This window comes from Anser brachyrhynchus (assembly GCF_964034855.1).
Source record: "Anser brachyrhynchus genome assembly, chromosome: 13".
Lineage (NCBI taxonomy): Eukaryota > Metazoa > Chordata > Aves > Anseriformes > Anatidae > Anser > Anser brachyrhynchus.
This window is the reverse complement of record NC_137708.1, coordinates 1,048,685-1,188,488: the sequence shown is the minus strand read 5'-3', so window position 1 is coordinate 1,188,488 and position 139,804 is coordinate 1,048,685. Positions and strand designations below refer to the sequence as shown.

The window sequence follows — 139,804 nt, the reverse complement described above, 5'->3', positions numbered from 1 at the left end:
AGCTCCTTGCCCATGCGTGCCGGCGAGCCCATCTCCGTGATTACATTTCTCTGTTTCCTTCCCAACTCGAGCACAGAAAGCCTCTTTGCCATTCATTTACCCTGGGACTTCATTGGTATTTAATAAACTCGATTAAGCAGCCGCCTTAATTTGCTTTTGTAATGAAAACATAATTGTTTCTGCAGTTACAATGCGGGGACTCTCCACTGCAAGTGGCGGGTGCTAGGGAGCAGAGTACGGCACAGAAGAGCCCAGAACTCGGGAAGTTATTTGTCCTTCCCCTCTGGCAACAAGCTCGCTCTCTCTCATACAGTGGGCATCCCACATAGGGTGTGTGCATCCCGTGCCCTGTGACCCCATGTAGGCATGCACGTGAAAACAGAGCACACCTCGGTGCGCCTCACGTGCACCAGTGTGCATCCATGCACACACACACAGCCCCGGCCACGGGCGGCTTGCGATGCTGTGCATGGACGCACACACAGCCTTTGGCACTCGCTGGGTCAAAACAGAGCCGTGCACATCGGCGCCCAGGAGCACCTCACAGCAGCCCTGGTACAAACAGCTGGGGAAAGAAGCTGCTTTGCAAACAGAGGGTGCAATGGAGCCCCCAGACTGGGAAACAAACTCTCCTCTGTGCTGTTTGTATATTGTATGAGGTCTCTATAGAGACCAAAGAGAGAAAGGCTGCTCATTTTACAGTGTTTGGGTCGAGATACTCTCCGCTGTTGACGACAGAAATAGTTCAGCCCCCACAAAGACAGGAGAGCTGCCCTGCATGGCTGGGAGCAGGGCGGGGAGCCCCGCACCCACGGGTGCTTCCCAAGGGAGGGGACCCAGCCCTTGCACCCAGCCACAGCTCGCATCATGCAGGGAGGAAAGGCAGGGGAGCGGAACAGACAGATGGCCCCGCTTTATACAAAAAGGCAGAGAGGGAAGATGTAACTTGGTAATCTCCCCAGAACAAACCATCTGTGAGATGTAAGGCCTGTGTTGCTGCTGGTACAGCAAGGCAGCCAAAATACTGAGGCAGCAAGGGATGTGTTGCATGGTAAGAAACAGAACCGCGTTTCATTGCTTCCTCCTCCTCGTGTGTGACTTGGAGGTCACAGGTAGCAAAAGCAAAAAAATCTTGTTTTCTCTTCTACTTTTTTTTCCTCTCTCCCTCCTTTTTTTTTTTTTGTTATGTTTATGTTTGCTAAAATATGTTTGTATTTTCCCTACCCGTCTGGTGCTAAACAGGATATCTGGCAACTCTTGCGAGCCCAAGGTGGCTCCATCCCCAGGTGTAAGGAACCCAAATAAATCAGTGTTGTGGACAAACGATTTAAAATATTAGAAAGCAGAAATCAGTCAGGAATCTCACGAGCCAGACAGTGGTTCCCACAGGAGCTGCAGTGGTCACTTTGGGAGTTGCTGGCACCAAAGTGCAAAGTCCTGAAGAGAAGCCAGTGCCCAGCGCCCTCTCCTTCCCCTGCAGGATCAGCTGCCGGGGGGGTCCTGCCCTGTTCTGCCCCGTCCTGCCCCAGCCAAGGCTCCGCAGCACTCCCACAGTGCCCTGGCTGCTGCTGGAGCTGAGGTCTGGCATGAGGGAAGCTCTTGGGCTGTGACACCACCCCGAAGTGCATCCCGCCAGCGATGTCCCTGCAGCTGCTGGTGCTCAGCACGGTGCCCATGGCCCAGCACCAGCCGTCCCCCTGGTGCACGGGGAGGGCAAACCAGAGCACCCGTCCTCGTGCAGGGACCATCCTGCTTGGCTTCCCCAAAGCACCTTCCCCGCAGATGGTTCCCAATGCTGACAGACAAACGGGGGCATAAATCTGGGCAGGTCACGGCCCAGGCGAGCCCACCCCTGCGCAGGAATGCAAACCGGAGCGGCGGTGGAGGGGAGGACCTGCTGGTGGCACGCTGGCTGCCTCGCCGTGGGTAGTGCCCACTTGTTTGATGTCACCGCTGTTTCATTAATCAAGCTGTAAAGCGGACAGGCCCCGGCGCTCATTCGGCACGGTGAGGTGCCAGGTCCCTCCGTGCGGGTGTGCCAGGCTGCTGGCACCGAGGGGCTGTGTCCCTCGGGGGCTGGGGGGGGCGAGCAGCACGGTGCCCATGCAGATAATGCTGCACAGAGGCACTCGAGGCAGGGCTCTGCTTTGTGGGGTGGTGGGGTGGGCAGGAGGGAGACTGAAAGAAGGTAGGAAAATAAAAGAGACCACCCCTACAAATCACTGCTATTAAAGCAGCGTGAAAGGGCTGGGGTCTTCAGGCTCAAATAAGCTCCGGGTGGGAGTGCAGGAGGCACCACCGGCCCAGCCATTCAACTCTGCAAATATACATCAGGTCTTCCTGACACATCGTTATTAGCTTTCCTACGCTGAATTGCACAGGGATAAACTTGGGGCTGGGAGAAAAACCACAGAGATTATTGTCAGCCCCAGCACCGCCACGCGCTGTGTTTTTTCTCCTACCCCCCTGCCTTTTCCAAGCAGCAACACAAAGGAAATTCGTGGCATTTCTACAGCTAATGCTGCAGGAAGCATTGGTGGGCTTGAAAGAGGAGAAAGAATTAGAGGGCTCATCCAGACAGCGGGATGTGGGGGGCGAGGGAGAGCCGGCCGGGGGGAGCGGAGAGGGAGGCGTAAGATGAGGCTGGGAGCAGCTGATCTGAGTAAAATGATAGCTTGATGCATTGGTCGGGGGGAAAGAAAGGAACTTCAATAAAACAAATTGAATTTAAATCCTTCGGCAAAGCCGGTTCCCAGCGAGTGAGAGCGGGGAAGGGCAGGTTTGTGTTACACTTCGCAGCCTCGTGGCCTGGAGCCGCAGCCGGCTGGCCAGGCGCTGTGCGGGGCTCCCCCTGCCTCGACCCACCCTCACGGGCTCTGGATCCACACCCGTGCCCCTTTGTCTTCCCCACACCTCAGAGGAATTCTGAAAAGCTGTTGGGCACAGATGGTCCTTCCTGAGGCCCCTGCCCAAGCCCCACATGGGTCTTGCCCCCCTCTGCCTCACCGCCAGCCTCCAACAAACCTCCTGGACAAGACCCCAGCTCTATCCTGAGCAAAACTCTGTGCATCTCCCCAGTTTCAGTTCATCCCAAGTCCCTGCCCCTGGGGCTGTTTTGCAAGGCCCAGCCCTGCCAGAGCAACTCGCAGTGCCATGCCATGACCCTCCGGAGCAGCCTCCCACCAGCGGAGCTGTCTCAGGGGACCCGTCCTCCCCCCGGGCACCAGAGCCATCCGTGCCCCAGGCCGCTGCGTGGCGATCCATGGAGGTCAATGGATGACGAGGAGGAAGCACCAGGCTCGCTTTCACTTGCCATAAATAGGGTTTGATGTCAGGTCTCCGGAGAGGTGAAAGCCTCCTGCATTAACTCCACTGCTGCCAAGTTAACTACCCGTAACATTAAAGATCCAATCAGCAATAAACCCTAAAAATAGCCCAAAGCAATTGTCAGCAGTGTAAATAAAGATTGCTGAGCGCTGTGGAGCGGGGATAAATACGGAAGATTCATGGTTCATCTGTCTCCCATGGGCAGATGATCTGGCCCACGGGGGGTTATCCAGGAGCACTTGTGACATTGGAGAGGTGTCCGGAGACCTCGTGCGGTGCTGGGAGGGCACAAGTGGCATTCCTGCAGCAGCTCACAGCTTCTGGGAACAACCAGGCACTTGGAGCCAGTAGTGACTTATTAAAGCATGGCTCCATGCTAGTCTGGGCCCATGCAAAGACTAACTAATCTCTGGCAGGTCATCTCCCAGCTGCCTCCGAGCACTCTGAGCAGGGAACACTTCCCTGGGCAGCAGGGTGAGAGCATGCACTGTAGGTGGGCGGTGGGAAGGGTTAAAGATCTCTGTTGAGAGTGGATTGCCCTGGGAAGAGGTTGCTTCCCACCCTGCATCCATTTGCTGTACTTTGCTATTTAATGAGGCAAATCGACACTGTCACAGCACCTCCCAGCCCGGGCTGTGGAAAGGGCTCTGGGAAATGGCGCTGGTGGTGCTTGGGTCACTTCTCATCTCGGTGTCTCCACGATGCTGGAAGCACAAGAGACCCTGCGGTAACTCTCGTGCGTGAGGGTTGCTCTTCTTCCTGGACCCAGCAGGCCCCAGCCGTGCGGGGCAGCACCGCATTTTGGGGATGCTCAGTGAGGCAGGAGGATCCCCGGGACCCTCTGAAGGCAGTGTGCGTGCAGCACCCCTCTCCTCCCTCCCGCAGCGCCGCGCCGCTGGATTCTCGTGGCATGGGGAGAAATCTGGAAGCTATTGCGCTGGTGCGTTTCTCCAGCAGGAATGCCATGCCCAGTTCATTTCCTTTAAGGAAACACAACCCGAGGGGATAATTAGAGCTTCTTTGCGTACACAATCCCATACTGTTTATCCAACACAAATTAAAAAACGTGGTCCTCAGGAACACGGAGCTGGGGAGATAAAGAAGTGATCGGCTCCCAGACGGGTTTCATTACTGCCTGACGCACCGGGCCCCAAACTGCTTTGTATGTCAGTGCGGTGGCAGAAAAGCCAGGGCCTTCTGAGCACCCGGGGATGTGCTAGGTTTTAATGATGCACCCGGAGTGCTGTAGATAAATATGTGATGGAAAATCAGATGAAGCTTTGCACTGGCATGCCTCTCTCCCGAGCTCCTGTGCCTCTCAGGTCCCGTGTTCAGGCCTTGGCCACACGCAAGCCACCTGAAAGCCTTGTTGTGGATGGGAAAATGCTGAGGACTTGGCCGTGGTCCCAGAAATGCTGAGGGCCGAGCTGACGGCGTGCTTTGTGCTCACACCTCTGCTCTCCAGTGGGTAGGGGCACAGCAGATAGCGGGGATATGCAGCGCAAAACTTTTGCCCTGACTTGCAATCCGCTTTGAAACAAACTATTTCGGGGGGACAGAGGCTGCTTTGCCCTGCAGGGACACGGTGGCCATGTGAGACACCAAGGCACCTGGGGACAGGTGGCAGCTGCCGTGCCGTGACCAGGCGGTGGGGCAGGGGACATGGGCAGGGGATATGGGCAGGGGACATGGGCAACCACAGGGCACAGCCCTCGGCCCGTCCCCAGCACACATGGCAGCGGTGGCATCCTGTTTTAATCACCCTTCCTCCCGCCCGAAGCCGGAGCTCATTACGGGCAATGCTGTTTGTTTGTTTTGTTAATCGACACCAAGAGGCCCCGTCTGGGCTCGCTCTGCTCAGCGCTGCTCTTCGGAGCCCGGCTCCGTCCCTGACAGCAAGTAATTCGAAGCGAATTTTCCAGTGTGGTTTCTGTGGCCTGGAAATGTATTTCGGGATCCTCTTTTGGAGACCTCGATCAAGCCCCCATGGCCCTCCTTGCTCTCCATCACTTCTCCCCCTGCCCTGCTCGTGACCAAGCTGTCCTCCTTGGGCCAGCACCTCCTGTGGGGACCTTGCCGCCAGGGGAGGGTGGAGAGCACTCGGGGAACCCGCAGTGGCACCCCCTGGCTGGCACCCAGCCTCCCTGCCCGTCCCTGGCATGAGCACCCACGGGAGGTGCCAACCAGAGCCGTGCTGCTGCTCGCCTTCCTGCCAGCCCTGGCTCTGATGAGGCAAAACCCTGCTTCTTGGGAGCACAGAGCAAAACCCCCTGTCCCCTGTCCCGGTGGTCCACATCCCACCTGGGCAATAGGGCAACTGAACGATGGACGTTCCCCAGCCCCACAGCAGTTACCTTCCAGAGGTCTCCTGCAGGGATCGGTGGGCGAAGCCGTGTTGAGGATATCCTACCGGTGACTTTCCAGCCTTCTTTGCGCACTGTGGACCCATCGGACCTCTGTTGATGAGGTGGGGTGGACAAAGCAGAAAGCACTGTCCTGCAGCAGAAGCCCCCCAGAGGCAATGTGTGGGCTGGGACACGGGCAGGGGCTGTCCCGTGGGCAGTCGGCACGCTGGGGGCTGGGAGTGGACGTGACGAGAAGCCAAGGCAGAACTGAGCGAGCTGTGCCAGCATAGGGCAGCAGGGCTGTGCAGAGCAGCAGGGCTGCTCCCATCTCCAGCCCACCCCCATTACACCTCCTTCCTCATGCCCACAGAAATGTTTTTGTAGCCATGCAATGAAAAGACATGGCTGGGAAAGAGTGTTTTAAACAAAAGCCAGTGAATCCATCAGGTGAGAAGGATGGATGAGAATGGTAAGGATTTGGAGGATGAGAATGGTAAGAAAAGGCTTTTCTCTGCCTCCCCCCAGCTCCCTCCGCACACACTGCCCCAGAAGCATCTGTCCTGCTCCAGCTGGGTGAGACGGGAAAAGCAACGTGCCACACGGAGGAGGGCAAGGCTCTGCCAGGTCGATCAGTGCTTCCTCTCCGATTTTGACTGGGGGAATTGGAAGCACGGGCAGAGGCCACGGGCTCCAGCTCTGGCCGCTCACCCAGGCTTGTCGGCACCCTCCGGTGACCACGGCTGGCTGGCAGCAGGGACACCCCGCAGCCCCCAGCTGTGTGCCCTGCCCCTGGCAGGTGGAGAAATGTCCCCGCGGGTCTGGGAGGCTGCAGCTCACCCCCGCTCCCAGAGCCCGGCATGCATTTCAGCCTGGCCTAGGGCTCAGCACCGCCAGCGCTCAGCTCTCCCCTTCCCGGTCTCCCAGCTCAGAACATGTGTCTAGCAGATTTTTATTAACTGTGTAGCCTTCCCTTGCTCACTTTCCGTCTGTCTTTTTTTCTTTCTCTCTGCTTGCTTGACAGAATTTAGATTAGACAAAACATGAGATCATTTCTGCCTACAAAAAAAATAAAAAGGGAACCAGGAGAGAAGTAGAAATTGCCTCTTCTCTGCACCCCCTTTCTACCCACCCCCGCCATCACACCCCCGGCCATCTCCCCCAGCAGGCAGCTTTTCGGCTTTCTGGACATGACGAACATTAAGAGCAGCGAGGCTGCTCAGCACCACCTCATCCCCAAACCATCCGGCGCCACGTGCCCGAGCCCTTGCTCAGCCCCCTGCTGCGGGATGGCCTGGCAGCGAGACACAAACTGGGACGCACTGGATGCAGCGGCACAAACCCTGTGGTGCTCATGGGCTGAAGGTGGCAGCCTGCCACCCTCCTGGAGGGTCCTCTGGCCCGGGGTCCCCGGACATCACTGGGGGGGTGTCCCCCTCCCTCTCCAATCTTGGTGCTCACTGGAGGAGCTTCTTCTGCCCTTCCCCACAAGCACGGGGAGGGGGCACCGCGGCGGCTTCGGGTTTCCTCCTCGCCACTGCTCCCCTCTCCGTGGAGGAATCTGCGGCTGGTTTTACGGACACCTGGAGGTGCTGGAAAAATGATCTAACGTCTCCGAGGGATTTGCAGAGATGGAGGGAGGTGTGAGAGAGGGGGAGGAAAGGCAGCTCTGCAGCCACGAGCCGGGCAGGCAGCTGGGAGGTGGGAGGATTTCCCCCTCTTCCCTGGTTTCCAGAGAAACTTGTCTTTTGGGTGGGTGGAAGCAGGGTCTGTGGCTCCAGTTTGCATCAAAGTCCAAATGCTGGGGAACACCCAGATCTCGGTGTGCTGCGTGCTTGGAAAGGCTGAGCCCAGCCCTCTGGGCCCTCTGTGCTGTCCCCCAGGGGTGCCCCCTGCCTCCAGACCCACTTACAGCCTGCAGCCCAGCTCACCTGGGGTGCGTACCCCCAGTGCTGGGCACAGGTGGGTGAGGAAGGCAGCCCGCCTGCCCTGCACACCCCGTGGCGAGGGACCCGGCTTTCTTTAGCCAAGCAAAACCCACCTTTAAAACCTCCCAGCAGCTGAGGCTGGTGCGCTGCCTGCCTCCTGCAGCTCCTGTCTGCCAGCCTCAGGAGGGGCTTGCAGCCAGGCTGTAACATTTTGTCTCAAATCCCTAACAAAGGCAAGACAACAGCCACGTTTTGCCCTCAGCAGCACCAGGAGCTCTTTGCATCTGCAGAAGCAGACGGCACATGGACTCCTCTGGCCCCAAGTTCAAGTTCCTAGTGAAGGAGTCCGTCCTGTTTGTACCCAGAGAGCTTTACTGTCCTTTAAAGTGTTGGCCATGGTCTGGTCAGCACACACGCACGTGCTCGCACATGCACCACGTCCCCTCATCCTGCGGTGACCACGAGAAGTGTGTTTGCATCCCCGAGCACGGCAAAGGATGCATCTGTATCTCACAGGCTCACTTTTGTTTCTCTTCCATTTCCTTTCCTCTCCCTGACCTTCCTCTTGGACGGGACACCTGTGTGACTAACTGGAACTTAACAAAGGCACTTGGATAAATAAACACGGGCCCATCTTGCTGGGCTGACATCAGGCCGTGACGTGGCGGTGCCTCCAAGCTCTGCGGGCTGCATACGAGTGCTGTGCGTGTGCCAGGAGAAGGAAAAGGCCGTGCAGGTTTACTAATTGAGATGTCCACAAATTTAGTGGCGCTGAAGTTTGCTGAGAAACGTCTGACTCACTGGCGGGTCCTATTTCCAGCACAGGTGACCTCAGAAAGAGGAAATCAAAGTTTGGCCCAGCCCTCACGAGCACTGCTGAGGAAGCGGGGAGGTTTGGTTGGGGTTAAATGTTATTTAATAACACCACAGTGACAGCCCCAGGATTTCAGAAGTCAAGGCCAACCTGAAAACAATTTGAAAGAAATCTTAACTTGCACCTCATGAGGCCGAGCCAGAATGATGCTTTTCCCTCCCTTACCTCCCAGACCGTTTTGGGGAAACCCTGACCCCATTTCTCAGGTTTTCTTTCCCCATGATCATGATGAGGTTTTTAAATGACAGGCTTCATTTCAGGCCCCGGCTTTGTCCCCAGCTTTAAGAAGCAAAGCAAAGCCTGTGAACTATCCCAAGGCGTTATGTGATGACAGTTACTGTCCTTCAGAACTGCTTCTGTGCTTCTTGGCGGCTCCATACACGGCACAGGAGGTGGCACATCGGTTCTGTGAGCCCAGCCTGGGCAAGCAGAGGCTGCGCTAAGCCCCCAGTTCCTATCTAAAAGTTGCCACGTGTTTCTGGCCCACTTGCCATCCTGCAAGTGAGAAGCATCCTCACCCCGGGGATGAGCTGTGGGGCGGGTGGGATGTGCAGCTCAGGTCACACGTGGAAGCTCGGCTCCATGAGTTATGTCCCATCGTGATGTCAGAGCACGGAGCAGTGCCAGGAGCCTGGTACATCATCGCACCAATATAGCAGCATGCGCTGTTCACAACAAGAGCAGAACATCTTGAATCCTGAAGTTCCCGATACGTTCCAATTCTTTGCGAGCCCAGCAAAATGTCATCTGCTCCCTCGCGATACAGTGGGACATCACTGAACGAAAGCCAGCCCGAGCCCTGGTGAAAGCTGGTAGATCCTCCCCACAGCTGGTACTGGGAGGATGTCACAGCGCTGGTAGGTGTTTTGTCAAGAAGCGGCATGTGTTAACATGTGGGCTTGGTGGAAGAGGGAAGCAATCCCAGCAATTTTCACAGCGCTGCTCCAGCTGGAAGAGAAGCGCAGCACCCCACCCAAGGGTGCCCCTTCCAGTGCCGCTGTGGGCGGCGGCCGGGCGCAGAGCTGGCAGCGGCACGGTGCCACCGCGGTGCCGTGGCAGTGGGGAGGAGCTGCCACCAGCCCGGCTCTCCTGCAGCCAGGCACGTGCAGAGACAAGAGCACCCAGAGCTTTTACTGGGGACTTTACTTCCTCCTCCTCCCTGCTGCGCTCCCGTGCTGGAAGGAAGAGAAATCTCCCCTTGCCCAACAAACCCAGTCCCTCGTGGCGCCGTGGCCATCTCGCTAAAGTTGAGGCCCAGTTTTCCACACTTACACTTCCTGGAGGCCTTTCAGCTTGGCAGAGCCCTGGTGCCCGATCCCTCCTGCTGCTCTTTCTCCCATGTCCCATGTGCGCCGCCTGGGTCCCATCCTGCCCCAGCCTCCCGGGGCGGGGAGCCCCCGCACAGCCGCGCACCGCGACGGCACGCTCAGCGGCACACAAGTCTCCTATTATAGCTTATTAGAGGGCTATTATGGACTCACTCATTTAGAGAATTACTCATTTTTTAGGCCTTTCAGGAACTTTAATGAGTTGTTTTAAACACATGCAGCAGCAGCAGCAGATGTGGCCTTGGGATGAGCTCTTTCAAACCCTCCCTCCCCCAGCTATTGAGGCAGCAGCGAGCAAGCAGCCGCGACAACTCCACGCTCAGGAGGGAGGGATGGAGAGGGGCTGGCGAAGCCTTTGGGGGGCTCCTTGCCTGCAGAGCATCTCCAGCCCCTCACCTCTGCACCATGCTGCTCCTGCACTGGCTGCTCCTGGCTTTGCTGGATGGAGAACTCCCAGAGCAGGCAGAAGGGGTGAAAATAGGAGGCAAAACAAGCAGAGGACAGGAGTGTTTGGGCTGCTTGGGGCAGCTAAAGCCTTTCACCTCCCAGGGGTTCTGCCCTATGGGACCTTCCTTCAGGAAGGGAAATGTGTCCACTCGTGTGTTAGGACCAAGCACCCAACACCGCTGCAGAAAAGCCAGGATGGCTCAGCAACACCCAGCAGTTTGGCATGCCAGCTGGCTGATGATGGGTGCAGAAAGCTCACATGGCTTCCTATTCCCACCCCTCTCCCTTCCCAACCTCACCCCTTCCCAAAGCCACCACAAAGGATTAAGCTGCAATTTGCTGAGCTGGTGGATGATGCAAGGCACTGCCCCGTGAGAAAAGGAGCCTCCGACAGCATGTAGATACTCAGCTCCAGCCTTTGCCTCCTCCCAGAAATTGCCTTGGATTTTTGTTCCTTTTTTCTCTTTTGGATATTCAACAATGTATTCGGAAAACCTGGACCAAATTATAGCCCATTACCCAATCCAGCTCATTCCAAATCCCCTGCATTACTGCAATCAATAAAGGGAAGCCAGCTCATATCACAGCCGAGACCACGAGCCAAGCGCGCTGTTCCCAGCCCCGCGCAGGTTCCCCTGTGCGCTCTCGCTCCTCGTCCCTGCTCCAGGACGCGGCGGCTCTGCCAGCCCCAGCCTGCACAAAGCAGCTCGGGCTCTAATGGGGGGGAAGGAAGGAGGAAGCAAGGGGAAACCAAAGGCTGTGGGTGCAGGGGAAATCTTCAGGCCGCGCTGGAATGAAGGCTCTGTTTAGAGCTAGAATTCGTGTAACCTCCCCGGATTACAGGTTACGCATGCACAGCGACTGCACATGCAGGGGGTGACCCCACGAGACGCGGGACGGGGCAGCAGGCACCGTGCTGCTGCTGGGGCGGCTGGGTTGGAGGGGACACAGCACAGCACCCCCTCCCCAGCCACCACCGGGTTTCCCAAACGTCTCTCATCACCGGGCCTGCAGACTTCAGCTGCTCGCAAAGACAGCCACATGCAACCGCTCACGGTGATGGCTGTGTGCTCTTTGTTTCTCCCTATTTTTGTAGCGTGCCGCTGGAGCTGAGGAAGCATTTAATCACTCCTACCAACCGCTGCGAGACGGGATCTGGGGAGACGCAGCACGAGGATCAAACCGGAATGCACGAGTGCGGAGTGCTGGGAACGAAGGTGTCAGTTTAAATTGCACCGACAAGAAGTTGCTTCTGGTGCTCCCTTGCTGAACCTGCTTTGGTTCAGACGCAAGCCAGCAAGCGTGGAAGTGACTGGGTAATAGAATTAAGTGATTCCATCCACCCGAGGGGGTGGGAGCTTCACCTTCAGGAGCTCTCGTGCAGTGTGCTCACGGCAGCAGCAGCGGACAGAGGCAGGAGCTGAACAAGGCCCAGCAGCGAGTCCAGCTGCGGGCAGGAGGCTGGCCACGGGGCAGGGCAGAGGGGGCTCCCTGCACGTGCCCCTCCGTGCCTTTTCCTCAGTTTCTCCTGTTGCTTTTTTCTATACCCAGAGGAGGTTCTGCTCCTCCCGCCCTGGGAGCCCAGGGACAGGGCAGGGATTAGCAAAAGGGGCCGAGCAAGAAAGCAATCAGCAATGTCCCGAGAGCGTGGGGCCCTGCACCCATCTGCCCCCAGGATCTTCCCCGCACAGGGCTCCACGTGCTGATGGAGAGACAAGGGTTGTGCAGGGAATCTCGTGTGAGGGAGAGCCCTGCTTCACCTCTCTTTGTGGCCCTCAGGTTAAGCAGCAGCCGCGGCACGGCTCTGGCCAGGCAGCTCCAAAACCCCCGGCCCTGTTAAGGAGCTGCGTGGCAGTGGTCCGGAGGGGGCTGCGCTTCGCCTCTGCTCCCCCAGCAGCAGCGCGCTGCCACCGGCTCCTGCTCCCCCTCCCCAGGAGCACTCGCACCGAAAATGCACAGCGCTCTGGGACGTCTGCCAGGAAAACATAACAAAATGTAAACCAAAGCTTGCTCCCTAAAAGCGCAGCTTAGCCTGGTTTCTCTTACGTTTCTCCTTCTGCGCTGTCTTTCCCTCGATTTTTCTCCTTTCCCAGGGCTCAGGTATTGCTGCTGGAGCCCTGCTGCCTGCAGTGCTCTCCTGGCGCTGACGCCGCTCCCACTTCCCACCTCATGTCCGACTGCAGGGTTATTTCTCCCCCATTTCCCTTCCCATTTCTTAGGGCTGGGGACTTGCACCAAGTGGGAACCGACCCAGCTTGGCTTGGCCCAGCCCAAACCTGTGAAATATCTCTGGTGGCTTTCAGAGCAAAGCAAACTGCTCCTTTGGCACTTGTAAACATCTCCTGGGCTCTCCGGGTTGCAGCACAGGGCCGGGGGGATCTGTCCCTCGTGCCCGCTGTGTCCTGAGGCCCAAGGGAGGGGACAGGGACTCCAGGCCTGGGGCACTTTAAAGCATGGCCCAAAACAGAGCCATTTGTCCCTGATGTCGGCCCAGCCCCGCGGCTCTCCCGGTGCCAAGCAACAGAGAAATGACTTCCAGGAGGGAGCGATCTCTGCGGCGGGGGCGAGGCGAGGCTGCCCCCGCTCTGCACCCCACATGTGCATTTTTCCAGAGCCCCCACTTAGGCAGGGGCTCCTTTCAAACGCCACAGCTTGTCAGAGCTCGTAAAGCGAGACAAAGGAGCGGCGGGGAGACGTAATGCAAGCTGAAGGGCGGCCGGGAGCAGCGGGGCTGGAAGGAGTTGGCGGTGAGGAGGGGGCACCGGCGGCCAGCGCGCTCTGCACCGCACAGCCCGCGCCGTGCCGGGGGTGTCTGGAGCCGAGCATAGCCCAACTGAGCTCAGGTTAAGTTACATACCTTGCTCCAGCAAGGCTCTGAAACGCTCAGCTGATTAGCAGCGTTTTCCATCGGCCCCTGGGAGCCGAGTTCAAGTTCCCAACAAGAGCGGAGACATAAGGCTGTGGGTGTTTTTCCTCCTTCCCCCCGTGCAGAGCTGGCAGCTCTCCTGCCTCTCTTATCTTTCACCAAACACAGCACAGAATGTTTTTTTTCCAGCATGCGAGTTGCAGCTGGAGGCCTGTGTGTAAATAATAAATGCATAAACAGCGAAGGAGCAAAGCGTGAGGCCATGGAAGAAACCTCCACGTAATTGGAAGGATGGTGTTCAGCGAGCGGGAGGGAGCGTGGCATTTTAAGTAGAATACAAATACATAAAGTAATACAAATAGCTAAAGTGGTCTCATCATTTGCTTATCCTGGGGAATGAAATTCTCCTCATGAGGTTCGCTGCCGAACTCAGAAGCAATTTGCCTTCAGTGCGGGGCACTGCAGGGCTGCTGGGCGTGCTGGGGAATCGCTCCGTGTTCCCTCGGCGCCCTGGTGCTGTCTGCTGCCAGGACACGGCCCCTGATTTGTGGCACTGCTCGGGTTCGGGGGGACTTCGTTCGCTGGCTCTCGCTTCCAGGGGATGAGGCATTCGGTGGTAGCAGGGAGTCTTGGTTTATACCAGTGACTGCACAGATATCTTCCTTTCTTAATGGAATAAACTAATAAAAGTTGACAATAGCATCTGTTCCCAGGGTTTGATCTGCATATAGATCAGGAATGCAGTGATTCCAGTAGGAGGAAACAAGATTTTGATGAAAGAAGATAAGACGGGGAAAAAAATGCCATCCGGAAAATAAAGGAAGGAAAGGTTGTAGCCGTGACAGCAATGGCAGATTTAAAAAAATTACATCCTTTAAATCATATTGATCTGGGAGAGCACCTGGGCTCTGTGCCCGCCGCACAGAACACAAAGCGTTTGCTCCTGCTGTTTGGCAGGGGGCTCCCCGTCCTGCCCCCGCCTGCGTTAGCCTGTGATCTCCCGTTACCTCTGCTAGGGGAATGCCAGGCAGGGGGAGAGGCCGCTCTGTTTTGTGCTTTGTGTTTTTCCTCCTCCTGAGCAGCAAGTTCAAGGTGAGATGCAATATCGGACAGCCTGCCCGGTACTCGCCATGGGGGCTCACTCCAAAAAGCAGCTTGTTACAGCGCTGCTGCGCAGCAAGGAGCAGAGCGGGCCGGGCACGAGAGCTCTGCACCAGAAACCAAGGCAGGAACCAGCCTGTGGGTACTGGAAGACACAGAGCTGCTTTGTAGCTCAGATGGTCTCTTTGCACCGGGCAATTTCGTACAGACATTTCTGTACTTCTTGTTCAGTCCTAGAACGGTTTGGGTCCTGGAGAGGCGAGGTAGGCGTTTGCCCAGGCAGTCCTTCCCCTCTCCTTCCCTCCTCGCGCAGGGCCTGATCTCCCTCTGCTCCTCCGTGCCGGGGTTCCCGCAGGAAGCCTGGCAGGATCGGTGCTGCGGGTGGTGCCGATGCTCCTGCTGCAGTTTGTGCCCCCGTTATGGCTCCTGCAGCTCCCTGGGGTGGGCAGGGGGGGAAAGCCCCTGGTGGGCAGCAGGAGCGGGATGCCTGGAGGTGGCCAGGAAGGGAAGGAGCTGTGGGTCCATGGGTGAGCCAGCAGCCTGCCCTGCTCCGTGGCCACAGCCCTCTGACATCAGAAGCGTGCCCCCGACACCAACTGCATCATCGCGCAGAGGGAATGACCTCACAGGGAGGCAGCAGAAGAAACCCAGACACCAGGTGAGAGCTTCAGAAATATTGCGAGCATTTTCATGCAAATCTCCTTGGTGGTAAAGAATGAGGGGGGAGAGGAAAACATGGAAAAGTGATGTGTCGACAGAATTGTTTCTATGCAGAATATTTTTCAAAGACTTCAATAAGGGAGTATGCACAAAGAAAACACAGCTGCATCTTCATTCATGAAAGGAAGGAGGCTGGGCTTGTGGCTATCAATCTGTGCTGGGCGTGGGGTGAAACATCAGGGACAGATTGGGGCAGATAATATAAGTATTTTTCCGCAAATATTTGACTGTTCAGATTAGTTTGCTTTAGCTGCTTCTTCCCCCTTTTGTGTTCCCGCTCCACAAACATTAGCACTATCAACTTCTACTGGCAAGAGTGCTCTCAGTGGGAGACTTCAACAGCTGATTCATTGAGGGTTTGCAGGAAAGAGACTTTTGAAGGGAAAATTTGCATCGTGAGTGCTTTCCACGTTCAGTTAGCCGAGGAGCACAGACAACACCACAGGACTTTGGCGGCCAGTTGCAGCGTAGCTCCGAGAGTGGCGATGGAGCACAGGCTCGGGAAGCCCTGGCAGCCCCTGACCATGCAGAGGGGCAGGCACGGTAGTGGCAGTGCCGTGGCCCCCCCACGGCCCCTCCATGGGGGCCACTTTGGGGCTGGCCTGCCCAAACTAGTGGCGTGGTGCTGCCAAGAGGAGCGCCGCAAGGTCTCGCAGTGCGGGGAGCTGGAGCTTGCCCGTGTCCTACAAGCAGACACCGCTGCAGCAGGGGCTTTAGAAACAGCCTGGCTTTGAGGAAGTGCTGACTAGAGATGAGACAAACATTTTCAGAGAAGCTTCCAGCAGTTCAGATGGCTATCTTGAACCCTTTTTGATCTTGAAATCACTCCAACACCATGGCACAGAAGTTCTCCCATGACGTGTGCGCCCCATCGTGATTTTGCTGGAGTTGCAGACCCCAAGAATTGTTCCTGGCTTCCCAGCTCAGTGCTTTCATTTCTCATTCTGGGCAAAGCCTGGAGGAACAAAGAGGCCTGGGGGAAGAATATTAAATAGGATCTGCAGGCTTCTAAAAATGTCCTCGAGTGGAGGTTCATGACCCAAGCAATGGCTCAAGCTGTGGCCTGGGGAGGACGTTCAGACTCTGACTTTAACTTTCCATCCTTTTTGCTTTACTTTCAGCATCACATTGCTATTTGGGGAAAAAGCCTGTAATATTTTGCATCCAGCAGTTCTGGGATGCCTTCCTGGGCTTGCCTCACGTGCTGTTTGAGCACAGCAGGACACGGAACAGCCAGGCATGGCGCCAGCTCCGCGGCACCCCGAGAGGGGATGAGCAGCTCCCGTGGGGCAGGAGCAGGGCCGGTGCCATGGGGCTGATGCCCAACGCCTGGGCAGGAGGGAACGCACAAGGCGAGAGGGGTGTGCTGCTCCCGTTCATCCTCCCAAGTCTTTCTTGCGTCTTCTGTTTTTCTGCTCCTACTGTGCTTCCTTTGCCTTCCTTTATTCGCCCCAAACTTTTCTTCTTCGGAGCTATTTAAGACAGAGTTCCAAGGGGTCTGTACCATTTCTTTCAATTAACCTTCATATCAAAGAGATTGCTCTGTGTTCAGCAAGTGTTTTTTGGAGTAAATGCTAAAAAAAACCACTATCCCGATTTTTCTTTCTTTTTCTGTTATGCCTGGTGGCATCAACACATGCCTGTCACAGCTCTTTCATTCCTAGAGCAGCTCCATATCTAACACATATTCCTTTTCTTTTTTTTCTAATTTTAATTTTCTTGTGCAGCCACTTATGTTTTTCTGCCTCCTTGTTCTGATTTCTTCAAAATGTTTTCTCTTTCTAAATTCCTACCCAATGGCAGCAGGAATCTGCCTGCGCTCAGGGGAAACTCTATTGAATTCTTGTCCGTTACTCGGAGAGCAATGTACTCTCTTTGAAGCCACAACAAAACTCCTGCTATAAACTGTGAAATATTCTCCTCTCCGAGTGCCCTCAGTGCCGAGCTCCTTAGCACCCCCGCAGCAGCACGGAGCCCACCCGCAGCCCCTCGCTGCTGGGGGATGCGGCAGCACACGAGGACGATGCCCAGGGAGCGGGGAAATGCCCCGCAGCAAGTCCCGGGACGCATCCGTCGCTGCGGGGAGCCCGCCGGCCATGCCGGAGCGTTATCCGAGCGGTGGCAGCTCCAGGCTCGTTAGGATACATAACATCGATCGTATTATTTATTTATTTGTAGTAAGGAAGCTGGCTCAGCCACTCGATGAGGAGCTGCTGAGCACTTTGGGGAGCCTGGCCGCAGCTCTGGGCACTGAATGACCCCCGCAGATCCCAACCACAGAAATCTGGCCCCGTGCACCCCAAAGTGTCCAGTCCAAGGGACCTCAGTTCCCATTTTGCTCCTGCAAAAGGTAGAAAGGGGTCCTGCCAAGGTAGAAAGGGGATAGAGGTCCTCCAAATCCTGTGGCATTGAACTCTGGCCAGCTCGCAGCCAGCAGCTCCTTGCTGCTGTCCCTCCACCTGGGACTGAAGCCAGCAGTTGAGGCAGAAAACGCACAATTTGGGCAATGAGATTGGAGCTGTTTCTTTCAGGTTAGGAGGTGAGTTCGGCACATCGCTGGACACAAACCCTCCTGACGAGGGAACACTGCGTGGCTGTGCTTGGCAGCCCACAAGAGCTAAGGCCCCCGCTGTGACCGGGAGGAGCAGCCCGTCTCTGCTGCAGTCTTGGAAGTGCAGACAGGGAGACCAGACGGAGGGGGTCACATCAGGACCCCCCAGCTTCAGGAGGTGGCCGAGGAGCCAGACTGACCCTTGCCGGCTCTCTGGGCAAGGCAGCCTCGCCTCGTGGCCGATGGAGATGACCCTGTCCTGGCTGAGCTCTCACGTACCTCACTGCACAGGGGCTTGGGCTGCAGACAGAGGCCGTTTTCATTTGTGGCGCTTCTTCACAGAGAGCGCCCTGCACGGGGCCAAGTAGCAATAATTACTTCTCTTCAAAGGCCTAGGTCTCTGGGCAATCTACCGTGGCAAAATTTTTGGTGTTTTTAATTAAAAGTTTCAGAAAGTTGGGCCTGTTAGGTCAAAGGAATTCTCTATTGCTCTGGCCCATCCTCTGCTTGGAAATTGTTTACCTGGGTATATTTTTCCCCTTTTTAATTAAAGCTGAGTTAAAACACAGGTTATTTGGAAGTGGAGATAATGACCATAAAACCCCATTTGCATTTTGTGTTCATTAGGGCTGAACTCTGTACCCTGTGCCGTGGGGCTGAGCCTGGCTCGCGGCAGCTCCGCACCAGCAGGGCAGGGGGACGGACGCGATGTCCCCACGGGGTCCTGTCCCCTCCTGGTGCCATGCCGGCTGCTCACACCAGGTCCTGGTGCAGAGGAGGAGGAGGTGCTCTCCCTGCCCCTGCACGGCATTTCTCTATGGGATATGGGCAGGGCCGAGGCAGAGCAAGCCGCACATCTTAAAAGCACAGAGCGGCACCATGTGCGTGGGGATGCAGGAACGTTTCCAGCTTTGTTCATCTGTTGGAGAGGCAGACTCCACGGCTCTGACATGGAGCATTTGTGCTCAGTCCCGGACTGCTCCCAAGAAACTGCTGCCACATTCATGAGAAAAAGAAAGAAAAATATAAAAAAGCTCCCTGCTAAGCTGCCCAGGCCCAAGCAGGTTTAAAAACAACAAGCTTTGAAACAAGGTTTGCCAGCACACACAGGACAGTGGCAGGAAGCCCCAGCCGGGTCCGTGCCCCACCACAGCCCCGTGGGAGCCACCGCGCTACGTGCCCGTGGTGCCACGGCGGCTGCGTGGGAACCGTGGCCGGGAGTGCGGGGTCCTGGCGGCTCTGCCCCCAGCTGCAGCCCCTGGCGAACCCACCCTGGTGTTCTGCTAACGATGTGGGATCGCAGGCAGCTTTGTGAAAGTAATTACTTTATTTGGGGTAAAAGGCGCATGTGAAAAAAAAAATAAAAAAATCCTACAGGCACAGAAAGCATTTCCGTTCGACTCGTGGAGCATCTCCCCGAATGCAGAACACATCGGCGGCTGCTTTTATTTGCAGTTCTGATCCCGGCGCTTGTGGGAATTAATGGCTGTAGGTTTTGAAATGCAATTATAGGCTTTGCAGTGGTAATTTTGTTTTTATTTCCCACTGCGTTTGCTGTTGCTCTGTGGAGAGGAGAGGCTTTAGTTAAAACTCATGTAGCACAAGCATACCTACAATTTGTTTGCTTTTTCTAGAAACTTTTTCCTTTCCCTTTGTGGGCTGCAGGTCCATGGGATGTTTTATTTCCGTCTCAACACAAATAAATGTCTGGGACCTCGATGGTTCGGCCTGGTAACAGGATACAGAAGCTTTCACCTCGAGGTCATTTCTTAAATCCGAATCAGGTCAGTAAAGACCGAAGGCTGCTGAACTCCATCAGAGGCCAGCCCCGGCACGGCATGGTTTGGGCGGCTCAGCACAGACGGGTGCTGCATGCCCACGCAGAGCATTGCTGTGCCGGGCTGAGCAGGGCTGCTCGTGCCCTCTGGGGACTTTTGCTGCATGCCCCGAGCCCTGGGGCTGTGCCACGGGCGCTCGCATCCAGCAGCACCGGTGTGCGTGGCCAGGGGCTGTGCCTCCAGCTGGGAGGGAAAGGGGAAAGGCATCAGTTGCTCACAGTCACCTTTCTCCAGGAAGCTGATTGAATTGTTTGATTTCTGGAGAAAATTGATCAAAGCAACAACTGTCTGGAAATATTTTTTTTATTTGCAGATTTTTCACAAAGAGAAAAACATAAAGACTCAACACGAAAAATGCTAGAAAAAAAAAAGAACAGAGTATTGTGACAAAACAGAAGTGGAAGGCTGCCATTCCTGAATGGTCTGAAGACCTATTGAGATGGTTTGTTTTGAGAAATTGAAGAAACAGTTGTTTCAGGTCCAAGAAACAGTTTGGGAACTATTAGGTACAAACTTGGTGGTTGGTTAAGATTTCCACTTTTTCATCCCACTTAAGGATGGGAAATATCTTCAACATTTTCCTCAAAACATGGCCACAGTTAAGTAACCCTTGACTGCCCACACTGGCATCTGTGAAAGGAAGAGTCTTTAGTGACCACCATCAGCCGGTGTCTGCAGGGCACCTGGACCGAGCCCTGAGGTCCAGCAGTGACGGTCTTTGTGTAGCACCAGCGTGGCCCCAGCCCAAAAGAGCCATCAGAAATAGCCAGTGGAATGGAGCAGACCAAAAGCTGAAAGCTGTCGGCTCGGAGGTTTTGCTCACACGTAGGCAGCAGGCTCAGCGTGGCCCGTCACTCAGGGGGGGATCACTTTCGCCCGGTATGTTTCTGTGCAATGGTTCTCACAGTCCCGCCAACCCAGAAAAAAACCATGCTGGAAACGTGCCCCAGGAAAGCCCTGCACTCACTAGTACCCTGCTATAAGGCAAGAAAACAGAAATCAGGATGGCCCGTGAGCCCTGCGGCCTCCCTGTCCCACGTTCCTCTCCCTAGGGACAGCGGTGGCCCCATCCCCACAGCTGGTCACAACCCTGGTGCTGCGGGGTCGGGACCGTCCCCTCGTTACCGGAGCACGCTAACTGCTGGCAGCGCGCTGCGCGGCGCCCGCCGCCTGGCAGGTACTTTGTGCTGGATTAATCATGCATTACCCAAGCAGTAATTTGTGATGGTATTGAACATGTCACAGCCCTGGGAGGCACCGAGAGCTCAGCAACTTCATTATGTACCTCGCCAAGCGACACGTGCTGAATGAGCAAAAGTCTCCACATCCATGAGCATCGCTGCTCCCTTGCAGGGAGGAGGAGAAACAGGAGAGGGAGGGAGCACGACAGGGCTCCAACATGAGGGAAAGAGCAACAACAACAACTAAACACCGCGAAGGGAGGGGAACAGATGAAGAATGAGCCAGGAGTGGGAGGCAGGTGGGGTGGGCAGGGCTCTGCAGCTCCCTTGCTCGTTCAGTAGGTGCTCAAGGGCTGCGTGCTCCCAGACAAGCTCCTAGGCTGAAGTTCTCAGCACCGCGCTCATTAAGCAGACCCTGCGGTGCACTTCCCGTAATAGCTGAACAAAGTACAGCAGCACTACTCACTGCTGTTAGGAAAAGTCTCTCAAAAACGGGCTTTTGAGGAGCAGAGGGGGTGGATGCCCAGGCAGCCCGTGCCCTGCAGCCGAGCAGCTCTGTGGCTCTCAGCGTTGACGGGCAGCGTGCCGCCTCTGCAGCAATGCTAACTGCATCGCCTGAAGGACCACGTGCACCTCACACCTCTTGGTGCTGTTCCAGCAGTCAAGCTGAACGCAAGAGAAAGGAATTAAAGAATGAAAAGTGGGAGGCAGGGAGAGGGAGCGATGCAAGCTCTTGGCACTTAGTGTAGCGTGCACAGGGACAGCCGGCGCAGAGCCGTCTCCAGCCGTTTGCTCAGGGTGCAGTGTCACGCTGCGAGGGGAACATCCTGATGTGGGTGTGATGCTGGAATTCCTCCTGGGTGAGGTTCAACCCGAGCACCACGCTCAGCCTGGCCGGCCGGTGGCTACCACCTTGTCAGACACGTCCACCTGCCACCCAGAGGGCTTTAAAAACAGCCGAGGCAGAGGCTTTGGGGCAGGTGAAGCCCTGTTCCCCTCCTCTGCATTGCTTACTGTGCTCATCCCCAGCACTGTCTCCCAGCATTTGCACGCCCGTCTGTCCCGGCGTCCTATCGCCCGGTGCAGGCAGCTCCCCGCTGCAGGCAGCCTGCAGTGCGGGCACCGCTGCCTGGCCCTGCTCCCGCTGCCCCAGCCTTTACAGACATTATTCATATTTTTTTATTGTTTTCCTGTGCTGTCCTAGCAGTGGCAGCATGCAGTGGCTGTTCAATGGTCAATAATTCAAAAAAATAAATAAAATAAAAAAATATAGATCATTCATTGTCAAGACAACACCAATGAGACAATATTTAGTTTTTATGCATGAGACAAGATGATAATATTTAGTTTTTATATACCAGAAAACTAAAAATAAGCGGTTTTCATACAGGACCCCGTAGCACCCTCCTGCCAGCCCTCTCGCGCGCTCAGCCTGAGCTGCTGCATGTCTGTGAGCTCGGGGCAGCGGGTGCAGCCCCCACCGAGAGACAGAGCATGTGCATGGGAGCAGGAGGGCCCCTGCAGCAGGGCTAAGCACGAGTAAAAAAAATAGATATTTATGGAAAGTTGTGGCAGCACTTAGTGAGTTGCAGTATTTCACAATAGGTTATGAAATGTAACAAATATATGCACATACACACACACTCCAATGCTTAAACCCCTGGGGGAAGTGTGTGCCTTGGTGTGCCAGGGCTGCAGCCCTGGCTGGGGTGTCGCAGGCTACCCCGAGGCGCGAGGACCCGCAGGGGACACGCAGCAGAACCACCGAAAGCTTCAGCAGGTAATGGCCTCCTCTGTTTTCCAGCTCACAACTAAATAGTCTTGTCTTGTTAGCACTGTCCTGGTAATGAAAAACCAATACTGTCCTTGTTTCGTGCATTGCTGCTCTCCAACCTCGGGCGCCGTGCCGTGCCTGCCACCTCTGCTGAGCATTTCTGCGCGCAGCCCGCGGGTAAGGGCAGCGCAGGCAGGGGCAGGGGCAGGGGCAGGGGCAGGGGGCTCCCGAGCCTGCCGGGGGGCTCGGCACCTCCCGGTGGGTCTGCGGGGACCTGCTCCTGGCTGGAGGGCAGAAATGACAAATGCACACTTCTCCAGCCGGTGTGCTGCCTTCAACTGGTGGGTTTTTAAGGTTCAAAGGCTGTTTCTTTTCTCCTCTGCTGCTTAAAATAACAGGGTCAATGTATACACACTCCTCATAATAATGATAATGGGGGCTGCTGGAGAAATGCAGCCTCCAGATGAACTCAAGACACAGACAATCAACTGGAACTCAGGGGTAATTTCGGTTTCTGATCAATCTAAAATCATTTTGACCCAAGGTATAATTTAAAATGTTCCTACCTCGGTTATTATAGCCCCAGGGCACTGTTGGTTGTTTTCGCTCACTCGCCTGCTTGTTCTCTCTCTCTCTGCTTATAAGATCCAAGGAACAGTTTAATGAAAAATGAGTGTGTGGCTGGAGGGGTCAATGGTTAGTCATTCTGGATCCTTTAAAAAAAATCGGGTAGGATTTAGTCGTGTTCTTTAAACAGGGGTTTTCACACTGGAGCAGACTTGCAGAAAGAGAAAAGTGTTTATTCACCAGGCAGCTCTCCTGGCCTTCTTCATCGCTTCTTGTGTCCCAGTTTTCTCTCTGTCACCCCACAGCATCGTGCCCTTGGCCCTGAGGAGGGATCTCCTGGAGGTGCCCACGGTCACTGGCCTGACACCGCCGGTGGCAGCGGAGGTGGCAGCTCCGAGCCACCCCCCTCCAAGCCCAGAGACCGCTGGATTTCCAGGGAATGCACCAAAAATAAAATCCGGCTGAGTGCGGATAAGAGCCAGCCAGGGTGGGACCCCCTCCCCCAGAGCTTCCAGGCATTCCCGCAGGGACAGCAGCCCCCTTTTGGGCCCGGGAGGGATGTTTTGAAGTTGTGGTTTCTCTGCGCCTTGTCCTCTTTCAGCAGCAACAGGGTGAAATCTTTTCTGAGAAATAATCAAACCCCTGGGGCTGTGCCAGAGGACCAGCTGCTCCTCCTGTCCCCCTCCTGCCCCCGCCGGCCCAGACTTTGCGGGGCTGCCTCCCTCCTGACGGAAGGCGCAGCTCGGTGGGAAACGCCAAGGCAAGGTAACGAGGATGTGGCTAACGAGGGAGCCAATAAAGTGAATCAGCACAAAGCGCGCCGGCGGGCTGGAGCTGGGGCGCAGCGGATGCTCGGTGGAGGCACGGAGGGTTTAAGGATGTCAGAGCGAGCGGTTGGCAGGATAATTATTGCAGGCAGAAAACAAAAGAGAGTGACAATTTTCCTGTGGATGGATTCAGCCCTCATGCTTCTTAATTCCCATTGAACAAAGAGCTATAATTGTTCTCAATAGCGAGGAGGGGAAGAACCTAATTTCCAATGTGAGTCAGAGAAGCTTTCAAGCAGAGGGTGGGTGGAAACTATTTATAAAGGACCATTAGGGAAAATCTGATTTCGACGCACAGTAAACAGAACACAGAAAAAAAAAAAAAACTATTTATATTTGAGTCTGGAAAGCATGTCCCATGCCGCACAATGTAACGGCGTCCACGATGCAGCCCCTGAATGCTAACACTGAGGGTTCGCCCCTCGGCGCTGCTGAAGGTTGTGGTGTATTTCTGTCCTTCACAGAGCTGGCAGAACAATGCCTTCCTCCCAGGCATGCATTTCAAACAGCAAACAAACAAAACGTGAATTTGCTCTGTCCTTTCTGTGTTGCCTTCAGAGAGAAAAAAAAAAAAAAAAAAAAAAAAAAGAACAATTGGTTTTGTTTGGCCAAAATTTGCAGAAAGCAAACACCCAAGTGAAGTGCCAAAGTAACTGCAGGACTTGTGCTCCCAGTTCACTCCACATTTGTTTGCACAGATAAACCTGCATCCTTCTGCAGTCAGATTTCATGCAATACCCGCCATTCTCTATTCCCAGCATAGACACACACACACAAACCCCTCTAAAAATAGACTGAAGAAGAGTTAGAATCCAGCCATTGGCTCGTGAGGGCATAGGGTTGTAATTCAGAAGGCTTTCCTTGGAATTAACTGATTCCTGGGGGTCACAGACCTGGATCACGGTGTGCTGGGAGCCCTCTGCTCCTTCAGGGACACCTCCAGCTGACGGCCAGGTGCCACAGTGGCCGCCTAGCACCCTGGAGACACTAGGGCAGGGTGGTGGGATGTGTGATATATAACTCCAGATATTCTCTCCTAGTGTAACATGTGTCTTCCAGCCAGCGGGAAGCACTTCAGACCCGGGATATTTCTCCATGAAGTCACCCTGCTGAGCCTGGCTAATCCTGCATGCACATTTCTGGGCTGGAAGGGAAAGCCGTCACTGCGTAACGTGCTACCAGGAACCGGGATGTGGGCAGCAAAAGTCCTGCTGTCCCAGGTGAGTAAAGCAGCCTCCCTGCTCTCGGTGCCTCAGAGCAGGAATGGGCTTTGTGGGCCCAAACCAAGGCTGAGCAAAGTCGGGAAGGGCTTGGCCAGGATAGCAGGGACACAAAATGAACCGAATGATAATCTACTGATTAGTCCTGGCTAAGCACAATCTGCTAGATATCAACTTAACAGCTATCTGGCACGTTTCCTCTGCTGCTTTCAGAGCACTTAACCAACAGCTTTAGTGGATTTATTCCTGTTTTATGGGTCGGCCGATGGAAACCAGCGAGCAGAAGTGACCACAGCTCTCCTGCGAGCCTGTCTCCGTGCCAGCAGCCCTTTCTGCCCGCCGCCCTGCCCTCGGTTCTGCCTCTCCCCGTGCTGGTGCTGATGACTGGATGACACGGGCCCCGTCTGCGGAGCAAACCGCAGCTGATGGGATGTCTGCCTCCCCGCCGGCTGGTGCTCCCCCGGCCCGGGCCATGAAAGAGAGAGCTGTTCCCCGCGCGATGTACTTTGTGTGCGTGCAGACCTGATTTATATCTCTTCCAACAAGCTGTTCGTTGCTATCATGAGCCAACAGGACCCATAGGGTGTTACAAGACATATTACATGCAGCCAAGAGCTTTAATCCCCCTGGGGGAGTGATTACAAACAACTACACACGTCCCAGAGTTGCTTAATCACTGTTAAGAAATTTCTTTATAATCTGAGTAAATTACTTTAATTACTTGCAACTACCAATTAGCGTTTGAATGCTTCCACTGAGAAGTTTGCAGGCATTAATCTGCTCCCTTGGAATGTTAAATCACCGGCTGGAAGATGGCTTTCGTCTCGGCAGCAGGCAGCAGGCTGCCGGTCGGAGCGGAGCAGCCAGCCCCTACCCGGCAGGCCCCTCTGCGTTATTTATTTAGTGGCTGGGAAGGGGAGCGCAGCCCTGCCCGAGCCGCAGCAGCTGCAGGAATTTGCCAGGTCGCCTGTGCTGGGAGCAGGAGGCGCCGCGTGGCCCGCGCTGCCCGCGGGGCTGTGCTGGGCAGCACGGAGCTCGCTGCCCGCACGCAGCCCTGGCTCTGACTTAGAGCAACCCTCAGACCTGGAGAAGTCAGCATCTCGGTCTGAGCTTGCTTGTCTGACCGCTTTCTCAACTTCACTGCTATGGAACAGATTCAAACCACTTTTTTTCTTTGATATTTAGTCCCGGGGTGGCCGCGCTCGTCCTCTTTCTCCCTGCTCATTGCTAGGAGCGTGCTGGTGTGAGGAGCGTGGGCAGGAAACTAAAACGCCCTCCGTGGCACTCCAGAGGCACGGCTGAGGAGCAGCTGCCGCGGCAGCGGGGGGCAGGCGGCCTGGCGTCGGCTGAGCGCCGGACCAAGGCTCCCAGGGTCAGGATGCTCCCCGAGCTGCGGGGAGGAGAGGTCGAGGCAAGGGGAGGCTGCAGCCCTGCGGCAGCTGGGGAAGGGCGTCGAGAAGCAAGACGTCACGTTGGGAAAGGCTCCTGCACGGTCAGAGGGCTGAGCGGCAGGAGGGAGGATGGCACAGACTCTGTTTGCCTTCACCTTCTCATGGGCTGTGCTCTCCTCTGGAAGATGTCGATGAGATCAGGTTCTCCTCACAATGTGAAGCCCACTGAGTCAAACATGTCAGCTCTACAGAGCATCGGAGACCTTGATAACTGCATAAAGGCAGTTTCTGTAATTTATGTTAAGAAAGAAAGAAAGAAAGAAAGAAAGAAAGAAAGAAAGAAAGAAAGAAAGAAAGAAAGAAAGAAAGAAAGAAAGAAAGAAAGAAAGAAAGAAAGAAAGAAAGAAAGAAAGAAAGAAAGAAAGAAAGAAGAAAGAAGAAAGAAAGAAAGAAAAGATCACAATGTCTGTGACACTGGTACGCACCAGCCCTGCTACCAAGGTGAAGTTTTGGCTTCCCCCGTTTGAAATGGCACACCCGACACTGACAGGAAATATTTAAGTCCACTGGAGCTGACAAAGACTGATTTCCTGCAGTCCTGAGTTCTGTCATCATTTTTTTGGGATTGGCCAATAGCTTCCCAAATTGCTGGGGAAAGGAACAGGGTGGGAGGCCATAGATGATATCAAGGCAGACAGCGTGATTGCCTAAGCCCTCTTTTCATGGGAACCCACACTAAAAGTGGAGTTCAGTGCCTAGGGAAGGGGACTAGGAGTCAAAACTGTTTTTTTCTGCTTCCATTTAGCATGACTCATGGTATGTTTTGAGGACAGCTTTCTCGTTTGTGCATTTCAGTTTCCCCATATATACACTAGCCATGTCATCTCCCCATTTTATGAACCACTTTAAGTGCTGGTTCTGGAAGTGGCACCACCAAAGCTACAGGCTTTGTCCACTTGTGTGGCCCATGCCAAGTGCTCCCGTTCTGCAGAGACCAGCTTCTCTTTCAGAAGATGCTTTTCCTCCCCCCGCCCCCACGCAGAGACATGCATACACATACGTCCCAAATGTATGCATTTCGTAGGTGATAAATAAGCGCTGCCAGCCCTGAGTAGGGAGGGCTGTTTTGCTTGTTTGGATTTAAATAAGACTTTGCAGGAGTGATCCATCTGCAAGAGCTTCATGCAAATTCCTTTCTGAGACAGTCCCCAGGCTGAATCACCGATCCCCTGGGCATTTACTGCAGGGGCTCCATCCTGCCCCTGGGACCGGCCGCACTGCCTGGCCAGCCCCGCTCCGGCCGGGTCCTGTGGGCGCTGCTGGCACCCCTGCAATCCTTCCCGTGGCTTCCCCCTCCTGCCCTGTCGGAGGCGTGTGGAAAACGTCTTGTGGTTGACCAGACGGGGATTTTCGTACACAGCTCGTAAGGTCAGGAGGGTTCTTCCCATGCCCTGAAGGACACGAGCTCTTGCAGGAGGTTTTCCGTTCAACTCCAAACCCTACTCGTCCATCATCTGTGTCCGCGGGCACCTTGCTCAGCTCCCCGAAGGCATTTCTCACCCAAGTGCCGAGTCTGCGCCCTGGGCACTGCTGAGGACCTCCGGATGCACCACGCCGTGTCACCGGCAAGTCAGCGAGCACAGGGCTCTGCATGCTCAGGTACCTTGGGCTGGGTGCTCGCATGTGCCTTTGCAGGGTAGCAGTGGCAGTCCGTGACCAGGAGCACAGCTGCGTGCTGTGTTGTGAAACACCGCCAGGCATTACAGGAAAGTTCAGGTCGCCAGACGGATCCATGTCACTGCAACCAGGGAAGCTCATGGTCAAACTGGAGGAGGCAGCGCCTGATCTTACAGCACACAGCAATGGCAAACTAGCTTCAGTGCTTGGAGCCTTCTTTGTTGCGTCTCTAAGAATGAATATTTTGGATTTTTTGATGATTTTTTTTCCTTTTTCTTGGAGAGAGACAACTATTTGTTTTTTGACATTGAGGAGGGAGCAGCAGTGGCTAGCAGCACGTCAGCCTGACAAGCAGTGTGATCCTCGCTGGAGGATCTGCATGCCAGGCCCCTCAGTTCCTCTTTATGACTCTCAAACCCGTATCACTCAGAGAATGATATTCTTACTTCTTCAAATACACCCCTCAGGGCAGATGTCACCTTCGTATCAGCGTGTGAAGCTGGGGGTGCAGGCACGGAGGCTCACCCACGGCATGCTGCTGTCTCTGACACACCTACACACACACGGAGCTAAATTTACCCCTCGCATATTCCTGAGAAAGACTGAAAGGTCTCAGATGCTATCAAATATAATTCCCCTGCGTGCCCAGGCAGCACACGCACACGTGCACACTTACGCATAACACAGACTTGTGCACTTCTAGACGAACATTTGTGTCGGGGGGGCAGGTCCAAGCCCCCTGCCTGCCCCTGGAAAACTTTCTGCCAGGGGAAAGCATGAATTAGAGGATCTGGGAAGAGCAGGAGCGTGGCCAAGTCCAGGGCCAGGTCTGGAGCTGGCGCCAGGAAGCCCTCTGTGGCCGTCCTCCCTGCGAGCCGGGGCTGCTCAGGCAGGAGCTGGGCTGGGCTGCCCGGTGGCTCGGACTTCAGAGCCCTCGCCCAGGCTGTGTTTATCCGTTGTGATACTTTCACATGAGAAACAAATAAAGGCTGATGATATCTCCTGCAAGAAAAAACCAAGGTTACTCCCCTGACCTGATTAATGCAAATAAACTGAATGGAGTCCTGTCGCCCGGGGCTTGCAAATTTAATATCTGTTAAACTGATTCATTTCATGCTGTTTTAGCCTCTCGCCCTGTGACTGCAATTACCTCTGATGGTCTCTCCAGGCTCCCGGTGCCTGCTCCCCCCAAGCCTCACGTGAAGCACTTTGGGTTGGGTTGGGTTGGGTTGGGTTGCTGTTTGGATTTTTTTCTACTTGTGGTTTAATTTCCTTTGAGTTTATTAATTATGGCTGGGGGCGGGGGGCAGGCAAGTTTAGATAATGCTTCCTCTTTGCACAGAGTGGTACTTCAGCCCTGCGATTCCCCAGTTGTTGGCAGCCCCAGGATGGGCTGGAGGTAGTGGGGCCAGCTGGGGTGGTGGGAGAAGGATGGGGATGGGGATGGGGATGGGGATGGGGATGGGGATGGGGATGGGGATGGGGATGGGGATGGGGATGGGGACCCCTTCCTTCCCTGTCCTGCCTGGGAGCTCATCTCCTCTGCATCACTCTCATGGGTTTGCCCTGAATTTCCTGGCTGGCTTCACCTACACAAAGCAACTGCTCGGCAGGAGGCTCAGCAAACGTCTCAAACCATTTGGTCAGAACAGGGGCCTGGGCGCGTGGTGCTGCTCTCATGTGAGATGCTCTGAACCCAGGACCCAGTGCTACCAGCAGTACCCCGCACAAGGCGAGGATCACGCTTTATTCCAACCCCAACCCCAACAAGTAGGATCTGCTTTTATATCTTAGTTGAGCAGCAAAAGCCTGGTGAGAGTAGCAGGTTGGTTTGTTCGGTGGAGGCAGGATTTCTTCCCCCAGCAGCTCTTCAGGAGCTCTAAGCCCGCGGGTGAATCCCCAGCCTGGCAGCACTTCTGGCAGCGCAGGGGAGCGGAGGACCGGGGCCGCGTGCGGGTGCATGAGGGTTAAAAGTGGAAGGGAGCAAGCGTGAAAGCGAGCGCGGTGTGAGCATGAAAGATAAATGAGGCTGAGGACGTCAGTCGGGTTTCACTTCACTTTTCATCTAACTCACCAGTGAGGGAGCACTCAGTGAGATTAAAAGGGAGCCCCCTCAGGCGGGCGGGGGGCCGGGTGCATTCACAGCCCGCCGGCAGCGCACCGCCGCGGGGTGTCACCTCGGCAAGGACTGCGCCGCACGAGGTGCTCCGAGGACCAAGGGCACTGCAGGGCTGGGCCTGCCCAAGCTCTCAATGCCCTGTGTGCCCATTCCCGTGGGACAGGGCGGCAGGAGGTCCTGCCTGGCCCCCCAGCCCAGCGTGGAGCCCCACGGCTCTGCGCACAGCTGGCTGCCGCAGCCCCGGTGTGGGCACAGAAAGGTGATATCGGTGCTCGGCATCCCTGGAGTTTTTCTGAGACGTGTCGCTCCCCGGGAGATGAAAGATGGCCAGATAGCTCCACTTCTCTCTTTCCACCCCTAGGAAGCATTTAGGCTGTGAAAATACAGATAAAAGCTGAAATACCAAGTGCGCTCTCTCAGGGCTGGCAAGCCGGAATGCGAAGCAAATGAACTGATTTACCTCCTTAAACAAGTAAGAACAACTTCATTGCCAAGCCACTGCCATAGCAGCCTCGTTGGGGATGCTGGTGCTGAGCAGCACCATATTTCCCCAGGCCTTCTGCTGTCTCTTTGCTGCCTGCTGCAGGGCCGGGCAGGCTGCTCCCTGTGCCCCGTGTCCCCAGCACCTTGCGTCCAGTGGAGCTGAGCCGGGCACCGCTGCAGGAGGGCATCCACAGCCCCCTGCGTGTGCCCAACCTGTGCCGAGGGTAAGCAGGGCTCCCACCCGCCCCGCTGCCAGCCTGCCTTTCAGCGGTGCAAAACGCATTTTAAAGAGAAGAAAAGCGCACCCGTGAATGGCCCTTTATAATTCATGAGCGGGGCTCCCAACGACAGCTTGCACCCTCTCTGTTTGCTTACATCTTACTTTAAGTCTAGAGCTGTCAAGGGAAGTGAGAAGAGAAGGATGCTGACTTCCCGAGCGTGCACACGCACACACACGTGCATGCTCACACACCCCGTCGCACACCCTTCGGTTTATTTTGCAGTCCTTGTTTAGTTTCAGACACTGGAGCTGCCAATCTCGCTGTGTTTTTAGTGCCTCTGTGCTGAGTCTGTCATGATGCCTTAATGGCTGTATCACCTTGTGAGGCTCTCAGACATCCTTAGCTCCTTTCATCAGCTGTGGGAAACCTGCCAGCCTCTGACAGGTTCTTCCAAACAAATCACAGAGCGATTTCAAGCGGGAGATGTGACCGGCGATCTGGCGAGCGGCCAGGCGCTGGGGCACGCACATCCAGCGGCGCTGGGCACTGAGCACCCCCAGGACATGCAGCAGCCTCCTGCGGCCTCCCCCCGGGGCCGGGCTGCATTTGCCAGGGGCCGTGGTCCCGGAGCCCCAGCTCCATGGTCCCGGAGCCCCGTCTGCTGTGGGCTCAGGAGCTGTGGTGAGCCCGCTGGAGTGCTTCTGGAAACAGCGACGGACACGGTATTTCATCATTTTGGGGCCCAGACTGTCTCTCCTGCACCAACAAGGGAACTGTTTGTGTGGTTCAAAGACTTATTCATTCTGTTGTGCTTTTTTTTTTTTTTTTTTTTTTTTTCCAAACCACCCACTTCAAGTTTTGGGTGAAGGTTCAATTTCATTTTTCTTATTCCCAGCTCATTTGCCCATCCCTAAAACAAACATATTAGAGCAAGCACAGGGGGAGAGGGTATATTAATCAAACCAGAGGGTAGGTGAACTTAATGCAAACAGAGAATGACAATGCACGGAGTATTTGCATAATCCAGTGAGAAAGCTTTCTTCCTGAAAAAGCCAAAGCTACTGGCATAGAGAAGTATGGGTCTGAACAGGAACTCTGGTCCTGAGCAATTGCAGACTTTGGGGGTAATAAATCAGGGATCTGGGTAAAAAATGTAGTGGTTCCAGCATGCTTTCCAAAGTTTGCATTTTGTTTGCTTTGATAGAGGGCCCTATCCTGCCTGCTTTGAAGTTAATGGCCAAGCTCCCTTTGATTGCAGCAGAAACAAGCCCGGGCCTGAAGAACAGGTGCTCGAGTCGGAGTCGCAGCGGAGACCAGGCTCATCAGCAATCAGCGCTGGTTTTATGCAAATGCTGCCAAATGAGGAGAATTGTCTTGCCAGCTGATACAACCAGAACAAAGCCCCAAGCACCAGCAGAGGGTAACGTATGCAATTTCAGGGCTAAGAAGTCCAGGGAGAGATTTAATAGCAGTTGGCATTTTACAAAGGAAATAGCTATTCCTGCACAGGGATGATTAGAGGTATATATTAAAGCGCGGTTTTTTAGGAGCGCGCTGGCTGGCACTCCCCACTTCTGGGTGACCTTGGTCAAGTTGTTTCACCTTGCTCCTGCTTGGTTTTCTGCTGAGCTCCTTCCTCAGCGGGATAATTCTCCCTGCTTCACAGATGGGAAGTGGCTGCATTTGTTGATATTTGTGGGCAGTTTGACTTTCCCTAAGACAATATATTAGAGGAAGGGGAGGCAAATAGAGGTCCAAACGGGATCCTGGCCTGGCAGCGGATGCAGGACATGTAAGGCTGTGTCCACCTGTGCCAGTTGCTGCTGGGGTGAGGAGGATGCAGAAAATGTCAAGGAGGAAGCAGCAGGAGTCACGCACAATTGGTGCTGAAGGATTTGGGTCTGTTTAGTCTGGGGAGGTCTGAGACAACGGTCTTTAAATACATAAAATGAGTCTGAAGAAGAGAGGGAGTAGATTGTCCTATCCGTCAGGGACCTGTAAATAATGGACTTGGGTGACAGCAAGGGAAAGTCAGGTTAGACACTGGAAAAAGCCTTGTAACGGGGGTGCTAGCACAGCCCAGGGAGGACAGGTCTGCACCCGGGGATGAGCCAGGAGGAGGGAATCAGACGGCATTAAACCACGCTGGGCCTGCAGCTCCGCAGCCACCGGGGCTGTGTCCCGGGGACGGCGCAGGGCAGCGGAGGAGCTCCGCTGGCATGCGATGGATGGATGGAGCCAAACCCGAGCCCGGCTCCCAGCACTGCCCCTGTTTTCTGCGTGCGGACCGAAGGCAGGGCTCACGCGGGAGCCGCGGCACATGCCTGAGCACAGGGCTGGAGGCAGCTGCCCGTCCGGCCCACAGTAAGGCACAAGTGGGTAATACCATATGTTTCCTTCCCCTGTAATTTTATGGCTGAAGGTATTTGTTCAGACCGGTTGTTCACTAACCATCTGTCCCCTGCACAAATACAGCTGATTCTTGTTATAACTCTCTGATGGCGAATGCCCTTCTCCGGCGCGGCAGGAGCGCGCTCAGGTTAACTGCGTCCCAGCCATTTCGGAAAATGCTTCTCGTTTTAAGAGCCGGGGCTGTCACGCGTGCACATGAACGGCAGCCGATGTCTGTGCTGATTACAGTGGGAGGATATTTAAAGCCCATTCTGCAAATCAGTGCCTTGGATACTAATATAAGTAACTTAAAAAAAAAAAAAAAAAAAAAACAGAAAGAAAGGAAAGCGAGGAGATAAAAACCCCGTCATTTACATTTCTAAGGAATATGAAATTGTGCTTTTGAAAAAAAGCAATTTGTAAACTTTAGATAGCAGCAAATTCCTTGTTTTTTGGATACAATACCAGCTTTGCATATGCACTGAAAGAAAGAGGGAGAGAAAATAACCCTGAAGCATCCTGCCCACTGCATTAGCTTTTAAAATAAAACCCATTTATATATAAATGTTGGCTTTTTTCCCAGTCTCTGTAGAAAAGCTTTTCTATATTAAATGCTACAATGAATTAAATTAACCATAATGATTTCTTTGTGAATGGAAACCCTTTTTCCTGTGTGACATGTTTTTGATCATTTTTTTTTCCCGGTTACAACAAGCCGTACTCCTATCAAGCCGAGGATTTTGTTTGTTCTGCTATTTGCACAATGCAATACAATTATTATTTGCACTTTTTGTTCTTAAGAAAAATAAATCACAGCTCCTCGGCAGGCCGTCTCCGCGCAGAGCCCTTTGCCAGAGCCACTCTGGCCGGTCGGTGGCGGGGCCGGGACAGGTCCCTCAGCCCCAGGATTCAGAAGCTGAGAAGGAGCCGCCTGAGGGAGGGGGAGATCACCGCCTTCTTGTTCCCCCTCTGCACCCCAACAGCAGAAACCGTTCACCTGCAGCTCCCGGCCGCTTCTTCCCCCCTGTTCTCCTTGCAGGCCCTCGGCACAGCTCCAGCTTCTATTTCTGCTGTGACGCTGTGCTGCCCTGCGGCACGGGGCTGTGCTCCCCCCGTCCCTCACCACCCCTGCTCGTGGGGCACCCCACAGCCGTGTGCCTGTGCTGGGCAGGCAGGGGGGGCCGGCACGTCGCTGGGACGGGAAATTAGGTCACGGTTCTGGTTGGAGTGTGCTGGACGGCGTCCCATTTATTCAGGACTTCTCCTAACAAGTGACTGGCTTGTATGTTCCCCCCACCTCATTTGGCTGTCTTTTTTTATTAGTACTTTTAATCATTTCTCCTTTCACCCACCTCTTTTTCCTCGAAAAACGAGGGGCGGGGGGCAGGCCCAGGGAAAGCTGGAGAAGTCTCCCTGTGCTCGGCCAAGGCTGATACGGGAAAGCTTGGCCATCCCACGGGCTGCTCTGTTGCAATCATCTGAGCAGGGCAAAGGGCTTCAAAAGTCAGTTCAGAGCAGCAAAAGAAAGGAAAGTCCCCTTCCGTGTCCATCTGCCCATTCATCCCAGTCAAAGCCATCTCGTGCCCCCTCTGGCAGATCCGTGGAGTTAGCACGAAGCCAGCCAGTGATCTGCAGTTTCCCTTGCTGGATCTTAGCTGCGGTGTCCAGAGCCCCAAACCCCAACCAGCAAAGCCTGGAAGATGTTAGGATCATGGCCCATCTGGGGGCTGCTGGGCTCCACCACCCCGTGCCTGGGGGGAGCAGCAGGCAGCACAGGCACGGCATCTCCCCGCTCTAACCAGGTGCTCCTGCAAAACCGCCCCCTTTTGCAGCCTGTGCACGGTCTGCATCCAGCTCGGGTCAGAAACAATTTCAGCTCAGCAAGGATCACTGGAAGGATTCGTTTTCCCTGACACCCAGCCCTGATTTACTTGTGCTGGATTTGGTCCCACCACCCCGCCCCAAGCCCCTTGAGCAACCCCTCTCCTCTCCCGCTGTGTCCTCGGATGTTCTCGGGCAGCGACAGAGCCCCGTCCCCTGAGCCGCCCTCCACCCAGCCACAGGGGCTGGCCTGACAAATAAAGCAAAAATCAGCCAAAGCTGGAGGCATTTCCAATTGTTTGCTTTGTGATCTGGCACCCAGTGTGGAAGTGTCTCTTACTTGGGAAGGGCAGAAGGATTTGGGTGCAGAGGTGCTGCCGTCCCCCCGCGTGCTGCTTGTGCGCCGCTGCTCCGCTGAAACACCGAGCTCGAACAAATGATATGTCACTGCGAAATCCGGGTTTCCTAGGTAATATTTTATCTCTCATCTGAGTGATCAGCATAATGAATGTTTTTGTTCTTGCATAAATGGCACCTGAAAGAAACCCCATTTAGCAGAGAATTACCAAATTCAGAGAAAATGCCTGACACTGAGAATCCCCTCAGGACTTTCCCTGCGGATGGGATTGGCCAACGTTCCTGGAAGGACAGACTTTCCAGCTCGTGCTGGAGTAATAAGGTAATTGTGGAATGAGTAAGAAACGGTTGCATCAGTTCCCTGGGGAAGCTGTGCATAGATGGGAATATTTTGGTCTGGGGTCAGCGTTTCTGCTGCCATTCACAAAATCAGCGTGAACGTGCAGAGGTGGGTACGGATCCTCCCTCAGAGGGGGGAAGAGGAGGGAAATAGATTCTCCTGGATTTCAAATACATTTAAGGGAGGGATAGATCTGACACGAGCTGCAGGTCCTTAAAATTATTTCTCACCTCACTGCCAGAAGCGAAAACCCAGGCAGGGGCTTGCTGGCCGTGGTTCCCAGGGCAGGGCCAGACCGTCCTGGTGCTGTGCCTGCGGGGGACCCGGGCAGGGCTCACCGCACCTCTGCCCCCCTGCCCACCTGGTGGAGCCGCGTGGGGAGCGAGCAGACGTGCACCAGCCACTGCGTGGTTACAGCGAGGGTGGTCACCCTTCCGTGGACAAAAGCAGGCCAAATTTGCCATGAGAAATAAATAAAAAGTAAATAAAGAAAAATAAATAATTAAATAAAGCTCTCTCGCACTCACTGGAGCTTGGGAAATGCTTTGCAGGGAGACAGGCAGGCAGGGGAAACATCTTGCCACGGCAAACAGGGTTGCATCACCAGGCTGGAGGGGGAAGGCAGACCGTGCCCACGTGTCCTGGGGCTGGCCCTGGGCCTGGGGAGCTTGGAGGACCAAACACGCCCTGCTTCACACACACTTGTCACTCCGGCCACCACTGACCTGGACTTTCCATGAACCCAGCCGCAGCGTGCAACGTTACAGGACATTTCTGCAGCTCCCCCAAACCTACTCGTGCCCTGAGCTAAGGCAGAAGTAGGTCCCTGCCTAAATTCAGCAGCAGGGCTGCGAAAAAAGCAGTGAGATTATGGCTATTTGCTATGAGACTGCGGCACTGCACTGTCCTCAGAGCTTTAATTTAGATGATTTAGGGTCCTTTTATTTAGGTTTAGCCCATTTACAATTGTAAAGAGGCTGTGAACCAAGTCGCTGGTCTTTGAACGTATCGACAGAGCTGATCAATTGCCTACTTCGAGGGGCATGATGTGGTTAGGCAGGAAAAAAAACATCTTTTTTCCATCCTAATTAGGTGCTCCATTCGGCTCTGCAGGCACACGTGTTTCCAGCGGCAGGGGTGACATTTCCAGCTCACCAGGGCGACGCCGAGGGAAGCAGAGCACACTGAGAGCTGGGGGCGGGCACGGGACCTGAACACAGCCCCATTGCTGTCGCATCCCACACGGGTAAATGCAGCACCCCGTTAAGCTGGGTGCTCACACCAGCAAACCCCAGCCCACGTTTCACCTGGCTGCAGCCGCACGAAGCAGCACGAGGCCGGGCAGTGCTGCCAACAAGGGGGCTCCGCGCCCCGCACAGCCCCAGCCATGCCTGCCCTGCTGCGGGGGGCTGCTGGGGATGGGGACGGGGAGATGAAAGCACAGGGAAGGGGCTGGGAGCTCCCGTGTGCGCTGGGACCTGACCTGGAAAGCGGCAGGAAGGAATTGGTGCATCAGCAAACAGCCAAAAATAATCACGCACCCGAGGAACGCCTGAGCAGCGAGAATGCAAAGCGCTTCACATGCGAAGACTGGAGGCAAAAATACCCACATTAGCAAATCAGGGCCATTATTCTCCCCCTCTCCCTCCCCCCAGCCTGTCTTCACATCGCCTTTAATTAATTCGGCTGCTGTTAGAAGCGGGCCACGGAGACCCCCTGGCCTGCCAGGCTGTGTGAGCAGCCCGCAGGCAGCAGCAGGTGGCAGAGGTGTGGTGTGGGCACCTCGGGGCAGCTTTCGGCTGCTCCAGCCACCGCTGCCAGGGTCACGGTGCGGACCCGGCACTTTTGGCACCTTTGGTGCTGTCAGCCTGGGAGCCAGACACACACCTGGGAGAGTTTCATCCGTTCCTCCTTCTGATCAGTCTTAAATATGAAATGTTGATCTGAGCTGAGTGCTAACAGCCTTCCCACTGCTAGTCAGGAGCAACCAGAGTCCTGCTCCCAGCTGGACAGATTTCAGGGATCTGTCTTCATCTGCTCTGCAATCCCACCGCCCAGAGCTCCCAGTGTTTTACCATTGGAGAAAACAAAACCTTTAGCAGTGAGTGGTCCTCCAGACACCCCCACACTCTGGGGATCAGAACTCACATGCCAGTGAGAGCCCCTAGATTGCAGCCTGGGCAGAGGCAGGCAGAAGAGGAGGTGGTTTTGTAGGGCTGGGATCAGATGTTGCACAGGCTTTGGGATTTAGAAATTTTCAGAAATATTTTCCAGGCCTCCAGGTGTGATCCTGCAGCCACCGATATCGGTGAGAGCTTTCGCTGGGCAGCCAGGGCCTGAGAAGAAGACCTCAGTCCATACACTTACTGCAGCATGGCAGGCTCTGTGACGGAGCCCGGTCACCCAAGTGCACAAAGGAACTGGCTTGCAGAGCAACCAGGCAGCACGGCAACGAAGAGCGCACACTTCTGCCCACGCTACGTGGCAGGGAGACTGCTAATCCCTTCCAGCTCCAGCCCTGGGACAGCTGAGAGACCCAATTCCAACCGGGGCAGGTTAACCCGGGGAAGGTGCTGTCCTGAGGACACGGGTGTCTGAGCACCCCAGGAGCTGCCTGCTCACGGACCGAGTTTCCGGCATCCTCCTCCTCTGGGACCCAGCTACTTCAGTGCTGTGTTCCACAAATCGAGGGACACGATGGGAGCTGGCGGCTCTGCTGGCTTCAGCCACCCCTCAGGAAGCTGTCCTCGCAGGTAAAACTCGGTGGCTGTGACCAAGCGTGGCACAGCTAGGAAAGTTAACGATGGGAAGTGTTGGAGTCAGCAGAGGTTCTCGGTGCTATCTGTCTTGTCCTGAAAGCTCCCCGGCGATTATTCTGCCTTCACACAATAACAGGAGCTTTCTGTTAAGCAGTACCAAATGCACCAGGTTCTCGCAGGCTCGCTGCTGCTGCTGTCAGCCCGGCTTCTGGCAGCCGCGTGGGGAGACCCGTGGGGTCGAGGCGAGGAGCACCATCATCTCCTGACTGCGAGCCAGCAGCGAGATACGCTGAAAGGTAGCGCACAAGAAGCTGCTGGTGTTGTTGTTCTTGGTTTCCTCTGTGTTTTTTTTTCTTCTTACCATCTTCCAGATGCTGCAGAATCCCCAGATGCAGCCACAACAAAGTTCTTGCATTTTTAACTTTAAAAAACATAATTGGGTAACTGAGAATAATGACTAAACAATGCAATAAATCATGTCTACACCTGGCTTGGAAATGGGGGGAGGGCAGTTCAGGGAGAAGTGCTTCTTCCCTCATTAAGGAACAGAGCTGAAACACGGACACAAAATGCTCCCAGAGTCAGCAAATCTGTTCCAGGCTCCGCCAGGCAGCCCCTCATGTCTCTGTGCACCCGCCCCGGGGGGCCACAGCCACCGGCCCTGGGGCCAGAGCCTCCGGAGCTGTTCCTCAGGCTGGGGCACAACGGCAAACATGAAGTGAAATGTCACTGCTTTAGTAGCTGAAGACATTTTTATGTCCCGGCAATAATTTTTGACTGCGCAGTGCCACTCACCTTCTCTGCTGTATAAACATTGCAAATAACAATTGCCACGCTGCCGCGCTTAAAATGGGGCAATTATCTAGGACAGGAAACTGCGATAACTGCGCACAAGTTGTTAATGTTCATTTTATTTGCTCATTTATACGGCTAGCAAGACCTGCAAACCTGCCTCCAGCGCAGAAATCCCTGCCAGCCACTGTGGGGCCGGTGGAGGCGGTCGTGCCGGGGCCGTGCCAGGGCTGGGGCTGCTCTCCCCAAGGACAGCAAGACTTGGGCTCTGGCTGAAGCTACTAGTGAGCATTTCGTATATCTCGGTGCTTCCTCCTCCTGCCCAGCTTGCCCTGATGCTGCAGATCAGCAGGTGTTGCTCTCCCCTTTACGGAGCCCCATATGACTGCACAGACCTGAGCAGAGTGAGTCGGCGTGGAGCTTGTTGGAGGTGCCTGGGACTCTGCCCCCGCTTTGTGCGGGACTAAAAGGGATGCCCGCAGCCATCCTGGTGGCTCAGGGAGCCCCGGGAGCACTGTGACTTGCAGGGCAGCAGCAGCACACTATAGCAGCATCACACGGGGCTGTCAGAGCCTCCAGCAGCTCCTTTTGGCCACCCCGGCCCCGTGCCTGGCGCAGAGGCTGAGGATGCTCCCGGTGGGCATCGCACGCGGGGCAGGTCGTTCGCTTGGCACCAGGCTGCAGCACCAATCCTGCCCAAGGTGAGTAACTGGGAAGGTGCAGGGGATGCTGATTCTTTTACCTCTGCCCTTGTTGTGCTTCCCCCATTTTGGTCAGGGTTTGGGAAGATAGCTTACACCGTTCTTCTGTGCGGGACAGCCCCTGCACACCTCTCCAAAGAGACATCAGCGCACCCAGGCTCAGGGCTGTGCCTGCTCCCATGTGCTAGTGATGTGCTCTTCCCAGCACGTACGTTTATCTGCTAGTTCAAGGCGAGATGCTTATCTGTTTGAGCCTCTTCAAGCTGATAGATGCTCTTATCTCTGCTGCTCTCTGAGTGCTGCACAGGCTGGGAAGTTTGTAGCAAAAACGCTAGGAAAAAGTTGTGGGTTTGGAAGCCTGAGGTTGCTCTCTGGGTCTTTCTCTCCCGTTTGTCACTGCTCAAACTCCCCTGGGCAGCCCTGAGCCCCCACAGAACTCCTGGCCATTGCTGTGCTGGGCATGGGAGCAGATCCCTTCCTCCCGCAGCCTCTTCCCACCCCAGAGCACACAGAGCCACCTCCACACCACGGCAGGGCGGTGGCAGGCAGGCACAGCAAGGCCCTAAGGCCATCGGCACAGCCAGGCCCATTAGGAACTGCACTGAAAGCTCCAAGTTTGACTGATGGTTGCATAAAGGCCCCGTCACCCACCTTTGCAATTAAACGTTTCATTCTCTGGCTGCTCTGATCCTCCTGGCTCATCCTAAGCTCTCCGACTTGTGCGGCTTTGTCTCCTGACCTTCCCCGTCCTGGTGCAAGGAGCAGCGGGTGCTGGGCAGGCCGAGCGCCCGCGGGCAGTTCCTGAAAGTGGCAAAGAAAACATAAACATAATTGAAAAAAATAATTGAAACTTAGAACAGCGTTGATGAGAGACTTTTCTCCTTGGCCTGCCATTAATCGCCAGGAAATAAATACCTTTACGGCCTCTGTAATTACAGCCTAAATACAACGGAGAGACATTTTCTATCATTAAACGTCTCCTTAACGATCTCAGCTTCCACCTGCTTCCCTCTGAGCACCGCTTTCCCAGACTTTGCCCACCCCGCAGCCTCAGAACCGCTTTCCAAGGCACAGGGGTCACCCTAACCTCAGACAAGGGGAAACTTTCCAGGTTCCTCCGCAGAGCCTTGCCCCGTTGACTCAGCCTCGCGCCACTGTGCAGCCCCAAAGCAGGCTCCGTGTCGGGGCAGGCCGCAGCCCCGCTCTGCCCAGTGGGACCAGTACAACCAGTCGGCCTCTGCCAGCTGCTGGAGCCGGGAACGTGCCCCGTGTTTGGGCAGGTGTTGCAAGACGACCGCTCCTCCTAGGGCAGCAAGAGGTGGGACTGGAGTCTGAGACACGGATCCCGAGCCCCAGGTAGGGATTTCAGGGCTGGGCAGGAAGCGTCTGTGCCGTGTGCCCCGAACATCGCGCCTCGGCTCCCGCAGCCGTGGTGAGAGCCAGAGCTAATCCGACATGTCCTGAAGTGGCTTGAGACCCTTCGGCAACAGAGCCCTCGGAGAGCAAAGCGTTGCTGCATCCATTGTATTTATAAGCTTGTTAGTTGATTAACCACACTCGAATGCTGGCAGACCGACGGTTTCGCTGAGTGGCTTCAATAAGAGCCTGGAACAATAAGATACACACAGACAAAGGTTTTAATGGATAATTAATTGTTCCAGCGTGTAAAGTTTCTGTGTAAAGATCCCAGTGAATCAGAGTTTCCGATTTCCACCCCCTCGTCCAAAGTGACGGAACAGAAACAGAGAAAGCCCGGCCCCGATGGGAAATGCTTGAGCAGGGGCAGAGGTGGAGGAAGATGAGTTCTGAAGGCATGGAGCTGGGCACGAGGACCTCCCGGTTACTTTTTCTGTGCTGGGAGCGGAGGAGCACCTTTTCCAATGCTTATCTCCCCTGAGTCCTTCCCCCCAGCTGGTTTGCCCTTCTCAACGAGCTTCTCCAACCATTAAAAACCAGTGGCAAAGCAAGCAGATCGGTGCCTGCCCCACAGCAGCAGCGGAGGCTCTAATTCCCGCCTGGCAATGGGCTCCTCGCAGAAGCTAGGAGCTGATATCACGGCATCGTCTGAGCTGTCTGGAAGCAGCGCTGGGAATGTAATTGACCCCATAAGCCCATTTGGTGTGGGGTGTCTTGGTGTGAGCCACTGCCGCTCTGTAATCACCTCTTAATCCAGAAGCAGGCTCAGGGCATCCTGCACGCTCGGAGAAGGTGCTTCTTCAGGAAGATTAACAAAGAAAGCTGAGAGAAAGCGAAGGGACAGTCAGGGCTGTCCATCCCTGCAGGTGGCATTGTGAAGTGCCCAAGGGGCGGCCACCTCTCCATCCCCCCGAGCTGCTGCTGGCCACCAGCACAGACCAGGCCCAGGAGCATGCCCTGCCCGCAAGCCCCTGGGGCCAGCAGGCAGCGTGCCTCCCAGGCGGCTCGGGGAGCCAGAGGCTGCCTGAAACCACCACAAACCGCGCTCACGAGCCTCGAACCCGCCGGCATGCGTCACGCACGTCATGCTCACGCCCAGCCGTGTGTCCCCGGAGCCCCGGCCGCCAAAATGCAGGGCCCGTGTCTGCCCCCTTCCATCCGTGTCTGCCCCGTCCATCCCCGTCTGCCTGAGGTGCACTTTGACGCCTCGCAGCCGTGCACAACGCCCCGAGCAGCACGGCACGGGCACACCGCCCCGAGCGGCCGCTGCGAGTGCACATGCTCGCACATACATTAGCGGCAGCCACATGCTAAGCACACACGCATGCATATTAATCACTTTGTTCTGTCTGTCTCCCTCGCTCCCTTTTCTAAGCTGTGCTTAAAGCCAGAGAGATTAGCTGATCACAGCCAAATGCATGCTACAAAGCAGACTTCAATGGAGTCCGAGTATAATGGCAGATTACATTAGAGAGAACAGACAGACGTGTCCTTGTCATCCCAGGTTAATATGACTATAGATTAATGCTGTAGCTGTTGATTGTTATGGAAATCCCTCCATTTAGCTCGTTCCTAAGCATTGACAGTTCTAGCCTTGAATTCGGAGCAGGGGTGGAACTTGTTAATGGATTTCATTTTCCTGCAGGAAGCCAAAGCATTTAAAGGGAGAGGGAGTGCAAATTTGCTGACTTTCTGGAAGTGTTCCAGTGTGCATTGAGTCACTGTGGACATTTAATCCCTTGTTCAGATGCAAAGCAATGCAAAGAGCCACGTTGGTCTTGCCTGTCTAGGAAAAAGGAGGAATTGAGGTTTGGGGAAGTGAGCGTCTATGGGTTGTCTCCTCTTAAAGCCTCTCCTGACCCAGGACCAAGTGTCTCGGGCACATCCCTGCACCCTACGGGCAGACACGCACGTCGCTGCACCTGCAGCAGGGATGTTCCTGCTAGGCCTGGTTGATTGATACCAGCTTGGGACTGTGGCTGCTGCTACCCCTCTGCTTTGTTGTCAACTTGTAGTTACTGTGTTTGTTTGCTTGCTTTCCCCTCGCCGGGTGGGAACACTCCAAATCCCAGCAGTGTGGCTCAGCCGCGATGCTTTTTCCCTTTATCACGTTCCTCTTTCATCACTTTGTCGCTGTACCCCTGAGCAACGGGAACATTTCCAGCAGCCCCTGCACAAACCCACCATTTCTCCATAGATCCCCGCCCCGATGAATTATTTAGGTTTCAAGCAGAGAGCCGAGTGGCAGCAGAAGCTGCGGGATGAAGGCTCTTCCACGGGCACGCAGGGAGCAGAGGGATCGCCGGGCAGAGCCACCCTGAGTGACGGTTTGCTCTAGTGCGATTTCTGCTGTGTTTAATAGCAGGGTCCCCTCCCTGCTCCCACTCTCCAGCAGAGATCATTAGTCCTTCCTTGCACGACCATCTGAGGAGCAGAAAGCTGCTCTTTGGCTCCCTCAGCATCTTTTACTGCCTGCTGGGGAAGCTCAGGGATATTTCGTGACCATCCAAAAGGTCGCCCGTACCTGCGGGAAGTGACGAGATCCCACCGTGTCCCTTCCCGGTCCTGCGCTTCTCAGCAGCAAAACGACCCAAATCACAACAAAGCCCCAGGAGGTGCCACGGGGTTTTATGGTGCTCACGGTCAGGCTGGGACATGTCCATACAGCTGGGGGGCTGCAGCAGCCGGGGGAGGTGGCTGGGAGCCCCCAGCAGCAATGACAAATAACCGGGTACCTCCCCTTTCTGAACCACTCCGTCTTTTGGGGGAGCCTGATGTAAAACTGAGTTTGCAGAAGCAAGGACCGTGTTTTACAGTAATTTTACACCTGCCCAGCATATGGGACACCTGGACTCGATGGGAGCATTGCAGCACTACTGCAGCTCATGCAGCGCACAGTACCAATGCTAATGAACTGCCCCGTCCCTAATTGGCCCCGGTCCTGGGGGTGTCACGTACTCACTGCCCCCGGGGGCTGTCAGGAGGGCTCCTCCATCACTGCTCCTCTGCTGTGGGGATGCCCGGGGTGTCCCACACCGGCTTCAGGTGGAGGAATAAGCAGCAGGAAGGGACCAGAGCCCCAGGAACAAAGCTGCCCTCTTGTCATGCAAATGTCTCTGGTGGTGCCGGAAGGCGAGGGAGGGAAACATGGGGGCTCCGCGATCCGATAGAGATGCTGCATTGTTTCTAATTAATTAGCATGTTTGTCAAAGCTTTCCACGAGGCGTCAGCAGCTTTCTAAGGGCATTTTGCCAAAGAGCATTTAAATGGAAATCCCCCTGAGACGCAGCGTACTCCTCGCGGGGTCTCACTGGAAGGGGGATTCTTCCCAGGGGAAAGCAGCCCCCAGCTCCTGCCCCATGTGTGGGCACTTTCAGACCTCGGACCCAGGGACTGCGGGGCGAGCGTCGTGGGCAGCCCTCTGCTGCACACCGATGGTGTGGTGCCATCCTCAGAGGGGTCGTCCTGGGGCGGCCGCGCTGGGTGCTCGGCGTCGGGTTAAGACAGCTCCGCAGTCTGGCTCTGCCCTTGCCACTTTCTTCCCCGACCGCGCGGCAATTCAAACGTTCCTTTCCCAAAAAGATTATAACGCTCCAAGCCAAAGGTCTCGGTGACGTGCCTGGAGCCAAATTGCTGGATCTGACTTGAGCACACACATTTCCCTGTACAGAGGAAGTTGCAATTGTGCTGCTTTCACCAAGGACATGGAATTTCACATCGGCTTATTGCGCGGGCATGCATTTGTAAGATTTTCATGGCCCTGTGATTTATGCTGGGGCCTGAGTTATAACTCACATTTCTGTTTAAAAGCTAAACACTCTAATAGTGGTGGCTATTACTGTCATCACGTACCAGCCGCACTTCTGAGATTCAATCTAGCCAAAGCTGGCCTACGTGATATTATCTGTGTGTTTGTCTGCCTGATGGAGCTGCCTTTATTTCTTCTCTTTCATATATTGCTGTCTCAAGGACTGTTTTCCAAGCAACAATTCATGTCTCCTTCAGTCATCAGTGAAAACAATCAAGCTCAATTTTATTTTTGGCAGAAATCAAATGCTAAATGAGATCATGGAATCATAAACAAGAAAGACGTAGACAAATTGGAGGGAATTTGGAGAATGGCATAGATGATGAAGCGGCAGGAGGGACCGGCTGATGGGGAAAGATTAAAAGCGGTAAATACTTAAAGGTAGGCTCAGAAAAGACTAACAGGGGATGTAATATCTCTCTAGGAATATCCGAAGGGTGCAAACACCGAAGAGGAAGAAACATTGTTCAGAACGGACCCACACCAGGGCAGCTCAGGATGAAGGTGATGCAACCTGACGGAGGGGAACGCGGGCTGAGCACCAGCATAGATTTCTTCTCTCTGCTGATAGGCAGTGCCATGGACTTTCCAAAGGAAAGCAGGAGAAACATTTGCTCGAGTGCTCTGAGCCTGCCGAGAAGCACATCCCTTAAATAAATAATTGGCAGTGGAACATTTTCAGCTTTATGCTATCTTTCCTGGTAACTCGTCTAGATGAATGAATAATCCATGATGGATAGCTTACTCACAGAATGTTGCCGCTGACATTGCTCACAGTTTGCCAGTGAACAGATCACATTTTCCTTCGATTCATCTATTACTTCAGGTTATCTGATTCTTTTTTTTTTTGGACTGCCTGCCTGCAGGAAGCTGCGAGTGCGTGGGGTGCAGCCCAGGAGCGGTGCTGGACGTGGGAATTGCTCCTGCCCGAGCCCAGGCGAGCACAGCCCTGCTGCTCAGGAGCACTGGGCAGAGGCCACCAGAGGTTTGGCTCTGCCACGAAGAGCAGGCGAGTGGAAACAGAGTCTTTCACAAATTGAAAAACCTCTTCCTTCTGGGCGATGCCGACCTTACCGGGAGAAGGGGAAAGGAAAAACAAGCACAGCTATTGCTTAAAGAAGCCGAGTTGCATCATTTCTCCTGGCATTCGCAGGAAGCCGCACGGTTCATGCTCTGTGGCATGTACGGCTGCTTCCTGCTCTGACTTGTGCAAACGGGCTCGGCAAGGAGCCTGATGCTTGTCCTCCTTTGTTGGGAAGTAACACCCACCTACACGGGCTGCATGTGATGGCCCATCATTTTCTAAGTCACTGGAACCGAATAATTGGATGTCAGCACTGTTTTCATCCCCGGCCGTGACCAGGCTCTTGGGTCCCCTCCTGCCTTGCTGGCTCAGTTCCCTGCTCGGAGAGTGGAAGCGAGTCTTGGAGCAATATTGTACCTGAGCTCGATGAATCAGTGTCCCATAAAAGTACCGGCTACTTTGATTGCCTAATAAAACATGCAGGGTGGATAAAAATAATCGCAACGGCAAGAGGTAGAGAAGCAGGGCTGGCCTGCAGAAGTGCTTGGGCCCAGCCGCTGTCTCCTGCACGGCTCCTGCTTTCCAAAAGCGTCTCTCCTGGTGCACAACAGGAAGCAAAGCTGGACCGAGCAGATTAAAGTTTAAATTCAGCTACAGCCTCGCAGATTTTTCCTCTCAGGCTTCGGTTGGTGCAGCTAATTAAACTGCAGGCACACGGGCTGCTGAGCTCTTACCGCACGCTTCCCGAGCACGGCTAAGGAGCAGCGCATCTCCTGCACGCAGCCCCTGGGGTAAACCTGCTGCTTCGAGACAGGTGCTAAAAAAACATGAAGAAATGCTTGTCTGGGACATTTCATCCCACCGTTTGAAAGGAAGCTGTGAGCTGCTGAGCTGTGGAAAGGCACTGCTTTGAGAGGACAGGTCGTGATCTACCCTCAGCTGTAAATCCGGGTGCCTCGGAGCGCAGCTCGCTGGGATTTACCGCGGCATGACGGCGAGCAGGGTGCTGCCTGGCACTCGCTGAGCTCAGCTCGCAGGGGCAGCCCACACTTGGCCAAACGAGGGGATTGTCAGCAAAGCTGCCAGCAGAGGAGGTGTCCTGAAAGATGGGAAACATCCCCTGTCCTCTGCAGGGCCACTCCCAGGACACAGGGAGGCAAGGGGAGGTTCGTCTCCCCCAGGAAGGTCAGTGCCTGCCCCGGCTCACCTTGTGTCAGGAGCTGCGGGATGTAAGGGCTGCGTGGGATGTTCAGCCCATCAGCAAAGTGACAGCTGTTTGGATTACTTAAGAACTGAGAAATGGGCTGTTAACCTGGCACTGCTGGCTAGCAGACAGCCAAAAACCGTGCGTCAAATAAACACCAGCCTGCATCCATCTGGAGCTCCGCTGAGATGTGCAGAGACCTTTCAGACCAGTTGCTCCAGACAGTAACACAAGCAGGTCTCTGCTCCGAGCTGGGATGCTGTAATCCCCCCTGTGGGCTTTGTGAAGGAGATTCTTCGCCCCACTTCGTGCTCCTCACCCATTCCTTCCCTTTCCTTTCTCCCACCTGCATTAACCTTCCCATTGCCAGGGTGGCCAGGTTTGACCTTCAGCACTTTTTGGCTCCGTCCCTGCCTGCACAGGCACTGCTACACCACTGCTTGTCTGCCCTGCCGGGAACAAAGGGGCAGAAGAGCTGCTTCACCTTCCCAGCCACCTCGGGCTCCCCTTTTCACAGGCTTTTCTTCCCGAGCCAGCAGCCGCTGGTCGCAGCCTCAGCTGCTTTGGAGGCGCAGTGCTGCCACGCCGCAGGGCAGGACCCAGCCCTGCGCCCGGGTAAGGGTCGGCACCGGCTTGTGCCAGCTCACCCGCTGCCCTCAGCACTGCTTCTGCTGCCAGAAAGGGTGAGCTGCAGCTTTTGGGAGAAGGAATAACTCACTGCCAATAACAAACATTAAAACTGCCCGGCCGTGATTTGGCCAAACAAACATCGGTGCAACAAGGAGCAGGAGGGGGGGACTCAGGGCACGATGCTGCTGCTGCCCGGCCCCTGTGCGGGGGGCTCGCCCCGGCTGCTCCAGCACCACGTGGAGACCGAGCAGCACAAATAGGAAACACATTGGGGATTACTGGGAGAGATAATAGCAACAGACGGGGCCCTGCCTGGCCTTGATTATGGCGAAATCACGGCAATCGCTGCTGTTTATAATTCCAGCAGAAGTCTCTCTTGTTTTTTTATTGTATTCACTTGATTGTGTTTTGGGCTCGTACCCCCTCTATTGTGAAGTTAAAGGGACCCTGACAAGTAGTTCGGGATCAAAACTGGACCTGACGGGGAATCGCCGTAATCTGATTACACGGGAATGTCCCCCAGACCTGAAGCAAGTAAACACTTTAATTGCATCTGACCTGTCCTAAAACATTATTCCTACATTTTTATTAAACAAACAGATATATTTCAGTCTAATATGTTTCGGGTTGTTATTAGCGAAATCAGGGCCTTGGTCCTGCTGTTGCACTGCAAGCGTCTCCTAACCTGAGGGCACTGGGATTGCAGCAATTTATCCCGGGGTACCCACAGGTGGACAATTTGGGCAGTAAAAGCAGCAGGGTGACATCTGAGCCCCGGGCAGAGACACAGGGCACCTCCTCAGCTCAGCAACGCGCTCAGGACCCCCCCATTCGGTGAGCTGGCCCAGCACCACTGCCAGGCTGGGGGACCAAACATACCCGAGCATCACGGGACAGCGAGGGGAGGTGGTTGCACCACGTTAGTCACCGGATAGCTGTTTTCATCGGAAGGTACGGAGGAGGAGTGCTGCCCTCCCAGAAGAAGCAGCCATGAATTTTGCACGGGGATCAGGCTGGCGAGCGAGGCGCCCCTGCTGTCTGCGCAGGAATTCGGCCCAGGGAGCAGCTCCGCTCCTCACCGCCTCTCCAAACGCCCCCTTTGTCCGCCTTGATCCATTTTGTTTTTCTGTTCATTTGTCTCTACAGCCATCCCTCTCCCCCTCCCTGCCTGTCAAATTTCACTCTCCTTTCGTACCTGGAAAGCCTGAATTAGAGGGTTTTGAAAACCACTTTAAAAGACAGCCATCACCCATTGTTTTTCCAATGGCATATGGTGATAATAACAGTGCAGCAGCCCCAGACCTCCTGGCTTCAATTACTTTACAGGATCAGCTAATCCCAGTTAAAATTACCTATGTAACTGAAGAATAATTGTAAACCGGGGTCTCTCCTGGACTCTGGCTTTCTGAAAAATCGTTACTGAGGTGCTCCCTGTGCCAAGGCTGCGGAGGATCAGCGGATGAGTAACAGGTTCTGGGAGATGCTGTCCGAGGAGACTGCTTTCTTTTGCTTTTCAAAGCAAACTCCAAACAGATGGCCACTTTTTTTCCTGCGGCTCCGTGGAGTGCGTGGGATTGAAGCAACGGGGAGAAAAAGAGATTTCAGGAGTTTCTTTAGCCGGGTGGAGCTCAAAGGGCTGAACCTCTCCCAGGACTGTCCCAGCCCAACAGAGCAGTACTGAGGCGGCCGACGGGGGCTCGGTTTGGGAGATCTCTGCCGCAGCGGGGCAGGTGCAGGTCCGGGGCGAGCCAAAGCAGGGCCCCGAGCCCAGGTGAACGCGAGGCTCGAGGCAGGGAGCGTTGCTTGTGCCAGTCGTCAGCGCCATCGCTCTTCGCTGCCCTCAGCTGCGACAGGGACGGGGAGTCATTAACAGCAACTTATTTATGGAGACAGCGTGATCCTGCCCACGGCATGAAGAGGGCCGGCTCTGGCACCCCCTGACATCTCGTCTTTTGCCGGGGCTCCCTGGGCCTTGTACCTGCCTTGCAGTCTCAGGACATCTCTGCGGTACTTCCGTGGAGTAACTCTGCCTGTTACTGTGACAAGGCGTGATTTTTCTCTGGATGGGCGATAAAACCCTCCTGAACCACAGAGCTGTGTTTTGATTGCTTCTATACGTATGGAAACTTCCATGACAGTTTTTCTGCAAAATGTTCCTTTTAAATCTAAAATTCCCTGGATTTAGCCCAGTTCTTGATGAGGTCACCTCCCCATTACCGTTCCCACTGCCAGCTTTGCCCAGGTATTTGGCACCCTGCGTTATTCCACCAGCTGCCTCTAACTAGCAAATGTATTTTCCCTGGCAGTTTTGTTGCAGGCCTTGATGAAGGATCAGACAGACACTGACAGCTCAAAGACTCCATAAACTTTATGAACTCCGTGACAGGCTGCCCAACACGCTCCGTGCAAGACTCCCCTGTAGCCCAGGGTCTCAGACCCCACCTGGTGCATCCGGCAGAGTGCCCTGGTCCTGACATTGTTTGGCAAAACCTGTCAACAACTGTAGATCGGATCTCTATAAAAAAATAGAGTCAGGTGTATTCCAAGAGATATCATCTGCTCAGGTACGGCCAAGAACAGCACACATTTCACCCAAAGCGCTGCACATCATTCTTCCAGCCTGCTGCGGCCGGTGCTCGTTGCTCCCAGACTGCGAGCTGCCGTGGGGCTGTGTCACCCCTGTCAAGCAGATGCTATCGAAGGCTGCCCCTTAGCTTCCCAGCCCAGGGACTGGGAACATCTCCCCATGCCTGAACGTGCCGTCACCTCCACGGATGGCTACGGCATTGTGCCAGACATCAGCCCTGCCAGCCGGCCTCGCGGTACGGGCACAGCTGCAAAGCTGAAGATTGCTCCTAGAAGCGGTGCTGGGGCTGACAATTTGTCGGTGCAGGGACAGGAGGGGGGCTGCCCGTGTGATCTACTTAATTAAAACGAGATTATCTCTAAATAGCGCACTAAGTAAGCACACTTGAAACATAAAAAGCAACAATACAATGTTTAGCATCTAATTGCACTGTGGCTTAAGTGAAGGTTTATATTGTCTGGAGCTTGCTGAACACTTTCGCAAAGAAAGACAAAAATGGGAAAACAGTGGCATGATCAATGTTGCTATTTGGTCCTCCTCAAATTGTTTTTCTTCTGTAAGTGTAGCCCAGCGCTTCTGTTACCATTATTACTCTCCCCTATTTTTCAGTCTGGTTTATGAAAGCTATTGATCCATCAGATGCTCGAAGATCCTGCTTCCCTGGCCGGGATGTCTCATCTGAAGCTATTATAGACTCTGCACACTGCAGTGGTTTAGGATCAATACCGCCATACGCGCTCACACGCTAGCCGAAGTGTAACTTAATTGATATGTTGGTTAGGAGATACTCAGGGATACTCGCGGTGCCACGAGTGTATCCGAGGGAAAGGCGAGCGTCCGCGCTGCTTCGTATCGCGTTGCAGAGAAGTGCAGTTCTGACAGCCAGCATCCGGCTCTTTGCTGCTAGGCTTGCCTTAATGATATTTGATTTGCCTCTTACCAGCAGGTAAATAATTGCATAAGACCAGGAGCTTGCTCAGAGGAAGGATGAGGGGGAAGACAGAGTCATTTCCTGATTTCCAGTTGCAAACTTGTGGTGTTCTTCTGGGAGGAGAGTGTCTTTGCTGGGGACAGGCTGACTTCAGCCAGTCAGCCTCTTCTTCCTCAGCACGTGCCACCCAGCATCCGAGATGTGTTGACCACTGTTAGGGGGACATAGGGGGCTAGAAGGCATTCACAACCTTGGATTTACTCAACCTGCCCCAGCCACACACTCCCACCCGCCTGGGGACACCCCTTGTCCCCGTGAAGCCAGCCCCACAACACCCTAAGCATTTACCCCGCAGGGGCTGGCTCTCCACCTGGCCAGGGCCAGGTCCCTCTCCTGGAGCAGGAATTACTTTGCACATGTGGAACAATTTATCGTGAGCCGGCGCAGGGCTCCTCTCCAGGTCCTGGGCCACTGATGTGCCAGACGAACAGCACTTCTCTCTTCCCGCTTGCCTTCAGGTGTTCGGGGCTCCTTGTCGTTTTTACAGACATTTCCTGTGAACATCTCTGTATTTTAAATTGAAAAAAATAAATGACTTATGCGGTCTCCCTTCCTGCCATCAGCAGGCACGTGCTCTTGGCCCCAACTTTGGGACAATCAAAGCAGCATTTACCCAGAAAATAGATCTCAGGTTTTCGTTTGGTCTGTCTGCACTGGGATGGGAGGGTGCGAGGTGCTTTGCTTCAGATGGAGATTGATAGCCTAATCTGAGTCCCTGTGAGTAGCAAAGTGGATGGCAATCTACATTCATTTTGGAATTAATATTAATTCCAAGCAGATGAGGCCAAGCAAGCCACACACCAGGGCTATTTGCACAGCAGATTGAAGGCTCAGTGACATGGAGACACTGTTGAGCTTTAATTCCTTCTGCTGTGCTGCTGTGGAAGAAGGCGTTGTCACGGGTGGGTCAAGTGGAGGCAAGATAAACCTGTGGCATGGTCACACTTTCGGCATCTGGGAGAGCTGAGCAGCATCTTGGGAAGGGCAGGGAGATGGGGACGGCGTTGCCTGGCAGACGTGAAGAGCTCAGAGGGGAAGGCGTCTCCCTGCAGGACGTAGGAAGCTGGTGACGTTTCCGACATAAATGGTCCCTCATCTGCTGCACCGTGCCGGGGCTCAGAGGAGCACAGTGTAAATAGGAAGGCAGAGAGCTGGAGTAACATCTCAAGACCTCAGTAACTCCTTGCTGGCATTGGGGAGCTAATGTGGTTTTTGCCTGTGGACTGGCAACACTTTATTCACTGCTGGGGATTTCTAATGGGGTCCCCCTCAGCTCTGCTCCCAGCCTTTCAATCCAAGTGTCCTTTGTGTGCAGGAACAGGCCAGCGGCTCTGCAGAGGACGCACTTCTGTAAGGGCTTTTACCATCCTCTTGTGTGTGTTCAGGGAGCCAGCTGGACAAGTTGAAGAGCTTACAGAACTGAAAAGGGCACGCGCCAGCTGGGGCACCTCGTTTAGTCCTTCTGCCCAGAGGAAAGGTGCGGGGGGCAAGGCAGGGACCTCCTCTGGAAGTCATTTGAGGTCTTGCTGGGTTTGGAGCAAGAGAAAAGGACGGACCAGTCTTCACTGCAGACCAGCTCGACAGGCATGTCATTGCTGCTAGGGGCAAGCAGCGGTATTAGCATGCTCGTCAGCAGACAGAGAAAGGAAAACAGAGCTCAGGAAGGGAGCTGGAACTCCCAGCTCTATTTCCTTCAGCTTTAGGGGCTGATGGCACAGGGAGCCCCACACGGGCAGTACGTTTTGATGCCAAATGTATTTCCTTTCCCTCTTCCACTCACAGACACGCTGATGTGAGGTCGGCAGGTATGCGCACGCACAGCTCCCCTCTGCGCCTGGCTGCACGGCGCCCGCAGCAGCCGCCCCGCGCTGGATGGGGACAGGCTGCTGGGAGGTTCGGGCTGGCTTTGTGTTGTTCTTTCAAATATCCTCGGTTTTGTGATGCTTAATAAGAATATTCAAAGCCAAACCAAAGGTCTAATGTATTTTTGGCTGCAGCAGAAATAATTATCCCCTGTTCAGCCCGGCTTCTGAAGTCAGTAGCTTGTAACAGCTGCCTGAGGAATTAGTTCCAAATGCAGGGAGCTGTACGGGGAGAGAATGGAGATTTCGCTCACCCAAACCACGATGCTATCCACCCACCGGAGGAGCAGGAGCAGCCTCTTCTGCATAGCGAGGGTGTCCTGGCACGGGATCAGGCTGGCAGCAGCCCAGCTCAGAAGCATCTATTAGCAGGGCTTGAACTTATGTCAGCCAGGGGTTGGGCTAATTCCACTTTCTGAGACCTCTCTGGGTTTCTGCCCAAAATCCCTACCTAAGATAATCTGAAATGAATGTCAGGCTTTATCTGCAAATATAATAGCATTCTTGCGGAAAGCATAACTTGATTTCATTATTGAAAAAAAAAAAAGGGGGGGGGGAGTGGGGAAAAAAGCCTTCTAAAGCATGGACAGCCCTGCAGGAGAGTGCAGGCAGGTCACCACAGCAAGCCCCCAGGGGGTGATGCTGGCACAGGCGGGGGTAGCAGTCCCCACAGGCTGTGTGCCCAGGCACCACCACCACCAATACAACCAGCATTCGGCATTCGTCCTGCTCAGGACACGGAACAAGGTATTTTTTATTCTGTGGTCTGAATTACATCACAAAAATTGAAAGCTGTTCGTAGGCTATTTTCAATCTGAAACCAAGTAGAATTATTCTATTAAACAGGTTACTATGAATAATTCACTCGGACTCTGGAGGTGAAGGTGGCACCCGTTACAAGTACAGAAGGGCTTTGCTGAAGAGGTGAAAGTTTGGGCTGTGCTGGGAGCAGGCTGCCCGGAGTGCCAGACCTGGGGCTGCTGCTGGTGTCAGAGGCAAAATGCTCGTCCCAAACTGCTGGTGGATGTCAAGGTGCACGGCAGCCGCCCCCCTGCCACCCACGTCCCCCTGCCACACGCGCTGCCCCGCGGTGAGACGGCGACCTTGTCCCCACACCACCACCTCTGGTCGGGCAGCCAGGCTCAGCCAGCCCGGGAGAGCCTCATTTCACAAGGTGGCAATTAAAATTTTATGCTCTGAGTTTTCCCTGAATGATTTTAAAACATCTTTTCTGATGACTTCCTAGTAGCGAGTTGAGTAAATTAGAATCGGAGCGCAATCAACATCCTTAATTCAGATGCCAGCCCGGGATCCGCCGGGGAGGCTGCATCTGAGCAAGCTCTGCCTCCCTGAGAAGGTCAAGGACTGGGCGTCCTCGGGGGCTGCGCCCTTGGAGCATTGTCAGGAGGAGAAGAAGCACCAGAAAGTAGGACATGGTCCCCCAAGTAGCACAAAAATCCTGCCCCGCTCAGCACACTTTACTTCTTTCCTTCACACGCATGTTTGCTGTCACATCTGAGGAGACGTGACTTTGATGATATATGAATAAAGGCGCCTCGCTGGCAGCTGTGAGGAGCTCAGCCCGCTCCCCTCCACGTGCCCCAGGGAGCAGGGCGCAGGAGCGATGCCCACCACGTGCCTGCCACGAGCTCCTTCCCCCTGGAGCCGGCCCCAGCAATGCTTTGGCTTTGGAGGCAGCTCCTCAGCTCTGCTCAGTCCTGCACCCACCTCGGCACGTAGCGAGGTGCCCGCTGGCCCTGCTGCCCCGTGCTGCCCGCAGCCAGTGCTGCACATTGCACGGGAAGGTGCAGCCGGGGCCATCGCTCTCCAGAAGCTCCGCACTAACCCTGCGCACCCCAGGGAAGCACTTCACAGGGCCCTGGTCCTGGGTTTTGTACAGTGGGTTTGGAAGACAGCACAGACCTGGAGAAGGATGTGTCCGTGGGCACGGGACCAGCAGAGGACAGCGGCTCTGGTGTGCGCTGTGTCGGTGCGCACACGGACATGCAGTGCTGGGGGGCTGTGCCCCGGCACCTTCCCAAACACGGAGCGGTTGTGAAACTCCCTGCAGTGCAGCCCCAAGGTGAAACCCTTGGGCAGAGAGCAGCCCCTCTTAGAGGAGAAGGGTGGGAGAGCTTCTCTTTCCAATTAAAAGCTCGGCAGCTCTGATATGCTGCAGCTGGGTTGCTCGCCCCATCCCTGGGGTGCACAGGCAGGGCCGGGTGGGCCCAGCCCTTAACAAACCGCAGAGCAAACGGCACGCAGGGGTCAGGCTCTCAGCACCCTGCGCTCCTCAGAACGAGCTCAGGCACATCATTGGAAAAACATTGTGTTACAACCTACGGTGCTGGGTGCTAACGGGGACCGGGCAGGCACCGGCATGGAGCAGGGAGCAGGACCTGGAGCACCCCGGGGCCCCCGGAGGAGCAGCTTGGCCCCCTGGGGCGATGGGCGCTGGGTGCAGGGACAGGAGGGACACCGCTGTCCGGCTCGTGGCCAGGCTGCTGCGGCTCCCCGCTGCCCCCACTGAATGAAAGCTGTTTTTGTTTCGCCTCCTGCCTGAGAGCGGAGGTGTGTAAACAGGAAGAGGCACTCCCCGTGCACCCGGCGAGCGGAGAACGAGGTGTTGAAAAGATGACAGCCGGCTCTGCCAGAGCCTTCACCTTGCTGAGGACAGGGGGAGGCCGGGAGGCCGGGGAGGGGGGGCTGCAGAAGGGGAGATGCTTGGAAAATTTCATCTTTTATTTCAGGAGGAGAAAATATTCTCCACCGCTTCCTGCCATCAAAGGTTTCTTGCTTTCTTCCACCCTGAAAAAATAAAGCCAGCGCTGTCGGGCCGCTGAGAGACAGAGGGGCAGCGGCGGAGCCGGGCGGGCAGGAGGACGGGCAGGATGTACCGTATGAAAAGCGCTCTATGCGGCTCAACTCTCCCGTGGGCAATAAGGGCTGCTGAAAAGCCCAGAAAGGCGCTTTATCACGGAGTGTTTATCGCTGAGGTCATTTCTGCCCTTCCCCTCTTCCAGCCTCCTCCTCCCTCCCTGTCTGGGGACCAGGTGCGGGGTTTCCGAGGACAGAGCCTGCGATGCCCCAGGTCCTCCCGGTGTCCCCCCAGTGCCACCCAGGCATCCAGTGGGTGCCTGTTTGGGGACAGCCTCGTTTAGCGCACTGTTATGTCAATGAGCAGCGAGCAGTCAGTCCCAGCAGTGCTCATGCAACGCCTTTTTTCTCCATGGCCCCTCATCCATCCCACGCCAGCAGCTACGTTTGGTGGCAGGATGAGACACCTCCATCCTTCGAACCGTCCCCACACCATGCAGTAAGGCAGGGGACCCCGTCCCCGCTGCCCCTGGATGCCCACGTCCCCACACAGCGCCTGTCCTCTCCCCGGTGCGGGGCCGGGTGGCGTTAGGGGACAGCCAGCTCGTGGTGCCGGAGCGGAGATGCAGGCTGTAACCACCTGGTGGCACCAACTAAAGTTGTCTGAGCAGGAACTAATTACTGCCAGTTGCAGCCCTTGGCTTGGGAATTGCAGTGCAGTTTTTAGTATCTCTGTGGTTCGCCGTGTGGTTGTTAAACACCAAGTCATGTTTTATAGCTGCAGGGTTAATGGTTGTGGGCTGGAGTCGCGCAGCAGGGGATGGGTTTAGGCTCAGTCTGCGCAGCAAAAATAAGAGGTGAGGTAGTGCCCAAAGAGAGGGGCCGAGCTCCGCATCCCACACCGCTGCCTGCCACAGCTTGGGCTGGTTTGTGCTCCTCCGCTGGGACAGGGCCCAGGAACAGGAGCTGTGCAGGGGGCAGGGGCCGGCCCCATGAGTGGGGACAAGGGGGTGGCAGTTTGGGGCTGTGCATGGGAGCTGAGCACTCACAGTCCTGGTCTGCAGCACTGTGATGAAGAGAAATCCCCGTCCAGCCCCAGGTGGGACCCTGCGCAGTGGAGGAGGACCGAGGTGCTCTGGGCACCCTGTCCCACCCCAGGCACCCCCAGGCCACAGACAGATGGAGCCTGGGGGCTCCCAGCAGCTCCTGGTGCTGACATTCCCAAGCCCTCCTTGGAAAAAGACGCCACGGTACACCAGGGGACCTGGGGACACGCTGATGGCACGATGGAGATGTAAGTGCCCCGTGTGCGGTGGGTCCTGTCTGCAGCCAGCAAGGCGGATGGGTGCTGGGTGACGTTTTTCTCCAGGTCAGTAGGAAATGGATCCGTCCCCACTCCAGCGCCGCCCTCAGCCCGGAGGAGGCAGCAGAGGTGAGGTGATGCTGAGGCAGGATGCCTCCCGCCCGCTCCCGGAGCCTCCTCCCCAGCTGCCCTGCTCCACGGCACCATCCCGCTGCTCTGACACCTCCAGCAGCCATTTATTCACCCATTTTCCCCCAAAAGAAGCAGCTGCGTTTCATTTGGGATGCCAGGAGGTGTCCTGGCCAGAAGTCACCCTGCCGTGAGCGCTGTTTGCACATGCCTCTGGTGGGGGCACGTGGGGGCACCGCGGGCTCTGCGCCAGCTCCTGGCGTGGGACTGCCCCAGCATCAAGGCCCAGGGCAGCACCGAGGGCTGCGGTCCCTGCTGCCCCGCGGCTGTCACCAGCAGAGCACCAGGCCCCAGGGTGGGTGGGAAAACCCCCCAGAAAAGCCCCTGGTCAGGAGGGAGGCTGCAGGACCCCGCAGGTTGGGCCTCCGGGACGAGAAGTCCCTGCGGTGGCTGTGCTGGCCGCTTGTTGATAGCAGCTGGCTCTCGTGGGGCCTCAAAGCAACCCTTAAACTGTCCAAACAAACACTGATCTCACAGTTTTCCCAGCCAGCGTGTAATCTGTCACTGGCTCTGCTTTATCGCGGGGTGGAGCAGCGCCCAGCTGCGGCGCTCCCTCTGCTCCAGGGCAGACCCTGCTCTGAGCACCAGGAGCAGCAGTGGCCAGGGCACGGCCAAGGGGCAGAGGGCTCGAGCTGTCCCGTGTCACAGCATCACTCTTCTGTCCCTGATAAAGCATCCTGCGTCCTCTGGGGAATGGCACAGACAAGCACCAGGGCAGGGTGAGGGTGGGATGGTGTCCGATGGAGCTGAGACGAGAGGAAAGTGTCCGACCCCGTGAGCAGGGATGGAGCAGGACTCGCTGTGAACTGCACCATGCCCGTCCCAGCCCTGCACAAGTCTGCAGAAGCCTCCTCCATCCTTCATTTCCCCATGATATCGCTAAGCAGGACCTAAATTGACGGCAGGACATCTGATGAAAGAGAGCATAATTGCTTCAGGTTTCCTTCAAAAAGCATAGCTTGAATAAAGTTTGGGGGTGGGAGGTAGCAGCTCCTGATAGCTCCAGAGATTTATGTAGCTCAGCTGCTCCTGATCAGCCCCGACCACCTCCAGCTCCCCATCGTGTGTTTTCCACCCTTCCAGTGTCGTCCTGCGTGTTGAAATGTTTGGGTGTCTCCGGAGGACTGAGCCTTGGCCCCCATTAATCCCCCCTCACTAACCCGACAACAGGGAGGAAATTGGCTTCAATTAAATGTGTAAGGTTTCATTTCCCTTTGAAGTGCGGAGCAGCACAAGAGGCTGCTCCGGGAGGTCTGGAGAATAACCAGATAAACTGGGCCCAAAGTCTTAGAAGCGGGGACTTGCAAACTGGAGATGGGGCTCGTCGCCAGGACCAGACCCCAGCCCAGCGGTGGTTCCTCGTCCCTGGGGAGTGCCCCCATTCCCAGGAACGGATGGAAAGACAACAGGAGGAGCAGAGTGTTGGTGCCAGCGTGGGCAGGGCAGGGCCTGGCCGTGACGATCATGTGCAGAAAGGTCCCTTCGGGGCAGCCTGAGCTTCCCCAACCCATTTCAGCCACCCTTCGGGGCAGGACAAGCATCCTCTGCCTGAGGTCGTGCTGGGCTGGGCTTGCTCCTTTCACAGATGTGGAGGTGGCACCTGGGCACGGGGATAGGGTCAGGGTTAGGGTCCGGGCACAGGTGCAGCATCCTTGTAGGCCAGTGGGGACACACATCCCCGCTCTGCTGCCCCTGTCCTGGGGACCGCGCACTTCTGAGTGCAGGGAAGGCTTCACCCAGCCTGGAGACACCACTGTGTGCTTAGTGAAATGAGGTCTCAAAACACCCAACCACATTTTCTGCATCTTCTGGCGCACTGTGGGAATAACAGATCACCAGCTACTGCCTGTCATCCATCCTGCTTATTTCCTGCGCAGGACCTGATTTATGCCTGCATCTCCTTCCTTTATGCCATCAGTGCATACTGATAGATGGCCCCTCTCTCTGCTCTTGCTGTCCCCTTGTGCTACATCAAACCATTAATTCTTTGCCAATGTAAACCTGTCTCGCCTTCAAGACTTTAATTTTGCAAAAGCATAAACACCTTATAATCTGCCTGTCTTTACCTAGCCGGCTCTGGAGCTTTCGCTCCCCTTCCCCTGGCCTTAGGTTATCTGGGGTGACAGCAGGGCTGCAGGTGAGGACAGCAGGGAACACAGCCTCCCAGCTCAGCTGCCCCGGCCAGCTGGGCAGGAAGAGATGCTCACCGTCCTCCGAGCTCCTCCGACACAGCCAGCAGCCTGGGTGCTCTCCTGGAGAGCTGGGGAAGGCTCGGTGAGGCCCAACAAGCTGTTACACCCAAGGGTCCCGTGCTCGGCAGGCCAGCTAGGGGTCTGAGCCCAACTGAGGCCTCTGGATAATGTCCAGGCCTCCTGTGCTGGGAGAGTTCCATCCTGACCGAGCAGACTGGCATTTTATGGGGTTTCAGTCCTGGTGAGAGACTGAAAGTGGGGCTTTGGGGTGACCTGGGAAGCAGACACGTGCTTGCTGCCCGCTGCTGCTCTGCTCCCAGCCTGGCTCCTGCGCACGGTGCCAAGCTCACGAACGGCCTGGGGATGGCAGCTGGGGCACCTCCGGCAGGACTCATCCCCACCTCCTGGGGTTGCTCCAGGCTAAATGAAAGTGCCCTGGTGCAGAGCACGGCTGATAAGCCAGCCTCTAACGGGGAGGTGAGAACACATCGGCCCCAGCTCGGGGCACCCCCAGCAGCTCGGGAGCAATGCCAGCCCAGCGGTGGGATGCCCCAGCAGGGTGCTAGCCTCGGTGAAGCCTGGCACGCTGACCGGCACCCGCACCACCCAGCCGTCACAGAGCCCCCAGCGAGCCCCTGCAGAGCTTTGTCCTTCCTCTCCTAACTTTTCTCTCTCCTCTTTTTGATCCTTATTTGAATCATTTGTCCTGATCTTTGGCAATTCCTACAGCATATAAAAATATGTGCCATTTCTCCCTTTGGGGAACGACATGAATTCGGTTTCATGGCTGTAATCCATTTAGTGCCAGGTTATTAAAATGAAGATATCTTTCAGCACTACAGACCTGTTAATCAGGGGAATGGCTTCAGAGGGCTTTTGTGGGCTCTGTTAATTTGTGCTGCATTGAGCCACGTAGAGCTGAGAGGAGCATTAGGGACGGGAGTGAAGGGAATAAATCAATAAAGTGGATTGAAGAGTGCTCGGCTGGCTTGCTATTCTGCGGCTGCTGTGTTCTGACTTAAACGCTTTACATCCATCACAGCCCACAGATGTAACTCTGACTCGCAGGCAACAGGTTTTGTCCTCACCGGCGCAGTGCAGGTTCGCCAGCACGTCCAGCTGCCCGGACGCCGCAGCATCGCCCTCCCAGCCTGCACTCACAGCTCAGCCCTGCTAAACAGAGGACTTGCGTCCTCCCACCTTTCTGCTCGGCGTTTAGAAAATTAAAAGCTCGAACGCACTCCGAGAGAACCTCTTTGCCGCAAGGAACGAGGAGACAAGCTCTCATCTTTCCACCGGGGTGCCCCAGCACCACGCCGGGGCTGCCCGCAGCTGGGTTGCTTTCTGCGCCAGCGTCCCGCAGAGAAATGCAGCGGGGGGCGAGGGCCGGGCGGCGCCACGCCGCGCAGCGGGTGAAGCCGATGGATGTGCTGGGAAGAAAAGTCCCTGCTCCCACCTTCCATCCGGGCAGCTCCTCCCGGCAAGGGTCTTTGATGCAAGCGCAGGGAGGGAGCGGTAAATCAAAATAATCAATAATTAGCACTGCTCCCCCTCCAAGCCCGTGCCAATAGGTTGACTTTTAGAAATTCATGACTTCTACTAATTAGGATTTTCCTTTTATAATAATGGTATTCTGGCAAACAGAAATGCATAATGCCACCTCCACACTGCCTGCCTATCTGCTTCCAGTGGGAGAATCTCCAGAACTCCAGTAAATACGACGGGATTACACAAAACCCTCTCTGCAGAAGGACAGCTAGTGTTCTGCCTTTTGGCAGGTCTAATCGTTTGTAGCTAATCTGGGGCACGTGTCCTTCTCCATCCTCCTTCTGGCTAGGAGGGAGCTCTTGTTTCTGAAGGAAATACTGCATTTTCATTAGGTTTAATTCTTTAGGCAAAAAAATCATTCATGTCTTCTGCCATTGAAACCTGGAAGCCTTATCATCTTGCTGTTAAAAATGATATTTTTCCTGAAATATTACAGAGCCGCAGCTTTTAAGCCTTCAGTATGGTCAGATAATGGAAAGATGGCATCAGGTCCATGCCTGTGGGTAGCTGTAAGGGAATTTTAGGGAGGTAGATGCTGGAAGTTAAGCACCAACGACGTGTATTAGGATTGTTATCAAGCCAATGGTGTTGCTTAGAATAAAACAAACATAGAAGTACGACCAGCCTTAGGTTTTCCTGCACAGTGGCGAGGTGGGGAGCAAAGGCACCAGGTTAGGTGCAGGAAAAGGGGTGGCTGTAGAGACCCCGCAGCGAGCGCAGGTGGCAGGGAGAAGAAACCCAGCTGGCTTTAAGTACGGGGCAGCATGCAGAGAACTAGCCCCTAAAACTGCACGCTCCATTGACACCTGCTGGAGTTTGCCAGTCTCAAAGTTTCGCAACAGTAATCTGTAATTAACAATTTCATTTCCCTAAAATTTACTCATTGGCACTTGCTCACGCTGAGAATAACTGAAACACATTTTCAGTGCCCAGACTGAGCTGGCTGAGCTGCAGCACTCCAAAATCATATTACCAGACTTTTCCCAGCGCAACAAATCTCTCAGCTTTCAGACCCCAAAACCTCCAGGTTGTCTTTATCTACTTAACCTCAAACTTTGAAGCAAAAATAGCCCAGCTGGAGGACACGGCCGAGATATTCCAGGCTGGACGTGCGCCTGCCGAGGCTGTCGGGAGGGTGTGCCAGGCTGCTCACGCAGGGACCTCAGCTCCTGCTGCTGCCAGGAGGCAGCGGGGCCGCTCCACCAGCTGTGAGGGGCCAGCTCAGAAACCTGCCTCGCTCGTGGCAGCTCGGAGGAAGAATGGAGTTATTGGCCAAAATGCGTGGACAGCTCAGGGCACAGCTGCCTGCTCTACAGCCTTTGACCAGCTGCGGCTTTGCAAGCGTTCACCTTGGGGACACACACACGTGGTGACTGCGGAGGAAAGGGCAGTGGGTAGCAGGAAGGGAAGACCCCAGCCGCCTCCAGGGCCAAGCCTGGCTGCGGGCATACCCCAAAAAGCCCCCACAGGAGGGAGGACGAGGAGGTGCCAGCCGGGGGGGGGGCGCGGGTCAGCCCCTCCCGGGGGGTCTGGCTTTGTTCTCCGTATGACTGAGGAGGCGAGGGGAGAACCTATGAAATCTGATTTGGGGTTTTAAGCGGCGAAGAAAGCTTGTGGCGCCTTTGGAAAAGACATCAATAGCTGGCATGCCTGCAGCCTGCCCTCTGCCTCCCTTCCCCCCGGCCGCAAGAGAGAGCGCAGGCACGAAGCTCTGGAGCTGAGGTTGCGGAAAATGCTCTTTGTCAGAGGAGGAGAAGAGATTTTCATGCATTCTGTGTACATTCCTTCTGGGCTGGCTCCGGCTTTGTATTTAAAAATCTCCTGGTAACTCTCATTTTCTGTACTCTGTCTGCCTCTCAGCTTTCTTTTTTTTTTCCTTTTCTTTTTTTCTCCAGGTTAGTTTATCTCATCTGGTCTCGGTCCCCCTCCATGCCCACTCCTCGTGCTCCCCGTCGTGCCAGGGCTGTCACCGGCTGCTCCAGGGGCTCTCGCGCACAGCTCACCCAAGAAAATGAGATCTCTGCTCACAAGCGACCACACACACTCCGGAGTGACAGAAGGTGGCAAAAATCCCCTTGATTCAGTTCCCTGGGGAGGACGTGATGCGGATCCTCCACCAGAGCAGCCTGCTGGGGCTGGGCGGCCGCGCAGCAGGAGCCTGGCCCGCGGTGCCTGCCGTGGGCACGGAGGTGAGGCTGCGTGGCACCCAGGGCACGAGCGATGCAATTAATGCCACGTGGCAGGACAGCGACTGAAAACCGAGCAGAACATCGCGGTCCTTAACACAAGGCTGAAGCGCCTCCTCTGCAGCCATAAATCCTCTGTCACAGCTGCAGGACCCCGCAGGCCGCGCCGGGTGACTCTGCTGACGTGCAGGCAGTCAGGGATCCCACGCAGTGTGCTTCTTATCTCATTCTGAACTCGGCTTGACAAATATTTTGAAGTTAAGAGCCATCAAGGGATTAAAAACATCAACATGCTCCGTTCCAGCCAGGTTACCAAAATGTTTCTTTCTTCCAAAGGAAACTTAACTGGAGGTAACTTCTTCCTGTGGAAAGGCCTGTTTTCAGTGAGGCAGTGCTGGCACGGCAATATAAAACCTTATCGACCCACTCCGTTTGGGAATCGTTGGAGAAACACTTGGGAATCACTGGAGACACTCTGCGGCTGGGGCCTGCCCCAGGCTCGGTGCCGTGCCCGCGATCCAAGGCGCTGGGGTCCGTCATCCTGCCGACCCCACGTGTCCCTCGCTGTCCCCTCCATCCCAGCACCGCCACGGTCGGGGCCTGGTGGCAGAATCCAGCCCCGGGTGATGCCCTTACCACCACAAAGGTTCCCAGGCTGGGCTGACGAAGAAATGTTTGGGCTTCCCTCCACCTCGTAGGATTTTGTACATTTGTCTTGTGGGCCCTCGCCTCAGCCTCATCCATCCAAATTCTGCCGCGTTATTTTCTTTAGCAAATTCTCCTCACATACATGATAAATGCCACCCAAGACTTGGCCATTCTCTTCATGCCATTCAACAGACCGTAACACCAGGCTTGAACTGCAAAATCCTCTCTGGGTGGCAACCTAAAATTAGCCATGATGTATGAGGGTCTCCAAAGAGAGATACTGAAAGATAAGTTGCTTAAGAGGTTTAAAAAATGAACTGGGAGGATTCGGGGCAAAGAACAAGCCAGTGTCTGCCAGAAGGGAGGCAAAACCCACGCTGGTTTTAAGAAAGCCCTCCTCATTCAGCCTCTTGCTTCAGCAACATTAGTCTTAATGTCTGCACAGCTCTGAAAAGGAATTGAGACCAATTTGTGCCTCCTTTATGACTGCACAGAGTGCACTTAATTTGTAGGTCCTATGCAAATAGCAACCACTGTTTATCTGTTTTTAAATTCTTATCAACTGTGATACATTGTTTGTTTTTAAACAAAGAAAGGCTAGCATTTGAGTGATATTTCTCACTAATTAGAAGTTATTGTGTGGGACAGAGCAGAAAGGGCAGGTTGCCTTTTAGCTGAGACCATGTGTAAGAGCGCTCTCATTTTAATAAAGCTGAGTGCCGCTCACTGCCAGCTCCTAATCTGAAAAAGCAAAGTAAATATTTCAGCATTTAACAGCCACTTTTCCATGCTTCAAAGCTTTGGGGGAAGAATACATTTTCATAATTGTACTTCTTAGCAATGAATTTGAATATATCTGGGGGAAAGGCAGAGAAGCTGGCCCTAGCACAGGCACGGAGCTGACGTGGCCCCGTGGGGGCAGAAGGAACGTGCCAGTGGGCAAGCTGTCCCTGCGTGCCAGGACAACCTCCCATCTCCGTGCCTGGCCTGGGAGGCACCAGGACAGGGCTCCAGCATGGGGAGGTGACCTGCTCGCTGCCCGGACACTCCTAAAGCAGGACCAGCAGCTGATCTGAGGACAGAAAGGTCACCCTCTCTGTCCTGGGGCACAGCAGGAGCGGGGACGTGGTCTCCACCAGGTTGACATGGGCCCCTTGTCACGCACGTGTCACCTCAGCTGCCTCTCCCAGGGAGCTGGAGCTGTGTGACCATCTCTAGACCTCAAACCATTTCATTATTTTATTTTTTTCCCTGCAGAAAACTTCATTCTAAAGCTAATTCTTCCAGTCAGCGTAGCTGAGCCCAGTTCTATTGACTTGTAGGCCTTTGTGAAGCTCATTAGTTTTCTGCGGTCTTTGCCTTAAACTTTGAGGCCAAGGGAGTAGTCCCATTAAATAAGACGGCATAATCTCAGCACACAAGTTTTGCGGTAGATACCAATTAACAAATTTGATGATGCTTTTAGCTTTTTTTGTGTGGCCCCGAGACAGTGGGACAGGCATAGGCTGGAGAGGCTTGTATGCATTTATAAAGGGCAGGTTAATAGCTAGGATAGCTGCTTCGATATCGGAAGGATTTTGAAGACCCTGGGAAGCTGTGAATGCGGAGGAGTGTGGGTATGATGGAGGACATCCTGCAGAGAAAAAGGGAGCGCTGGCCTGCAGGATATCCTGGGAGAGGGAAGAGCGAAGCAGATTGGCTGTCTGATGGCCTCTGTAGGAAATTATCATAAAATCTTTAAAGCAAATAAAGTTCCCTTAAATTGAAAAGGTATTATTTGAATGCTTTCTGAAAGAAGAGGCTTGAACAGCATGATCTATTCTGTCTCCGAAATGTCACGAAGCATTTATACAGCTGCTCAGCTGGCATTAAAATCTAGGTCTTCTGCGGGAACGTGGCAAACAGCCGCAGGTCACCGGGATAAGCCCGAGACCTCAGGCAAGGCGTGGCTGGGCCCGGCGGCCGGCAGCGGGATGCTGTGGGTGCTGCGGGATGCTGTGGGATGATGTGGGTGCTGCAGGATGCTGTGGGTGCTGCAGGATGCTGTGGGATGATGTGGGTGCTGCGGGATGCTGCGGGCGCTGTGGGGAGCCACAGGCAGCACCCTGCAGGCACCTGCCGGAGGTCAGCAAGGTTTCCAGGCTGGAAAGCAATTTCCCCACTTAACGCCAAGGACTGCCTCAGGAAAACGTCAGCAAGCAGTTTTGGGAGGGCTGGGTACGCCAGCAGAAGTGTGGACGCTTCTCCTGCTGATTATCTCCTCTCTCCCCTGGTCCTCTTCCTCGCAGCCTGCCGCCTTTCTTCCATCTCGCTGCCCTCTCCTCGCCTCCTGCACATCCCAACTCCCGACGTGCTGAGCCTTGCTGCCAGGCGCTCACAGCCCACCTCTGCCTGCTGCTGGGCTCCTCGTGCCCAGAGGCAGTGGTAGGCACCTTTGCCATCTCAATAACAACTGAGAGGAGGTGTCTGGAGATGCGAGGGTGATGGGACATGTTCACGGCTTCCGTCCCCGCAGGGGCTGCCCTGAGCACCCCATAACACCCCACCGCCTGCTGCCAGCACAGAGTTTTCCTCCAGCCCGAGCGCTAGTGGCTTATGGTGAGCACCTCGCCTTTGATCCTTTCTCATGGCTGTGGTTCCCTGTTTACACAGACAACCACAGATCTTTGTATTTGCATTCATTAACTCTTCTGAAGCATTTTTTGATCGCCGTGATAAGGCTCCCAGTGTCTAAGCAGGGACCGAGCCCACATCCCAGCATTTCCTACCTTGCCCCAACAGATCCCTCTGAGGTTCTCACAAGCGATGCGGGTTTGTTGATCGTGGCAGCCATCCCAGACAAACCCACGGGAGGGTGGATGTCTCCTCCCTGGGCAAGCACGCCTTTTGTTCCCGAGAAGGCCGAGGCACGGGGAGACCTACCTCGTGAAGGCCAGCCACGGGCGAGGACCCTTCAGGTAGCAGGGAGGACACACCTCACTGACAGAGCTTCTCCTTTACGTGCATTAGGGATTTATTTTTTTTTTTGGTCGCTTTTATCCTCCTAGCCTTTCTGGCAGGCTTTTGAACGTACATAATGACTTGGAAGGTACAGTAAAGGTTCTGGCATCTGCGCAGTGCGGCGGGAGCGGAGCCAAGACACTGGCCCGCACAGTGGTTTCATCCCATTTGCAAACTATAAGGCTGCCTTTGAGCAGAGGGGGGCAGTGCGAAAGAACATGTGCTAAACATCATGTTGGGAAGCTTAGCGCATTAAGGGGAACAGCGTGCTGGCTACGGACAAATGGAAACGGTTTGCGATTTGTTATAGGAAAAGGAGAGGCAAGGAACAGTCTCTTTTGATTTAGGTTTAGTGCACGGTCTGTCAGGGCAGGTATGATGGTCTTCTCTAGGTATTTTAGCCAAGCAAGCGTCAGAGTGGCATAAATCAGTTTAACCCGAGTCTGTCAAACCTTTGAGAAGAACTCCTCGGTATTTGAGAGTTCACACATACAGAGGTGTACAGACACAAGGTAACGAGACGGAAAGAGAGTCTTTGGGAAAATAGAAACCCAGACACCGGCCCGCAACATGTGCTTCGAGCTCGGGCCCCGAGAAGCTTCTCTCAGCCACCTGGGCTGGCACGGAGCTGAGCTGCTCCTGCTCGGCCCTGCCATGACCTTTACAACCTCACATGCAAGGGTGACTGCTGCCTCTGACAGCTCCAGAGATAACGAGAGGCCGGCTCGTTAGGCATCAGCTCACCCACAGTATCTGCACAGCTCCCTTACCACAGCACGCAGTGCCCCACGGCAGACCTCGGGTGACCAGGCTGCTCTCAGAACCCAAATACCTGCACAGCGGACAGACGTCGTCCATCCCCGTGCTGCTTGGGACGGCGGCATGGACAAAGAGCGAACCTCAGCGCTGGCGTTGTGGCTGCTGACTGACGGGATCGGGTGGGTCAGGTGCCCTGGGATTTGGGAAAAGGTTCAAAGCTACAGGCAAAAACTGAAATCTCTCCTTCAAAGAAATCCCGATCTGTCCCTGACTTTCCCCAGCCCGAGCCTGCAGGAGGCTGTTTGGTCAATGCAGGGACAGCGGGCAGGGGGCTGCAGCCAGCCGAGAAGCCCAGGGTCCTACAGAAACAGAAGGGCTTTTCCAGACCTTTTTAAACTCAGCATCCACAAAGCAGTGCCCACGTATCAGTTTGGGGACATAAAAGGGTTCACAGAAGAAGCCAGCTGAGAGTCTCCCAGCAAGCCACCTTTCCCGAGACCTCGGCAGCCCCTCGGCTCTTGTCCCTCCCTGGCCCTGTTCCCACTCACAGCCGCACCTGGCACGGTTCCGAGGGTCCTCGCCGCTCCCCGCCGGGCGCAGCAGCCACCACGGTGCGGCACGGCTCGGCTCGGCACGGCTCGGCTTTGCACGGCTCGGCACGGCTCGGCACGGCTCGGCTCGGCTCGGCTCGGCACGGCTCAGCGCGGCTCGGCTCGGCTTTGCACGGCTCGGCACGGCTCGGCTCGGCTTTGCACGGCTCGGCACGGTTCGGCACGGCTCTGCTCGGCTTTGCACGGCTCGGCTCGGCTCGGCACGGCTCGGCTCGGCTCGGCACGGCTCTGCTCGGCTTTGCACGGCACGGCTCGGCTCGGCACGGCTCGGCTCGGCACGGCTCGGCTCGGCACGGCTTTGCACGGCTCAGCACGGCTCGGCTCGGCTTTGCACGGCTCAGCACGGCTCGGCTCGGCTTTGCACGGCTCGGCTCGGCTTTGCACGGCTCAGCACGGCTCGGCTCGGCTTTGCACGGCTCGGCTCGGCTCGGCACGGCTGCCCACGGCCACGTGTGCGCCCGGCGGCTGCTGCGGCCCGGCCGCGTGGTGCCGGCACATCGCCCCGAGGCGCGGCCGCCCCGTTGCCGGCAGCCGCGCTGCGGCCCCGCGTCTTCAACGAGCACCGCCCCGGCGGGGCCGGGCGCGCAGCGCGGCACGAGGCACGGAGCGGCCTTCTCCTGAGCGGGGGGAGGCCTCGTGCCCCCGCATCGCTCCCGGTTTAACGGACGGATCAAATCAGTCGCACCCGACAAGTATAAAAACGGCACGGCCCCGCCGTGGTCTCGCTGGGAGGCCGGAGCCGTGGGTCTGACACCACAGCTCGTGAACTCCATCCTGCATCACCTGGCGTGCTGCACCCGCTGGGCTGCGTGGCAGGAGCCCCCGGCCAGTCCCCCTACGCCCCCTTCCCACCAGCAGCCCCAATGCTCTGCTCCTCCAGTGCCCCCCCTCTTTTTCCATTTGTTTGTTCATTCTTTCTTTATTCTCTGCAATTGTCCTTAATGGAAACAGCATCTCAGCAGAAGTCACCCTGCAGGAAAGCTATAGCACAGAGGGATTTTTGTAGATGGCTTTAATAAAAACATTGAAGGTCTGTTGTTGTTACAGTGCTGTGTGATCCATTAAGTCTATTAAATACAACACAGAGAAACTGTGAAAAAAGCCAGAGGAGGCCATGATGTCACAAAAACAAATGAGCCAAGGCTGCTTTCCTGGTCTGCTTCAGGCGGGTGGTGCCACAGCTCTGCCCTGCGCTTTGCCACCCGTGCCAAAGGAGCATCGCACCCGCGTTCGCCTGCCACGTGAGCAGGCGTGTTCTCCCATAAACGTGGAGTTTCCAGATATTAAATCCAGAGGATATTAAAGCCGAGGGCCCCAGGAGATCTGCTCTTCCCTCTACAGCACACGTGTGCTGGGTAATTGCTAGCTTGTGTGCGGGCGCGCACAGGTGTCTTCGGGTATCCGCGCGCCGCCGGGTCTGGGTGGCCCACAGCAGGAGCAGGGACCGGGTGCGCGCTCTCCTCTTCATAAAACACTCATCAGCTGCAGGCGGGGATGGACCTGACCAGGCGTGCTGCTCCTCCGCCTGCCAAGGCTCGGCTCCTGGGGCCTCACCGAGGCTGAAGCCCGGCCGTAACCCCAGGACAGGCTTCCCGTGCTGCCCGGGGCACCGCGGCACGGCAGGCAGAAGGAAGGTGGGGACCCCTGCCCTGGCACCCAGCAGGGCGCTGCCCCGCCACCTTGGGGCTGGCTGGGACGGAGTTAACGTTCCCTGCAGCGCCGTGCACCTGTAGGTAGAACAGCCTTGGTAACACACCGGTGTTGTGGCTACCGCAGAGCAATGTTGGCACAGCCCCGGGACTGCCCCAGCCCCCAGAGGCAGCAGGCGGGGGTGGGCAAGGGGTGAGGAAGGGGCATCGCCGGGGCAGCTGGCCTAACCCGACCAAGGGGATATTCCATGCCGTGGTGTCACACGGCAATAACAGGTGGAAAAGAAGGAGAGGGGACGGGTGGGTTCCCGTTGGGAAAACGTCTGTCCTCCCCAACAGCGGCTATGTGCGCTGAGGTCCTGCTTCGGGGACGTGGCCAGGCATCGCTCCTCGGTGGGAAGCAGAGAGGAATTTCTGTCCTCTGTGCTTCCACATGGCCTTTACATTTTTATTTTTTTCCCCTTTTACCTTTACCTTTTCTCTTTAGTTACATTATTTAATTAATAATAACTTTCCTTTAATAATTATTTTTCCTTTAATTAAATTGTCCTTATCTCGACCCGTGAGTTGTTTCCTTCTTTCTTCTTCCCCTCCTCTTCTGTCTGGGAAGCACTTGGAGATGCTGTGCTGGAAGGGTACATGGATTGTATTTGTGCTTGGGTCTCTACTTTTTGTGGAGAAGGGATGTGGCGGGAGCCACGAGGCAAGGCTGGAGGTCGCCTTATGCTCCCGGCCCACAAAGCAGGTGGGAGAAGATGCCTGTGGGCGCGTCCATGACGTGAAGGGTGGAAACATTCCCAAGTGCTTCAGCATGTAGCCAGCACATGCAGCCAGACCACAGCCTGGGAAAATGATCCGGAGGCAATTTCCCCGGTCCGGAGGCAGATTGCTCAGCACCCAAGGCAAGGAGCAGGAAAAGGAGCGCGGGCCCCAGCCGTGCCGCAGAGCGCCTGCAGCAGGCAGGCATTCCAGCAATTCCCTGCGCAAACAGCCTGCGATAATCCATCTATTCTGTTTATTTGCACAATATATTTTTTTTTGTTGACATTCAAGACCCTTTTCCCTCTATCCCCCCTGCCCTCATGTTGCCGTAAGACATTAACTCCGCTCTCACAGCAGCACACCAGAGCCCTGGAGGCTGGTGAGACACGGCCAGACAACACCCAGGAGCCCCACAGATGTGCCCACGCCGTGCCTCGAGCCCAGGCTTGGGGTGGAGAGCACGGGGACCTCTGCTCCTGTCCCCAGCCAGGCACAGATCTCGGCCGCTCCTGTCCCCACCCCGCTGCAGTGACATCCCGGTCCTGGTGCTGCTCTCCCAAGTCTCTGCCTCCTCCTGGGCTGCTCTTGTGGCTGCTGGACAAAAATCCTGGGCCTGGCCGCAGTACACGGGGTGCAAGGCGCTGCTCCCAGCCCCGGCCATGTGCAGTTTCCCAAGGAAGAGCACAAGAAAGAATTCCTGTAGGGAGTGACTGTATCCCATGTGTGTCCTCCCACGTTCTGCCAGGCTGGGGCTTACACTTCTGGAGTTGCTTAATACCCCCTGTTGGGCCTGCCTTCAAAGAAGTCATCTAATCCCATCCTGAAACCTTTTAATACCATTGGCTACTTCCCTATTTTGTGGCTAAGAATTGCTACGCAACTGGCCGGTCCTTTCCTACCACCAGGCTTTCTGGCCATCTACAGTCCATGACAAGTTAAAATGGGTGTATGGACTTTAAATTAAAGCCTCCAAACCATTATCCTGTTCCTATCTCTAGCTATTATAATTATAAATAGCAGCTGTGGCACTCGGGAGGCTAGAGACAATACCTGGGAACAAAGATAGCAGCAGAGAAGAAGGTCTCTGTACGCAGGCTCCAGCGCAGAAACAATTTGTAATTCTTCCGCCGTTATTGTCCCGGTACACAAGGGAAGCATCACTTTCGTAGGAAGTTGTGCCGCAATGTATTCAGAAACATCAGCTCTGGCTTTTCAAGTAAATAGAAGTAAAACTCGATCTTTGACAACAATAGCTGCTCAAAACCTGCAATGCAAGCTTGGAAGCCTACTGATCAGATTATGATTTGAAATACCCGAACACAAGGAATTAGACAAAGGGCCCCTTCCCGTGTTTATCGGTTGTGCCTTTAAGCTTGTTTTTCTCCTGAGGAGGGCTTTTCCAGTAGTCACGCTCTCCTTGGTACGGCGGCAGGCCGTGAGGGGCGGGATGCGCAGCATGGCTTGCTGCTGTTAGCACGAGGCACTCCAAGAATCTAAACTTACTTCCCGACTTTTTAGGACTTTGGCTCTTAATCAGAGCAGTAAATGGGTGCCAGTGTTTTTATTTGAACATGGCACAGAAAGCTTTCCTGGCTCTCCAGGCCTGGCTGCACGATAGCTGCAGACAGATACATCACTCACGGACTGAGCACTTCAAGGAACTGCTGGCCAGTCTGCTTTCGCTCGGAAAAGCAAAGGGCTGTGGTGTCAGATTTGGGGCTGGATGCGGTGCTGAGCAGAGCACGGGGACACAGGGGCAGCCGCCCGGACCAGCAGCCACGGGGTGCTCGTGGCCAAGAGCACAGGCAGAGGAGAGAGCAGGGAAGGGACACAAAGCCCACGCTTCTTGTCTTTCTTCTGAGGGGAGAAGCTCCAGAGCAGCGCCCAGGAACCGGCCATCAGGGGCAGCCCCCTGAGAACCCCTTTGCTGCAGAAATACTGCTATTTCCTTTTTATTTCTGATCCTAGCCACAGAACATGTATGGCTGCTTGGCCGGTTCCTAATCCACAGGTCAGGGCTTCTTAAACCACCAGGCTTTTTCTTCTTCTTAAGCTAACTGCAGCGGAGTAAATGCAGGTCTCTGTGTTCCAGCCTAACTCAAGCAGGAGACTTCCTTGATTGCAAAGGAGTATTGCCAGAATTGGGTCAGAATAAAGGAGTCTGGTCTTGGAATAACAATATTCACAGCAATAGACTGTATTATATAATGTACTATAATAAAAGATATTACGGTATTACCAAGGGACGGGAATGCGGAGGGAAGGAAGGAACAGACGTGACAATGATAAATAAATCTGGAGAAGAAATACCAAGTGCAATATACTTTTTGTCTCCTTTTGTTTGAGACTGTGATAGATGTTTCCTGGTTCAAATAATAGAGCTCACAGGAACATACTCCTGCTCCTACTCTCCTACTTACGCATTAAGCTGATTTTATTAAACCACTCCGTAAACAATCATTGCAATGTATCTTCCCAATTTCCCCCTGACATTTCTCTGGCAGCTGTTATACAGATGTCCACCGTTGTTGAACAGGAGTTGCTGCACTTAGAGGTAAGATAATTCAGCTTAAAATTGTTCTTGATGAACATAATGTGGGACTTAAGGAAGCCGGTAATAAAATTGGTTTAAAAATAGTCAATTAGGGAGCAAATGGCGAGCGGGGCACAAGGAGGCAGGGGCTGCGGGGCAGGGGGCTGCGAGCACCCCCCGGAGCAGAGCACGGCCTGCCTGGGCCATCCCTGGCTGGGATGGGATGGCTGCAAGGGAATTTGACTTCTGAGGTCCCCCTTCAGCGAGGGGCTTAATCACCTGTCTAATCTCAAACGTTTAAGTAAGCCCATTGACTTCAATGATTTTCTTCAAAGGAACAGCCCAGATATTTAAAGTGGCAAGCCCTGCTGAATCAGGGCCTTGGCTCTCTTCCCAGGTCTTCTCAGTTGGTCTTCAAACTGACCAGTCCCTTTTATGTAGGGTGTTCCCCCCCCCAACTTTTTTTTTATCTTTGATGCTGTTAATTTACTTTTCTTATGACTTTTAACCAGAGGGTACAAGGGCACTGCAAGGTTTTTGTTTTGTTTTGTTTTGTTTTTTTGTGTGTGGTTTTTTTTTTTCAGCTGTGGAAATTAGGGTGGAAAATGGTGACCTGTGACTTCATCACAAGGCATTAGGTTGTCATCTCCCATAACGTCTCCCAGAGTTTCACTCCGTCTGCCATGCTGCTCTGGCAGGCATTTTAATATCAGTGCTTCGGAAAAGACGGGATAACTTCCAGGGGTTTGGAGAGCTTTTTTAAGTAACATTCATCCAGCATTACTGACGTATTCCAGGTGGATTTTTGGCTTCCTCGCAGTGTTTCAGGGCACAGCCTGACACTCAGCGTGGGCAGCCTGCCTGCCCACCCCTGTGCCTCCTCCTCCATCCTGCAGCTGCACATCTGGGGACAGCTGAAGGATGGAACCTGGCTCAGATGGCGAGGACAAGCCAGCACAGACAGCCCTCATCTCTGCGATGGCCCCTGACCCCTGAGGGCTGTGATGAGTAATTGTGATTAACAGCCAAGGGAAGATGACTTCAATGGGCTTCGGCTCTTCTGTTTCCTTATTTATCTTTATCAAAAAAGCAACATTTATTCCTCTTTTTTTTTTTTCTTCCCCATCTCCCTTCTCCTCTGCTCTTTCCTCTTCCTCTCCTCCTCATCCTGTCTCCATCATGACTTTCCCTCCCTGTCACCTCCACGCATGCCCCCCATATTTTATCTCTGGCTACGAAAGGAGATTAGACTTTCTTTAATTACATATCTGTTTGTTGGTCGTGTCTCTAAGCTTTGCCTAAAAGCCGTGCTGGCTCAGATGTTATTGCGTGCAGGCTTTCTGCTTGGTTACACTTGTTTATTACTCGTTCATTAGCTTTTTTACATTGCTGGAGATCTGAGCCACTCACATGGCAAAGGAGGCTCGAGCTGACAGCAGAAAAAGCCTCTGCTAGTGAGATTATAGCTGCTTGCTGGCTCGGGTGGGAGAGCTGGAGAGGGCAAGAGGAGCGGCTGCCTTTGTGCGCAGCTGAAAGGCCTGTCAGTGCGCGGCAGGCAGCCTCCTGGAAACAAGGAGCTTCCCAGCCCCAGGGCCGGGTATGTTAACCCCTTCCCTGGCTGCTGCCTCCCCAGGGGCCGTGGGCAGAACAGCTCCCTCCTGTCCTTGTGGCACTGGCTCCCCCTCCCCGCTTGCTGCAGGTTCACGCAGGGCATCCAGCGCTGCGGGCTCCTCGGCAGTGGCTCCAGACGCCACCTGCTCCGCACTCCTGCAGTCATCCGGCGTGGCCACTCAATTCTCTCCTGCCCTCATTCCTCTGAGAGCCGCAAGGTGAAGGGGCTGAATGGTCCCAGTCAGAGAAACTACCTGCAGATGGGCTGAGGACAGCCAGCCGCTGTGCGCAGCAACAGCATCCACCATGGAGAGGCACAGCCGTGCTGCTGCGCGCTGAATGCAGCCACTGACACCACGGTGAGCCTCTACAGGAGCCCCCTGAGCCCCTGAGGGCTGCCCCAGCTCCCAGCCAGTGCTGCGAGCTCCTGGTGAGCATCAGCAGCGGCCGTGGGAGCTCAGCCTGCTCCGTCTGCCCTTCTAGTCACGGGCACCGCTGGCTGAGCATCGCCCACAAACCCCCACCCACATTAATTCAAAATTAACGTTTGATACTGGAATGCTGTGAAACTGGCCAGTTCTTGTGGCACAGACAGTTTGTTCTGGAAGTGAGGATACTGGAGAGTCCGCGAGGAGGGGGAGCAGCAAAAAGGCTGAGGTTTCAGGCAGCAGCAGAGACGTCGGATGTGGTCCCGGCAGGCAGGAGGAAAAGGGAGTCTGATCCTGGAGCACGCAGATCAAAACAAATTGTGTCAAATCGTGCAAAGGATGGTAAACACCGCAGACATTAGCCAAAGCTTATCTTTCCTGGGTGGCTGTGGTCGGGAGGCAGAGCAGGAGCACCGCGGTCAGAGCAGACGTGTTAGTGGGAACCCCCCGGGGACACCTCCAGCCCCAGCTGGGGCCGCCTGGGGGACAGCAGTCCCACCACAGGCAGAAGCTGCAGCATCACAGGACGGTCACCTGCAAGCAAACAGATGTCCCTTCATGCACACAGCAAGACACAAACGCTCTGCACCTGATCCAGCATTTCCCAAAATGTTATCAGCACCTGCAAGGGCTGGATGAAGCCAAGCCCGGCGGGTGCACCCAGCTAGGAAGGTGCAGCTGGTCCACGCACCCTGGGCAAGGTCTGGTCACCTCTGTAGCAGAAAGCCGCCTCTACCAGAATGTTCCTCATCCCTCCCCAGCTCACTCTTCTTGGCATTTGCTTTGGAAATGGAGGCTACCTCTGCCAGCTCTCTGCCGACATCCAAGGTCAAGCCAAAACCATATATATACGTGCATTGATATATGTGCGGGCGGTTGGCTCAGGGATGTCCCTGCCACCAGGACACCGGGCGTGAGGGGCAGCGTCAGCAGCAGCCAACGTGGGCTTTGTCTGGGTGCCACGTGCCGTGGCATGGTCCCGCGTGGTGTGGCATTGTCCCTCCCATGTGGCACAGCACGGCTCAGTCCCACCGGCACGGCGTGGTGCCTGTGCTGTGGGGTGGCACAGTGCCACAAGCCACAGCGCAGACAGGAGCAGCACCATCACAACAAGCTCCCTGCTTGCTGCCAGCACCGTGACCTCCCCCAGTGCATGCCCACACTGGTCAGGTCGGCAGCACTGGGATGGCCGCGGCCACGCAGGGGCTGCCATTACCCAGTGCACTGCCACAGCCCCTGCTGCTCCCAGTGACAAGCCCTCTGCAAAAAGCCAGACGAGCTGGCAGACTTCCCTGTGCCCCATCTCGGAGGCCAAGGAAATTCCCCTCGAGTGAAACAATAAATAGCTGAGGAGCCCAAGAAGACAGGCTCTGACACTGCGCTTTCTGCAGGAGCGTTTTGTGCCGCCTGTCGCGGGCTCGGCGCCTCCCGCCCAGCCCTTCCCCGGCAGCAACAGCTGTAATGAACCAACCTGCTAATGGGCTCAAGGGTTTTAATTGCTTCCCCACCAACCCCACCGCCACTGGAGTCAGAGCTCCAGGGCGCACAAGTGAGAAAGGTTTCCTTTCACAATTTGCATTGTTCCGAAGGAAGCACATTTTTTCCCAACTCCTAATGAATATTGCAAATTCCAAGGGCTTGAGGAGATAAATACTGCCAGGCCGGATCGTGCTCTGCAGAAACACTTTGTCACTAGCTGTTCCCATCATGTGCTCTTTAAAAGCCTGATAAAGTCTAACTCATGATTATGGACAGCTAATGTCTTCAAAGCCCGCGCCGACAGAGTCTCTAGTTTCAGGTCATGGAAATGCCACTGTCACTTCAATGTCTGAATGTCCCAAACACATTGTCAATAGGGATGTAAAATGCCCTGAGTCAACTGAAAGGAGGACAAAGGGAAGAGGGGCAGGCAGCGGCTTCACCCCGAAACGCAGCGGGCAGAGCCTTGTCTGCTCTCACTGGAGCGCGGTTTCCCTTCCCTGCAACCTGAAAGTTGAGAGAGTCACTCGGGCACCCGATCCAACGCTGCCAAAAAAAAAAAAAAAAAAAGCCTGCAGAAATGTCAGCTTTGCTTTAACCCCTTCCTGCTGCCCCCACAGGTTCGTTCTGTGGGGTGCTGGCCTCGGTGCTGCGCCTCCCGCTCCCCGGCAGCAGAGCCTGACCTTTCCTGCTGCGCGCCTGGGCAGCAGGAGGTGAGGGGCTGCTTCGCTTCGGGGCCTGATGCACATAAAAATGACAGGAAAACGAGAAATTCCAGTGTAAGACATTTTTTCTCACACCTGAGTGATTTCATTTTGTTTTCCTCCACTGCCCCGTGGTGCCCACACAAGGCGGGGTGCTGCGCAGCCAGGCCGGATCACGCTCTGCAGAAACACTTTGTCACTAGCTGTTCCCATCACGCGCTCTTTAAAAGCCTGATAAAGTCCAGCCCGTGGTTACGGACAGCTAACGCCCTCACAGCCCGCACCGCACGTGGGCACAGCCCGGGGGAGCCAGCCCCAGCGCCCCTCGTTGTGTGGCACCAGCGTGGGTCACGCCGTCCAAACGCAGGACGAGATGCAAAGGTGGCTTCTCCCTCGTGAGCTTCTCCCTCGTGAGCACACTGCCACGGTTCAGCTGCATTTTTGGAAATTTTTCTGTGCCCCCGTCTGAGCAGGGACAGTCAGGAGCCAGGGTGATGGCAGCCGCTTAACCTTCACGGGCACAGGCACGCTGATGGCATGGGGGGGATGCACAGGCACACACAGGGGACGAGCGCGTTGGAAATACTGGTGATAATGATGATAAGTTTAGAACTGGAAGAACAATTTCTACCCAAGTTAATGTAATTTTAAGGAAAGCCAAAATGACTTGACAGCGCAGCAGAGTCCTTTAAATTAATCGCTATCTGACTTTGCTCCCTCTTTTTTAGCTGAGCTAAATAATAATATCTCTTAATCTCCAGAGGTGAAATGCTTCTCCAAGGAGCAGAGAAGCAGGGGACAAAGCCCATTGTACCTTGCTTAAAGGTCAGGATTTGTATTAACAGAGCGGGGGGGCCCGGGCTGCTGCCGGCCATACAAAGCACGACTGGCTGGTGAAAAGGGAGCGGGGTGGCGTGGTGCCCGCCGGGGTTAACCGTGCGGAAATGGTCCCACGTGAGGAAGGAGCCCCGTTCCCAAGGTACGGGGTGCTGCTGAGCGGCTGGTCTGGGAAGGGGGTGCCAGGCAGCGCCAGGCTCGCTCCGAAACACAGCTTTGGGCTCGGCACCTGTGGTGTCCTGTCCCGGGACAGGCAGCCACGTGTGCGCGGCAGGAGCCGGTGCAGCGGGATGTTTAGATAACGCTGAGAGCACTTGGGTAGTATTTACTGATAATGCTCAGATAATGATTCTCTCTTTCATCGTGTCAAGTTGTCACATTTTATGATAAACCATTATAATATTTGCTGTGAACTTATTACTTGTTGTAGTTGATTCATTTAAAATTCAATGTATCCACGGTTATCAACTGAGCATTAAAGTACCTGGTAACACATCTCACGTCGTCGGAGGATGCTCACAAGGTGCCACTGATATTTACTGATGGTATCCGGAGATACTAAAGCAAGTAAGTAAAACCTTGGCCCATCGAACCAAAACGTTTTGCCACGGCAGAACCAAAGACAGAAGCATCAATGAGCTGTTGAATGTGAGCACCTCTCCTTCAGGGGGGAGGGCAAAAAAGCAGGTGTGAAATTCGGCATCATTGTTCACTAGCAAAAATTATTACATCCTCCCCAGGGTGGCAGGAGGGAAGAATTAAATTCTCCCAGGACTCGGCTAGTGGACGAGGAGCTGCCAGCAGGGCTCCGGCTGCCCTACACATCTCCTCTACCATCAGCTCTCTGGAAACGTGAACACTCCAGCCCTGCTCCTCCATGTGCTCCCCCCGCCGCCTTTCAGGCTCTGCATGAAACAAACACCGTGATTAACGCTCGGTTTTAATCCCGGGTATTTTTGGTAGTGCTTTCGCACCGCTGTTTCTTATTTCTCCTATACATTTCATGATAATTGCATCTCAGATAGTGTAAACACTTTCATTTTGGAAATGCTCTCCCAGGGAAACAGGAGATAGACAAGTCATTTGAAAACTCTCAGCGTTACTCACTTCCTGATTTTATTTAATTTTTTTTTGTTTTGTTTTTAAAACTGTCAGTGCAAAATGAGCTGTGGAGGGAAGCAGCTATAGTGGTGAGAGGTAAACAATTACAAACAAAAAACAGAAATCCACATTTTGCAGAGCCAGCTTCTCCCATCCCCGGGCGGGCACCCTGCGCCCGGCCCCAGCGCGCCAGGGAGATGCCAGAGCAGCAGCCTGCCCGGGCACGCACCGCCAGCAGCGAGCTCGCATTGCTTCCACCCAAAAGGAAAATATTTCAAATAGAAAACTGTTCATGGACAGAAATTTTGAGGCAGTTTCTCTTTGCAGGGACAGCCAGGCACCATGGCCACAGCGTCTCCGCGATGGCCAGAGCTGCAGCGTGCCGGACCTACGGGCAGGTCCCTGACAAGTGTTTGTCTGACCATCTGAAAGCATTTCTTTGAGGCATTCCAATTTTGTTAAGGGGGATTTGTAGCAAAATCTTTCATTCAAATTCCAAAATCAAATCTGAAGGAAGAAACAGGAATACTGGTTTTCTGGTTTGTAATATAAAATTATATGAGGAACAACCATACATAGCCTCATAGTAAAAAAATGCTTCAAGCCAATTCCCTTCAACTGAAATTAAACCAAATCTGGTTGGGTTCGTACAGCAGAGGGCATGCAGAGGGGCAGCGCTGGAGCTGCTTTGTTGGAAAAAGTCCATGCAGGTTCCCAGCATTAGAGGTGCCTGCACCTCATCCCGTGTTTGTCACAGGAAACGATGTTGTGTTTTCATTCCCTTCTCATGTGTAGATTAAGTAGCCAGGAGCACAAACGGATCCCACTTTGATCATAAAAAATACTTGCCATCCCTCCACTGTCTGGCAGCATTAGACATTGTTCTCCACGAGACTGCAGGCAGCACTGGAATAAAAATGAATAATAATAGTTATTATTGGAAGGGGCAAGTAAATGCGAAGAGAACGTGTTTGTTTTGTTGTGCTCGATGTAATTATTTCTAGTGGTCTGGAGACCGATGGGTGAGACTAACGATATCTAAAGGGATTTATCGTCACGATGTGGGGATGCTGCTGTGGCTTCCCCTGGGGCCGAGCGCTGCTCCAGACGGCCCCGTGGCTGCGGGGCGCGGAGGCACGCGGCTGGTCCCAGCCCCTCGGTGCAGCACGCAGGGCCCCTTTCAGCAGAAACTGGGTCAGTGGCACGGTCCTGTCCCACGTGTCCACGGGGATGTGATGGGACCAGCAGTGACGAGGTCACTCCTGCACCACCCCGCTCCCACCAAAGCCACCGCTCGCTCCGTACCGGGCCCCGTGCCGGTGGCATCGCCTGGCCGGGGCTGCTCTGTGTGGCAGCTGCCAGCATCTCATCCACGGCTTCAGCTCGTTACCGCTCCCAATCAGCCGACGTGTGCTCTGGAGGGGGTATGTGGCTCAGTGGGTTTTGCAAACTTTTCCTAGAGCGGCCCCACCAAATGTGTAGTGTTCGTGTGGGACTGGCCACCCTGTCCCATGCCTGGCTTCCTGTGGCTTCACAAGGGCCTCACAAGGACACAGCCGTGTCCCACAAAGTCCTTGGGAGAGAGTGGGCAGAGGGATCTGAGGGGTAGACAGAGCCAGGATGCTGGAAGTCTCCTCCTGTTTTCTTTTGCACAAGACAGAATATTTTTTCTGGCTTCGTACATCGTCCCTGATCTTAAAAATAGCTGGGTTCCTTCCTGGTGGAGCGGAGCAGTTTGCTTTTTCTAGATTTATCATTCCGATTTCTCATTCCCCTCACACCCAGTAGTTGCTCCTGGAGACAGCGGGGCTCGGGGAGCTTTCTGCGCACAGCTCTGCCTGTCCCCGCACACGCAGCACAACTGCACTCCTGCGAGCCAGCAAGACTGCCCGTGCACAAACGGTGTGCCGGCACACAAACAAACCCTTCCAGGAACGGGGCTGCTGGTGCAGCAGGTTTGGGCATGTCAGTGTTTGCAGCCTTCGCCGGGCTCAGTTCGTGATGGGAAGTTCAGAGGGGGAGCCGCGCGTGGTCCGGCACGCTGCCCGCTGCCGAGGCTGCCCGCAGCTCATCGCCTCTCCCGGGTGGAAACGAGGCCCCACAGAGGGACACACCTGATGGCACCTGATGGGACACGCTGCTCATAAAGCGGGGAAAGGCGCAGCACTCGCTTGTTAAAAATAAGTGGAGCTCTGTCTGCTGAAGTTTGGTCGATTCTCCTGGTATATCCCATTCTCCTTGACTTGCAAATCAGGCTGGGATTTCAGGAGAAGAGTCCTCCAGCTGACATCTCAGGTATTTCCAGGAGCCATCTGTACTGCTACGCTCCTCTGAATATTTCTCTCTGCTGTCACCGAGAAGCAGAGGGACTGAACTCTTTGCAGCCACAGCCACAGCACTTCAGGTCGGGTCCTTGTGCTGATGATTTAAAGCACTCTGGAGCATCTCCTCGCCGAAGCAGCAGCCGTGGAGAAGTGGGCTTCTCCTCCCCGCCTGTTAGATCGCTTGCACTGCTGCCTGACACAGCCTCAGGATGGCACTTGCCCTAATTGCTCAGCACTGGAATGATTTCGGCTTTGCAGACAGATTAAGTTTGAGCCTGAGAGCTGAGGGCCAGGCGAGCTGCTTGAAGAAAGCACAATTCCCTTCCCCTGCCTCCTCTCCTGTCTTAGGGAGGTCACTGCTATTTGCTAGCACTCCCATGGCGATCTCACCAGAGGCACCATGAGGAACAAGCACAGTTACAGGCACAAATTCTCCCTTTCCTGCTTCCATGCAAGTGTTATGGACGGGAGCAGAACAGGGGGAAATGAAACACGGAGCCCTGGGCTAGGGGAGCAGCACTGTCACTACCAGGCCAGCTTTTTCCCATTTTCCGCACCTGTATTCCCAGCATCTCTGCTGCCTCGCTTCTTCACTCGGCCAGGGACGTGTTCACGGGGGACAACCAAGCAGCAGTGGCCAGCCCCACGCTACACGTGGGGCACCGGTGTACGCGTGCGGCTGCCCTTCGGCTGGTGGCACGGCCAGGTCTGTCCCCCAGGAAAACACCAGGGCGGGCAGCGGGGCATTTTGCGGTTTGAAGGCCTTCCTGCGGCGCACAGGATGGAGGGCACCCGGTCCCAGGCTGCCGGGTGCGAGCAGCGCGTTGTGAGAGCTGTTTTAGCGCACCTAGCCAGTACTGCAGCGTGCTTCGGACCTGGCCCCACAGCTCCCCGTGGCCGTGCCTGGGGATCACCCCCTGCTCCCCAGCCCTGCCGCTGTGGGAAGGAGAGGCTGGTGGAGGCCCTTGTGGGGACGCAGGATTTGTCCCTGCAGCCGCCCCAGCCTGGGAGCAGAGGGGCACAGGGCAGCCCACCTGGGGGGCATCACTGCCGGGGCTCCCACACGCCCTCCCTGTGCACCCCACGGCCCTGAGCCCCCCGCCGGCCCCCTTTTCCCCTCCTCCCCGGGGAGCTCTCGCTCTCGCAGGGCTGGAGCACTAAACAAACGCCAGCCGGGGCCCCTCTTGTTTCGGGGCTGCTGCGGGGGGCTCCCCGCGCGGCTCTGCCGAGATCCCTGTGCTCGCCGCGTGCCGCTGAGCTTCTCCCCCCGCCGCCCGGGCCCAGCTGAGCAGCTACCAGATACTGCGAGCCGTGAAGGTTGATAAACAAAAGTGAGATAGGACATGGCACCAGAAAGACCTCGGCTAATGGAATTTTTAAGCTACTTAATTTGGGGGCTTGTCAACCTTGACAGCAGCCCTTTAATAAATGATGCGCCGCCGCCCCCCCCCCGCGCTGGGGGGCTGCAGGGGACCCCCCGGTGCCTCCGGGGAGGGGGGGGGGCAGAGCAGGGGCCGGACCCCGGGGGCTCCCCGCGGGGCGAGGCTCGGCCTCCTTCGGCCCGGCCTCCCCCCGCCGCGCCCCCCCTCTCCCGGCGCTGCCCCTCGCTCCGCCCGGTGCCGGTGCCGGGGGGGGGCCGCCGGTGCCGCCCCCGGCCCGCAGAGGCGTGCGAGTGCCCCCCAGCGCCGGCCGCCGCTCCGCCGCTGCTTGTCCCGTTTATCCCGGCTAAAGCGGGGGGGGCAGCAGGAGACCCCCCGGCAGTGCCCCCCGGCCACCACCGGGGTGTCGGGGCTGCCCCGGCGGGGACGAGGGGGGGCTCCAGGGGCTGCGGGCAGAGCGAAGGAGCATCCCCACGGCCGGGGTGCGGGGAAGGGCAGAGCCCCGCTGCTTTCAGGGTCAGAAATCTGGGGTAGAGCCGGGTGGTGCCAGGAGCTGGACTCGGTGATCCTTGTGGGTCCCTTCCGACTCGGGATATTCTAGGATTCTGTGGTTCTATGATCCTTTGGAGCACGGACACGGCTGGGCAGGGGCACTGGGCGCCCAGGGCAGCATCCTGAGGGAGCACAGCCGGGGCCCGGGGTGCTGGGCTGGCCTCCCGCTGCCGCCCCGGGTTAGAGCATCGCCTGGGGGGGAGCTGCCCTTCCCCGCGTGTCCTTCGCCTTGGTGCTCTGTCAGGACACAGCAGTGCCTCCCCCAGGGGTTCTGCAGCAGCTCCCGGCCTTCTGAGCCCTTCTGCAGGAGGCTCCGCTCCCGGCAGGATGCAGGCAGGGCACGTAGTTAGCGGCATGCGTTTAGCAGAGGGCTTAATGGGTTGTGGCCTGTTCCTCATCAATTCATTGTGGCACATGCTTCAAGCAAGTGACTGAAAATTAGTTTCAGAGTTGCTCTAATCCACATCTTGGCTGCATCCAGCCCTGGAAGCCCTTTCCCTCTGTCATGGCTGGATCCATCAGGCTGCGTGCTGCGTTAGCTCAGGGTTTCTATGATTTCTCTCTGCTTCATCGCCTCTGCAAGGTGGGCTCTGACTCAGGGCTGCCGCGCACACCTGCCCGTCCTCCAGGCGCCGCGGCCCCGCTGAAGCAGGCTGGGCAGCGAGGGAAGAGCAGCAGCACAACCTCACCACGCTGCGACACCCATCGCTTCCCAAACCTGTCGGCTCTTGGCAAATCTCACTCTCGCTTGGGTCCTAGAGGCTGTCTCCAGCTCTGTTCCGTGGGGGGAAATGACCCAGGACAGCTCAGTTTACTGAGGGTGAAGGATCAGTGGGTAAAGCGGGAGGAGGAGGTGCAGCACACCCCTGGGCATTCCCTGGGGGTTTCCAGGGCAAGGATGCTGTGGCGGCGTTTCAGGCAGAAAGCACAGAGGGGCAGAAACCAGCACTTGCCCCTTGCAAAGGGCAGCCAAGAGCGCTGCCCTGGCAGGCGTGCAGACGAGCCCGTGACCGCTGGTGATTCGGAGACGGCAGCAGAAGCCAGGCCTCTGCATGCGCCGAGGTCTCTGAACCCAGTCAAGAAAAGTCATTAGGAAGAAAGCTTCCAGGCTGGGAAAGAGCCAGATGGCAGAGGTGGCGGGGAAGCAGATGGGAGATGTAAAACCTCCTGCGCATCTGAGCGTGCCGAGCCCTGCGCTGCTGCGGCTGCGCGGAGCCCCGGGGGCACGGCCCTGCAGCCCCCAGGGCCGGGCGTGTGGGGCCGTGGGGCCGGGATGGGGTGGGATATGGGGCCGAGGCAACGTGCCCAGCACAGCCTGGCAGCTCCAGGCTCCTGCCAGCACCGCCACCTCCAGCAGCCACCCCGCCCTGCCTGCCCTTCTGCCAGCGGCCGGCTGCCTTTGGCAAGCCCCTTCCCCCAGAAAGCCCCTTCCCGTCTCCCTGGTGGCTTCGGGACAGAGATCCAATGGTGCTGTGCAATGCAGCAGGAGCACACAGGCTGGCCACGGCACTGCAGTCTCGCAAACTGCAGGGGACAGCGCTGCCACCAGCTGCCTCCACCTCCCCACGCCGCGGGTCCCACGCGTGGCCGAGCGCATCGATCGGTGCCCCGGGGGCTGAGCTGAGGCATCGGGAAAAGAGCCTGGGTCTTTGCCAGGGGAAGGTGTTGAATGCACGTGCGCAGAGGTGGTGGTAGGAGGAACACGAGCAAGAGGGGGATAGACCCAAACAGGCACTGTAAAGCATTTAACTGCTAGGGCTTGTGAGGATTTGGCCTTGTCCCACCAAAACTCAGCCATCACCTTGCTCTCCCACATGACACAAAGGAAGGGCTGGAGAAAGGGTCTCTTGTACCCCGGGGAATGCCCCACACCCTGAGCCTTGGGCTCCAGGATGCAAAGCCACCAACTTCCCACGGTCGTTCTGTGCCTCTAACCCCAAAGTGAAAAATTCTCCAGCTAGAACTATCCAACAAAATTAACTGAAAATCCTGAATAGGTGTGAGACGGCTGAACTCACATTTTGAAACAAATTTCTCTTTTGCCAAATGACTCCTTCCTGCCTCTAGAAGCGTGCGCAGGAGGCCCCCGGGACGAGGGAGCTGGTGAGGAGCCAGAGGACGGGGCCGGACCGGCAGCGCTGGGGCCGCGGCGCTGGGGCTTGTGCCGGGCCAGATGTCTCCAAACGCCTCGCGGTCACACAGCACCGTGGTAGATCCTGCCCGAAGCCGGGGCAGCCAGCTGAGCCGAGCACTGAATCGCCCTCTCCGGAGCTTTATAGCCAGTGAAATTAATTTTTTTAAAGCCCCTGTATGATCTCTGGTGTCTAGCGTTTGGCTGAGACGTCAGTGGTCTCCAGCCACTCATCCCCACATCCAGATGGCAGGGTAAAGAACGGGGGGAGGCAGGGCCCCCCGGCCAGAGGGATGGGGTGTGGGGGCCCCAAGGAGCAGGGCTGGCCCCAAACCCCCTTGAGGACAGCCCAGAGCCTGCTCTGCCCTCAGCTCCTCTTCTTCTCAGCTGCCTGGATGTGGATCAGTCCCCTCCTTGCTCCATTCCCACGGCTTCACTTCCACCCCATGCTTGGGGAAGAAGACACCCTGGGAGGTGTGCGGGGCTGGGGGTGCACAGCACTGGCAGCGCTGGGTCCCCCCAGAGCTCATGGGGGCTGCCGGATTTCCCTGCTTGCCTCCTGAGCCAAACCTCCCCCCGGCACCGAGGCGAGCTGGTTGGTGGGGCAGGCGCCCGTCGGCAGGCTGGATGGCACGGCGGGGCTCTCCGTGCCCGGGCGCTGGCTCTGTACTCAGAGCAGAAACCCAAGGCCCTTGTTACCAGCTGCCTCCAGCAGCCGATTAGGCATCTGCAAATACTCGGGACTCAGGTAGCTTAATTAGCATTTCTCTTGGTTGCGAGGCACAGGCACCCAGATGGCACAGCGCACGCCCACGGGCTCCTCTTGGTGTTTTCTTTTGGAGCCTCACCACCTGGGGATGGGGTTGGCGAGCCGAAGCTTCTTGTCTCCTCTTCAAGCGGTTTGTCATAAACCTTCTGGGGACGTGAGCTCGGCACTTTCCATCTACATGTGGGTGCTCACAGAGGTGTGGGGCTGCCCCAGATGCGGACAGCGGGCAGCGTGCACGCCCGGCACGGCCAGCCCGATGGGAAGCACCCGCCTCTGCTTTCCCAGCCACGGCGGGTCCGAGCACTGGGGGAGCAAAGCTTCACCGGTCCAGGCAATTACTCAGGGATTTATCATTCAAAACTGAAAACCAAGCCTATAAATAACCAGGATCTCTGTCTTAATGGCTGCATTTCAGCGTATTTTTAATTATCATTTTATGAATGGGTGCATTAGAGTATATTTAAATACCAACTTAGCCGTGCTGTTAATGAGGCAGGATTGTTATAGGCCAGGTCTGGCTATATATTACGTTGGTATATACATATGCTTCGACATCACATTTAAAAATTAGCTATTTCAAGCGTAAAATTATAATTGGTTTGTCTAATAAAAGGATAAATAAATATCTATTTAACTTCATTACTGTCAAAGGCAGGAGGCTTTTCTCCATTGTCTCCTTAGGGCTTTATGGCAGAAAAGCTAATTAGCTGTAATTGGGTGGATCCGAGGCGAATGAGGCCGGCGCAGCAGCGGCGCTGGCTGGGAATGGGGCACCGGGGCCTTTCCCGGGCTGGTGCCCCCACCTTGAATATCGCTGCGCACCCACCGCACGAGCAGCCGGGGGGGGGCCCTGCCTGGCGCTGCTTCGGGTCTGGGGGCAGCTCCACGGGGTCAACCAGGAGCACTGGCCTCAGCGGGGCTGCTCCAGCCCCAGCCCCTCGCCGTCAGCCCATGCACGAACCCTGACCCCAAGGAGGGTTTGCCATGGCCCTAATGAGCCCCGTCACCACCCAGGCTGCGCTCCCCACCCCATGCCTGATGCTCCCCCTCCTTTCGTTTCCCTTCTCTTCCACAGCTCCCCACCAGACACCTCCCTCCTGGCAGCCCCGGGATGTGCGAGAGCCTTGGCGGATGGCAGGGAGCTGCCGCGCAGAGCTGCCTGTGTGCATGTGTATAAATTTCCTTTGCATATGTTATTTGACACGAGGGGAGAGAGAGGAGCAGGCCTGACACCCGTAGCAAATCACCAAGCTGCCAACAAAATCTTTCCTTTTTATTTTTTCATGAAAAAGAGAAAGATGGAATTTTAATAATTGCCCGTTCTCCCCTAATGATGAGCGCCGGGCCGGGGGGAGCACGCCTGCGCGGGGGGGCATTAGCATGGAGGACGCTGTCTGGGTTTTGCTTATCAGTTCTGCTTGTTGAGCGTGTTCCAGGGATGGAAGAAACTCCGACAGACAGCGTGGAAAATTAATTTTTAATGCCTTTTATTAGCGCTTAAGCCATTCTGAGAGGATGAAATAATCCCTGTTTAGGTGGAGTGGCAAAGGTCTGGGAGGGCTGTCAGGAGGCTGAGTCACTCCAGAGGCCAAAATTAACAAAATCCATCTTCCTGCTCCTTCGGCCGGGGCTGGGACCTCGGGGGCACGCTGCCCACCCACCCCAGGGCTGTGCTGCTTTGACACGTGTCCAGCTTCACCGCCTGGGGCAGGGAGGAAAGGTCCTTGTCCTGGCCTCCCCGGCCTCCATCACTCAGCGTGGCACCGGGAACAGCCCTTGGTGGGCATGGGAAACAGCTGCATCGAGGCACGAGAAAGGGGAGGTTCCCCCACCTGGGCTCAAACTCCCTTTCCATAGGAAAATTTCTGCCAAAATAGTCCAGCCATTTCCCACAGTGACAGAGAAACCTTTTTACTTTTTTTCCCCCATGTTAATAACCGTCCTATTGCTTCACGGAGGAATTAATATGCCTCGTGCTTGAGAGCTGAACGCTGCCCTGGCAGAGGGCTGCTCCGGTGTCAGAGCTGCGATCCTGTGGGAAGGCCAGCATGGGTTCGTGTAATTAAAAACTGTATCATGACACATGCTCACAAGAGGGCTGATTTAGACTTGCACAAATGACCCCTTTTGTTCTTGTAATGTATTCTTTTCTTCCAGCTACTTTCCTTTCAGGGCATGTACCAAGCACCGGTAATGTATTCTCTGCCCGCTTTCAATGAATTTTCTCTCTCACCCACACACGTGTGCACACATGGACACACACGAGCGTACCTCTATGCCTGCACACGCGTGGACACAGCACTGCCGAGCGCCCCACCTGGGCAGGAAATCCAGCCACAGCAGCTCGGTGGCCACCATGGGGCTGAGGTCCTGGGGACGGTGCTGTGTGCCCCATCCCAGCCTGGATGTCCCCAGATCTCCGCTGTGGGGTGAGCGCTGTGCATGCCCACCTTCACCAGCACCCCCTCGCTCTGGTGTTCACCCAGGGATGCCGGTGCCCTCTCCCCAGGGGGAAGGAAGCTCCAGAGAGCCTCTTCATGTGACGAATTTTAATGTTTCTCTCCACATTCAGCCCAAGTGAAAATCCCTTCAAAGCACGAGCCCAGCGCAGCAGAACTAATTTGAAATGTCACTGAGGTCAAGCCCGGCTTCCCCAGCCATTAACCTGCTTCTCAAGCTGCACACTTCATATTTATTTACATAGCCACATATTTATTTAAGCCTCAGATCCCAGATCCAGGGAGGGACACGGGGGTCTGCAGAGGCGAGGAAGCCCCGAGCTGCCTCCACTGGACAGAGAGGGGGAACTCTTCTGGGGGGCTTCGTCCCCAGAGTGACCCAGGGAGGACAAGGAGGGACTTTGGAGAATTGGGTGCTCCAGCCCAGCTCTTCTGGTTTAGGTTTTCTTCATCTGCCCCTGCCCAGGAACAGCAGCTTTCCCTTTCTAGGATCTTTCACTGGCATAACTCGGAGCAGATTTACCCCAGCCAACAACGCTGATTCGCAGCAGCTTTGAGCCCCTTACGTTTTCAGCCTTTGCTTCTGTTCCCTGATAGATGACAAAGTGCAGGGACAGGGGGAAGGTTTCTGTGCATGCACTTTCTTCCAAAGTTCGGTCATTTGCCCGTTTTGTGTCCCACCTCTCAGCCTGGTGGACCACAACGCTTGGAGAAGGCCTGGGCCCAAGCTCCACCAGCTGCCACCCCATCGTGGTTCCAGTCCCCCGATGGCTACCTTTGGTGTTGCTGCAGCTCTGCACTGCCCGCAGATAACACAGGAGGCCCTGTTGCCCCCCTCTCCGCTGCCTTGCCCCTCGCAGCCCAGCCCTTGTGCCCTGGTGGAGCAGCCCCCCCGGCACAAGAGGGGACAGCCCGGTCCACGCTGCACCGGGGGCACGTTCCCCATCGTGAGCTGCTCTGGGGGAGAAGGCTCTCCTGAGAGCACCAACATCTTACTAAACGCTTTTCCATTAGGATGTGCCAATTAGGAGATTAAAACCTCCTGCTGAGACACGCCTGGGCCCAGCTGGGACTGCTTATGTGTGAGTGGGTGCAGAGCAGGGCCCTGGGAAAAGGGGGAGCCGGGCAGAGGCTGTGCAGGAGGGGTGGGGAGGTGGGGAGGTGGGGAGGTGGGGAGGTGGGGAGGTGGGGAGGTGGGGAGGTGGGGAGGTGGGGAGGTGGGGAGGTGGGGAGGTGGGGAGGTGGGGAGGTGGGGAGGTGGGGAGGTGGGGAGGTGGGGAGGTGGGGAGGTGGGGAGGTGGGGAGGTGGGGAGGTGGGGAGGTGGGGAGGTGGGGAGGTGGGGAGGTGGGGAGGTGGGGAGGTGGGGAGGTGGGGAGGTGGGGAGGTGGGGAGGTGGGGAGGTGGGGAGGTGGGGAGGTGGGGAGGTGGGGAGGTGGGGAGGTGGGGAGGTGGGGAGGGCCCAGCAGCAGTGTGTCTTCAGTCCTGGGGGCCTCGTGCATCCCCTGGTCTGCCTCGTGTCTGCAGGCCCTCTGCTGGGGATGTAGGATGGGATTCTCACCCTTCATACCCGGTGTGGTCCCATGTCCTGGCTGCCCCCTAGACCCAGGGGAGGTGTGGGGAGCCCTGTGCGGATGGGGGGAGGAGCTGCAGCAGCCGGGGCTGTCTCCCCATCTTCCTTCCTGCTGGGCAGGAGCTTGTGTAGCAGGGCCTGACCTTTATTTTTCTTTTTTTAGTTTTGTTCTCGTTGCTCACTTACATGTTAATTCAAGGCTGTGGAGCTGGCTAGCCTGTGGTTTAAAAAAAATAAAAATCAAGAGCTCTGGCAGGGTATTAAAAGAGTTCATAGTAACTTGAAATTAGTAGGATGATCTGAGACAGATGTGAAAGAGGGAAGAGGAACTTGCTTGCTGTGTATCCTCTCTGCTGCTGTTTGAAAGACACTAATTTGATTTTTTTTTTCTTCAAAAGCAGACACCTCTCAGTTTGGTAATGAAAACCCATTTCTCTTATGATATTCCAGCACCTTCTTCTCTTGCTTTCTTCTCCTTCCAGTGTGCCCTGATGACCTGCAGGGCTGTGGGCAGCCAGTTATGGCACTGGCTCAGCTCCACCATGGCAATCGCTGTGCCCAGGGGACGTGTCCTGGCCCCCAGAGCTCTTGGTGTCACGGTGAGTTTGTGGCTGGCCCCATCCCCTGCAAGGCTCTGGGGTCAGCTGGGCTTCTGTGGGCTGGCAGGAGGATGCCACTTGCCCGGGAAGGCTGTTGTGTGCTGAGCTGGTGGCAGCAGGGTGTCTGCCCCTGCCTCGGCTCTCCCAGCTGCTCAGTCCCTTTCCCCACGGGACTGGATCCTGGCCACCGCGTGCAGGAGAGCATGGCAGGAGGCACAGAGCAGGCCTGCGGTGCTGCACCGCTGCCCGGAGGTGCTCCTGGGCTGGGTGCCCCGGCGGGAGTGGGAGGCAGACGAGGCTGAGCCTCCTCCTGCTCTGAGCCTCCTCCTGCTAACGCCGTGTGTTATTGAGTCAAGCGGAGCTGGAGAGCACCCAGGGTCACCGGCTGGAAATGTGCAGGAGATAATCCAAAAAGGCAAGTGTCTGCCAGCCGCTCAGGTGTTAGCAGAAGTTAATGAGAGTCTCGGTGTCTGATCTCTTGCAATCAATTCCACTTCCTATCACTCGGCGAGAGGTGAACATCCATGCCGCTGTGATGCTGCTAGCTCTGGGTGATGTGCCTGCTTTCAGCCTTGATGCTGAAGGATATTGCTGGATAACATTGCTGTGCTGCTGGAGGCAGGGCTTGGGGAGCAGGATTGTTCTCCTGGAAGGCCCAGCTCAATGGGAAGACTTCTGTTCAAGGTAAAATCACCCAGGAAAACTGCTCCCTGTCCTCCACAATATCAAATCTCCTCTTGGTTAGGAGAAAATGTGCAAAGACACCAGCAAAGATGGATGCAGTGCAGGGGGGGAGCACGGCACACACCAAGCTTGCTGTTTGTTTACTACCAGCAGAAGACCTGCCAATTTTTGTTCTCCGAGTGCGGACTTTTTTGCAGAGTACTAATGCAGTGAGAGGGGTCCTTAAACCGGCGCTGCGCAGTGGTGCGGGGTGGGTGCCTGGGGGATGCTCCCACCTGCCAAAGTGCAGGCAGAAGGGACCTGTTCTGGGGCACCAAGGCCTTCAGAAATCCTCCCTGATGGAGGAAGCAGCAGAACAAGGAGACACATCTCTAAGATCGTGCTTTGATTATTTTCCTTTGCTAAAAGCAGCTCTGCGATGGATTTTCACTGCTCAGGATCGGTTACTGTTTTGCCAGCCTTGACAAGGGGCCTGCAGGTGCTGCAATAAATGGGATCAGTGCCACGTTTCGTCTGGTCCCCGTCACCTGCTCGGAGACCTACCCAGAGAGGTAAATCACCGGGGCCTCGCTGCAGCATGAGGCTCACACTCTGAAAGGAGGAGCGTTGGTGGCCTGTCCCCAGCCACTCTCATTACCTGAGTTACCATCTTCTGACCCAGCCAGGTTTTAGCTCTTTTTCTTTCCACACCAAATGTGGGATTGCTGCTGTCAGTGGGGGGATCCTAAAGGTGGGGCTGGGAGGTGGAGAGGGGACAAAAGGACACTCGTGTGCAGGCAGGGGGCTCTGAAAGATGCCATTGGTTGTCTCCACTGGCATCTGCAAAGGTGGCCTCTCACATGGCATCAGAAGCAATTGATGTGCCCATGAATGCTGCTTTGTTTTTCACTTGGAAAAGTAAAATTGCTGCCTCTGGAGCCAGAGGTCCCGAAGGTATCAGGAGTGCAGACTTCTTTGCTCCCAAATGGCACGAGCTATTTTCCAGATAGCTTCAAAACCATGATGGCAGACAGCCCTTACTGCTCCCAGGGGGCCATTAGTGCTGGCTCTCACTTACCCTGCGCATCTGGTGGCAGCAGCAAAGATGCCACAGGCAAGAAAAGAGAGGATAGCCCCAGGGAAATGCCACGCTTTGGCGCTTTCAGAAACCTCTTCTTGCCGATCACACCCCACGGGATGGGGAAGAGGCAGAGGCAGTGATCAGGGCCCTTCCTGGGGCCGCGGAGCAGGAGGAAGCAGCTGCAGCACAGCCTGAGCCTTCAGATGCTTTGGGCGGTGCTTCCAAGGCCCTTGTTTTCTCTTGTTGCCCCAAACCTGTCTGTCTGTCAGGCTGTTGCCCAGCCTCCCCTCGTGCCCGTGGAAGTGGCAGGCCAGTCTCCTGCGAGCATCGCATCCCTGTCTTGCTGAGGGGAGTGAGGAGGGAAACTGCTCAGTTTGTGCCAGCCTCCTAGGAGCATGGCTTCCTGCTTTGCTTTTCTAAACCATGCAGGGTCATCTTCCTCTCCTCGGTGCTCATCCCATAAGCTGCCTCGGGTGCTCTCACCTCTCGTGTTGGGAGCAGCGAGGCCAGGTTTGAGATGCGTGGCAGCAAGTTTACCTGGCACTCGCTGCTGTCGGGGCATCTGTTCCAGCAGTCACCGCAGCCCCGCGCCTGGGCTGGGCAGCACGAGGCGCTGTGAAATCCTCCCCTTCCTCCCCTGACCTCTCTCAGATGGGCTCTGCGGAGCCCTGTCCGCCTCCCAGCACCCTGCCATCAGCGCCGGATGGCCCCAGATTGCTCACTCTTGCTGGCTGAGTGCTTTAATGGAAACCCAGCCAAGATCATTTTTCTCTAGCCACAGGGTACGCGGCACTACCTTAGATGGCACATTTAGTTTCTGCAGGATCCAACGAAGCCAAACAGCCCTCTGTCAGCTTTAGGAATTTATGAGACCTTTTCATGCCTTGGGGAGCCCAGGGCCAAGCCAACATGAGATCAAGGGCCAGTGGATATAAATTACCATTAGCTCCACTGGCTCTGTATCACCGGAGGAGAAACCAGCCCCTCACCTCTGCTCTCTCTCTGTCCACAGCTGGACACTGCGCTGTCCCCAGGGCTCGTGTCCTGGGCCCGTACTGGGCTATAAAGGCTGGGAATTGGCTGGGAGAGGGGGAAAAGTCTCTACACGGGTATGCTACATAAACATATATGTGTGTGTGTTCGCAAAAATGTTTAGCGGAAGCCAGTACTTGATCCAGTGCAACCTGCAAGTGTTAATCATAATAAATGGGAAAGGGAAATAATTGCTGTTAATAAGGGGGAGGTGTTGCTGCACTGGTGGGCTGCGGGTGGCCCCTGGCTCAGCCCTGCCTCACACCTCGGTCTCCACTCCCTCCCAAACCTGGGGCCACACGGGAGTAAGGGGACAGCATCCTTGGCACACCGGCCTGGGCTGTGCTGTCCCTGCACGCCGCCTCCCCGAATCCATGCAGGGCGGTCAGAGGGGGAGGGCACGGCCAAGCACCGCTGGAGAGGGCTTACCCATCTCAGTAATTGCCCGAGCTCCCTGAAGCCCCCGCTCTCTTGAACTCTAGCCGTTACCCGACGATTCATAAAGACTCTTTGGGGACTCGGAGAGGACCACTCAGCCGTAATTACCTTGGCTGCCTGCCACCGCCGGCCCGCCGCTGGGTGCCAGGGGACCGCAGCCACTGCTCCAATTAAGCGCCGGGGACGTGCGCGGCTCCCCCTGCACCGAGGCGGGGAGGGAAACGTGGCCGTGCCGTGGGGAGAGGGGCACGGGGCAGGGACACTGCTCGGTCAGCAGGGACCGGGCGTGAGTGGTACAGCAAGGAGAGCCCTTTGCTTTCTCCCATTTTGGGGCTCTGAAACAGGCGCTGATGGAGTTATTTGGCTGCGCCCAGGTTATGGGAGCCGAGAGCAGGGAGAAGAAAGGGTGCCTGGCGCGGTGATAGAGAGAGGTGTAATTTTATCGCACATTGCAGCATCTTGCCCTGGCAGCTTGTCACCAGCTGGGCTGTTAAAATCCCCTTGAAAAATGAGGGATCTGTGGCAAATTACTGATTATAGGATAGGAAAGGTAATCTTGCTACATGTGATTGATCACTTTGATACTGCAGCGTCAGGTGCTCCAGAAAACCCCAGTGAGAGCCGTAGAGACAGTGCTGTGCCGTGCTAACTGCAGACAGCAGCGCTGGCACCGGCACTGGGGGCACTCAGAGGCGGCAGCGAGACAGGCAGAGCGCCGTGACAGCCCGAGCACAGACACGCTGCGTCCCCGAGAGATGGAAGGACGGGCAGGAGCTGATGGTTTGTAAGGGAGCACCAGGAGTCCTCGTCGTGTTCGTGTTTGGAGCGTGAATCACACGGCGAGCTCGCCGGCTGCTGCGTCTCGTGCTGCTGGGATGTCCTCGGGCTGTCCTCACTCCTGCTCGGGAAGGGGGCAAGGATGGGGAAGGGATGGGGAGGCTCCGACCGCCTGTGCCACAGGTCCCTGGTGCTCAAGCACCCACTGCTGGCAGAAGCCCTGTGTTGGGCCTGCCCTTTCCCCAGAGCCATGTTTTGGGGGCAGCAGGGGGTGGGAGGCAGGAGCTGCAGGGACTTTGCATTGCTTCACATCCCTGCCCACCAATAACGAGGGGCAGTTGCTATAGCCAAATAAAATGGCTTCAAAAGGAAGAGCGGACCTCTTGGAAATGTTAAAATAAGTCAGGAACAAAAGGCACTTGTGGAAATTCAATGTGCCATTTCATATATTTGACCACACCAATTCTCAACAAAAGAAAACCCAGGCTCATTACATAGAAACATCAAACCAGCCAAGATAATTATCTCTAATTAGTGCTAATTTAAAAGTGAGGTCTTTTCTATAGCTGAATTGTTGCATATTTCATTAGTTCATTAGATGCTGAGCAGACAATGCAGATAAGAGAATCGGTTCACTGGGATGATACAAATTCCATCCTCACTTCACCAGGAACAGCTTGGGGGTCCGTCCTCACAGCACCAATTGTGTGCCAGGCCACATCGCCCGAACAGACAAACCCGGCTGACTCAATGGTTCATCCTCTGGGGAAAGTTCCCTGCATACTGTGTTAACTTTGCGGAAATAAAAGAGAGAGAGAGAGAGAAACAAGCAATCCGTCCGTCAATGTTATTATCTCGCTGTCTCTGCAAATATTAGTCAATGAATCCTAGGTCTCGCTCGGTGCCTGGGTGGGGAGGAAAGATGCAGCGCGCCTCGGATTCACCCCCGTGAAAGCGAAAAGGCACCAAACTGGGGAGCAGGCTCCAGACGCAGCCGTGCGTTGGGCCGATCTGAATCCTGCTGCAGGCTTGGAGGAGGCGCAGCCACAGCCTCTGCCTGCCCCAGCCTTGTGGCAGCTCGGCTGTGGCGCTGGAGGAGAGGAGCTCAGGATTTCACCCATGCACGCACCATGGCCACGCACCCACCCCGCGCGGCCAGCCGGCTCAGTGGAAGTGCCAAAGGAGGAGCAGGCGACAAGGCAGAGCTCCAGCTCGTAGGGCTGGCCTCCCACAGGCCAGAGCTCTGCCTTTATAACAGCCACCAGCACCAGCTCTGCCTTTACAACAGCCACCACCACCAGCTCTGCCCGGCACAGCCCTGCGGAGGCAGCACAGCGATGTCGACGTGCCGCACCACAGCCCTGGCAGCTCCTGCTGCAGAAGTCACCAGATTGCCTCTCCCGGCCCCAAAACACCTCCCGCAGCACTGCCAGGCCCAGGCACGCGGTGCCTTGGGAGACAAGGAGCAAAACGCGGCGCTTAAGTGATGGTGTGTGAGGAGGATAAAAGTGTTAGGCTTTCAGACCCACCTCAAGATTGCAGGAAAATAACCCTTTGCACTCGTATACCATACATCAGCTAGCATCCTTGCAATGCAATAAAATGCCCCTCTTCTTCACCCGGCAGGTTTTTAACCAGATTAACCCAACTTTACAAAAACTTTCAGCTGCAACCACTGCTGGAGCGAGGGCCTGGCTCAGCGCAAGACACTGTCAGGCAAAAGGCAGAGGAACTTTTAATCATCGAGAAATTACTGAGCAGGGATACAGTAATAGAAGAAAGTTACCACGGGTGTTTGAAGCTATTATTAATCTTCAAGAAAGGGGAGAAAGCTTCAAGCTGAAGGAGCAAACTTCAGAGCTTTGAAACATTTGAGAAGAGTAAATTGGGCGGGGAGGAACCACACAAGAGAAGTGCCATCCCAGCACCAACAAGCGGCAAGGTTCCTGATGCTGAAATACTGTTTATTTCCAGAATTGTCACTGGAGAGGCTAAATAAGACACGGCTAACATGTACGTACAAGGCAGGAAACCTGAGAAAGCCAGTGTTTCACTGCAAGCAGCACCAGAAAGGAGCCAGGTACAGCACCCAGAAGAATCAATTAGTTAACAGCTGCCATTACAAACAGCCAAGAGTTGTGGTAATTTAATGAACAGTAATTGAACTCATTGATTAATCGGAAAGCTTTCCACTCCACTAACGCTCACCTCGCTAAGCAGACGTCCCCACCCCGACTGATGCTGGGGCTGGGCACAGGAGCTGCGGCACCGCCACCGCGGCTGGGGCACCCCGAGCACCGTCCCCTGCCCACGGTCCCTCTGCCCCGAGGCCCCACTTCCCAGCACTGCCCAGGGGCTGCTGCCTCCTGCACAGGGTCTCCTTACAGCGCTGCCCAGCCTTGTACAAGGCCTTGCCTTTGCCCGCACACCCGGGAGCCTCCCAGGAGCCCAGAGAGCAGGGCGCTGCGCACACCTTCCCACCTTCACCCTACTTGCACCAAAGCACTTCTGAGTTTGCAGCCCTAATGTAAAAAAGATAACTGGAGATGCAGATCTGGCTGATGCTGCTCCCAAAGACGCCCCCAGCTCCCTGCCTGCCCTGTCCCCACGCCCCTGCCCTCCCCGGGTACAGGACAGGCCCCCCCAAGCCCGTTATCCCTCTCCATCAGCTGTCACCAGACACCAGAATTAATGTTTAGATTTCATGCTCAATATTCTTGATGAAAATCCAACATCAAAACCTCAGCGGGGTGCCCGAGAAAACCTAAGTGTGAATATCAGAGGAAGCTGTTTCTACAAAGCAAAAGAAATCAACAAAGGCTGGTTGTGGCAGTGATGTTTTTTCATCCTGGAGCATAAGTACATAATAAGTTTAGACTTCTCTATTATTATTATTATCACCCCTCTTGATATCTATCTCTGCTTTCCATTACAATAAATACTGATTTGTGCTGTCAGACAGCGACTTCTGCTCTGCTTATCTCTCCCGGGCACAGCGCGGGGATGGGGGAGGTGGGATTGACCCCCCCGTCCCGCGGCAGCACCCAGGACCCCAGCGGGACATCCGGGTGCTGCCGGCGGGAGGAGGAGGAGGTGAAGGCATTCAGAGCCAGGTGTCACCCAGCGGTGGGTTTGGTGCCTTCTGCCTTGGCTAGGGAGGAGGAAGAGCTGGGAGCTTTATTTTATTATTTTTTTGGCAGCCCAAACATTTCCAGTGCTCGCCTGGCATGAGAAAAGCATTTGCCCTCAAATCTCAGAACCTCCCGACTTTGCCACAAGTGCAGCCAAAATCATTTTCATGTGATATCAACAAGATCTACATGAATACGGTATAACAATGTTTTCTTAGAACCCAGGGAGTTGTTTTAAAGCCGGAGCCTCCACTCAGAGCACCTGCCAGCCTCAGAGCAAACCACAGGCAATTTCTGCCAGGGAAAGAACAACAATCCTGCTTGTTTCATTATCTGCCTTTGCCCTTAGGCACTCTCAGGCTACACCTGCGCCCGGGGGGCCGTAGGGAGGAGGGAGAACAATTGTGCTGCGTTAAAAAAGTGATGCTTTTTCAGAAAGCTCCTTTTGTTTATCAGTTTTATTAAAGTGCCATCTTCCAGAGTCACGGGGTCGTGAGTTAATCTGAGTTTTCAGTTAACTAAAAATATACATTTCTCACTGCCAGAGCTGAGAAAGCAGCAGCAAAGAGGAGAGCTCCACGAGGCTTTCTGCTTTGGGGGCAGCTTGCTGGCAGCCAGGGAAGCTGCAGGCCGAGGACATTTCGGCTGCTGCCTTTGGGTCCCCAGAAAGCTTTCGGCTGCGGGGGGCACTTGTCCTGCGTGCCCCAGCCAGCCACCTCCATGGCCTGTGTGCCCGCACATCTCCCTGACCCCATGCATCTCCCTGACCCCACAAATCTCCCTGTCCTCCAGCTGATCCCATCCAGGGTGCACACAGAATTTCCCCGCAGCCTGTCCAGGGAGGGCCAGGCTGATAAAGGAGTTAATTGGAAGAGTTTGCCCCTGACAGGACGCTGTGCTGATAGGAGCGAGCACACACTCCCTTAGGGAGCACAGCCCTGGCCTGGCCCCGCAGACGGGCACGCAGCCGAGCCCCCTGCCCTCCCGGCCGGCGGGAGCAGGATTTGTAAGCTGTTGACACGGACATCCTGCGCAGGCGATGGGGGCTTTTCTATCGGAGAGCAGACACCTCCAGCAGACGCTTTCACTAACAGATTTATTATTGCTGGTGAGGAAAACGAAACCATGTGGAGCCTGCGCGCAGAGCCCAAGAAAGAAGCTGGCCACTTGGAGGCAGACGGGAATTTCCTGAAAGGTGAATATGGCAGAGCATTAAAAGACAAATAAATAAAAAAGCCATGCTTTATTCCTCTGTCTCAGCCGTGCTTCAACTTGCCTCAAAGCCCAGATAATATAGGAGCCTAAGAACTGCTATAAAGGGCCAGAGCAGAGCTGCATTTAGCCTAAGCACCTATCCCTCCCCGCACCCGCTACCAGATGCTGCAGGAAAGGCCCGAGACAGCCCATAAAGAGCACTGATGGGGCAACCCGCACAGACGAGATATTTCTGCCCAGCCCCAGGGAGCCGGGGGATGCTTTAGGAGCTGAGGCAGGGAGGTTTATCTCCCCCATATTTTTCTCTTGTTTGCCTATCTGGCAGCAATACGACTGTTCCTGGGGAATCCATAACACCGCTGTCTGTGAGCCCCGGTACAATTTTTTATCTCTGAAGCGTTTTGTCTGGGAAGCTGGCTCTCGCCTCAGCTCACCCCCTGCGGCAGAAGGTGCTGGAGATGCCCGCGGGACCCTTTTTGAGGGGACCATATTGCTCCATCCTTCCACCCCCGGGTGGCTTGGGAGTGCTCTGCGTCCCTGCCCTCTGTGTCACGTCCCAGCAGCAGGGACATCACCGCCCGCTGCCCTCCTGAGGCCGGGGGGCTGCAAAGTGGGGGCCGGGCACTGCCTGGTGGATTCTCCGTGGTGACTGTGTTTTTCCTGCGCATATTTCTCTGCGTGATCATCTCTGCTCTCGCTGCCTCTTCCCTGCCTGCCACATTGAGCCCAGATGTCTCCTTTAAAGGGGAACTGCAAAGTTTTGTTTAAAATAACACTATTTAAAAAAAAAAAAAACAACCCTTCCAAGATCCCTAGCAATTAATCAACCCTACGTGCAGGCTCCAAACTTGCAAACACATTTGAAAGCAAACTACTTGAAGTTTAGCTTCCCCCACGCTCACCTGCCAAGCCCCAGCACTAGGATTTCACGTGTGCCCTGCCAGAGGCTGACCTTCCCCCTGCAGAAAGCAGGGAGTCAGGTCCCGGTGTCCTAACGCAGGCAGCGCTCCAAGCAGATGCAGAGGGAGGCTGAGGAGACGGGGCCGGTCTGATCCTGCTGCTTCCACGGGGCGTTAGGTGTTTAATTGAGGAAGCGGGGAGAGGAGCATCGGGAGTGGCCTACACCAGAGCCCTGCTTGCAGATTGGCGCTATGCTTGGCTGCAGGAGGGATTTGAGGTCCAAACAGTGAGACTCGGGTGTATTTATTTCCCTTATGCATCCCTAAGCCTGAAGAGGTCCGGCCAGGACACGATGGGCAGCAGCACGCTGACCCACCATCCCAATTTAGCTGGCAGCTCGGCCCTTGCCGTAGCATTACTCTGGGGACTTGCACAGCCCTGGCTGTCGGGGGATCACCATGTGCCTGCCCCTCCTGTGTCCCCACCAAAGCCAGCCCTGCAGGCACGGGGCTGTGTGGGACGGCCCCGATCCCCGTCAGGCAGCACGCCGTCCCTCCTCATCCTGCACCCCAGGATCCCGGCTGCGGCCCCGTCCCAGCCCAGGACAGCTTCTCGAGCACCAAGCCTCTAAACAAGTCCCCTCTCCCCTGACCCGCTCCCCGTCCCCTGCCCTGAGTTTTAATTTATCAGGAGAATTATTAAAACAGTCATTTCTCAGCTGTCTAACGTTTCAAACCCCTGCTCTCATTCATCTGATAAATATTTACAGAGCTTGACATTGTCTTCAGCTCATTCGCTTTTGCGCCAAACAATTCCAAACACTCACTTCCCCTCTCCCACCGCCCCGCAGCCCCCGCCCGCAGCCCCCCGCCCGCACCCCGCTGCTCCCCGCTCCCGGGGCTCTCCCGCAGCCCGAGGCACGGGGCTGTCGGTGCTGCTGGTTCCGGGAAGTGGGCACGAGCCTACCAGGCTTTGCTCCCCAAAGCAGAGCCCACCACGGGGTGTTTTTCCAGGCTTTTTTTTATTCTTCCACTCCGTGCATCTCAGGCAGAGGTTGGGGACGAGGTCTGTGCCTCAGGGGCAGCCACCCAGAGCGTGGAGCAGCAGGGAGCATCCTCAAAAACACGAGAGGAGGTTCCCTGCTCTGCTTTCTCCCTGCGCAGCCGCCCTGGCACCCCCTGCTCCTGTGCCGGCAGCTTTCAGCCCAGTGCCCCGCACAAGCACATCCCCTGCAGAGCGAGCCCCGACCGCTCCGACCCCGTCAAACCGAGTCAGTGTCACCAGCTTCACGCCACCCATCCGCCCCCCCCGGAACCAAACACTCCAGCTCGCTCCTGCCACGTCCCCTAATGTGGAGCGATGGGCTGGGTGCCGCTCAGCACCACCAGCCCCGGGGGGTCACATTTGCTCGTCCCAGTGCTCCCTGAGAGCCGGCTCCCCGTGGAGCACAGAGCACGGTGAGCGCGGAGCGCACACGCTGACACCACGCACGCCGGTGCACGCGCTTCAAGCACGCTGAGGTTTTGCTTGCGTGCTTCAGAGCTGCCCCGGCTGCTCACGCAGCAAAGCCGGAGCACAACAGCAGCTGTCACCTGCGTGCTCCCATGGGAGATTTCATCTCATTTTATCAGCATTCAGAAGTCTGCCTTGGAAAGCAGCAGTTTGTGGGAACTCAGGCCCAGAGGGCAAGGAGACGCCTCCCGGGGAGCGCTGGAACCTGCCTGCAGCGGGATGCGCACACGAGGCTCCTGCCCGGCTGCTGGTGGCACCGGGCGGTGCTGGCACACGGGGCTCCAGGCACCGCAGCCCCACACCCACTGGTGTCCGTGCTGGTGTGGCCGTGGGCAGGGAGCTGCCCTCCCAGCCACCCTAACAGAAGGGAACCAAAGCCACCCCTTCACCCAGAAGCCCATCAGGGTAAGGCGTCACGCTCCTGCTCTTCTGCAGCGTGCCAGTCACCTCCGCAGTGCTGGAGAAGCCAGGATAGACTGGATGGAGCCTTTCTTCCCCAAGTCTAATTTTGTCTAAATACAGTATTTCATCAGAAGAGAACTCTTGTGGAGATGCATTGATTTCAATGCCATTTTCAGCAGGTTAGGTCAAGGACTCTGCGGTCACTTCAGCACGGAGAGAGAGGCAGATGCTCACAAATCAAAACCCCAATTCTTCTGATTTGGAAATGGATGTTTCAACACCATCCCATTTTGCAAGGCCTTACAGGAGGTCAGATTTTGTTCCCAGCAGAAAAACAATCAATTTCAAGCTCTTGAAATTGTTGAACAGCAGAATTGCCATCGCCTGCCAGTTTGATCATAAGACAATAATTCCTTTCCACGTAGTTTTGGGGTTAGAGAGATGAAGTCTGTTCTGCTGCTGCTGCTGCTACTGCTGCTGCTGCTGCTGCTGCTGCTCTTTGAAATATTTCCATGGGGCAGCATCCCAGCTGGGCAGCGTGGAGCAGTTACTCAAGGAGCCCGAGGTTGCTGCAGAGGCCAGCAGCTGGGGAGCAGCAGTTCCCCCCTCCCTGATCCACCAAGGTTCGGGTACCCCCACGAGACCACCGCAGGCTGGGAGCTCTCCCGGCAGAAGCCGGAGCAGTGTTCGGAGACCTGGGAGACTTCTCCTTCAAGCCACACCGTGTATATCTCTAGCAGGCCCAACAGTAGGGCTTATCAAGATCAGCCCTACTACTGCCCTCCAAGCACCTACCAAAGCAAGCAGCTGGTTTTCAGAAGTGCTGCCATTGTTTAGAGACAGGTTTTTGTGTTTGTCTTTTTGGGATGTTTTTCTTTTTGCAAACAAGGTTGCTGAAATCCCCCTCCCTTCATTGCTGGGACTGCGCGGTGAGGTCTCTGTGGAATTAGCAATAAATCACATCGAGCACTGACAAATGGATGTGCCAGCATGGAACGGGCCCGGGCTGGGACCTGCCAGCTGCCGGCACAGCGACCGCTCCCTAGCACGGGGCCAGCAGAGCCATGGGCGCCCCACAGACATTGTTTGAGCTCTGCATTTGCAGGCCCAGCTGAGGGAGACCAGAGGAGGAGGGAGAAGTGCTTCCTTGCTTACGAGGCCCTCTGCAAACCTTTGGTGTGGCTGCTGCAGCCAGGCACGTGCACACTGAGCGCATGCGGCTGTCTTCAGCTGTGCAGCCACCAGCTCACCCACAGCATCCTCCCTCAGCTCACCCACAGCATCCTCCATCAGCTCACCCACAGCATCCTCCATCAGCTCACCCGTAGCTCATCCATCTATTGAGGGGGTTAGGGAGAAGGAGGTCCCACTTCTGAGGAAGTCGATGCCACGAGCACACTTTAAGCCACGTTTCGTGCAGGCATTGCTCTGGGCTGGTGCCTGGGTGTTTCCGGGGGGCCCACAGGCCTAGCAAACCTCCCTGACCTGTGAGCTCCATGGGGATGAACTACGTGGGGATGAACCCGTGGGGTTTGCCTGCCTTCGCCTCCACGCTGCTCCGTGCCGCACTGCTTCCAGCTGCAGTCATGGGGACACCAGGGCTGGCACTTGGCTCAGCACAGACGAGCCCAAAGAGGCGTCTTGGTGGCCGCATCCAGAGAAACCTGGGGTCTCCAGGCTTAGGGAAGGAAAACTCTCATCTGGAGGTGCTTTGCCACGCAGGGAGGAGCACATGCGCCAGTGACACAGCACATGTGGCCCTGACATCCATCTCCCAGACCTCCAGTGCTCCACCAGACGGAGGGATGGTGTGTGTCTGACCCAGCTGTGCTTCCTCATGCACCACGACACACCCCACCCGCACGAGGCCCGTCGTAGGCATCGATGACGAACGAAACGCTGCTTAGATTGTAATTCATCTCAGAACCTAAACCCTGTCCGTGCCTATTGCAGACTCTGCTGCTGAATCAGGCTGGTTCCTGTGTCCTACAGGACTCCTGCTCAGGAGTGTGCCTCGCTGCCCGGCCCGCGGAGCTGCAGTTCACAGCCGCGGAGGTGCAGTGGGGAGCCCTGCCCGCGCGGTGCGAGCAGCCCCGTCCCTGCCCAGCTGAGCACCAGCCATGGCTCGCTCCTGGACTACAGCCTCCAGACTTCTGAGCAGGAAGTTGGATTTTTTTTTCCAATCGTTCATGCATGGTGAATTGTTCGCAGCAAACCTTAAATTCTCTGCCTTCCCTTACAATAGCTAAATAAATGCCACATGCAGGCAGTTCCCCACAGCCGGGCATTAAATGTGTATTTGTTATAGATTATCCAGTGCTTCGAAGTCACTGAAAGATGGGGAAAGTCGAGGAAACCGACGATGTTTCAGCGAACATGAGGAAAATTTTTTCACGGAAAAGGCTTTCCATTTGGGGGCAGCCGTGGCCGAGCGCTGCTGCAGGGGAAGTTTGCTGCGGCTCGCCCACGAGCCCCCTGTGCTCCCCAGATGCAGGGCTCCTCTCAGCTCCTCTTGCACCCCACGCTCTCTGCCTCACAGGCTGTGCTGCCTTTCATCCCACGGACGATTTTCCAGGCTGAATTCCGCCCCCTGCACGCCTTCCCCTTCTCGGTGCACCCTGCACCCAGCCTGCGGGAGGCAGGATGGAAGGGGAGGTGGGTGCACTGCTGGGAGCGGGGCTGCGGGCAGGGGGAACGGGCTGGGTGTGGGGGGACAGGGCAGCACGGCCCTGACACAGCCCAGCCCCACTGCCCCACTCCTCTCCATTCAAGCAGTTGTGCTCCCCCCAAGGCCCCCCATGGGATGCCCACCCCGGCACCCAGCAGCCGGAGGGCAGTGGGGCACCGAACCCCTCTGCACCATGCTGCCGCCTTCCTGCCTCGCCTCCACAGGCCTCTGTCCGTCCCCAGCACCGTCAGCACCCCAAGTACTTAGTCACACAGTGCCAAAGCTTCCCCAGCAGCCAATACATCGCTGTCGCTGCTCTCCACATGCTCCTTCCCCTCCCGGAGCCCATCGGCAGCACGGGGCTTTCACACCCGCACACCTAGCTTTGCTGCCCGATGCCTCACTGCCTTGGCAGGCGAGGGAGCACGCAAGGGAAGCTGCAGGACCCATCCATGAAGCTTCACGCAGAAGCCACAGCCCACAAGATTTACCTGCCCAGCTCCCAGTCCCTCCCTGTGCCTTTGCTCAGCCCGGCCGGGCCACCACGGAGCCGCACGCGGGGCAGGGTCCCTGTCCCTGGCCAGCCCCGGTGCCACACGGGTGTGCAGAGCTGCCCCTCGCAACGCCCTGTCCTGCACCAGCTCCTGCCCTTCTCCCTCCGTAATTAACTCCACGTAACACACAACCAGCTCAGTTACTCTTACATCCCTCACACTTACGTCTCCCTGCCTGAAAGGCTCGCTTAGCCGCGTGATTGACGTGTAACAAGACAACTGTGGAAACAAAGCCATCAATTGACGCACACAGTTTTTAACTGCAGATTGGTATTTGCAGCACTAAAGTGACGTCTCATTACTTTGCTGTAGTGATATTGTTAAATGCCAATTTAAACTCTGATCGCAAAAGCGTGGAGCTCAAGATTCCAGCCCGAGGAGCAATATATTGCAGGAAAGAGAAATGTGAAGCCTGCCCCGTAGTTCCTCGCTGCAATGCCACAGAGAGAAATGAAAAAGGCCGTTTTATCTTCTCCCCTATCCTCCGTGGACCAATACAGGCCTCTGCATTAACCCCCAGGGCTTCTCTCAGTCTAAATTTAAATGGCTCAGGGTTTCCATCGCTCCCTTAGGATACTGCTCTGCAGCCTATGGAGCTGCTCTGCTCTGTGAAGTTTCCCTGGGAGTCAGCCTAAATACTTAATTTCTTCCCCCTTTGTCCTAATTAGAGCTAGCAAAATAATGAGGAAATTATTTACAAGTTATTCAAAGCTAAGATTTGTGCACAACATTCGTGTTTAGAGGGAGCACGTTTGTGGGGTGCACGTGCCTGCCATGCACAATGCTCACGGCACACATCTATGCCATCCTCAGCTGGCCATGTTCAAGTTCTCTCCCCCAGAACCGGGGCAGAGGCCGGGCTTCCTCCCCACGCACAGAGCAGAGGTTTTGTTCGGAGCCGGTCGTTCTGCCTGGTGAGTGCATCACCTCCTGCCACCCCTCCGAGGGGCTGGGGGACATGGGGACATCCGAGGATGGCCAGTGCCTGGGGACAGGCTGCTGTGGGGCAGCACCCTCTCACCACCCACCCGTGTTCCCATCCCCTTCTGCAGGGCCAGGGAGGTGGCAGGAGTGCGTCCCAAACACGTAAAATGCCATTCGGGTCGGGGCAGGGCTGAGCGCCGCGCGGAGCAGCACGTGTCAGCAGCGGGGAACCTGTCCCTGCCACGGGGAAATGCCTTCTGGAGAGCACCGAGCAGGACATGAAGGCCCCGCAGTCCCCCTGCACGTAGCAGCACCACGTGCTGCCCCTGAGTGGAGAGGGTCTGTGGAGACTTTGGTTGTAAGCCCCCCTTTCAAAGGGTTTTATTGCATACTTAGTCATAAAACTTTGCCTGGGGCTGACTTGGCAAACGGGGCCTCGGCCCGGAAGCCAAACCCTTTTCATTTTTTAATAACATTTCATGAAAATCCATTTGGCCCTTTGTAACTCGGACAGGTGGGAAAACAATAGAGCTCTCTGTGAGCAGCCCGGGCCGGCCGGGCGGGGGGCGCGGGGCAGCTCTGGCGGCACGAGGGGCTCCCTCTGCCCCCCCGGGGTCTGATGGCTGTGGGCGGTGGTCTGCCAGGCTGGTCCAAGGCCAGCGTCCCTTCGGCAAAGCCCCGCGGCATTCAGTGCGTGAGAAGCAATGGGACGCCCCAGCCCCCAGGGCAGCCTCGGTTTTCCCATCGCAGGACCTGACTGCAGGCACATTTCCCACCTGAGCCCTGTCCTACAGGCCGTGGGTCTGGAAATCTGTATTTACTGGCATCCCAGTGTCACTGTCAGCACGGCCACGGCCTTGCTCCAGGGCTGGAGGGTGGCAGAGGTAGAAGGAAAGAGGCGAAGCCCAGCCCTCCCCAGAGCTGCCATCAGCCCCTGCCTACTGCACCGTCCCCTCCCTGGACAGGAGTCCCCGTCTGCAGTGGGGTCAGCGGCCAGGAATGTGTCACCATGCCGAGGGGCTCTCGTAGCATGGGGACAGCCAAGCTGTTTGCTGGAGCGTCCCTGTAGGCAGCTGTCTGGTTTCTCCCAGAGCTCTTCCTACCCCTCCCTGCACCCCAAGCCCCTCGGCAGCTCCGGAGCCTGGGCAGGGACCCCCGGCCCTGCTCCCCTCCACCCTGCCCCTGCCTGGGGTGCTGTCCCTGTGCCACCTCGGAGGCTTAGCGGCTGGCTCCAAGTCCCAACACCCCCACCTGCACACAGGGCCTCCCCCCAGCCCCGACTCGGTCACCCGAGGATTAAACCGTCCCGGGGAGGCAATGGAGCAGAGTCCTGCAGCTGCCAGGAGGCGGACATAAAGTTCAAAGACGTGTTAGATGGGTCTCTTGGCATCAGGCTCTATTTTTACAGCTTGTGCATTAATGCTACCAAAGTTTAAACAATTGCAAGGGACCAGAAGCTCCGAAGGGAAGGAACATGTCAGGTTTTGTGCCGCCAGCCTGCTCCAGCCCTGCTTCGGGCATCTCCCGAAAGCCCCAGCACACCCGGTCGTGGTGGGGCTCGGGGGCAGCTGGTGGGACCTTTGGGGTGCCCTGCACGGCGCTGGGGACATCGCCTGCTCTGTGCCCCCCAGGGAAAAGAGATGCAGCAGGCGTGTGAGCGGGGCCACGAAGGTGCCACCGGGTGTCACCAGCTGCCACCCCGCCCTGCTCCGCCTGCCTTAGGGCTGGTGAAATGTTGTCGCCTGAGCCCCGCTCCTCAGGGTGCGTTAGGAGCAGTTTAATAGCAGATCTGTGTTTGAAAGGTTGGAGTTATGAGCCTGTCAGCATTTCCATTATGGGGCCTGATTAATTTGGGGGGTACGGGGTAGGGTTAGGAGTTGTCATTCCAGATGTGAATTTTTGTTTTAATTCCTCTAAAAAAAAAGAAAAAGAGAGAGAGAGGGAGAAGATTTAAATCCTTTTACTTTGTGTTTTCCCTTTCAAAACAAAGAAAATATGTGCCGTCTGGGTCTGTTTTGTTTTCGCTGCAGAGCTCCAAATGCTGTTTGCCAGGTTCATGGCCAAAAGTGCTTTCGCTTGAACCGGGTCTGCTCTCCATCCTCGCACAGGCTCACCCCACCTTCAGCCAGCGATCCCGACCGGCATACCTGAGGATCTGCCTGAAAATGCCCCAGGCTCCTGCGGAGGAGCTCCGTGGGGCCGCTGCTGCCGCCTGCTCCCACGGCCACGCCGGGACCTCGCGGAGCGGCACCTCGCCCGGCTGTCACGGGGCTGCGCGGAGGGGCTGCGGCCACAGCAAAACTGAGGTTACACCTGCCATCGTCCCAAATGCTCCCCGGACGCCTCTCCCTCGCTTTTACATCACGAGAAAAGATAGGGACTGGCACACCTCATCTAAACGTTTATACGCCCTAAGCCCCACGTGAAGTGGCCGTCACGTCCCCTTCAGGGAGCACACTGCAGCGGCGTGCAGACAGCCATCGAGGAACGTGTCTTGTTGGGGAGAAAATAAGCTGGGGAGGGCAGCTCGGCTCACACCTGAGTGCATTTTACAGGGATAGGGGTGTTGCTCAAATATTCGATATCTTTGCATAGCGACGCTTGGCCTGCCCACAAACGGATGTACCTATGCTGACCACCCTGGCCCAGCTGAAACAATACAAACCTGCACTGTGGGCACATTTAACAGCAGGTCCCACCCAGCGTGCCCTCAGGAGGGACACCGGTGTCTCCGTCCCTGCTGCACCAGGCCACCCCTCACCGGGACAAGGGGGCTGAACTGCGGCGGGGGAGTTTGCTGCTGAGCAGCTCCATCCCCTGCGGCTCCGTGCACGTCCGATCCCGCTTCCCGGCCACGTGCTGGAGCAAAACGCGGAGAAAAGACCCCAGCTGCCGCCCCTCCCCGCTGCTGGGGCTGTGAAAGATAATTAAGAGGTGATGGACTCAGGATACAAGAAACGGGCACAGAGCTCTGCAAAGATAAAAACAAAAGCACCGGGATTTGCTGCAGCTGCTTGGTGAGATTTGGAGGGGGCTGCGCAATGGCGAATTTCCTTTTATTGCCATCTTTTCACTTCAAAATCCGCCTGGCAGCTTTTCAGCTCATTGCGGAGACTGTTGTTGTTGCTTCTGCCGCCGCCGGTGTTGTTGCCAGGAAAAGAGTTGCGAATAATCTCCCCCTCAGAGCTGACTTGGTATCAAACTTGGTGTCAGCGCTTTTCAGCGAGGACTCGTGCGGGGGCTGGAGGACGGCGGCGCCAGGCGTCGAGTGGCTGCATCTGTGCCTCGCAGGCTGGCACCGGCGCCAGACACCAGCGTCCTTCAGTGCTCACTTTCCTCCTTTCGTCCTCCTGCTGCTCGAGCCCTTCCCCAGGCCCTGGGAATGCCGATTTTCCCCTTCGGGGCAGAGCCAGGGCAGGGGTTGGGTGGCCCCTGCAGAAGACGCGAGCCCTGTGCAGCAGCCCCTTTGTGAGGACTGGGGGGCTGTTATTGTTCTGGGGATGTCTTAAGCAGAGGCTGAGCTCTGAGCGCTGTAGTCCCTGTGTCACTGAGCTCATTTTCTCAGATGGAGCTTTTTGTCCTCCGTGGCCCTTGTGCCAGGGAGTGTGGTGGACAAGAGCTCACCCCAGGTTTGGCTCTCTGGGCTTCACTGGACGAGTTCACCTCTCCGAGAGCTGTCACGACGGGCAGGGGATGTCCTTCCCTGTCCAGAGCTCTGCCAAGCAGCCAGAGCTTTGCCTCCTCTGCTGCGGGGTGGATGGAGGAGCCCATGGGCACCTAAAGAAGAAAATCGAGACCATGGAAATTTAGGGGCTGCAGAGCAAGAGTAGATCTGCAACAAAGCTGAGGCACTTAAAAGCCCTCAAAAGGAACAGAAAATGACAAGGAAAGATTGCTGTTCTCTTTGCTGCACTTTGATCTCCCTGACCTACAATGCCGTGGGGATTTTTTTGGTGCCTACAACTGTTCTACCTGCTGGGGGCCTGTTTAATAGACAGCTAAAATACATATTAACATAAGGGCACTGGTAGCTGTGCAGGTATTTGGATAGCTATCTGCATTCCTAAAAACCTGCTGCACGATACCACCAAGTCATAACCTGCACGGCTGCATCCATCCCACCAGTGGTTTCAGTGCTCGCAGGGATCCCAGGGGGTGTTCCCTGCGTGCCCAGCCAGCCCCTCGCGCCCACGTGGGCTCCAGCCCCGTTAGCGTTGGACACAGCAGGCTGACCTGCTTCCCAGGGAAACGCTGGCTTCCTTATCGGGAGAACTAGGATAATCACTGACATTTAAAAAAAAAAAAAAACCTGCAGGAAAAATGCAGTTAAAAATCAAAGCGTAATCAAGGGGAAGGAAGCCGTTTCCAAACACAGGGTATCTTTGGCAGGGATCTGATGCTGCCCCTCATCTTGAAGGCTGTGACATCGCCTCTGTTTGCTGAAAGTCCCAGGAGATGTCAGCCTCGGGGCAGGCACTGTCCAGAAGCGAGGGGTGACGGATCTCTGGAGCAGCAGGGAGCAGGGAGAGGCCCCGCTCCTGCTCCCCAGCCCTGGCCCCCTTGCAGAGCACTGCTCTGAGCCGCCCCCATGCTCAGCCCTGCTCTTTCCAAGTGCAAAAGGAATTCATGGGGTGATTTTCACAACTTTTTTAAAATTATTCTTGAGTCTCCTTTACATTACACAACCCAGGAGGCCAGCCCTAGGAGCGGCACAGCCCTTCCTGCTCCCAGCACGGACCCGCGGGGGTTTCCAACCACAGTCTGGAAAAACCATGCGCCAGGCAGGGCAGCGAGGGCACAAGCCCGATCCCAGGCTGCGTTATGTTTTATGGCCCTTCTTTCCAGGAAAATGCCCTGGGGAACCGGAGGGATGCCCGTGCATGAGCACAGCCCTCGGGGAGTAGCAGCAGAGCTGTGAAGGTGCAGATGAAGTCATCTGGGGAGGGAGGCGCGGGCGGCAGGGACGGAGCACGCGCCAGGTGCCCCCATCGGGCTCGGGGATGGCTCCGGCACGCCGGGCTGTTAATCCTGGCTTCGCAGAGGTGAGCCTGCACACCGAGGTGACAGACCCCTAGACAGAAAGAGAAATTTCCAATTCCTGCCACACTTTTTTTTTTTTCCACAGCTTTTGTGTGTTTTCCCATCTCTCTTCTTTTTTTTTTTTTCAGATTTTCCCTGCTATTGGCTCGGCGCAGAGTATGGGGAACAGATGTAGGTGGGGAGGGGGAGAGGCGAGGGGGCTTCTGTGTGCAGATGAAATCAGTCATGGAAACGCAGACAGCATGTGTGCTTGCACGTCAGGCTGAAACAAGCGTGCGTTTTTATGTTTCCCAAATGAGGTTGGGAAGTGGACAAATGATTGTTTCGACGCTTGGATGTAGTTAATTGATTTTTTTTTCCTCTGGCAAATTCTTGCCGCACGGGAAGCGGGCGCAGCCAGGTGAGGGGAGACAGCGGAGCCCAGAGCACAGCCACCATGGGGGAAACCCCACAGCCGCCAGCCAGCCCCTTCCTTCTGCCGGGGGGCAGCGGGTGCGGGCCGCGAGGGGGGCACCCTGGGGCACGGTGTCCCCCGGGACATGGCCACGGGAGCCCCATCGGCACCGGGAGCCCTCGCTGTCAGCGATGTCAGCTGCAGTGGCCGTGGGCAGCGTGGGGATGGGGAGGAGGGCACCCAGCGCGGGAGGGAAAGCGGGTCATTTTTCAAAGTGATGAATGGGAGGAAAAGAAAGTGGAAAGGCGGACAAGGGAAAGAGAAGGGAGCTGATTTCCAGATAAAGTTTTCAGGGCACTTAAATAAACATCTCAGCTCGCGGAGTGATGGAGGGAGGGTTGTGTGTGATCCGGGCAACGCTGGGAGCGTTTCAACAGGACACTTCAAATAAACAGCATTTAAAAAAATGTGTGCCAGCCGCGCAGGGGGTTTTCCTCCAAGATTCCCCCTCCACAGTTCCCACCGTGTGCGCAGCTGGGCCCGAACCTCGCACACGTTGCCAGTCCTGCTTTGTCCAGGGGGTGCTCGCGGTGTCTCCCCAGCAGGACAGGGGTGCTGGGTGCTCCTCCGGAGGGGCCCTGGGGCCCCGTCCCTGCGGGAGGAGCGGGGGAGGCAGCCCCATCCCGCCCCGTCACACACCGGCGCATCCCGCGCCTCGTCTTCTCCCTTTTAAGAACAAAGGAGCAAAAGGGGAGAGCAGAAATTGCCGAGCCATTAAAAACAAAAATGAAAGCCCATCAATGAATTAATACAGCATTAAATGTTAATAATTAGGGGATTGTAAACATTTATGGGAGCAGATTAAAGCCAAGTTCTGCTCCATTAAATTGCTCACGTGGCCTCTCCTTTACACCCACCTCTAGGGAGGGAGGAAGGAAGCAGGAGAGGAGGTTTGTTCCCGAGGGGCTTCCGCTCCCCAGGCCACGTCCCCGGCCCCCGCAGCAGGGACGGCCGTTCCCACCGTGTGCGGTGCTCGGCGGCGGTGCCCACTGTGGAAATGGGCAAAAAAAGAGAAAAAGGTTCAAGATGCAGAAAACTAATCCCCGCTCACACGAGGCTTTCCGTGCTGCTGCTTTTATAAGCGGTGAGGGCAGCACTTTGCCGTTTGCAGGAAGCCTTTGGCAGAGGCCAGCCGCAGAGCTGGAGGCACGGAGGTGCGCATGGGGCACTGCAGGCGATGGAGGGCTGGTGGATGTGTCCCTTCCCCTGCAGGAGCGGGGCTCTGCTCAGCGCCATGCTGTGCCCCGGCTCGGGCAGGAGGAGCAGCCAGGAGCCGTGGCCCCGAGCCCTGCCTGACCCTTGCATCGCCATCCCTCTTCCTTCTGTCCACGGCAGGAGAAACACCAGAGAGCTGCCTCTCCTGCCATTGACCTGCGTGCTAGTTCACCCTCGCTTCCCTCTCATTTGAAGAAATAAGCCGATTCTGGAGTTATTTGGTCATCACCCAGTGCTGCTGCAGTGCCCTGTGTCGAGCAGGAGCCGTGGGCAGTGGGCTCTGAGCAGTGATAGTGCCACAATTCCTCACCCACGCGGAGCCTGGTGATTGTTTCTGTTTATTTGTGCTGTTTAGGAAGTACTTGAAGTCAGGCGACCTGAGAGCATGGGTTTACATGTGCCAGGAGCAGTCGGAGGCTTTCCTGAGCATCTAAACTGCGTTTTTCATCTGTGCCCATCTATTGTTGCTCCGGGTCTGGGGTTAATCAGCTGGCCAGTAAAACTTTACTGGAAAGACACAGTGAACATGTTGTAAAAGGTTGCCCTGCGAGAACAGCACCTTGCACTTCCGTAGCAATAGTCACCAAAGCCTCCTTTTTACATGAATTAAGCCTCGAGTGGGGCCAGGGGCGCTGAAGAACTTGACATTTCCAGAGGAACCTGCCTGGGGGGACCTGGCCCATGTTTTTTCCCTCCTGTTTTTGCAGCATCCTCATCCCCACCTTGCAGAAGGGGAGCCAGCACCGACGTACACCCAGCGTGAGCCAAGGTGCTCATGTTTTTTGTGAGACACGGGAGGACGAGCGGGGACACCGCTCGCAGAGCCGCTGAGCGTCACCCGCTCGGCAGCTGGCCCCGCACGCCCCGGCACCCGCCGCGAGCAGCCAGGACGAGCTGCTGCATGGCGCACGTGGAAAGGACGGGCGTTAGTTGTTTCTGCTGCACAGAGAATAAAAATGCTTTGGTTCTATCATTTACACCAATGTGTTTGGAAAAAAGTCCCTACGTTTTAAGTGGAGTTTAATAAGTCTCTATATTTTAAGTGTTATATAAGTATCTATATTTTCTATATTATATTTTATATCATATATATATTTGTATAGTATATATTTATATATCTTATATAAGTCTCTACATTTTAAGTGGAGTTTACTATTTTAATTCAGAAACATATTTTTTCCTTAACAGAAAAGCTGGTTTTTTTTTCATGCCAAGCCTTTTCTCAAAATATGCTTTCCAAGCACTTTTCTTCATTTACCAAAAAAACACTGAAATTTACGTAACAACAACAAGATCTCCTTTTTCCATAAATTACTTTGTGAATAAAGACATGTAGGTAGCCCTTAGGCCTCTGCCTGGGCTCTGCCCAGCCCTGAGCCCGCCTGCTCCGAGCAGCGCTGATTTCCCTCCTCGCCGCCCACCACTTCCACCAGGAGCAGAACCATTTCTCCCAAGCCTGCAGTCAGGCCGGGGAGGAACGCGAGGCATGTGTCAGGGATCCGCGCACTGCCCTGAACACACCGGAACAATTCGTGCTGCCAGCCCCGGGCTGGGGAGCAGGGCAGCAGGGTTGCACCGGTGCCAGCACCCAAGCCCAGCACCTGATCCACCGGCTGCGTGCACGTGGGCACTGCTCACACCCGCTTCTCCTCCTCTGGCAGGGAACAGAAATATACTTGTGGTCATTACCTGTCCGTGTGCTCTGTGCATTAGTGCTGCTTTTCCTTGTCCCTTGCACTTCCCTACCCATTATATTTCCCTGCCCACTGCATTTCCCTGCCTATTGCATTTCCCTGCCCATTGCATTTCTCTGCTACTGCATTTCCCTGCCCATTCCTCCAGCCTGATTTAAAGCTTCCCTCCCCTACAAACACAGCCTTTCTCCCACCACTGGAGAACGTCCCCATTTCCACGCCACGGCCACGCCGCAGACGAGCAGGAGCTGGCAGAGCCCGGCATGCCCTGGCGTTATCTGAGGGAAGCCCGACCTCGCCTGCATCTCGGGGAACAAAGCGGCTCTGTGCGAGCCGCGGGGGGCAGCCCGCAGCCTCGCTCGCCAGCCGTGTTGTTCTTGGCCGCCCCGCTCGGCTCCGGCCGCGCTGCGCGCTGGGGCTCGGGGTCCTCGGCGGCGGGGGCCCTTCGCAATCGAAAGCTTCCTGCTGAGGACCGTTCAAGGGCAGCCCTTGTAGCAGATCTAATTATACAAACAATTTTGTTCTGCTTCTCCAAATAAACACAGCGAGGTCTGCGGGACACGGCACGATGGGAAATTAGAAACGAGAACACTCGCTAATGGGCTCCTTAGCTGCAGGGGTAAACAGATTATTCGAAAAGGCCCCGGCCGCCCCTCCGACGTACCCACCCTCTCCTCTCCCCTCTCCCCTCCCCACCTCCTTTCTCTCCCCCCCGTCGCACCAAATATTAACAAAGCTTGCAATTTAATCAAATCTCTGAACTGTGAAAGGAGACTTCTGTAGATTTGATTTCAAGGTTTCTCCCTGTTAAGATTTGCATTGAGAAATTAGATTAAAATCCCGCATGTAGAAGGAAGGGGTCAGTGGGGCGCTGGCATGGAGGGGCACTGGGGGAGGAGGTGAGGGGCGGAGAGGAGCCTGATGTCAGGCTGCCGGTGGGATGAGTCAAGGGGGCCTGGCTGGGAGCGAGATGGGGACCCTGTCCTGCCACACTCCCAAAAGGGTGCTCACCTCTTGCAGACAAGGGGCTTATTTTAGGCTAGGGCTAGCTAACACCATGGCATCTGGTGCTTTGGGTTCAAGGAACTGGCCGAGCTTCCCTCTTGGAGAGGCAACCCAGTTACACGGGACCCTGGATTGTCCCCAGCTTGGGCAGGGCAGAGGGCTGGGGACGATCCCCCCGTTCTGGCCGGGCAGCCCACGCTGCAGCACCCGCAGCACACGTTTTGGGACAGCCGCTATTCCACGAAGCTCGGAGGCCGGGCAGGGCTCGGGACGGGAGCGGAGCTGGGGTGCTGGTGAGATGGGAGAACTTCCCCGGGCAGTGCCTGAGGGCGTCCCCAGGCAGCTGCTGCTGGGGGCAGCCGTGCTCCAGGCGAGCTCTCTGGCACAAATTTGCTCCCTGGGAATTGCCAGCGCTACTGAAAGCTCGTGCCTGGGATGTTGTGGCTGAGCTCAGAGAGACCCCCGCGCAATCCCACGCCCAGCCCCGCTCATGCACGTCGTGCGCAGCCCTCCCATCGCATACACATACAAATGGGGTCTATCAACACCCCGTCACGAAAGGAAATCTAATTCAAGGCAGAGTCCCTCGATGGTGGCTTGGCAGGAGCACACTGTTGGCCGGGGCTTTGTTTTCATTACTACTCCATATGATTTATAATTGTATCAAAACGAAGGCAGTAATTGCAGCGGCCGTCCCACCGCCCATCGCAGCCCATGCACGAGGGGCCAGCAGCAGCGGGGTGCTCGGGGCTCGTCCCGTGCCCAGGAGAGGAGCCTGCATGTGTGAGTGCAAGATGGAGCAGCTCTGCTGGCTGCGGTGCCGGGATCTGGGGGTGGCAAGGATGGGGACAGCTAATCCTGCCTCTCAGCCCTGCTGGGACAGGGACAGGGATGGGGTCACATCAGCATGCATGTCCCGGCACACGTGGAGCTGCACAAGGATAAGGACAGAAATGTTAAGCTTGGTTACCTGTAACGGAGCGCTCATGCCCAGGTGTAAAGAATCATAGTAAGTAACCATTGGGGCAGTTACCTAACAGCTGGGAAGTTTTGGGGGTTGTGGGAAGTTTTTGGGGTTGTGGGAAGTTATTGGGGTTGTGGGAAGTTATTCGGATTGACTTGAACTTTTTCTCAGACAACTACACCAGGTCTGCACATTCTGCATTCATTTCCATCACACTGAGATCTTTAAATTAGATTTTCCTTTTCCTAGATTAAGAACCTCCCTCTGACATTTCAACAATGAAATGTGTTGATTTTTTCTGTTCAAAATCATTTGCTTTTAAAGCATCCTTCAATCCTACTTTTTAAAAACTAATGCTCCAGAACAAAACAAATATTTCGCTGCAAGTCAAATGTAACATTTCATTAAACCCAGATCAATTCCTTTTTACTTTTGGATTCCCTAAGACCGGGTCTCCTCCAGCTGTTGCTCTCACTGAGGCCCACCCGTCTGCCCCGAGGCATCGCAGCGTGGGGAGGCTCCAGGGAGCAAGAAGAATTTGGCCTCTCTGGAAATGGGGCTTCCCGTGTGAGAGCCTACAGCCACACTGGGAAGCCAAACCTCGAGGAGATGGGTTGGCCGGTTTAGGATGCAATTGCACGCCGAAATCACAGATTCGGTCTCATATCCCTGGAGCAGGACCCCAGCCCGGGGGCTCTGATGAGCCACCTGCGGTGGCAGCATCTCCACCAGGCGCTGTCCTGCTGCACGGCGATGGGACCCCGGGGTGGGCGCAGGTCTGGGGGGAGCTGGGAGGCGCATAGGCAGCCAGCGTTTAAAGTTTTAAATGTCATATTACTTCACTTCTTGCCTCGCTTCTGTGCCTTTACTGCAGCTAATGCACCTTCTCTCATCAGTCCTGCAGAGCCGGGGCTGCTCCCGTGCCTGCTGGCTGCCGTGCCGAACTTGTGCCCCATCAGCTCCCCGCCGACCTCGCTGCTGCCCGGCACGGCTGCTGCTGCCTCGGGCACCTCCGGAGCCTCTGGCCCACGGCCTCCCCAGTGGGAGCTGAGGTGCTCCAGGGGGAAAGAGAGGTCAAAGGAATGACACCCCCAAAAACCCGCAAAGCAAACCACGACGGCAGCCAGGAGAAGGCTGAGGGTGGGCACCGCTCTCCCTTGGTGCCTGGTACGGCAGTCCGAGGTGTCGCAGCGCAGGTCCCCACTCAAAGCAGCTGGGGGAGCGCGGGGCTTTCTGCACACACATGCCGGCAACATCCAGCACAGAAAAGAGAAAAAAAAAAGAATACTGACAGAGGGAAAGAGCAGCTCTTAAAGGAAATCCAATCTGCCGATCGCGCTGCGCTGGGCGGCTGGACCCGTCTGTGTCTGGGGCTATTGAATCACAGAGCTAAGTGGTTTCCTCTCCACCTCACAGGGGAGCTGCTTTTATGTTCCACTGAAAAGGTATCCTGCTCAAACAAGCGGAGACATAATGGGGAGAGCATCCATTAAACAGAAGGAAACGAGGGCATGTTATACATGAAATATTCATGGGGGCTCTTGCCAGCTTGTTAATGCATTTGTGTTTGCAAAATACCTCTCACTCAAGAGGCAGGCACGGGAGGGGCGTGCGGCAGGTGGGGGGGTCCTGGCTGTGCTGCGGGGACCGGACCCTGCGGGAGGGAGGGACGGCACGGGAAAAGGTGGTTTTGGCCTGGTGTGGGGGTGATTTGCTCGCGAGATACCTGATTAATATTTCCGAGGTAAGTAAAGGCAGCTAGCGGCTTCTGCTCAGCCCCATCGGCAGGGTCCCTGGCACTGCGTGCCACGCTCCCAGCACACCCGGCTCCGGGAGGCTCGGGCTCTGCCCGCGTTTTTGCAGCATTTCAAAATCCTTGCCAGGAGAGCTGGATTTGCCCTGGAAGCACGGCTGGCTCCTACGGCAGAGGGGAGCCCAGGGACCAGGCCAGGCTGGTGGAGGGGACCCCAGCTCCTGGTGCCGTGGGCTCCATCCTCACGCTGCGAAACAGCCTTTCTGGGCACCCGGAGCCATCACTGCTGCACACAGGTGCAGCACCCCACGGACCCCCACCACCCCGGTACCCGGCATGGGAAGCACCAGCAGAGCCCCCCGCACCAGGGCGACGGCCATCAGAGCACTGCGCACTGCTTCCTACGGCAAAGACCTCGTTGAGTTTACAAAATGCACCACCATATATTTACTGAGACATTACGAGATAGCATCAATAATTAAAAATAAACTACAATTGTCAAAACAGGTGAGCGGAGTGCATCTGGTGATGAATTACCCTGGCTATGCAAAATGGTATTTGCTCTGTCGTTTGCTAAGCCAGAGATTTCATTACCTCGAAATGGGTCTCCCAGTCATTTAGTGCAAATTAGGGAAGCTCTCTTGTATTATTGCTGTTGTTATTATTATTATTGTTTTGGAGCACAGTCTCACGGGTGTCTGTCGCTAACAAGAGCTATGTTCATTCATCTCGAATTCAGAATTAGCCAACCCAATGTGGCTGTTATGGTTGTGGCTGGGATGGAGTTAATTTTCTTTGTAGAGGCTCACAGAGTTAGGCCTTTCCTAACTCTTCTTGGGACAGAGAGGAAGGTGAAACAGTCTTTCCCAGGGTTTTTAAGAGAATTGATTAATTTTCTTCCACTTGAAATGGCAGTGCATTTTGCTCTGCCCCCTGTTTTATTTTTTCCTTCAAATTACAACAATAATACTAAAATTCAGAGGGAACTTCCTGCTTGCCGCAGAAATGAAGTTCCACTCGTGCCCAGAAGAGGCAAGACACAAACCCCGACACAGACGGCACAGACACCCGGCCCTGCCCTGCTGGCAGAGCAGGCTGGGGAGCTCCAGCAGCACCGAGGGGTCAGGGGAGCCGGGCACGGCGGGGTTTGAGCTGTCCCCTTCCTTCTTTTCCCTCTTTCTTCCCTTCCACTCGTATCAAGTCTAAAAATAGCCATGCTTCCCAGCTCCGCCGCTAATGTAAAACCGGCTTAACATCGCTGCACAGAGCGGCAGCCATCGCGTTTGCACTGAAATCAAATTTATTAAAGCGTTTGTCTCTCTCTCTCTCTTTCCCCCTCTCTCCCCACCACAACAAACGCAGGTTTTCGTGCAGCCACCGCGGCTGTGCTGCTGTGAGCAGGGGCAGGGAGCTGGCAGGACGGCCTGCTCTGCGTGGCGGCACATCCCCAAACTGAAGCAAGCCCCAGGTGGCCGGCTGAAGCCACCTCCAGGGGTCCACGGGCAGGGACGGGGTGGGGAAGGGGGGTCCGAAGCCTTGGTGGCAGCAGCGCTCGCTGCAGCGCGGCCAAGGCTCCTTGCTGGAAGGCCGGGCCAGCCCGGCTGTGCTAACCTGCAGCGTGGCGATAGGGACCCGCCTGTGGGGAAGGGAAAGGAGGAAATCGGTGGTTAGGGAGGGGAGAGACAGGGTTAGGGCAAAGCCTAGTACATTATCGGGGCTTGCTGGGGGTGCTGGGAGCCTCGGCATGGATGCTGCAGGAGGGATTTCTTGGGAAAGTCGGGGAGCGCTGCGGAGAACACAGCTGGCAGCTCACATTTTGGCTCTAACTTTGAACTTGCTTTAAATTTAAAGTAGGGAGGAGAATGCAGAGCAATTTGCAGAAAGCTCGCGTTGGTTAACAGGTGAAAGAGGAAGAGAGGGGACTGTGTCTGCTGGTAGCAGGGAAAAGAGCCATAAAGGGAAAAACACCACCCAGAGTGAGGATGTGCAGGCAGAAACGAGAGCAGAAATGCCGGGGAGAGCTCCCAGGGGAGCAGGCACCAAACCAGAGCCGGCACAGGGCTGGAGCCGTGCGGCTGCCGAGGACGTGCCTCGATGCCAGGAGGGTAAGAGGACAAACCCCAGCCCCACGGCACACATGTTGCAGGGGAAGCTCTGGGGCAGGACTGACGGCAGGCAGGGGCAGCTCAGGCGGGCGGAGGAGGCTGCTTTGGAAACGCGCTGTGCGCTCCGACCGCGGGTCGTTACAGACCGGTGGGATCCCTTATAAATAATGAACCAGTATTGATTGCCTTTGCCAGTAAACACAGAGTGACCTTTATTAAAAATACACGAAAAACGCACTTAAGGAAACTTGCTGACTTCTGGCTGCAGACAGATTTATGCAAAAAGCTGATTTGTCCCGCGAGAGCCCGAAAAGTGGAAAACGAGGCAGGTGGGGAGCAGGCACCGGCACAGCAGGTGCTGCACCCAACTGCCACATGCTCGGGGGCTGCTGCCACCCAGGGACCTTGTCACTGTCACATCGGCACCCCGGACCCCACAGGGAAGCCTCAGGGCACCAGGTACCCGACCCCATGCAGTTATGGGGACAGGAGAGACCTTAACGGAGGAGGGGAAAGAGGAGACACTAAGCTCCACTTCCAGCCTATTTCACAATAAGCTATTCAGGCACTTTTGATTTAGTGATTTGGAGCTCGCCCTTGGATTCTGCAATTTGCTTTAAATTGCCCATTCAGCACCCACCGTTGTGCTTACTGAATGCTGGGGGCTGGACACCTCTTCCTCTGCCAGGGTGGTGGACGAGGCTCGAGGAGCCGCATAAATCTAGGAATTTGCCTCATCGCTGCCCTCCATTTGTCTGATCTCTTGGGAGTTTTGCAACAATTAATTATCTGCTATACAATAGAAAGATCATTCCTTCTGGCCAAGGTTAAACATCCCCGTGCTGCAAACTAGCACTCACGTTAGCTGAAAATAAATCTCACTTATTCCCTAGGCAATGCCTCTGCTTCTGATCCTTTGTCTGCATATCGGAGAAGTGGGCAACGGAGCGGCTCCCGAGCCCGCGAGGGACAGGCAGAGCCCCTCACCCCCGGTCACCACTTGGGCTGTGAGTTACTGCCGGGGCCCTTCAGGGCCGCAAACCGCTCACACCCCAAGGCAGGTTTGCAGCAGCACCCGGCTCGGTCTGTGCTGTGCGGCAAATGCTGGGGCCGGGAAGCTTTGCTGCTGGTGGCCTGCTGGCAGCCGGTGTGGAGGGCAGGGCGGCCAGCCCGGGGAGCCCGGGGGGGCTGCAGACGCGTGCCCAGGTGGGTGCCGGCTGCAGGAAGGAGCTGGCAGAGCCCCGCACCTCGCGGAGCAATGCTGGCATTGCTCAGATCGGTCTCTGAGGTCTAGCGGCTGCTCAAAGCAAAACAAGTACAAATGCCACGAGATGCTCCCAGCCCAGACGTGGAAGCAGCTGGTTCCCTTCCTGGAGGAGCAGGGTCGGGCGCGCACGCTGTCTCCTAGGCTGCACATCCAGCTTTCTCTCTCGGGCAGTAATTGCCTGCGCATGCAGAGTGACTGGGAGATATTTCACTCTGAGAGGCATTTACACACAGCACTTTCTCACACGGGAATGTGCCTGCGTGTGCACAAACACAGGCATTTCTATGAATAAAAGCGTTTTCCTGAACTCTGAGCAGAACGCCTTTCTCAAGGCGCGCGTGTGGCAATCTGCACGAGGGCAGGGAAAGCAGCCCTGGGGCTGCAGCCCCGGGGTCCCACCAGCTGCAGCAGGGACGCCGGCCCTGCCCTGCCCGCCCCAGTGAGGCACCTGGGCACCGCAGCACCCACAGCCCCCAAGGACAAGAGCCTGGAGGGGTTCGGGGGATGCAGAAACACCCAGGGCTCCTCCCCCAGCTGGGGCACTGCATTAAACCCTCCAGGCTTGGCCAGGAGCCTGTCCGTGTGTTTTTCCCTGCAGGTCTGAGGGATGTGAGCACGGCCCGTGAGTCGTGCAGGCCCACGGGTGGCTGGGGAGCAGCCCGGGCTGCCCCAGAGGATGCGTGATGCAGAAAAGCCAGCGTGGAACCGGGGCCAAGTGAACAAAGGCTTTATTAATTGGAGTGCATGTGGGTAAGTAGCATTGATCACTGAAGTCAAGGGAAGTACATTACTTATGGCTTTTGTGCAAATTCTCCTGGAGCAAGTGTGTCTGGATGCTTAATTGATTTTGGATTTTATTTTTTTTTTTTACCTCCACTGTTTTTAGTGAGGCATGGCTAGGTACTCAGCATCAGGGCCCTGCACCATGCACCTCACAGGTATTTCAGCCTTCAAGTAGCTCTTTCTCTTAATCTCATCACCGAAAGGTGTATTAAAGGACAGTGTTGCCACAAGCTCTAAGCCAGGTTTCTCTCTACACACGTCCCCGCGGTGATGAAGGTAAGAAGCGGGAAGGTTTCCAACCAGCCGATGAGTGGTGCCTTGGGACAGCTTCCTCAGAGAGGCAGCGAGCGCAGAAAGTCCTCGAGTGGATCTAATATGAAATTTAATTGATTTTATAAATGGGAACTCATGGCACAGCTGCCTGAGGTAGCTGAGGTCTGCAGCAGAGCAATGCTCGTGGCTGGGAGATGCCAGTCCCCGCTGGGGACGGGACGGGGCTGCCGGGACCGGCCCCACTGACGGGCCTGCAAGGCTCCCTCCTCTGTTGTTTATCTTTTAAATCTTTTCTAGACTCCAGAGAGAAGATGATTGTAAGGGCTTGTGGCTTGTTTTTCATATATACAAATGCAAAATGAAAGGTAAATGGGCACAAGGCTTTAATGATCAATAATTCATTCAATTTGCATTTGTTTTTCTACCCGGCGCTCTTAGGAGAGATGATGTTAATAAATATGTAACAAAATGATAAGTCTGTTCTCAGAGCAGTTCAGGTGCTTGGGAACATTTGGCTACATGGGGTCATGTTTGCCTCCTCACCTCTGTGACCTGCACTGCATTGCTATTTAAACTAGGGATGACAGACAGACGCTATTTGCATTTTGAGAAAATTTCCCAACTTCACAGATTTTCCTCAACTTCCTGCAGAAGTCTCTTTACAGAATGGCACTGATGGGAAAAAATAAATAAAAAGAAAAAAACAGGCAGCCTTTTTGTCTAGAACCCTTGAAGTATTCCATTTTGGAGCAGCCGAAGCACATTATGAAACGAACCCCTCTCCAATCACGGCTCAGGCAGGAAAGCTGGAAACAAACGGATGTGAGCATGAAATGTGATGTGCAATGAGATGAGATAAACTCCCTATCTTATTTTGGCCCATTATGGCAAATTATTCATCAAAACACTTTGTTGAAATCAGCCAGCTCCATTTTTTGTTAATTTTCTCTGTTTCAGAAAATCAGACTTTGGGGGAAAAGGTGCCAAAAATAGACATTTCGCTAGCTCTAGCCAAATGGTCCTTGAGTTCAGCCTGTCATCTCGGTTATTGCTTCACTTGTATCCCCGTGACAGTTGGGGAACGGAGGGAGGGGGGAAGCACGCTGCCACGTTAAAGCGCTGGGGATGTGCTCCTGGGTGGCGAGCAGCAGCCGGGGTTACGGGGTTACGTGCAGGCCCTGCGGAGCAGCGCCCCGTGCCACGCCTGGGGTCCTGCTGCCACCCCCCCGCTGCCAGAAAAGGGAGAAATAAACAACAGCAAATGGGCAAGCCTCGGCTCTCCGTGCACACTGAGCTCCCAAAGCGCAGACTGGCTTTCAGGTGAAAGCTGCTGGCGGTCACACGAGGTGAGGGGCGCGGGGACCCCGGCCCTGGAGCCCCCCCCGCCTGTCCCAGCAGTGCCCCCAGAGCCCCTCCAAAGCCTTTCCATGAGCAATCAGGGGGCAGAGAAACGAGAGCTGTGTTTGAAGATGCCGTTGATTTTCAAGTATCAGTCTGAGGCTTGTTTTGTTTGACTAAGTTGGGTGCTCACTCTTGTTTCTTAGCAACCCTAATAGGCTAATGCTTTTCATTTCCCCGGGAATTGCACAAGACAAATTAAACCCGAGCATTTCTGTCTGACTGTCCTTTGCACATCTGTCTGGGTAGGCGAGGCGGCAGCAGCTCCTGCTCTGAACGGTGCTGGTGCCCTCCAGCACGGCACAGGACCCCCTGCTCCTCCCCAGCTGGCCCCGCAGCCCCGGAGCACGGCGAGGGCCCTGTGCTCCCCTGCAGCGGCTCGTGTGGTCCCACCCAGTCCATGCCTCCCACATCTCCTGCTTCATCCACGCCTGGCCTCCCGCGGGCAGGGACCAGCAGGCAGGCAGCTCTGTGGGGCAGGGATGTGCTCCAATTCCACGCTGCAGGGAGCTCCTGGAAGGCTGCTCCCATTCTGCTTGCACACCTCCATCTGCACACCTGCCAGGTAGATGCTGGGGTTTTGCTCTTCTCCCCTTTAGCACAGTGACTCCAGCTGATGGTTTCGCACTCATTTTTATTATTTATGTTGTCCACTTCTTCCCTCTACTAAGGTCAGCCAAAGCTCTGCAGATGAGCACCGAGATGCCTTTAGAGCAAGGGGACACTCGCTCTCCAACAAAGAGGTGTGATGGAGAAGGGCTCACTGTCTGCCAGAGCTGGTGGACATTGCTGCCCCTGCCGCTAGGATTCAAGGAGATTTGGGGGAATGGGTCTGGGGTAGCACCGGGGAATACATGCTGATGATGTTGGCCCTTTCCTGTGATCCCCAGCCACTCCTGATTAAGAAACCACAGCTGTGAGCAGAGGCCGGACTCGCTGCAGGGGAACTTGGCTAAGCACATGCTGGCGTGCATGTGGCAGGCTCGGGCTGTGCTCTGTGCACATTTGCATTTTCCTGGGTATCACCACAGCAGAAGGAGGTCCTGGCCCTGTTCTCTGCAAATAAAGCAGCTTGGAGAGGTACAACAGGAAAAGACCAACTGGAATATCACAGGGAGAAGGACAAGCCAAAGGGTAAATCGTGGCGGGCAGGGCTACGGGGAAGCCATGCAGATGCTAAATCAGATCTTCCAGATCTTGGCAATGCCTCAATCCACCTTCTTTGAAAACATATGTGTACGTGTTGTGAGCATGGGCAACGCCACGGCGGGGGGATTCAGCCAGCCTGCATCGTTTCTCTCATCTTCCTCTGCTCCCCGCGCAGCGCCCGGCCAGCTCCCGAGGGCCGCTGGACGTGCCGAATCAGCCCGAGCCCCGCGTGCGAGACCAGGCTGGCGATCTGGTTTCAATAAAATTAGGGAATAGTTTCATGGCTGGGTGGGAATGCTGCGAGGCTCCGGGATTTGCTCCTCCCGCAGCTGGATCGCGTTTGTCCACCGCCGCCCCTGGGCTGCCGCTCACCCACCTGTGCCCGTGCCCGCAGCCGAGCGCCGCGTGCCCCCCGCATGACGCCGAGCGCTGGGCCTGGGACAGGCGCCGCCCACAGCAGGTGCCCCGGGGTGCTTGGGGGTGCAGGAGCTGGGGAAATGGAGGCATCGCCTGGCTTTGACTCTGCGGAGCATTTGGTGCACAGCCGGGGTGGGGGGCTCAGCCTGCGCCCCTGCGCGCCCCTCGCCGGGTCGCCGCCTGGAGCCTGGAGCCGCTGGGCTGAGGTCTGCGCTCAGCCTGCCTCTGTACCTTTAAATCCCCAAAACGATGCGACTTCTCAGGAAAAAAGCAAACCTTTAAAGCAGTAAACAGCTGTTTTCCCTCTTTCTATATAAGAGCAATTTTAAAAAACACTAAAAAATTTAACAACCTTATTTTTTTCGAAGTTTTTTAGTGAAGCAGGGCCATTTCAGGGGTCTGTCAAGCGTAGTCGGTAACAACGTGACATATCCAGTAACTACATCACCAATAACCATCTTGGCCTTCCTCTCTGGCTTGGCTTTATTGCACTCCCTGAACTAGCCCAATAGGAATTTCTGCTCTGTATTTAAATGAACTCGCAGGCAGTAAAGGAGCATGTATAAAGAAAGGGGTGAGCATTATGTCAGTTTTGTGTATTGTAACCCTTTTACTTACAGCCCCTATATCTTCTATGTTCTGGCAGGGGCAAAAGCACTAACTTATTCACTCCCACTGTCTCCATCCCCTAAGTGTGCAGTTAATCCCAAATCCGAGGCTGCAATATCAGCTTTCTGTTCTAACCAGGACAGAAAAAAAACAGAGCAGGACAGACCAGCTGCATTTAGCGCCCCATCAGCTAAATTTCAATGAAATCATTCTGATGAATTGTTTAGGAAGGGAAAAAAGCCCCATTAACTGTACATTCGCTGTTAATTAATAGTCTGCTTTTTTTCTCCTCTTTGGCGCAGCACTTCCGAGCTGTTACAGGCTCCTCAAACTCATTCCCACAGCTCCTTGATCAGCACCAAGTGACGGGAATGGGGCATCTGTATGGGCATGAGTCACAGAAAAGGAGAGGGCTGCACTGGTAAGATCCTGGAACAAACAGCTCCTACAAGCCACCAGAGCTGCCGTGAAGGAGCAGCTCCCTGCTCTGCTCCTGAAAGTAGCATGGAGCTGCTCCTGCCCCTGCCCCTGCCCCTGATCCTAATCCTGATCCTGATGCAGATCCTGATCCTGATCCCAATCCTGATCCTGATCCTGATCCTCTCCAGGCCAGCGTTTGCCCACAGGCAGCGCCCGCAGGTGGCTGTGCAGCATCACGAGTGGCATTCCTCAGCTCCTCAGTTTTATTATTTTTAATAACTTCTCCTTCTTGTATTTGTTTTCTGTGCACATCTTGTAAATATCCCTGGAATGCTGCTCCGGAGCAGTGCTGGCCAGCATCCCCCAGGAGCACAGCCGCTGCTCCCATCGCGCCCCGGCCGGAGGCGGCTGCTCCCCGGGCTGCCCTGCTCCTGCCAGCGCTGCCAAATACCCGCCCTGGGAGGCTGCCAGGAAGGGAAAGTTTTGGTAAATTACTTCCTAATTAGCACAGCAACGTGCCCACAGGCCACATCAAGGCCCAGGACAGGGGCAAGAGGGAGCAGGTGCCCGGCAGTGCCCGGCTGTGCCAGTGGGGAGCGATCCCAGGGCTGCGCGCTTCGCCAAGGGGAGCTCTGCTTTCCCCGTGGAGACCCGCCAGGAGAGGCCACTGAGGAAGCCCCTTGTAGAAACATGTAAAATACACAGACGGTGCTGAGGCTGGCCATTCGGTCCTGCCCAGCCTGGGCAGCCTTGTCTGAAACTCCTCACATCACTCTGCCCTCTGCATCTATAGGTCAGGCACCAGGTAGCTAATCCTGAAACCTTCGTTCAAGTTCAGTTTGAATTTAGGAGAAACCAAAGGTTGTAAACATGGGTTTTGTTTTGTTTTGTGTTGTTTTGCAAACCCACCTGTACCACCTTAACTCTGCCATTTGAAAATGTCAGGAGCCTGGTTCATGCTTTACCCGCTTGTCAGAGCGAGCACTGCCAGCTCCAGCACCTCCCGGGCTGGGCACCTAGTGACAGCAAAGGGACAGGCCCCGAATGTCACCGGCAGAAGGCCTGCTTGGTGTTGACCTACCTAGATACTGATGCACGAGACCTGAGGAAAGGCTCCTGCTCTTCTTTCCTCATGCCAAAAGCTGCCACCATGCTTCCCCTGCTTGGTGCCCGCCCCCCACCAGCCGCAGCCCCCTGGCTCTCGGTGCACCACCACTTCTCAGCCCTGCTCAGGGCTCACCCCAGCCCAGGACTGGGGGCTGCAGGGGGTTGCTGTGTGGGGGACATCGCAGGGGGGGCTCTGCCAAGCCAGAAAGACAGCCAGGATGGGGCTGGGGTCTGTGCCCCCAGCAGGGCAGGCAGGAGTGCAGCCAGAGCTCTGCATCTCCCATCCTCCAGGTTCGGTGGAAGGGGGGGAGCATAGGCAGGGGGACTGGAGCAGTTTGCTCACCTTCGGCAGTGAATTTCCATTCTTTCAAGTGTTTGGGTTTCCTGCAAATAAGCTCTGATTTCCTAGGGCTTTTTTATTCTTCTCAAACTCCCGTGGCCTCCAGCTTGTGCTGGCAGATCCCTGTGCCTGCACAAAATACCACTGATGTCAGCCAGATCTCCAAGCCTGTGCAGGAATCATTACAGGCCTGGGTCTGAAAGCTTCCTGGGGGGGATTTACTGCCCTTATTTGCCATGAGTACATCAGTCTGAGCTTCACCTTTGGGAATTGTTTTCTCTGGGTACCCATCACACCAGTACGCCTTTGTGCTGGGGGCGAGAGGCCAGGCACCTCCCCGTCACGGGTGCCTGGGCCACAAGGTACCAGGGCAATGGGCTGCTGTAAAATCCAGGCTCTGTCCCTCGGAGTCACCACCTCAGCCCAGAGGAAGAAGCTCATCGGGGGCTCTGTGAGAAGAAGGAGCCGCTCACTGCTGTGCCACATGCTTAATTATCCTGCCTAGAAAGAAGAGCCCCGGTAACATTTGGTCCAAATTAATGATGGTTTGTTTTGAAATGCAGATAGTTTTTAATCAGTGGGGGAAAGGTGGAAATAGACACTACCTAGGTTCTACATTTAAATATTTTTAATGAAGCCGTGCATCTGTGTTTTTTTAATATATATTTCTTTTAATATGGAGAATAACTTTTGTGTGGGCTGAATTAGCTCTAAATGAAAGCAAACAAGGCATAATTAGAAACTGGTCTACTTTTTTCTTCCGTTTCTTCTCCTCCGTAAGGGCAGCATTATAATAAGGTGTGCATCTGGGAGGGGAGGGAGCTCGCCCCAGCCGGGAGCGCGCGGGGCTGCCTGGGCGCGATGCTCCCGGAGGAGGGTGCGGAGGTGCTGCAGGGGCACAGGGGGGAGCGGGGCACGGCCAGGACGTGTCCCAGCAGCCTGGAGGGGCCGGGGGCCGGGCACAGCCCCTCTCCCCGCTGCATCGCAGCGTGCTGGCCCCGCGGAAGGAGAGGGTCCGGTTCATAGAGGCGGCTCCGTGTGTGAACCCGGGAAGCTCCCAATTGGAAACTGCAGGAGTTTCTCATTTAATATGGTGCCACGCTGCATTCCTTCTCTATAAAGAGACCTCATTTAACTTTAGGCGTGTTTATACATCTAATTAAAAATTGGTCATATTTAATTGATTGCATATATCACCGCTGCTGCCTCGTTGCGCAGGCGAGCGCAGCAGAAGGGCCGCAGCTCGCCGTGATGGAGCGGCTCCCCAGGGCTGGGGCATGGGCACGGCAATGCCACCTCGCCCCTCTCCGCTCCGTCCTGGCCATGCCAGCAATGTCCAGGGGCCACCTGCTGTCACCTCCTTCCCTGCGCTATGTGAAACACAGCCCTGAGCCGGTGGGCCCCAAATCCCTTGGGGCTGAGGAGGAGAAAGCTCTTTTCAAGACAAAGCAGAAGCTGGTGAGCCCCATTCTGTGTCCCCACAGCTGGTGCTCCTTGCTTCGTGTGGAGCAGGGCGCTGGGATGGGGACAGAGATGGGGACAGCAGCTGGGAACATTGCACGTGCACAGCCCCCCCTGCCAGCCTGGCTGCCCCCTTTTCCCCCAGCTGCCCCAGCCCCCTGCCCCAGTCCCGTCGCCCTGCTCCATCGCCCTGCACCAGCACAGGCAGCCCCACAGCCATGGGGTGCTCCCTCCTCCCCCTCCTCTTCCTCTGTGTCACACCTCTCCCAGGTAATTGAATCAGATTGTCAGCAAAGAGGGGATGATGATTCAGCTCCCACCAAAGGCTAGACTATTACCTAGCAGCTTAATAATGAAAACTGTCATCATTCCTGCAATAAGGAAAGATAAATAAGTTATTAAATGCAAGAGCCTGCCACCCTCCCCGGGCAGGGCACCACGCCAGAGGAATATTAACTCCTGGCCACAGCCTATCTGTTGGGGGAACGGAGAGGAGTACCCTGAGTGCTCAGAAGAAGAGCTCTTTCTCCTCCAGTCAGCTTTTAAAGGTCTTCAGCTCGCTGTGTGCTGCTGCCGCCTGCTTAGCCAGCGGAGCGCCGCCCTTCTGCCGTTTGTTCTCAGAGGGGCGCGGGGCTGCTGCTCAACTTCAGCGCCTGTCGGAGTGCTACGAGGTGGAAGGCACTTCTGATGTGGAGAGAAAAAGGTGAGAAGCAGGGAAGAAAGGAGGGGAGAAGGGACCTTTTCTGCCCAGCTGTATTTTGCTGGGAGGAAATCCACGAGCTGTTACGTGCCCCGCCAGGAGTTAGATGGAAAGAGCCCTGGTACTGCTCAGGCAGCAGCTGTGCGCTGCGGAGACCTGAAGGTGCTGTTCTGCACAGCCAGCCAGAATAAATGACCTTCGTAACACCTTCCCTCTAAAATCCTCTGACTTTCCCACTAGTAAACAATGTGGTTGTCTAGGCAGTCCTATTGCTTCATCCAAAAACTGCTCTCTTCCTTCCCTGCCGAGCAGTCACAGCATCTTCCACTGCGCCTGCAGCTTCGAGCTCTCCTCCCCAGCCTTGTTCAGGAGGTCAGTTCCTCTCCCTGGCCTCCGCCCTCTCTCACTTCCTGAGACCTGACCTTTTCCCCATTGCTGTTAGCTTCTCAGGGATTGAAAGGAAAATTATCTGCCGATGTGGGACCTCTCTCTCTCTCTCTGGCCTACCTCAGTGCCATTTTTAGCCTCGGCACAGCCCCTGGAACCATCTTTTTTAATCACCGTGTTTACACGCACCTTGCGGAGGCTGCTCAGGTGCCCCGACAAGCCTCTGAAATCAAAGGCTGGGAGCTGCCCCAGGGGCAGGGACCAAAGAGGAGCCCTTCCCCGAGCTGCTGGCGGCACGGCGGGGCAGGGCTGCAGGAACAGGCTCGCGCAGGCGGGTGGGCGCCGCTCCATGCGACCTGCAGCCCCCCCGCACCCCGCCACCCACCGCGCCGCAGGTCCCGGCACGCCGCGCTCCGCTCCCACCCCGGGGCCCAAGCCCCGAGACGCCATCGGAGACCACAAGCGAGTTTCCATGCATGGCCATAAAAGAATCCCTAAAGCCAGTGAACATCTCAGAAATTAAACATCTAATGAGCACCGCCCTGAAGCCAAGGGCTGGGTGCCAGTTTGGCACCGGCTCCGTACCCTGCCCTTCCCATAACGGTAGATGGGTCTGCTCGGCTTGTCTGCTGAATCCCACAAAACCCTCCTGGTTTCCTCACCGGGGCAGCGGGGCTGTGAGTGCTGAGCAGGTCCTGAGGTGCTGCCACCGGTCAGGTGGAGAATGGAGGCCATGGAAATGAGGGAAAGAAAGGAAGGTGTGAGCTGCGTCCTCGTGCTCTGGGTCATCTCGGCAGAGACCCTTACTCTCTGCAGCCCAGGAACAGTTTAATCCCAGAATATCCGTTTTCAGACCTTGTGCTGATCAGTGGCTCTGTGTTCCTCCACCCCACCAGCTGCAGGAAGGGGCAGCTCTCTGGGTCTGAAATGAAGGATTCATCCACGTTGCAACACCTTCGTGCCAGGCACCACCGCTGCCGCGGAGCCAGCCGGCCCCTTGCAGAACCGCAGCACCGAGCCCTGCTGGCAGCGAGGAGGGGAGCTGAAGGCCAGGCTGAAGGCGCTTTGTTAAAACACTTCGTACCTGCGTGCTTTTCCTGCTGTCAATAACGCAGCATCCAGCGAGTGGACAGACCAGGCCTGCTGTGTGCTCAGCATGGCAGCAGCAGGGGACAGCCCCATCCCAACCTGCCGTGCGGGGCTTGCCCTCACAGCCCAGTCCCAGCACCTCCCAGTCCCAGCACAGCCCCCCAGTACAGCCCAGTCCCAACCGATCCCAGTCCCAGCCCAGTCCGTCCGTTCACAGCCCGCCTGCACAGCTCCTCAGGAGGCCCCTGCCCTACAGCCCTCCTCCTGCTGGCCAGACCCCCGCCGCTCGCTGCCCTCTACTGCTCTCCTGCCTGCCATAAAAATATATAGAATATAGAACATTATTTTATGATGTACTATAAAAAAAAAAAAAAAAGTCCTGGAACTACAAGACACGTGCCAAACCTCAGCAGCACACGCAGGAATGCCTTTGTTCCAGCTGTTGCTGCATTGCCTGAGCTCTTCCCAGCACCGTTCGAAGGCTTTTCGGGACAGGAACCTTGTTTTCTTTATTTTATTTCTTTCTGGCACGGGGCAGCAGCATTGTTTTGGCTATACAGAGTGGGTCATACTGTCTGTCCTTTACTTGCAGGCCATCCATGACCCATTTCTGAGTTGTTGCCCAGGACTCCCCAGATCATCATTACAGGCAGAGTTTTGCTGTATGCTGAGCTTGGAATTGTGAGCAGGGACATGGGTAAAGGGGCAGAGGTCTCCCGCTCTCACCGAGGATGCTCTCCATGTGCATTGCTCCTCAGCTCTTGTCCCCCTCCTGTTCAGCCCCCTCCCTTCTTGCCCAGCACCCCGAGCAGGCAGCACGGGCCCGGCGATCTCCTGTCTCCTCTGTCTCCACCCCGAGCACAGCCTCTTTTTACCCCTCAGCAGGAAGTTTCTGTCCTATTCCCGCAGCCCCACGTCCCGAGGTGCCAGCCCCTGGTCCTCCTTTCCCTTCCTCTCCTGGGCCGGTGAAACTTTCATATAAAACCTGCAAACCAAGCTCCATAAACCTCCCGATTCATTCTGCAGATATTTCCTGCGCTGGGGCTTTCAGCAGCATCTGCTGGTTTGAAGTAGGCTTTTTATTCGTCCTGGGGGCACCATTACTTTCAGCTTTAGCAGTTTTGCCTGCTCTGTAGTCCCTGCCAGGCTCCATCCACGGAAGAGAAAATTGGTGAAAGAATAATAATTATGATTGTTATAAATATATATTTCATTGTGGTGGCCCTCTGCGCATGTGTTCGTCGCTGATGAGGAGACCAGAGGGGCGGGCGGGTGCTGCGCGGCTCCTGGCAGCAGCGGCTGTGCCCCTGCCCTTCCTCGCCCAGACCAGAGGCTTTCTTCTCCTCCTCCTCCACCTCCTCCTCCTCCTCCTCCTCCTCTTCCTCCCAAGGTGCCTGCCAGGGCAGCCTGGCTTCCCATCCCGGGGGGTGTCTGGTGGGCGCGGGGGGCCAGAAGAGCTGGGCATCCCTCCTGGGCTGAAGCCTCCTCCACCCATTTCTGCCCACGCCTGAGGGACCCCCGGTGTCCCCAGGGCAGCTGCAGCACGCACAAAGCAGATTCTCTTGGTTACAAGGAAATATTTTCCCCTCTTTCACCAGCTGCGGGTGAGCACCTTCTCTTCATATCCTCAACAATGCAGCCCCTGCAGGCTGAGGATGCTCCCCGGGTGAGTGTCCCAGCCCCTCTCAGCCACTCAACCTTCTCCACTTTCATTTCCTGCTGTAGAAAGTTTCCGAGGTATTTCCTGTATCCACTTCAAAGGTCCACGGGGGTTTCTTCATTTCATCCTCGATGGGATGGCCTGAAAGCAGGACAGTAGGAGTCATGCAGGATGGGCTGCAAGGGACGACTTTGCATTAATCAGCAGATCTTGGCTAATTTTTCCACTGACCTTTCCACCCCGCTAGCCCTCCCTCCTTGCAGCTCAGACTAGATAATTATATATGGTCCCTCCCGGCTTTGAAAATCAGTGTGCGCAATTCCATCCGTGAGTGAGTAATATTGCTGCCCTCAGATCTTCCCCACGCGCCGACGGCAGCTCCTGCCAGACCGTCCACGCCGCGGCAGCTGCCGCTGGGACTTCATCAGGACACGGGGAGGGAACGAGCCCGGGGTGCATACTTTCAGCTAGGGATGAAAATTCATCTCCGAGGTACTTGCTCTGCAATCAACTCACTTGCCATAACTCCTCCAGAGGACCTGGAGCGGGTTGCTGGGGTTTGTCTTTGCTGCAAAGCAGAGAAGAGGTGGAAGGAAAATTCCTCTCGTGCATTTTACCCTGACTCGGCTCCCACCCCCGGAGCCCACACCTTCCCTGTCCCCCAGGCCCCATGCCAGAGCTGCGGGGCAGCCAGCTCGATGCCACCGGCTGCGGCCATCTCAGCACCACGCCTGCCAAAACGGCCTCCCCAGCACCCCGATACCTATCTCCAAATGCAAACACACATTTCCACGGACAACCCGCAGCGCGGATCAAGCTGCGGGTGAGGGATGTTTGCTGAAAGCCTGGTGTTTGAGCCCAGGGGGGACCCGCGCGGCCCAACGGGTCTCGGTTTCCCTTGTTTGCACACAAGGAAGCTATTTCTTACGGTAACTTGTGCTTCAATAAACATGAAATAAAATTCATTCTGCCCTTCCCCAGCTGGCGTCATCACCATTTCCCTCTGTTTATCGCTTCGTAAGCATCACCCCAGCAACCACAGCGTGGCCCAGGCGGGGATGCTGGCTGCAGGTGGGCACCGTGCCTCGGAAACAAAGATCCTGCTTCCACCCTGACATCTCCAGTGCCACTAACGGGAGAAGGGGACGTGGGGAAATGCAGGTGAGGTGGGAGCCAAGCCCCTTCTAAAGAGGATGCTCTGGCAGTGGCAGGTGCCTGAGCTTTCACAGCCCCTGTCTCTTGGAGGTGTTTCCCTGCCTGTCCCGCATGGGCAGCCCCACAGACAGCTCCAGCTCCGGGACGGAACCGGGCAGAAAACCCTGCTCAGGACCGAGGGGCTGGGTGCAGCTCGGGGTGCCGGTCCTGGTGCTACCTCTGCACCCGCTTCTGCTGCCCTTTGGCTCATCCCTTCGAACCTGCAGGCAGCAGTTCACTTTCAGTTGGTTTGATTGTTTGGGGGTGGGAATATTTTTTTTTCCCCCTTTTTAACCCTGTGTCCGTCTGATTTCAGAGCTCCCTTTACAAATGAGGCCATCGTGCTCCGGTGAGCCCCCCGAACGTCCCGCTGCGGAGCAGCGCAGCCCGCAGCTCGCTGTCCCCTCCAGCCCCCCCCAGCCCCGGCAGCCCCCCCCCAGCCCCGGCAGCCCCCCCCCAGCCCCGGCAGCCCCCCAAAGCCCCGGCAGCCCCCCCCAGCCCCAGCCCCCCCCCAGCCCCGGCAGCCCCCCCCCAGCCCCGGCAGCCCCCCAAAGCCCCGGCAGCCCCCCCCAGCCCCAGCCCCCCCCCAGCCCCGGCAGCCCCCCCCAGCCCCGGCAGCCCCCCCCCAGCCCCGGCAGCCCCCCCTTTCCCCCCGGGAGCCGCAGGGCGCCCCGGGCGCTGCGTGCCGCGGTGTCCGCCTGCCCCCCCGCGGCAGCGCCCGGCTCCGCGCCCGGAACCGCGGCTGGCGAGGGGAGGGGAGCACCCCGGGGGGCTGGGGCTTCGTGCATCGGCTGCTTTCGGGGAAATGAGCCCTCTGCTTGCCGCCTGAGGCAGCCTCCCCAGCCGTCCCCGGGGGCTTTCAGGTGCTAACGGAGGGCTTAAAGCCGTGAGGGGGGCCGAGGTGGTGCCAGCCTCCCGCGGCGGTGGGCTCCGAGGGCAGGCAGGCGCCGGGCAGCTTAGCTCCCATCGCTGCAAAAACACCGGGACAGCTTCTCCAAACAGCTCCAGAACAGCCCCAAACAGCTTGTGAGCAGCAAGAGCAGCCAACACGGGTTGCTCAGGAACAAATCATGTCAGAGCAGCCTAGCACTGCTCTGATGACAGAGCAACAGCCTGCTGGATAGAGGGAGCAGTTGTTGTCCTATATTTTGTCTTTAGTGCCTTTTGATGTTGTCTCTCATGACACCCTCATAAGCTAGCAGGAGAAAAATGGAAACGATTAGGAACTGGGTGCTCTTCCCTGCCTGAAACCTGCGCTAACGGCGAAGCCACCGGCGCTTGCTGCTGGGCTGCAGGCGCGCACGGAGCAGGATTTCGGGGGGTGGGCTCTGGGCTCATGCATTCATTAATGGCCTGGTTGATAGAACGAGAGCCTGCCTATTTATTTTGCATATATGATCGAGCAAGAAGGACACGGGAATAGGATTAGAATTTGAAATGATCTTGAGGAATAGGAGAAATGGTCTTGGGGGAAAAGCGAAGCACAGTCCAGCAGAAATAGATGCAATGTTCTGCCCTTAGGGATCATCAAGGGCACCAGAACAGGAGGGGGAATGACTGGCAAGGCAAGGTGAGAGCATTGCAGTGGACTGCAGCATGAGACCACCAAGCCACCCTGAGACACAAAGTCAGATGTTGCCTGGGGTGCCTGAGCAGCAGCGGCGTCTTTCAGACACGTGGAGGACGGGCTCTGAAGCCCTGAAGGCGTCAGGAAGAGCAGTTTGGCGCACAGCAACTCAAGAAAGATACAGGAAAAGACCAGAGGAAAATGGTGAGGAGGCTCAGAAGGAAATGCTGAACCACTGGAAGGCTTTTATTCAAGAGAAGAGGGACTGGAGAGGAAACACAGCCGCCTTCAAAGGCAAAAACTTTAGGGCTCATACCAGGCTGACATCAGTTTGGCTCCCTTAACTTCTGCTCCTCATGCCAGTGTGGGTGAGATGGGTCCTACCTGCACTGAGAAAAGGACCTGGAGGCCTCCAGAGCTGGCCCTGCAGACCGTTGTCGTCCCCTCTGCCCCACACTGGGAAGCCTGTGGGCACCAGAGCCCCACTGCCACGTCCCCAGGATAGCTGCGAACACTGGCCCAGCGGCCAAGGGTGAGGTCTGAATGCCGGGACCCCCAGGAGACTCTTGTGCAAGGCTCTCAGCTGGCACAGCCCGGGAATGAAGATTAAATAGCAGTGTAAAGTTGCCTTGCCTCTTATCAAAGAGCTGTTGCTCTCCCCTCTGCTTGCAATGACTCATGCTCTGCTCGAGCACTTTCCCCAGCCTCATCTGGGATGTATTACTGCCTTGGATCCCACTCCGTCTCCTTACAGATGTGGAGTCTCCTGGAATGTCTGCCTCCTCCTCCTCCTCCTCTCTCCAGCGTTTCTGCTTCTCAAGTGTCCCCCTCCCCAGCTAAGGAAGCGCGGTCCCCGACCAGGCCCCCCCAGAAGCCCCCAGCTCCCAGGGACACCTCTCTCCATGGGCATCGTCCTCTCTGGGCCGGTTTAATTCTGACCTACAGAGGGGAGGGAGGAAAACATTCAAATTCAGGGCAGTGAGCGAGGATCCATCGGATCTTCATTACCAGCTGCCAGCTGACATTTGGGGAGGGGTGGCCGCACACCCTCCTGCTTAGTGCTGTTCAATTTAACCGTCTCAGAAGCCTATACATCCTTCAGTGCCCGGGACAGTGGTGACTCGAGGAGGCAGCAGAGCTAAATCAGATGCCAAATACTGATTCCTCTGCACATCCCCAGGGACTGACAAGTAGAGTTACTCTCACCATCTGTCTTCCCACTTGCAGCCCCTGGAGAAGACGCACGTTCCTTCAGCTCACGGTGAAGACAGCAAAAGGACAAATGCTTTCATTTCCAAGCGTATGGATTTTCTGTTCAGGTATTTCTGGAATGCGCTCCGTTAGGGGAATGTGTTTTGTTGTCTCCGTAGCGGGACGTGGCTGCTGCACTGTTGCTGTAACAGGTGTTGCACGACGCCCGTGGCTCACTGCAGGTCACGGACGGACACGGACGGACAGACTGCTCCGTGTTCCCTGCCCAGGGCATCTGTCAAGGAGCTGTGCTTGTGCTCGAGATCCTTGGAGGAGCAATGTGCAAAAGATTGTGTTTATTGTTCTCGTGCTCTTGCACTTATGTTGGACAAGCTTAGACATGAACGGGCTGGCCAGAGACTTGGGACACATGATAAAAGCATTTTCCTTCTAGGTAGGATACATCTTCATGGGAATGAGTCCGGTATTAATAAACCATCAGCTAGCAGCCAAGTTTGTTGTGTTAGCTCAAAAGCAATGAGGTCGTGGTGAATCACTGGGAGTGTGGGACCCAGGGGTAGAAAACAGCTTGGAAAAATGCTAGATTAGACCAAAACCTGGAGTTGAACCCTTTTTTTTTTTTTTTTCCTTTATGGTTGAAACTATTTAACAGTTTATATTCTACACATTCGTTTTTCATTTCACACTTTCAAGGAAACAGGAGGGGAAACCCCGGTACCGCAGAAACCATCCTGGTGCCGCAGAAACCGTTGTGGCACAGCACCAACCACCCGGCGGTGGCCTGGGTGGGAGCCCCAGGACAGGGCTGGAGGTGCAGAGCTGGTGGGGGGGGCTCGGCCGCAGCGGGTGGCACCGTCCCGTCCCTGCCAGGTGACAGCCCGGTTGGAGGAGTTCTCACGGAGCGGGCAGGCTGTGGTGGGAAACCGTTCTCCCCCGCCTTGCATACTCATTTATGATGATGAAGAAGCTAATCCAGTGCCCCTCCCTCCACTTTGATAACCTCAATACCCATCCGCGTTACCTCTTTTCCCTGATAAATCTGGCTCTCCAGACCACCCACAGTACTGCCCAGAACTGCCTCGCATCCCCCTGCTCCTCCTCTCCCCCTGCCCTCACCCATTAACCTGGGCCACCACATTCTGCTGGGGGCAAATCCCCAGCTCCAAACACTCCTGTGCTCTGGGGGACCCCATAGCCAAAGGCAGGCAAGCTGGCCTGAGCATCTCCCTGCATTTTTGTCTCCACAAAGTCCTGCCCCTGCCCGCACCCTTCAGCTTTTCTTCCCAAGCTCCATGCCCGACTCACTTTCTGGCAGCTTGTCCCTGTCCAGCCACCCCGGGCCTCTCTTCCTCGGCACCCTCAGGTGTGCGAGAGCCTCCCCGCACCCACGCGTGAGCCTGGCCCCGGCTGACAGCCCCTGGCAGAACCCCACACCCGCAGGGGGCCAGGAGCACCCCGAGGGGCTGGGTGGAAGCTCAGGCTTCAGGAAGCCCCTGCCTGTGCTGCAGGGGTGCTCGCCGGGAGCTGGTAGTTCCCAAGCAGCGGAGGTTAATCCATCTTCTCGTGGGTGAAAACCGAATCAGGAGAAGGAATGTATAAGCCCTTCCAAACTGTGAGACAGCAAACTCACCGGATCAA

The 139,804-nt window shown here is 55.8% G+C and overlaps 4 long non-coding RNA genes across 7 annotated transcripts; 2 read left to right on the top strand and 2 right to left on the bottom strand.

Moving 5' to 3' along the window:
* The first annotated feature begins 22,166 nt into the window (after nt 1-22,166).
* Nucleotides 22,167-29,049, top strand: LOC308176903. Of its 3 annotated transcripts, XR_013938723.1 has the most exons (4): nt 22,172-22,283; nt 23,446-23,609; nt 24,731-24,891; nt 25,105-29,049. It is a non-coding gene; the product is annotated as an uncharacterized lncRNA (long non-coding RNA). The 3 variants fall into 3 exon arrangements; XR_013938721.1 differs by lacking the exon at nt 23,446-23,609 and having other exon boundaries at nt 22,167-22,283; XR_013938722.1 differs by lacking the exon at nt 23,446-23,609 and having other exon boundaries at nt 22,168-22,283; nt 24,712-24,891.
* Nucleotides 29,050-36,573: 7,524 nt separating this feature from the next.
* Nucleotides 36,574-72,077, bottom strand: LOC308176904. 2 transcript variants are annotated; one of them, XR_013938724.1, is made up of 4 exons: nt 68,664-72,077; nt 68,181-68,300; nt 41,031-41,548; nt 36,574-40,744 (listed from the first exon to the last, which is right to left on the bottom strand). It is a non-coding gene; the product is annotated as an uncharacterized lncRNA (long non-coding RNA). The 2 variants fall into 2 exon arrangements; XR_013938725.1 differs by lacking the exons at nt 36,574-40,744; nt 41,031-41,548 and having other exon boundaries at nt 46,779-68,300.
* A 1,207-nt stretch (nt 72,078-73,284) lies between these two features.
* Nucleotides 73,285-83,697, bottom strand: LOC308177080. The gene is made up of 3 exons (XR_013938858.1): nt 81,128-83,697; nt 76,324-80,728; nt 73,285-76,235 (listed from the first exon to the last, which is right to left on the bottom strand). It is a non-coding gene; the product is annotated as an uncharacterized lncRNA (long non-coding RNA).
* A 97-nt stretch (nt 83,698-83,794) lies between these two features.
* Nucleotides 83,795-93,772, top strand: LOC308177036. The gene is made up of 2 exons (XR_013938824.1): nt 83,795-90,597; nt 90,894-93,772. It is a non-coding gene; the product is annotated as an uncharacterized lncRNA (long non-coding RNA).
* Nucleotides 93,773-139,804: the final 46,032 nt, after the last annotated feature.